At 46.6% G+C, this 144,179-nt stretch overlaps 1 pseudogene; it reads left to right on the forward strand.

Moving 5' to 3' along the window:
• Positions 1–84,626: 84,626 nt before the first annotated feature.
• LOC133775409 (ubiquitin-conjugating enzyme E2 variant 2-like) lies at positions 84,627–85,064 on the forward strand (annotated as a pseudogene).
• Positions 85,065–144,179: the final 59,115 nt, after the last annotated feature.

Consider the following 144,179-nt stretch of genomic DNA (forward strand, 5'->3'; position numbering starts at 1 on the left):
CACGCGGGGTAGGGACTTAAACACCCTGGATGGGGGCTTAGGCCTCTGCTGCCCCCTGCTGGTGGGTATTTATGGACGTGTACACATAAGCACATGCTGTCATCGACAAATGACATTGATTCAGGGCTCCGTGTTTGTCTAGTAGATAAGCTTGCAATATTCAGCTCCAAGTTTCCCTCTTTCCATTGTATCTAAGGGATAATTGCAATGCGTTTTTTACAAACTTGTGGGTTCTACAAAGTCCAAAGGTAATTGGCTAGAGGTTGTTGAATCAATGAGACTTTCTTTGCAAATACCACCCAAATGAGGCCTGTGCTATTAATGGGATTTTCGATATGGTGAGAGTTTTCCCATAGCATTCTTCCCAGGTGCACGGGGAGCTATAGTGTTGACATGGTTAATTGAGGTCTTAAGTGGATCCTTTCTATAAATCTGCATGTAAGTAAATATAAAAATAAGCATGACATGTAAATTGATGTGTATACAGAGAAACCATCCCCAGAAAAGTCAATATACTCTCCATTTAGTGTCCGCCATTGCTGTGCCCTTCGTCGGTACAAGGAGAGTGAGGGGGACAGGGAGGGGGCTGGTTCCACAGTCAGAGCCCGTTTGCTAAAAGTAGCACCAATTCAACAACCTAATGCTAAACTAGTATGTTGATGGGACCTCTGCCTAACACTAGAATGGAAAACATTAGGGAAGCAGTGTGAAAGTAAGGGTCACCATTCCATATACAACTGGCATGTCGTGGTCACACTGAGAGACACACCCCAGGGAGTCCAAGGGGGCAGAGTTTCATCTGCTCTTGGTCCACATCCAACCACAGGTGCAGCCTTCCCTGGCCCACCTGCTTAGCCCCTGCCTAGCCCTGCCCTGCCCTCAGAGGTATGCACCCATCCGTGCCTTGACAGGAAAACCCGCCTGTAATTTTGTCCCTGGGCGCTGTGTGGAAGGAAGAGATTCGAACAGCAGAAGCACCACGGAACTCCCCGAGCTGTTCCTCCTTGCTTTCTCTCAGTGCCCAGTCCAAGAGAAGAGGGAGGTCCCTTCCCACCTGCTCCTCTCTTTATCCTGCTCAGGAGGCATTGGCAGTGGCTTGGTGACCTGAATGCAGCTTGGGCCATCAGGTGCAGGACCAGGTGCCTGGCCTGTCCAGGGACTCCCCCGGAGCAGCAGGGGCGAGCGATGGGGTCATCTCTGGGAAAGAAAACAAGACATTTCTTGGCTGGAGCTGGGGAAACGGGGAGGCAGGGGAGGAGAACCCCGCCGTGACTTCCTTCAATCTCAGGACGTTGGAAAGGTCTTTCCCTGATGCCTGCTGATATTTCCTGATGGAAATCTCTTGCACTGACAGAGATGCAGATGGGGTTTGCCGACATGGGCCTGTAGACGCACTCTGGGATAATGAAAGGATGCCCAAGGTAGCCATATGCTCCGTGGCAGATCGTTACAAGGAACTCCAGTTGGGTGAATGCATAATAGCATTTCTGGCAGCATGGATGAAGGGGGATCCTCCGTATTTTCATGTCTTCTTGCATGTGTTTGGTCTAATTTATGTGAATTTTGAAATTGCTGTCCTTTTTATTAACATTCTCTCCAATCCTGAAGTGTATTTCCAGGAGATTAGGATGGCGTGGGAGGAGTCTAAATCCAGAGAATCTATTCCACTTCCTGTTCCATTTCCTTAAAGTCTCTCCTGTGCTCTTCTTTTTTCTCTTATTTGAAACACAGTCCCGTAACTAATCATGGTTCTATGAATGATGATGGCCCTGTTATTATCACGACAGCACTCATGTGTTTAGCATTGGTAGCTTAATCATGGCATTACTATCTCTGTCATACTGTTGTAGAAATGGAAAATCTTCAAAGTTTTCGTTCAGGGCAACAGCAGTCATACTCACTGGATTCAGGATCAGAATCCAAGCCAGCCTGTCCCAAAGCTTCCAGAATTCCATTCTTTCCAGAATATCACGTGTCTGCCTCCATCTGGGGGGCCAGGAGTGGAAGACAAGAGTAAGTACTTGGCTGTAAAGCATATACTGCTCAGGGGTGACCATAGTTCAAGGTTAGATTCCTGATTCATTTTACAGTCTAAGATTGCTGGGATAGTTTCTTTGCAATATCTACCTTTATTATCATGTATAGCGTTCTGGTATAGTTATTTGTTTATTTGAAAGGGAGAGTTAAAGGGCAGAGAGGCAGAGAGAGAGAGAGAGAGAGAGAGAGAGAGAGAGAGAAAACGAATCTTCTATCCATTTGTTCACTCCCACAAATGACCACAATGGCCAGGGCTGGGCCAGGCCAAAGCCAGGAGCCTAGAACTTCATCCAAGTCTCCCAAGTGGGTGGCAGGGGCTCAAGTCCTTGGCCATCACCTGCTGCTTTCCCAGGTGCATTAGCAAGCAGCTAGATTGCAAACAGAGCAGCTGGGATGCTGGGATGTTGGAGTCTCAGGTACAGGAGCAGGTGGAAGCTTAATCCACTGTACCATTATGTTAATAATAATAATAATAATAAAAAACATTCTAATCATAATAATATTCTAGGATCGGGATGTTCCTAAATACTATGCAATGCTATTGATTTCTTTGTTCATGGGGTGTTGGAGCAGCCTGGCCAAATGGATCACTCTTAGAGTTCGGGAGGTGAAAATCCAATGCGGCTTTTGTCTCTGCGGGGACCTGACTCATTTCCTCGTTTAATCCGAGGCTCAGTCCACATGGCAGAAATACCACCGGAACACGTGAAGGTGTGAGGATTTACCGGAGAAAGAAGCCCAGTTGAAGGAGCTATGCTCTGAGCCAGAGCTATGCCAGCCGCACTTGGAACCAGTGTTTTGCACTGGGAGCACCGTGAGTCATTTGCCCCAGGCTTGCTGATGGAGGCACACACTTGACATGTGTGCAGGGCCTGGGTGGGGGCTGAAGGAGCAGGGCTGGGTGACTTCTGTTTGCAACGCTGTTGGTCAGTACCTCCCACATGACAGGCATGCCGCGTTGTGGGCTCAGGTGGGATGGCCCACATGGTCAAGGTCAGAGGCACAGTCTGCCAGGGTGAAGGTAAGTGGCTCATTACGGAGATGTATTTGCTCCCTTGCTTTGGAAATATAATAAAACGCACACACATCTTGCAGGAGGGCGCTGTGGCCTCGTTCCCGTCTCCCAGTGTTTCCCTTCATCCTTCCCAGGTTGCACTCCCTGCTGGGGAGACAGGGTGTGTTCCTGCTGAAGTCAGGCTGTCCCGTTCCTGTGAAGTAGCACACATAAAATTTATAAACTCACAGTCTCGGGTTAAGCCTTTGCTTTCCAGAAGCTTCTTGTCTTCTCCAAGGTCAAGGTGTGTGTGTGTTTTCGTCCCTGACGCATCTGACTGGTGGAGCTGGGGGCTAGGGTGGTAACAAGAGAAAACAGGTGAACTTGATGGGACACAATGAGCAGAGTGAAACGATGCCTTGTGTGGGTGCTTCTGTCTGACCAGGTGTGCAGGCCAGCCAAGGTTGGGTCTCAGCAGCAGATCTGCTGTGAGGGACTTTGTGTCTGCTGGGGGGTCCAGCAGTGGCTGGGGGACACCCAGAAGGGCCAGCAGCACCTGGCTGCCACACCCCTTTCTTCCTCCTACACAGGGGACAAGAGGCCACCCAGGAAACAGGTGGAATGAGTGCTTGGCTCTGCTTTGAGTTTTTTCATTCTTTCCTCTTTTACACATATACAGACATGCATATAGATATATGTATGTGTGTATATGTATATTTATTTATATTTGATTGACACATAATTGCACATATTTGTGGGTTACAATATGATGCTTCCATTTATGTATGCATTCAATCTAATCAATTAGCTTATTTATCACCTTAAACTTCTATCATTTCTTCATGGTGCGTTCACTGAAAATCTTTAGTTCCAGGTGTTTTGAGATGCATTTTTGTTTCCCACAGTTACCTACTGTTCTTTTTTTTTTTTAAAAAAAAACTTATTTATTTATTTTTTTAAAGATTTATTTATTTATTTGAAAGTCAGAGTTACACAGAAAGAGAAGGAGAGGCAGAGAAAGAGAGAGATCTTCCATTCGCTGGTTCACTCCTCAATTGGCCACAGTGGCCAGAGCTGTGATGATCAGAAGTCAGGACCCTGAAGCTTCTTTTTTATTATTTTTTTTTTGACAGGCAGAGTTAGACACTGAGAGAGAGAGAGAGAGAGAGAGAGAGAGAAAGGTTTTCCTTTTGTTGGTTCATCCCCCAAATGGCCGCTACGGCTGGTACTGCACCAATCCGAAGCCAGGAGCCAGGTGCTTCTGCCTGGTCTCTCATGCAGGTGCAGGGCCCAAGCACTTGGGCCATCCTCCTCTGCCCTCCCAGGCCACAGCAGAGAGCTGGACTGGAAGAGGAGCAACTAGAACTGGAACCTGGTGCCCATATGGGATGCCGGCACCGCAGGTGGAGGATTAACCAAGTGAGCCACAGTGCCACCCCATCCAGAAGCTTCTTCTAGGTCTCCCACATGGGTGCAGGGGCCCAAGAGCTTGGGCCATCTTCTGCTGCTTTCCTAGCCCATAGCAGAGAGCTGGACCGGAAGTGGAGCAGCCAGGACTTTACCCTCTACTCCACAGAGCTGGCCCCCACCTACTGTTCTGTAGAACAGCAGGACTATTTCCTTCTGTCTCACCATAACCTTGTAGGGGTTGACCAGCCTTTCCCCATCCACCATTCTCTACAGTGTGGACACTGCTAGTCCTCTGTCAACTTCTAGGAGATTAATTAATTATTTATTTATTTTTATATTCATTTTGCATTCTGTATATGAGCAAGCTCATGCGGTAACTGTCTTTCTGTCTTTGGCTTACTTCAGTTAACATGATGTCTTCCAGGTCCATCAAGGTTGTCGTCAATGACAATACAGAAGCTTCCTCTTTTTACGTCTGAATAATATCCTACTATATATTTCTGGGACCTTCCCCACATTCATGGAAGACGCACAGTGTGGAAACACTATGCATGGATTTCTAATGTCTTTTTGCATCAGAATAAACCTACTTTTCAGTCCCATTGTTTCCCATGAACTTTTTAAAGTATCCCCTGTCCCACACTTTCCTGGTCCATTCATTGACTGATGGACGTTTCAGTAGATTCCATGCCCTGGCTACTGTGGCAGTAACCAGGTATCTTTTGGACATATAGACTCCCTTCACGTATGGACCTGATAGCTCTGGTATTGATAGACCCTCCACAAACAAACTCATGTTGCTCTTAGTCTGTCTTGTGGCTAAAGTGTTCCAGGGCCGTCTTATCACAAATCTGTCCTCTACCTTTGATTTTCTTAGCACCTAATTTCACGTACAATCTCCCTTCTGGGGCAGAGACGAAAGAGAACGCTGCGTCTTCCCGTTGGCCACCTTCTAAAGCTTATGAGCAGGTTCTTCCTGCTTTAATCGTCAGGCTGTGGTTTAGGACTAACCTTTTTTCATGATTTTTTTTTCCTGAGGGAACTCATGCCAGGGCTTACCTCTGCTGAAGGATTTGTCCTCTGAACAGGCGGCAAATCTGTTTCCTTGGCAGAGGGTGGAAGCCATGGCTTGTGACATTCTCCCGAAACCCCAGCCAGGCTACGGAGCTGCCAGCATTTCGGCAGGGGCTGGGCATCATGTAGGTAAACAGGCACTCTGCCTTTTGGGAAGCAGCTTCCACCGATGCCACGTGTCACCGCCGAGAAGCATAAGCCGTGAGACACATTCGGTTCTTGTGGGAGGGCAGGAAGGGGAACCAGGTGCTGCTGCTGTCTTGTCGTTGATGGACGGGGAAGCTGAGGCACAGAGAGCCCTCGGGGTCATGGCCACATCTCTGTGATGCATGAGTGGGGTTGCTGGGTGCCTTCAAAGCCTCTCTCATCCTCCTTGTAGACTCAGGTGCTTCCACCAGGGGGCGAGATCTGTGGTTCATGAGGAAATCCCAAGTCCAGATTGGGGAGTCCTGACCTCTTCCAAGTAGGTAACGTTCAAACACACAATGAATTAGTGCCAGGCTTGGGGAGGCAGCAGAGCAAGCAGGGAGCGGGGCCACGTGGAGTCGGCATCTCTGGGCGTGGCTGCCTGCTTCTGGGCCAGTCCTGCAGGTCAGCCCCCTGTTCCCAGGCACCGTCCAGAGTGGGTTCTCTGAATATCTGTCTGGAGAGGAAGACAGTCGTCACCTGTGCTTCCTGGGACAAGGGAGCATTTCTGGACTAGTGACCTCTATGCTAATTAGGAGTGCAAGAGAGAAACGGGGTGGCCCGTATGCTGAGCCTCGAGGGCAGGGCCATGGAGACAGGGACTGACTCCTTCAGAGGGAGGGTCTGGGGCAAAGCCATGCTCCTTCTCGGCCTACTCCCTCGCCTCAGCTCAGTCTTTAAGGCTAGGCTCTTGGAGTTCATTGTCAGACTTGCAGAAGAGACTCTACCAGATTGCCCATAGCTTGTGTAAGCTCTGGCTACAGGAGCGCTTCCCCTCTGCTTCCCAGCTCAGGAGTCTGTTGGTCCCTGTGTGCCCCATGCTCCAGGCGGTGCTCCAGGATCTGCCCCGTCGTCCTGGACGTATCCTGACAAAAGCTGGGAAGGCAGACACTAAGACAGCTCACGGAGTTCTGCTCCTGGGCCTCTTGGGCCTGGAAAAGCCTAAGTTTAGTGGGCAGTATATAGACTTAGAATTAAGACAGGCAAGGATCTGAAACCCAACTCTAGGACTTCTATACCGGGAGACTTTTGGTGGGTTAAAATGAACTTGGCATTGCACGCTTACGAAATGAGGATAGAAACATGGACCTGGTAGGATTGTTGTGATTGTTGTATATAAAAATGCAAGGGCAAAGATTAAAAAGTGCACTGGCCATTTCAGGAACCTGTGTGTTTTACTGCCAGCTCCTTCTCTCACTCCTATCTCTCTTGGGGTGACCACCTGTGTCTGGTACAGCTTAATCTGCAAGCTTCTTAGAGATATTAGGAGTCGTGGGGCCTGGTTACAAAGCAGAAGCAACATGGGCAGTGATAATGAAAATGCAAACAGCAAAGGCAAACATCCCTATGGAAAGACACACAGCATCACACATCGCAGGGAAATGCAAATTACAGCAGGGAGAGAGAGCACTGCACAGCTGGAATCCAACATACTGATGCCATCATACAGCTGTGAAGGTGTGGAGCAACTGGAACCCTCAACCATGGCTGGAGGCAATACAAAATGGCCCAGCCACACTGGAATTCCATTTGGCAATTTCTTACAGCACTAACTTTTATCATACACTCTAGCAGTTCTGCTCTGAGCTGTTCTACTCAACCATCTTGGAAACCTACATCGACACAAAAACCTACCATGGGTGTTCATAGCAGCTTTAATCGCAGCTACTCAAACTTGGACGCAATCAAGATTGCCCATAGTAGGTGAATGGATAAATAAACTATGGTACATGCAGACAATGGAGTGGTGAGCAATTTATTGAAACTTCAATGCATATTATTAAGTGCCCTGTCTGAACTAGCTACGTGCATGGTGACATGAGACTCCAGGACATGGCATTCTGGAAAATAGCATACCAGGGAGAAAATGATATTGTCTTCTATAGACAAAGAATATCAGTGATTGCCAAGGGTTTGGGGTAAGAAGGATAGAATAACTGGATTCCAGGGGAATGTCATGGCAGTGAAACTGTTCCATGTGACCCCGCAGCTGCTGATACATGGGGCTGTACATTTGTCAAAACCCACAGAACATACAATGCAGAGCACATAATGTAAAACATTCACTCTTCTCAGTGAAAATGTGTCAATGCTGGCTCATTGATTGCAGTAAATGCATCACACTCATTCAAGATGTTAAGAGGAGAGGAAGTGTGTGTGTGTGTGTGTGTTGGAGAATGGGTGAGGTGGTGGAGAGGAATTTTCTGTACTCTCTGCTCAAATATTCTCTAAACCTAGAGCTGCTTTAAAAATGAAATACAGTCAGTTAATTTAAAAAAAAAGGACTGACAGCATAAAAAAATCAAACACATGGAGACCTCAGGCGCTGGAGCAGTGGCAAGGCCTTTTCTGGTTTCCTGCACTGGGATTGAAGGCCTGGAGAAAACTCTGTGGTCAACAACAGTGGTTTGCAGGTGGAGTTAGGGACATGAATGGCTAGATTTTTTAAGTGTTGAGGATCTGATGAAAATATTTTCTCAGTCCCCACATTCCTTGCCTTCTTTTCTTTTCAAGGGGCATCCAAGACTTAGCTTTGCACTGTTGTGTTCCTAAGTACAGCCAAGCAAATCATGGAGAGAGAACGCATGAAGGAAGACCATCTACCGTGTTGGCTTTGCTGGAGTTCACATAGGAAGGAACTGTGGGGAAAAAAGTGCTCTTGGCCTTGGAGGCTGACCTAATTTCCCTCGACTCTTATTATTCAATCTTGTTCTGCTTTGACCAACACATCTCAAGAATATGTTGCCGTATTTTCATTTTTTTTAACTCTTATTTAATGAATATGAATTTCCAAAGTACAGCTTATGGATTACAATGGCTCCCCACCCCCATAACTTCCCTCCCACCCGCACCCCTCCCATCTCCCGCTCCCTCTCCCCTTCCGTTGCCGTATATTCATAAAAAAATATGGAACCTGAAGACTGGACAAGACTTGCAATGCTATCTTGGCTAATCGTCCTCAGATGCTGCGTTTGTCCTGAGCTTGCCACATGGCCAGCTCTGCGTCATTGCTGGTGACAAGAAGTTCTTGCTCCTGGCACCCTAGCCTGTGTTTGGACAGCTCTCAGAATAAACTCGTGTTAGTCAGACACATTTCTCACTTCTGTGTTGCTTTTTGAGAGGCAGAGAGATGGATGGCGAGAAAGAGCTAGCTCCCATTTACTGGTTCACTCTCTCCATGCACATAGAAGCTGGGGCTGGACCACGCTGAAGCCAAGAGCCTTGCTCCATCCAGGTCTCCCATATGTGTGGCAGGGATGGAACTACTTGAGCCATCACCTGCTGCGTCCTGTGGTACACATTAGCAGCAAGCTGGAACTGGGAACAGAGGTGGACTTGACCCTGGCATTGCAATATGAGACACAGTCATCCCAACCGGGCTCTCAAACATCAGCCCAGAAGTTCACCCCAGTCTGCCATTTTAATATAATGGTGTAGTACTTTCAAAATTTGGGTAGTTGGCAACCATCTTTTTGCCTCCAGTTAACGTGGCTCAAAATTTAACTTTCAGAGTTATCCACCATAATTACCTTTTTCTCTGTTCACTTGGGTTCTACCACCATCACCCATTTTACAGAGAGGGAACACTGAGGGTCAGTGGTACAATAGGAATCATCAGCATCTGGTGACTTTGACCCTGAGTCATCCAGGGAGTTGATAAATGAGACAGGACTGCACAGAGGGTTCTATGAGACAGAGCCCCAGGGGACACAAGGAGTTCTCCATTCCCATCCTGCCCTCGGCTCTCCAAAGGTGCCCTTCAATTAAAGGGCACCTTAATAGAAATCCCAGGAACAAGGAGGCGAAACCACTGACACTGGACTCGGTCCATGATCTAATAGGTGACCGCAGGGAATTCTTTCTAATTGGGCTTATTTTAGAGCATCATCATTTTCAGGGGTTGATGTAGGAGGATGTTGACAGGAACCTAAAGCAGCCATCACTCAAACTTGAACCAAATCAAATAAAAATAGAGAGGAGTAAATATACAACACTGATATTCAGCCAAAAATGGGGAAAGGAGGAAGAGAGAGAGAAAGAGAGAGAAAGAAAGCTCACATTATCAACCAATAAACCCAATAATCCATTAGTGACCAAGGTTGCTGAATAATATAGTACTTTCCCAGTGCCATAATTTATACTGCAGACCAGAGAATAGACACGGTTATTAGAGTGAGGGCTACTGGATGACACATGATGCATGACCGAGTGGCATTGATCTTCACACAACAGGAAGGTGTCTAGACCGGGAGATGTATGGCTATGTGATTCAGAGCAGGGCATATTTCATGCGAGGCCTAATGGAGTAGTGGAGCCGGTGATGGATGGCTTTGCCCAGTTTCAGTAGCAGTGCAGTTATAGCGGTGCTAATGTCTGACCTCTTCGCAGCCTCGTGTCCTTCATTCCCTCAGAGTGACCTCATCGGAAGGGACAGAAAATGAGATCTGGAGATGGCAGAGGAAGGAGAGAGGGGGAGGTCTGGGCAGGGGAGAAGAGAGGGGAGTGGGCGTGTGGGCAGGACTTAAAGAGGAGAGAATGAGAGAAGGGAGGGAGGGCAAGAAGTGTGTGAGAGGCAAACCTAACATCCAGCTCCAACCTAATCTGTTGATCAAAGAAGTAAATAAAAGGGCTCTCCTAGGCTTCTCTCCTCTTCCCTGGAAGTCTGATGTGGGAGTCCTTGAAAGCCCAGGGCTCTCCCCTCGGAGACAATAGGTCTCTCTCCCTCGCCGAGGAAGGAGTGGAGGCAGAGGGCCAAAGCAGGCATGTGAGCCAGCCCACCAGTGCTAATGGGGTGAGGAGATGCTGGGAGCGAGTCTGAGAGATCTGCATCGATTATGCAATCGCAGAGGGAGAGAGCCTCCTCCCCCCGCACTCCCATCCCCTGTTGGATGCTGCTTAATGCATCCTAATGACACTCTTGATCATTCCCAGAGAAAATTAACGATGCGTGCTGCAGCCAATCCGAACCCGAGGAGCTTGGCGGGTGTTGGCCTTCCTGTCCCTTTCTGTGTAAACGTCTTTCTCTGTGTCAGCACCGGGGAGATAGGCTGGAGTCCAGGCTTGCTTCTTGGCTGATAGGCAACAGAGTTGGAAACATTCTTCATTTTTCAGTCTTCTTCATTTCCATGCTCCTCCTTCTTGGGAGTTGACTGGTGTAGACATGGCAGCCTGAGCTCAGACACTCCTGTAAAACTGCCCATTATGGGATGACGGGTAATCTTTTTTTTTTTTTTGACAGGCAGAGTGGACAGTGAGAGAGAGAGAGACAGAGAGAAAGGTCTTCCTTTTGCCTTTGGTTCACCCCTCCAATGGCCGCTGCGGTCGGCACATCGCGCTGATCCGAAGCCAGGAGCCAGGTGCTTCTCCTGGTCTCCCATGGGGTGCAGGGCCCAAGCACTTGGGCCATCCTCCACTGCACTCCCAGGCCACAGCAGAGAGCTGGCCTGGAAGAGGGGCAACCAGGACAGAATCCAGCACCCCAACCGGGACTAGGACCTGGTGTGCTGGCGCCGCAGGTGGAGAATTAGCCCATTGAGCCACGGTGCCGGCCAAGATGACTGGAAATCTTGAAGCCACTCATGTTTCTTGGTGAATTTCCCCCTGCCCCAATCGTGATAAGCATATAGCTCTCTCCCTCAAAGACATATCTGCTACTTCTCAGTCCACAGCAAAACAGTAGTAAAGCAATTTGATTTACTCCTTCTCTATTGGGCATTAGAACCCAAAAGAATTGTCTGCGTACAAGGGTATTCATTCAGCTCAAATACCCTGGATGGTGCATGTGAGTTGGTAACATTCTAGGGCTTAAGGTATTTTTATTGTTATGCACTTTGAGCATTTTTATTTTATTTTGAAGATTTATTTATTTACTTGAAAGTCAGAGTTATAGAGAGGAGAAGCAGAGAGAGAGAGAGAGGCCTTCTATTCGCTGGTTCACTCCCCAATTGGCTGCAACGGCGGGAGCTGCACTGATCCGAAGCCAGGAGCCAGGAGCTTCTTCCAGGTCTCCCACATGGGTGCAGGGGCCCAAGGACTTGGGCCACCCTCCACTGCCTTCCCAGGCCACAGCAGAGAGCTGGATGGGAAGTGGAGCAGCTGAGACTCGAACTGGCGCCCATGTGGGATGCCAGCACTGTTGGCGGCGCTTTACTCACTACACCACAGCACCAGCCCTGTATTTTGAGCATTTTAAAAATAACTTTGGCCTTTGTTTAAGCCTCCAAAACTTATCCATGAAATGACCTCAACCCTTCATCTAAAGCCACAGTCTGAGCTTGTATTGCTGTGACCACACGCCCAAGACTGGGTAACTTACAAGAAGCTGAAACTTCCAACAGTTCTGGAAACTGAGAGTCTACCATCCAGACCCCAGCATGTTCCGTGCCCGGTGAGGGCTGCTCTCTGCTTCCACAGGGCTCCTTATGGCTTCGTCCTCTGGGGCCTGGGGTGGAGGGTTAAATACTATCCCCACACGGCAGAAAGCAGAAGGACACGAGGGCTGAGCACTGCTGGAAGCCTCCTTTCCAAGGGCCTAGGACTCCTTCATGGGGAACCCTCGAGGCCCAAGCCCTTCTTAGGGGCTCCACCTCCTAATGCTCTCACCTTGGCAACACCTGTGCTTTGGAGGGGCCTGGTGGAAACCCTAGCAGCTGATCTCAGCAATTAGTCTGCAAGACACACATTAGCTGGCAGACAGGCGTGCTGGGGGAGGGGAAGAGGAGGCACCCACTCAGCAATGACTCAGCAAACATGTAGGGAGACCCTGCAATGGGCTTTTGTTCTGGGGATAGAGCAGAAAACACAACAGATGCTACGGCATAGTAAGAAGACAAACAGTAAACTAATTACCAGATCATAGATACCTTACAGAAAGTAACTCATTTGTTGGGAGAAGAGCCAAAAAAAGAAAATAGTGTTTTTAAACACCTACTGTATACTTGGCACAATTCTAAGGAGGTGATGTAAGATATTTTATTTATTTATTTATTTTTACAGATATTTTATTTATTTGAAAGTCAGAGTTTCACAGACAGAGGAGAAGCTGAGAGAGAGAAAGAGAGAGGTCTTCCATCCGATGGTTCACTCCCCAAATGATTAATGGCAGGAGCTGCACCGATCCAAAGCCAGGAGCCAGGAGCCAGGAGCTTCTTCCAGGTCTCCCATATGGGTGCAGGGGCCCAAGGACTTGGGCCATCTTCCACTACTTTCCCAGGCCATAGTAGAGAGCTGGATGAGAAATGGAGCAGCCTGGTCTTGAACCAGCACCCATTTGGGATGCCGGTGATTCAGGCCAGGGCATTAACCCACTGCATCACAGCACCGCCCCAATGTTTTATTTAAATAACAACACTCTCTATGTGTGAGGAGATGGGTTTTTCACGTCCTTGTTAACAATGAGAAAGAACAAAAAGAATCACAGAAAAGAATTAAGTCCCCAGGGTCACATGGCAGGCTAGAGGCACAGCTAGAAAGTTCAAAACAGTCTTATTCAACACAGAACCTATTCGCAAAATTAGAAATCTACTTCACGTGCTGTGTAGAAGTAAATTCCTGGTGGGCTGAGTGTGAGAAGTGAAAGCTGCCCCATGAACATGTGTTTCGTCATCAAATCCACACATTATACATCAGAATATGAACAAGTCTAATCCCATCAAAAGGAAACCTGTGGAAACTTTGCTTCTGCCCAGGATGGAGTAAGCATGATTACTGTCGTTCTCAGAAACCCAGCAAGAAAACAGACAAAGTCTATGCAAAAACAGGCCTGGCAGTGGTGAGTGTCAGGCAAGGAGGGGTGGTGATCCCCAGGGGAAGGAGAAAGTGAATGAGGGGGTCCTGTGATCACCCCCGTTTATGTTTAATAAGATTTCATTTATTTATTTTCTAGGTAGAGTTATAGACAGAGAGAGACAGAGAAAGGTCTTCCATCCACTGGTTCACTCCCAAAATGGCCGCAACAGCTGGAACTGGGCTGATCCAAAGCCAGGAGGCAGGGGCTTCTTCTGGGTCTCTCACAGGAGTGCAGGAGCCCTAGCACTTGGGCCATCTTCCACTGCTTTCCCAGGCTGTAGCTGGATCTGAAGTGGAGCAGCTGGAACACAAACTGGCACTCATACCGGATGCCAGTGCTGCAGGCAGAGCCTTAGCCTACTATGCACAGTGCCAGCCCCCACTGCAGTTTATTATCCAGAGAACATTTCCAAGCTGTGGAGCAAGGAGAGTACAATGGTTAATTGCATACATCCCCTTGGCTCAGGCATGGGGTACCTGATTACACAGTAGTTCTGGGTGAGTCTTCAAGGTGTTCAGGAATGAGATTAGTGTTTGATTTGCTGCATTCAGCAAAGCAGATTGCCCTCCCAGTTAGCTCGGTGTCATTTGAGCTGGGGCATGGGTCTTTCCTGCCCTTGGACTGAATCTCACACTCTCAGCTATCCTGGTTCTCAGGCCTTTGGACTCAGACTGGTCGCATCCCTGCCTTTATAGATCGTGGGGGTTCTCAGTGCGCATAACTACATAAGCCAATTCCTCGTAATAAATCCTCACTTACATATAAATATGTGTACATAATATCTTATAAGCATGTCATTTATATTGTTTATGTAAATATTTTACAAATACTGGGGTACTTCAACAATTGCATAGAAAATAGGATTAAAAGATAAGTTTAGGGGCCAGAGTTGTAGTGCAGTGGGTTAAGTTGCTGCCTGCATGGGATGCTGGTATCACATACGGGAGTGCCAGTTCCAGATCCAGCTGCTCCACTTCCAATCCATCTACCTGCTATTGCACTTGGGAAAGCAGCAGAAGATGGCCCAAATACTTGGGCCACTGTCACTCACATGGGAGAGCCAGATGGAGTTCCAGGCTCTTGGCTTCAGCCTGGTCCAGCCTTGACTGTTTTTGCCATTTGGGGAGTGAGTCAGCAGATAGAAGATCTCTTTCTCTCTTTCTCTATCTCTCTCTGTCTCTTCCCCACCTCCCCACCACTCTTTCAATAAATAAAACCAATCTGGGTGCTCAGAGGGTCACTCATCACACATGTATGTGAGGAAGAAACCTGATACAGAGAGAACCGTCTGGAAAGCTTGTCTTGCTTGTTCTACGTTATTTTTTAGGCCATAAAAGTACTAGAGATGTTGAAAAATTCAAGAGAAGATCTTTAAAAACTCATAGCATTTTTTTTTTGCTTAAACATTTTACCCAAATAAGAACTGATTATAATTTCCCTTTTCTGCTTTTAATGGTACTAAATTGGTCAACACTTTTTTTTTTAAAGATTCACTTATTTATTTGAAATACAAAGTTAGAGAGAGAGCGAGAGTGAGAGTGAGAGCAAGAGAGAGGGAGAGAGAGAGAGAAATCTTTCATCTGCTGGTTCACTCCCCAAAGGGTTACAAAGGCCAGGCTAGACCAGGTTGAAGCTAGGAGCCTGGAACTCTATCTGGGTCTCCCTTGTAGGTGGCATGGGTTGAAGCACTTGAGTCATCTTTGGCTGCCTCCCTAGCTGCATTAGCAGGGAGCTGGATTGGTAGTAGAGAAGCCAGTATGAACTGGCACCATATGGGCTTAACCACTATGCCACAATGCTGGCCCCAGATCAGTAGCATTTTCAACGTTGGATTCCTTGATTACCTCATTGTCAGTTGAGAGAGTTGCCATCTGTAGCAATTTTCTCTTGATCTAGAGGTGCTCAGCGTTCAAGAAAAGCTTTGTCATAAGTTTTTCATGGATGCTCTTTATTGGCTGGAGGAAGTGTCCTTTAATTCCTCCTTTTAAAAAGAGATTTTAGGCTGGCGCCGCGGCTCAATAGGCTAATCCTCCGGCTGCAGTGCCGGCACACCGGGTTCTAGTCCCGGTTCGGGTACCAGATTCTGTCCCGGTTGCCCCTCTTCCAGGCCAGCTCTCTGCTATGGCCCGGGAGTACAGTGGAGGATGCCCCAAGTGCTTGGGCCCTGCACCCCATGGGAGACCAGGAGAAGCACCTGGCTCCTGGCTTCGGATCAGCGAGATGCGCCGGCCACAGCGGCCATTGGAGGGTGAACCAACGGCAAAGGAAGACCTTTCTCTCTGTCTCTCTCTCAACGTCCACTCTGCCTGTCAAAAAAATAAATAAAAGAGATTTTAAACATGAATATGTATTGTCAAGTTATATTTTCTCCTGTGCTTCTCAAAATGACTTTATAATTTCTCTTCTTCATTGTTTCAATAAATTACCTTGATCTTGATGAATAACACTGACTTTCGAATGTTAAAACCACTTGGTACTTCTGAGATGGAACTACTTGGTTACCCTGTGTTGTGTTCTCTGTCTACTGCTGCAGTAGATTTACTAATATTTGGTTAGTAGTATTTGTTTCTATCTTCATGAGGAAAATTAGTCTTCAATGTTACTTTTTGTGTGTATTTTTTTAAAATTTTATTTAAGGAATACAAACTTCACACATTTAATACAAATTTGGGAACATGGTGATTCTCCCCCCACCTTCCTCCCACTTATACTCTCAACCTTCCTCCTCCCTATCCTATTCCCTGTCTTATTTTTTAGAAAGGTCAGTTTTCAGTTAATTTTATACTCATATGATTAACCCTACACAAAACAGAGAATTTATCTAATAGTATGAAGAAAAAAGATAAAATGAACAGAACAAACGAGCAAGAGAAACATTAGTCCTCGACAGTTAAGACAAGACAAGAGCTGCTCAAAATCGTTGCATCTCAAGGTGTCAGATTTCCTTTTAGGTACTCTATTAGTTACCATGGATCAGAGACACCATATGGTATTTGTCTTTTTGTGACTGGCTTATTTCACTAATTATAATGGTTTCCAGTTGCACCCATTTTGTTGCAAATGATAGGACTTCATTTTTTTTTTTTTTACAGCTATGTAGTAATCCATAGTGTATATTTACCATAATTTCTTTATCCAGTCTTCAGCTGATAGGCATCTGGGTTGATTCCATATCTTAGCTATTGCAAATTGAGCTGAAAAGAACATGGGGGTACAGATCACTCTTTCATATGCTGATTTCATTTCCTTTGGATAAATTCCCAGGAGTGGGATGGCTGGGTCATTTGGTAGGTCAATATTCAGCTTTCTGAGATACATACATACTGAACTCCACAGTGGCTGTACCAGTTTACATTCCTTGATTTTTTTTTTTTAATTTGCTGAGACTTTGCTTTATGGTCTAGTATATGGTCTTTCCTAGAGGAAGTTCCATGCACTGCTGAGAAAAATGGGTATTCTGCAACTGTGGGGTGAAAAGTTCTGTAGCTTATAGTTCAGTTTGGTCTATTTGGTCCATAGTGTCTATTAGCTTGGTTGTTTCTTTGTTGATTTTCTGTTTGATTGATCTATCCAGTGATGGAAATGGGGTGTTGAAGTCCCCTGTTAACTACCATATTGGAGTCTAAGTCTCTCTTTTGATCCATTAAGTATTTTTTAAAAATCTAGGTGACCTGTAATTGCATGCATAAACATTTATTATAGTTGCATCTTCCTGTTGTATTGATCCCTTAATCATTACATAGTGCCCTTCTCTGCCTCTTTTAACATTTTTTTATGTTAAAGTCTATTTTGTCTGATATAAGGATGGCTATACCTGCCCATTTTTGCTTTCTGTTAGGGTGGAATATCTTTTTCCATCCTCTCACTTTCAATCTACATGTATCTTTGTTGGTTGGGTGTGTTTCTTCAGGTAGTAAAAAGATGGGTCTTGTTTTTTAATCCATTCAGGTAGTCTATCTTTTAACAGGAGAGTTGAGGCCATTTACATTCAAGGTAACTATTGATAAGTAACTACTTGGCCCTGCCATTTCTCTGTGAATATTTCTATAATTTACTTTGGATTTCCTTTGTACTTTTACTGGGGATTTTCTGCCTTCACATTCTTTCATGATGATGAAGCGCATCCTTTAGCATCATTTATAAGGCTGAATGAGTGGAGACAAATTCTTTCAATTTCTGTTTGTTATGGAAGGCCTTTATTTCACCTTCATTCATAAATGAGAGCTTTGCAGAGTACAGTATTCTGGGTTGACACTTTTTTCCCTTAAGACTTGGACTATAACTTGCCTTGTCTTCTAGCCTGGTGAGAAGTCAGCTGTGAGTCTGATTGGAGATCCTCTAAAACTAATCTGACATTTCCCTCAAGCACATTTTAGAATCTTTTCTTTATGCTTTACTGTGGAAAGTTTGACTACACTGCATCATGGCGAAGATCTTTTCTGGTCTCTGAAGTGGCATACTTTCATAGAGTTCTTCTTATATTTCCATATGATCTAGCAAAAGGATAACATTTCATTCCCTGCATTTTGAATTTGTTTCTCATTTTTGCTTAGTGTAATTAGAGATTTATGATGTTCAATGCTCTTTCAAAGAAACAGATTTTAGTTCCACTGATTTTCCCATTCTTATCTTATCTTTATTATTTTTCTTTTGTCATGTCTTTGCTTCAGATTTCATTTGCTCTTCTTTTCTTGGCTACATTGATTTTGTGCTCTTAGCAATAAACCATAAGCACTTACAAATATAAATTTCACTGTGAACTCTGTAGTGGCTGCACACTGCATGTTTTTACAACCTATGTGTATGTGTGTTTAAAATTATTATTTAAGAGACAAGACACAGAAAGAGAGAGAGAGAGATCTTCCATCCTGTGCTGGTTCTCTCCCCAAATGGCTGTGATAGCCGGGGCTGAGCCATACCAAAGCCAGGAACCTGAAACTCCTTCTAGGTCTCTGGGACATCTTCTGCTGCTTTCCCAGGTGCATTAGCAGGGAGCTGGATTGGAAGTCTCAATCCAGCACTCCTATATGGGCTGTTGGTGTCACAAGCAGTGACTTAACCCACTGTGTCACAAAACACTGTGTTTTCAATGTTAGCACATTTATATTTACAAAGCTATAGAGATGCTATGGAAATTTCCCATCTATCCTTTGCCCCATCTTCTCTATTATTATCATCATAACATTTGTACAGTACATTTGTTACAGTTAATGGACCGAGTCTGTGTTTTATTCAGATTTTCTTAATGTTTACCATATGTCCCATTTCTGCTCCAGAATCCCATCCACAACACACTTATTAGTCATATGTCTTCAGTTTCCTCTGGTCAGTTTCTTAGCTGTTCCTTGTTTTTAATGACCTTGAAAGTTTTGTGGGTTGGTGGTCAGTTATTTTGAAGAACCCCTCTCAATTTCAATTTGTCTGATGTCTTTTCATGATGAGACAGGAGTTATGTGTTTCTGGCAGTGATGCGCAAAGCTGCTACAAACATTGATGTGCCATTTTTTGTTTGGACGTTAAGTTTTCCAATTGGTTGGGTAAATAGCTAGAAGCATGATTGCTACATTTTGTGGTAGAAGAATGTTTCATTTTGTAAGAAACTGCCAAACTGTCTTCAGAAGTGGCTGTGCCATTTTGCATTGCTGTCAGCAGTGGCCGAGGATCCCTGCTATTTTCCCATCTCATCAGCATTTGTTGTTACCAGTTTTGAGATTTTAGCTAATCTAATACAGGCACAGTGGTATCACATTGCTGTTTAATTTGCAATTCCAGATGACAGATGAGGTTGAACGTCTTTTCATACACTTAATTTTCATATGTATATCACCTATGGTTAGTTGTCTGTTCATATGTTTTGCCCATTTAAAAATGTTTTTTTTCTGATGCTGCTTAGCTTTAAGTGTTTACATATCTTGAACAGAAGCCTTTTTCTTTTTTAAAAAGATTTATTTTGTTTTATTTGAAAGTCAGAGTCGCAGAGACAGAGAAGAAGGAAGAGGAGGAGGAGAAGAAGAAGAAGGAGAGAGAGGGAGAGAGAGAGAGAGAGAGAGGAGAGAGGTCTTCCACTGGTTCACTCCCCAAATAGCCACAATGACCAGGGCCGGGCCAGGCTGAAAGCATGAGCCAGGAGCCAGGAGCTTCATCCAGGTCTCCCATGAGGGTAAAGGCCCAAGCACTTTCCTGTAAATATTTTTTCCCAGTCTGTGGCTGCCTATCGATTTACTAAACTCTGACTTTCATAAAGAAGTCTTAGATTTTAATAAAGTCCAAACTATTTTTTTTCTTTTATGGATTGAGTTTTAGAGTTAAATAAAAATTCATCACTGGATCTAAGATCACTTAGATGTTCTCAAATATGTTCTTCTAAAGTATTATAGTTTTTAATTTTCTATCCAATGCTGTAATCCTTTTTGGGTTAATATTTGTGGAAGAGTAAGATTTCTTTTTTTTTTTTTTTTTTAAGATGGATGTCTAGTGTTCCAACATCATGTGTTGAACACATTATCTTTTTCCTGTTGAATTACCTTTGTCTAAGATCAGTTGAACACCTTTGTGTGTTTCTACTTTTGGGCTCTCTAAGCCACACTTTGACTGATTTGTCTATTATTTCACTAATACCACATCATCTTGATTATTCTCGTTTTACTCTAAGTCTCAGAATAAGGCAGATTGTGTCCAGTAGCATCGTCCTCTGTGCTGTACTGGGTAGTTTAAGTTCTTTGTCTTTCTATTTAACTTTAGATTCAGTTTTTTTGGTCAAGATTTACAAAACAGCTTGCTGGAATTTTGGTTAAGATTGCATTGATTTATAGATCAAGTTGTAAATAATTGACATCTGAATCAAACTGAGCCTTCTAGTTCGTAAAATGCTGCATTTTTCCATTTATATAGCTCTTTTGTTTCCTGTATCAGAGTTTGTAGTTTTGTTGCATGTAGGTCCTATATGTATCATTGTACATAATTCATGGAATTTATACCTAAGAATTTTTTGGCATCGCTTCTCTGCCTTTTGGCTAAGATCAAGTATAGAATTTTTTGGCACTATTATAAATGGTATTGTCTTTAAAATTTCAGATTCCAATTGTTCAACGCTGCTATTTGGAGGCTAATTGACTTTTGCTTATTGGACTTGTATAGTGCAACTTTGCTGTATTCACTTTGTTTCTGGACTATTTTTGGTTAATGTTTTAGAATTTTCTGTATGGACAATCACTCTATCTGTGTACAGAAATTGTTTTAATTCTGTTTCTCAATTTGTATATGTTTTACTGTGCTGTTGTGTTTTGAACTTTTAATTTTTATCAATATAAAGAGAAAAGATTTCCTGTTTTGTCTTTGCACTAGATGGACTGTCAGTACAATGCACACGGGGTGGTTATAGCTTTTTTGTTTTTCTCGAGGCTAGCAGGAAAGCATTCAGTTTGTTAGCATCAGGCATATTACCTGGTTTTGTAGATGTTTGTTACCATGGTGAGGAAACGCTCTTCTACCCCTAATTTGCTGAGAGTTTTTGTCATGAATAGATGTACGGTGTTGTCAAATGTCTTTTGTTTGCATTACTTGATATAATCACATAGTATTTCCTCTTCAGCCTGTTGATATGGTAGGTTACATTGATTTTTTTTTTTTTTTGGACAGGCAGAGTTAGACAGTGAGAGAGAGAGGGACACAGAGAAAGGTCTTCCTTCCGTTGCTTTACCCCCCAAATGGCCGCTACGGCCAGCGCACTGCGCTGATCCGAAGCCAGGAGCCAGGTGCTTCCTCCTGGTCTCCCATGCGGGTGCAGGGCCCAAGCACTTGGGCCATCCTCCACTGCACTCCTGGACCACAACAGAGAGGTGCACTGGAAGAGGAGCAACCGGGACAGAACCGGCGCCCCAACTGGGTCTAGAACCTGGGGTGCCGGTGCTACAGGCGGAGGATTAGCCTAGTGAGCCACGGCACCGGCCTACAATGATTGTTTTTTAAAAATTAATAATTGATTTGTTATTTGAAAGAGTTAGAGAGACCCAAGCACTTGGGCTATCTTCCACTGCTTTCCCAAGCATGTTATCAGGGAGCTGGATCAGAAGTGGAGCAGCTGGTATTTGAACCGATGTCCATATGAGATGCTGACATGGCCGACTTCCGACATCAGCTTAACCTGCTGTGCCCCAGTGATTTTTGAATGTGGAACTGACCTTGCATCCTTAGCGTAAATTCATCTTGATTGTGGTGTATGAGGGGTCTTCAAAAAGCTTATGGAAAATGCATGTTATGAAAAACTATACATAGATTATGAATTTTGCACTAAAATAAAATTATCTTTTAATTCCATTTTCCATGACATTTTTGACGTGTCCTTATAAAATTACTTCTATTAATTTTTGGGTTCAATTTGCTAGTATTATACTGAACATTTTTCCATCTAGGTTCAATGAAAATATTGGTCTGTAGTTTTCTCTTTTTGTAGTGTAATTTTCTGTTTCCATAATGTCTGATAACATCTGACTTTGATATTAATCTGATGTGATTGAATGAGTTAGGAAATATTTCCTTCTGTTTCTATTAACTAAATTATAGGAAATTATCCTTTCTTTCTTTTTTTTTAAATTTATTTGACAGGTAGAGTTATAGATAGTGAGAGAGAGACAGAGAGAAAGGTCTTCCTTCTGTTGGTTCACTCCCCAAATGGCCGCTACAGCCGGCGCTGCACCGATCTGAAGCCAGGAACAGAGTACTTCCTCCTGGTCTCCCATGGGGTGCAGGGCCCAAGCACTTGGGCCATCCTCCACTGCCTTCCCGGACCACAGCAGAGAGCTGAGCTGGAAGAGGAGCAACCAGGACTAGAACCCGGCACCCATATGGGATGCCGGCACCGCAGGTGGAGGATTAACCTAGTGAGCCACGGCGCCAGCCCGATGCTCTCATTTCTAACAGTAACAATAAGTGTCATTGCTCTTTTGTCCTTGATTAGCCTGGCTATAAGTTGAACACTTTTCCTGATTTTTTTTTTTTTATGAGTTACCTCTGAGTTTTGTTGATTTTGTCTATTTTTTTCCCCAGCTTGCAATTCCATTAGTTTGCTTTAATTTTATTATTTGTTCCTCTTTCCTTTGATTTGCTTTTCTTTCTATGATTACATAGCTTGGAATTTTAGATTTTTGCTATTTCTTCTTTACTAACATATGCACTTAATGTTTATAACGTCTCCCTATGTATTTCTTTTCCTGCATCCTGTAAATTTTGAAACATTGTGTATTTTTATTTTGCTCAAAATATTTTAGTTTCTTTTAAGATTGCATGGTGTTAGATAATTATTTTGCTTAATCCTCAAATATTTGAGGATTTTCCAGCTGTGTTTTTGTTATTGGCTTTTACCTTGATTTAACTTGATGGGAGAGTCTACTTTTATATCTCCTCTGGTATGTTTGTTAGGATTGTGTTTTATGGTCCAGAATGTGGAGAATGTGGTCTATTGGTTTTCTTTTTCTGTTTTTGGTGAATGCGGTATGTAAGCTTGAGAAGAATGTATATTCTTTCATTGTTTCATGGAATATTTTATAAATGTCAATTAGGTCAAATTGATTGATATTGCTATTCAGGTCAACTATATTCTTATTGATTCCTTACTGACTTTATGTCTACTTGTTCTATCAATTTCAGGAAGAGGGATGGTGAAATCTCCAAATATTATAGTGGATTTTTCCTATTTCAGCTTTTAATGTCATCAAATTTTTTGCCTCATTTTTTAAAAAGATTTATTTATTTATTTGAAAGGCAGGAGCCAGAGCTTCATCCAGGTCTCCCACATGAGTATAGGGGCCCAAGCACTTGGACCATCTTCTGTTGCTTTCCTAGGCACGTTAGCAAGAAGCTGGATCAGAGTGGAGTAGCAAGGACTCGATTCGGCACCCATATAGGATGCTGCTGTCACAGGCAGTGGATTTACCAGCTAAGCCACATTGTCAGCCCCTCTGAGTTTCTTTTTTTTTAAAAAAGATTTATTTATTTATTTGAAAGTCATAGTTTAACAGAGAGAGAAGGAGAGGCAGAGAGAGAGAGAGAGAGAAAGAGAGGTCTTCCATCCCCTGGTTCACTCCCCAAATGGCTGCAATGGCCAGAGTTGGGCCAATCCAAAGCCAGGAGCTTCTTGTGGGTCTCCATGTGGTTGCAGGGGCCCAAGGACTTGGGCCATCTTCTACTGCCTTCCCAAGCCATTCCAGAGAGCTGAATCAGAAGTGGAGCTGCCAGGACTTGAACCAATACCCATATGGGATGCCAACACTGCAGGCCTTGGCACAGTGCCGGCCCCTTGACTTTCTTTTGATTAGTCTTAGCATGTGTTAGCATTATTCAGAATTTTCTATAGAAATAAAAACAATGATGTGTGCATATATAAGAAAAGATATTTAGTAGAATGAATAGCCTCACTCATTATGGAGGATGATAGTTCAAAATCTGCAGTATGGACGTTGAAACCCAACAGCACCAATGGTGCAGCTCTGGCCTGAGGGCCAGCAGGCAGAGGCCCAGAAGATGTGACGGTACTGGTCCAGTCCAAAGGCAGTCTGCTAGAAAGTTTCCATTTGCACAAGGAAGCTGCTCTTTCTGTTCCCATTCAAAGTAATCGCACAAGGTACACTCACATTAAGGATGACATTCTGCTTACTCAAAGTTCAGAGTTAAATGTTAATCTCATCCAAAGATACTCTCCAATTTGACATATAAGATTAATCGTCATAAGTCCATCTCTCATCAACTTGGCATTTGTCTTAAATCACAGGATACTATAGACTGAGAGACTTAAACAACAGGCATTTACTGCCTACCCTTCTCAGTGATGGGAAGTTCAAAGTCAAGGAACTGGTAGCTTCAGTTTCTGATAAGTGCCCTCTTCCTGGCTGGCAGGTGAGCACTTTATCACTGTGTCTTCATGAGAGAGAGAGACAGAGAGAAAGAGAGGTCACAAGAGAGCTCCTGTGTCTCCTCCTTGTCTTTCAAAGTACCAATCCCACCATGAAGACCTGCAATGGACTGAATGCTTATGTGCCCTCCGAATGCATACATTGGAATTCTAATCCCAAGGGGGTGAAACCAGGAGTTGTGGCTTTTGAGGAATGAATAGGCCGTGATGAATAAGATGATTGAGCTTTGGGCTGGCGCTGTAGTGCAGTGGGGAAAGCCTCTACTTGTAGCGCCAGCATCCCATAGGGGTACTGGTTTGAGTCTCAGCTGCTCCACTTCAGATCCAGCTCCCTGCTCATGTTCCTGGGAGAGCATCCACTGATTCACTCCCCAGAGCGCCACAATGGCCAGGGATGGGCTAAACTAAAACCAGTGCTCTGATACAGGATGCAGGCTGTGTCTGACACCAGCGTCTGTCCTCAGCATTTGTAAATGATGTGTCTTCTTGTTGCTTTCTTTGTGCTAATTCTTCTTGGGGCTTCTAGAATAATTTTGACCTTAACAAATATAGAAATAATTTAGCCATTATTTATTTTTATACATTTATTTTTAATGTTAATTTATTTAAAAGGCAGAATCACACACACACAGAGAGAGATTTTGCATCCACTGGTTCATTCTCCAAATGTCTGCAATACCCAGGACTTGGCCAGGCTAAAGCCAGGAGGCAGGAGAAGGAGCTATCATGTTAAAATCTCCTGGCTGGCGCCGTGGCTCACTTGGCTAATCCTCCTCCTGTGGCGCCAGTACCCTGGGTTCTATTCCCAGTTGGGGCGCCGGATTCTGTCCCAGTTGCTCCTCTTCCAGTCCAGCTCTCTGCTGTGGCCTGGAAAAGCAGTGGAGGATGGCCCAGGTCCTTGGGCCCTGCACCTGCATGGGAGACCAGGAGGAAACACCTGGCTCCTGGCTTCGGATTGTCGCAATGCCGGCCGCAGTGGCCATTTGGGGGGTGAACCAACAGAAGGAAGACCTTTCTCTCTCTCTCTCTCTCACTGTCTAACTCTGCCTGTCAAAAAAAAAGTCTCCCACGTGGGTGACAGGGGCTCAATACTCAAGCCATCCTTTTCTGCCTCTTGTGCACGCACGTTAACAGGGAGGTGTATTGGAAGGCAGAGGCAGGACTCAATCCCAGGCACCCGGATATGGGCCGTCTCAAGCAGCTACCAATTCCGTAACTATTATTTCTTTAAAAAAATTGTTTATGCTTTGTTCCATCATTCCTCCTGTAAGTCCATCTACATATATTTAAGTCACTTGATATCCAAAGACATTAAGGTTCTAATAACATCAAAATTTTTTTCCTAAATATTTACAAATTTTGATAGTACTTATTGTTATGTCATTGATTCTGGAGTATCTAATCTGGTGTTAATTACTTTGCATTTTTTTCATTTTTTTAAGGGAGACGTGAGCCAGCAGCTCACATCGGCCATGCATGAAGCACATGCCACAGCCAGGCCCTGACCAGGCCAAGGCCAAGGCTCCCTGAGCCATGTGCACATCCAGGCACACAGGTGGCTCTAGTCCCAGCTGCACATACTCTTTTTTTTAATTTGACATGCAGAGTTATAGGCAGTGAGAGAGAGACAGAAAGGTCTTCCTTCTGTTGGTTCACCCCCCAAATGCCGCTACGGTTGGCACTGCGCCGATCAGAAGCCAGGAGCCAGGTGCTTCCTCCTGGTCTCCCATGCGGGTGCAGGGCCCAAGCACTTGGTCCATCCTCCACTGCCTTCCCGGGCCACAGCAGAGAGCTGGACTGGAAGAGGAGCAACCGGGACTAGAACCCAGCACCCATATGGGATGCTGGCACCGCAGGTGGGGGATTAACCAAGTGAGCCAAAGCGTTGGCCCCTACTTTGCATTTTTAATTCCAGAGTTTGTATTTTTAATATTAGCATTTCCTTTTGGGTCATTAAAATTTTTTTATTGTTTTTATTTATTTGGAAGGTGTTGAGAGAGAGAGAGGGAAATGGAGATCTCCCATCTGCTAGCAGGAACTTAATTCCATCTCCATGTGGGCAGCAGGGACCCAATCACTTGGACCCTCACCTGCTGTCTCCCAGGGTGTGCACTAACAGGAAACCGGAACTGGTAGCTGAACCAGGCCTCACACCCGGGCACTCCAATAGGGGACGTGAGCATCACACGTGGCACCTTACCTACCATGCCAAATGCCTGTTTGGAATCATGTTTAATACTCTCCATTCTACTCCTCATTATGTTCCTGTTTTCCTTAAAATCCTTGAATAAATTCAGCCAAATGTTCCATTGGCCTGTAGTAGTCTGATGGATTTTTAATCTATCACAGCAGGTCCTGTTTTCTTTCTTCTTTTATGTCCAGGGATTTTGGTCAGCCATTGAACATTGTGATAGTTGCATTGTTAAATGTTTGCTTTGTGCTGTCCTCTTTTAGTGAGTTGCATTTCCTTCTAACAGGCAATTACTTTATTTGTGGAACATCCTGATGCCTTTGAAACTTTCTTAAAAGATTTTCTTTGTAGGGGGGGAAGAAAATCCTTGCACCAGGACTGATGCCTTCCTACCTGTGCACTATGGTCTTCTGATGTCTTTACTGAATATGCTGGATGTTCAATGAATTCCTTTTTATTCGGCTTGCTCATAACTCAGAAGTCCCCCCAACAACGTGTGGAATTCAGTAGCTGTTCAGGTTCCACGTCCGGGGCAGTGGTGGTTTCGCTGCCTTGTGGATACTCATCTTACCCTCGGGTGGAGTTTGTTCTGAGCCAGACGCGCTTCCATTTCCTTTGTGCTGATTCCTGGCGCTCTGTGGAGCTTGCTGGTGTCTTCCCCGATACATTCAAGCTTCCTTGCTTATCTTCGCCTCCTCAACTCAGCATTCTGCTTGTTCTGTGTAGGCTTCCTCTCCCTGGTCTGGGGTCCTCAGAACCTCCTTATTAATAGTAATATTATCAATATGAATATGAATATTATTAATATTAATGCCAGGATGGATGCCTGGCTCATTTCAGTGTTTTCTTTTTCTCGGGGGTCACTGTTCACCACGACCAGTTGAACCTTTCTGGAAAGGGTTGTATCATATGCTTGCTCCCGTTTCCTTGTAATTGACGTCAGGAAGGCCAATTTTGCAAAGACACTCCATTATGGACAGTGGGGAAGTTCTCACATCCTTTGCTAATTCTGTGTTTATTTGGAAGAACACTGTTGCATCATACACTCAGTAATGCAATTTGTCAGTCCTGGGCCTCATCATGGTGTTTCAGTCAACAGCAGACCACATATCTGCAAGGCAAGGAAGGGTTCCAGGAGCCTCTCCTGCCTAGTGATGCGGTAGGCGTCTTAGTTTGTGTACAGGGACTCCATCATGTTCCCACAGCCATGGGATCACCGAAGGAGCCCGTTCCAGAACAGTGTTCTCTTGAAGCGACATCCGACCCAGGAACACTGCTCATGTTGCTCAGCAACCTACTAGCAGGCTCCCTTCCTCTGACCCTCATGGTGCTCCCCCTTGGGATTTTTCCTTCACAGCGCTGCCTGTCTGAATCTCCCTTGTGTCTTTTGCAATGTAAAGACTCATATCTTAGGGAATCTGATTAGTATGGTAATGCTTCCTTAGGTTCTAAGACGATAAGAATCACTTGTGGCATTTGTTAAAAAAATATAGGGCTCTCTTCCCAGATATCTTTCTTAGATATTCTGATTTCTAGGGTATTAGATAAAGTCTAGAAATTTGCATTTCAAGAGATATTATAATATATATGTGTATATGTATATATATGTATATATATATATATATATATATATATATATATATGAATTGCCAGCAGGCAAATTTGAGAGTACCGGTGGGTGGTTTAGATAGAGCAGGAAAGTGGCAGCCAGGAGCCTAACATTGGACAGTGATGAGCTATCTAGGAGCCCTGTAACCCTGGGCAAGTTTTGCCTTCCATCTGCTTCAGGGTCATTGCAGATGATGGCATGTTTTGCGCCCTACATAAATGCATCTGGCTACGTTGGCAAAGTGGGCTAACATTCATCCTTGTGTGTGTGAAGCCTGAGAGAAGGGAGTGTGCTTTTATCGTTGGTGGGCCCAGAGTGGATGTCTTCCTCATTTTCACAGAATGGCCACCTAAGACCAGCAATGACTCTGCTTTCCTTATCTCCAACATAAGAATAATAATAGCAGGGCTAGCACCGTAATTCATGGGGCTCCTGTGCCCATAATTTAAGTAAGCTTCCTTGTTTAAAAGCAGGAAAAAGGGGCCAGTGCAGTGACGCAGTGGGTTAAACCTCTATGTGCAACATTGGCATCCCACATTGGCACTGGTTCAAGTTCTGACAACTCTACTTCTGATCCAGCTCTCAAAAGCTAATGTGTTTGGGAAAGCAGCAGAAGATGGCCCAAGTTCTTGGGCCTCTGCACCCACGTGGGAGACCTGGAAGAAGCTCCTGGCTCTTGGCTTTGGCCTGGCCCTGGCCTGGTCGTTGCGACCATTTGGGGAGTGAACCAGCAGATGGGAGATCTCTCCTCTGTCTGTCTATCTGTTTCTCTCTTGTTGCAACTTTGACTTTCAAATAAATAAATTAATTAATTAATTAAAAAAATTTTTGAAAAAAGGCAGGAGAAAAGCTTTTTCCATTTTCTTATTGTCTCTTTCTCAACTTGTCATTTTTTAAATAATTTGCTATTTAATGCTCTGCTTCTTAAAGCAGTAGGGGTACTCGCAGGTCAGCACTGAACATCAAGGTGCCCAGGGCTCTGCCCATGACTTAACAGACAGGGTATAAGTGCTTGGCCCAGCCCTGCCTGTGCCCAGGAGTAGCGAATGGTAGCAGTTACTGGATCGGGTAGAAAGCAGACTGCTAGCATCATCCTGGAGATGTAGAGGTGATGGTGGAGACGGGGCACCCGATGACCTGGTAACAGCCAGCAGGGGTTGTACTGTCCCATCAGCCCTTACTGCGGGGTCACACAGGAAGTGCACACAACACAGGACGTGCACACACAAGGCTCCTCCCAAGCATGGTGCCCTGTGAAACATCCCTGGTTCCATACCCAGGGAGCCACCTCTGAATAATAATGCCTCAATTCTGTGCCTGGAATATGGTAATGACTCACAGATGTCAGTTATAATTACTGTTTTTACAAGGTGCCCGGCCCCAAAGCTCAGTTCCTCCCAGTGCCTGGTAACAAGTCCTGGCTCACAGAACGTGGCACCGTCAGAATCCAGCAGCCCGACTCCCGCCACGGTTCAGCTCAGGGGAGCTTTTATGCGAGGCACTGCCCTCGTGCTAAAATGTCACCAGATCTCCAGGCACAGGAGCGCACAGGCTAATTAGGGAGGGAGGCAACTCCCTCCAGCACAATGAGACATTTAAAATCTGCACGCAGGGGAGGGGTGGGCTGGAAGGCAGAGCATCTTAAGGAGCCTCGTCTCACGGCCCCTGATGGGAGGTGGACTTCAACCAGAGATGGACAGGACAAGTGGGCTGAGGGGGCCAGGGGAAGGGGAGCATGTGACCCCAGGCTCTGAGCAGCAGGTGCAAAAGCCTTGCAACCAGGAAGAGGAGAAAAGTGAACTCCTGCAATTTCACCCTGAGTGCTGCATCTGGTGATGGGTGAGGAGGGGCAGGGAAGGTGGAGAGGGAGGCAAGCTGGAGGCAGGTCCTGAAAGGGAAGGGCTGTGTGCCTTATCCCAAGGACAAGTGGGGAGGAATCGGGGAACACGGACTACTTCAAAAGCTATAGACAAAGTGTCTCATGAGGATCTTTGCGTTTTAGAAAGATTTCTTCACTTCTGGGGAAAATGCAGTTATGACGGTGAGTGTCTAATTTCTACAGCCCAGAGTCCTATGGAAATGGCCAACTAAATAAAAATAAAGAAAGAAACAAACAGGGGAAACATGTGGTAATGTCCAGGGACTGGCAGGGTGTGTCCACAGTCCAGTGTACAGGTTCAACACAGCTAGGGTAAACAATGACACCAGATCTAGTCAACCGTATTTCCTAATATATACAGGACCACGTCCTCTCTAAACAGAGCTACGTCTTCTTTTGACGCATGCATGCCTTATTTATCAAAATTAATCCTAGCCTTGGCTACAAAGGAATCTTCAATAAATCCCTAAGACTGGAAATTTTACAGGCCCCACTGTCGGATCATGAAACTAAACTAAAATTGAAAACATTCTAATAAAAGTGTATATAGAGACAATTCAATTGCTTGGATATTAGGCAAAATAAAAACTACATTGGCATGGAACTAAAAAGCAAACCGAGGCCGGCGCTGCGGCTCAATAGGCTAATCCTCCGCCTTGAGGTGCCGGCACACCGGGTTCTAGTCCTGGTCAGGGTGCTGGATTCTGTCCCGGTTGCTCCTCTTCCAGTCTGCTGTGGCCCCGGGAGTGCAGTGGAGGATGGCCCAAGTGTTGGGCCCTGCACCCCATGGGAGACCAGGAGAAGCACCTGGCTCCTGGCTTCGGATCAGCACGACGCGCTGGCCGCAGCAGCCATTGGAGGGTGAACCAACGGCAAAAAGGAAGACCTTTCTCTCTGTCTCTCACTATCCACTCTGCCTGTCAAAAAAAAAGGAAAAAAAGCAAACCAAATATACAATTTTAGCAAGTATTCAATAAGCATACATGCATGTGAACAGTCCATGAAAGAGTTCTTCCTAAAAAATACTTTGTGAGAAAATGTGCAAGGAAACAACATTTCCTATGCTCTATGAACCATTCGAGGGGACAGGAAAAGACAGAGATCTTCCTAAATGACCTGCTGTCAAACAGTTGGATTCAAAACATGACAATTAATACTTGAGATATAAAAGCCATAGATAAATCTCACTTTTGTGTATCAGTACAAAAATCCTTCATAGAATGTTACCAAGTGACAGCCAGCAGAATGTTAAAGGATGATGATGCACAGCCGAGAAAGGATTGTCCTAGTGATGTGGAAGACATTACTGTACTATTAATGGAGTTCAACACTCGAAACAGCCAAGCAATATCATAATGTTATACACATCATAGACTCCCCAAAAGTTCATCAAATTTAATTTCCATTCCTGGATAATTGCAGACAGAATTCTTACTAAATTTGTTTTTTTTTTAAGATTTATTTATTTATTTGAAAGGCAGAGTTACAGAGAGGCAGAAGGAGGGAGAGAAAGGATTTCCATCTGCTGGTTCACTCCCCAGATGGCTGCAACAGCCAGAGGTGTGCCAATCCAAAGCCAGGAGCCAGGAGTTTCTTCCTGGTCTCCTGTGTGGGTGCAGGAGCCCAAGGACTTGGGCCATCTTCCAGTGCTTTCCCAGGGCATAGAAGAGAGCTGGATTGGAAGTGGAGCACCCAGGACTTGAACTGGCACCTATATCGGATGCTGGCACTGCAGGAGGCAGCTTTATCTGCTACGCCACAGCGCCGGCCCCTAATAGAATTCTGAGAGTCATAGAAATAGTCCAAGACAATCTGAGGCTTAAATACTAGGAAGAAGAAAATAATTGATTGAGTTTCAACTTCTATTCTTGATAACCTACAAAACATATAGGAAGAATTTGGAAATGCACTAAAATCAGAGTACTTAATGAGGTGGCTAGGTACAGGATAAATATACAAGCATTTGTAGCTTTAATGTACACTACAATGACCTCTTAGTAAATATATAAATAAATTAATAGTTATCAGATTTGGATAGCCTGAGATGCCTATTGAATTCCTGGGAAAGGATTGAGAAAAAAATGGGCAGGAACTGCATGATGAAAATGCATAGTTTTATGGAAAGACATAAAGTATGACTTACTACGATGCATAGCATGCCGTTCTGCTGACAGCAGAACGATGGATTTATAGCTGTGATGAAATTACAATATGCATATCTGGAAGACATCAACAAGGGAGTGACGCCTGGAACCAGGATATGATCAACCAGGACAGGACTTTGTGGAGAAGGGGACCGAGTCCAGAGTGCTGAGAGGAGTTGCGTTTTAGGGATGTCATCCAAGGTATGGGCCGAGCTTGAGGAGGCGGGGAAGAAGCCTTGGGGGTGAGTAGAAAGTCAAGGGCACAGTCGTGGGATCCTCAGCAGGAGAAGCTATCCTAGGGCTAACAGGCCATGGGAGCGGTGAAAATAGTGACAGGTGGCGCACTTGACTCCTGAGCACAGGGGCTAGGAGCATTTCAGGGAGAAGGAGGGACCACTCATGACAAATGCTGGCCAGGGGGAGGTCAGGTGAGGGCACAGAGGGACCTGGGGCCCAGCAGCCTGGCTGTTTGTGGTATACATTAGGCTGCAAGTGCAGTGGACTAGGGGAGGAGTGGCCTTGGGATAAAGAGGCAGGTTGTGAGGAATAGTCCAGTGCAGGACACAGTTCCCCTTAAATGATGTGTGGATGGCACGCAAGGAGGATTTTAGCCTATGTAGCTAATTAAATTGTGTTATACTTACTGAGATGGGAAAAGGTTAATGGAGTAGACAAATCTCTAGCAAGACTGATCAAGAAAAATACAGAAGATGCAACTATGCTCAATATAAAGTTTAATGAGACATAACTACGGATAACATAGAATTGGAAAATCTTAAAAGAAAATGTTAAGTAACTACAGGCTGAGTGTTCTTAACTGAAATACTTGGAAGCAGATGAATCTCAATTTTTAAATTTTTGCCTTTGGTTTTGGATTTTGGAATATTTGTGCATACATTATGAGACATCTTGGGTAAAGGGCCCAAGTCTAAATATGAAATTTATTTATTTCATATATACTTTATGACATAGCTTGAAGGTAATTTTGTACAATATTTTTTTTTGACAGACAGAGTTAGACAATGAGAGAAAGAGACAGAGAGAAAGGTCTTCTGTTTTCCATTGGTTCACCCCCCAAGTGGCCGATCCGAAGCTAGGAGCCAGGTGCCTCCTCCTGGTCTCCCATGCGGGTGCAGGGCCCAAGCACTTGGTCCATCCTCCACTGCCTTTCCGGGCCACAGCAGAGAGCTGGCCTGGAAGAGGGGCAACCGGGACAGAATCTGGCACCCCGACTGGGACTAGAACCCAGGGTGCCGGTGCCGCAGGCAGAGGATTAGCCTAGTGAGCCGTGGCGCCAGCCTGTATAATATTTTTAATAATGTTGTGTTTGAAACAAAGTTTTATGGTGTGAGATTTTTCCACTGTGGCATCATGTGGCTACTCAAAAAGTTTGGGACTTTGAAAAATTTCAAATTTTAAATTTTTGCTCTCAACCTGTACAAATCAATAAGTTGGTAAACCAATGCAAGTGGAGAATATTTTGAAAAGAATGTCAAAATTGGGAAAATGGAAATTAAAATCTGACAATGTCAATAATTTCTTTAACATTGAAAGAATTTCAATTATTGCCTCCCCAATTATGTGTATGTGTGTGTTATGGATACATGAGGAAGGTCATTTCTAGGCTTAGATTGTATTATGAAGAAATTTTACTACTTTTAAGAGACAGATAATAGTACATAAAACTCCGAATGTATTTATAAGGATACTTAGAAAGAAATGTATTGGGGTCGCATTGTAGCAAAGTGGTCATAGCCACCCCCTGCAGTTCTGGCATCCTATATGGACACCCCTTCAAGTCCCAGTTGCTCTGCTTCTAATCCAGCTTCCTGCTCATGTGCCTGGGAAAGCAGCAAAGGGTGGCTCAGCTACTGGGACCCCGAACCCACGTCGGGGACCCAGAAGAAGCTCCTGTGTCCTGGCTTCGGACCAGCCCAGCTCTGGCCATTACAGCCATTTAGGGCGTGAACCAGCAGATGAAAGATCTCGTTCTCTCTCTCTCTCTCTCGTAACTCTGCCTTTCAAATAATTGAGTAAGTCTTTAAGTAAAGCAAAGGAAATGTATTTGTAAGGAAGGGTATGCGATTCCTTCTTCTCTCCTCACCATCTTAAACACGAATTTGTTTCACCTGCATTCCTTCAACAGGCAGCAATGTCTACAGATGCACACAAGATTTGGAGGTGATTCTGACTTCCTGCAGGGATGCCAGCGACTTGGTGAGATGCAGGAAAAGAAGGGAGGCGGCCGAGGGAAGGAGGATGGGATTGGAAGTTGGGACAGGTATGGGGAGATGTGTGGACACAGGGATGGCGCCTTCTCCGGTACGTTCTTGGACAACTCAATATGGCTCTGTTTTACATCCAGAAAGGCAGTCAGTGCACAGCATCTTTTTTGCTGGAGGCTTCCTGTTGGAGGACCTTGCTGAAGGCACTGACCATTGTCCCTTCTTCCCCCAAGTTGCTTCTCTTTGCTGGGAAGTCCTGTTCTTATTTTGTGGATGTGCATGGGCTCCTCTGGTCCTTGAGCGTGAGTTGATCGCACTGTCACACAGTGCACCCTGTGACTGGGGGTGAGTCCCTGCTCCTTGGGCTCTCCATCCTCCAGCCAGTGTTCTCGGACTCCTTGGAAAAAGGCTGGACGTTGGATTTGGGCTCCTTCCCACCATCTGGGTTTATTTAAAAACAATGTGCGGCAAATGAGAAGTTTGGAGAGACCCGGGAGTGGCAAAGGCAAGGCTCTTTGCACTTTTAAAAAAGTGGGGGCGGCCATCTGGCCTGGCAAAGACACTCATCTTCCATCTCCACCGCTGCAGGGTTGGTTACCATTAAGTTCTGTGTGAATAAAATGGCAGTAGACATGCAGGTAATATTACAGGGCAATAAATGTTTAAGAGCCTTGGGGGTACGAGCTTTCCAAACGGAGTTCAGACCCAGATGCTAAAAATACTTCATATACGTGTGTGTGTGTGCGTGTGTGGGTGTGCACGTGCGTAACATTTTTCAGACTTCTGGCTTTAGCTCACATAATGGGAGAATTTTCTCCCCCTCGCCCTGTTCTTTCAACATTCGGGACTGTTTAAGAGTTTCCTGGCTGCAGTCTCCTCCTCCTCCCCCTTTTTTTTTTCTTTTTAACTGCACTGGGTAGAAGAAGCATGAGGGAAATGTAGTTAAAATTCAAAATGCTTTCCCTTTATCATTACCATGAATCAACACAATAAATGAGCCCCTTCAGAGCACGGTAATAAGAATTTGATAAATCATCAGCCAAAAATTAACTAGATGTCAAAACAATCTTTGGGAAGTGTGATGGATTAGGGGTGATAGCAGCAATTAATCTCCCAGCGTGAGCTCACCGGAGAGCCCCAATGTAGGGAGATGGATGTGGGGGGGGATCTGGGCCTTGCAAGGTCAGGACTCTTCTGGAAGGAGTGGAGGGTGGAGGCTGGGGGAGGAGAGGGAGGGAGGGAGTGGGGGGAGGGAGGGAGGGACAGAATCACTGATTCTGCAATACTAGGTTTGCCATCTCGGAGCTAGAGGTCAGTTTCTGCCTTTGAACAGCTCCGTCTCCAGCTGCTCCCTGTGATGAGGCAAGCACTTTTCCTCCCGCGCTAATAAATGCCACAAGTCAGCTTGTGGGGCTCCGCACACGGCCTGCCAGTGTGGGAGACCTCAGAGGGCTGAAGGCAGAGAGCCAGAGCCAGGCTCCTGGTAAAGCAGGGCTGGGAGGAAGGGGTCTTGGGGGGGGGTGCAGGGAGCAGTCAAAGAGGAGGGGGGAGTGGATGGGAGTCTGGGAAAATCTGAGCGGTAGTGGGAGCGCCTGAGGACAGAGCAAAAGGCCATGGGTCAGTGCTGGACAGCCCGGGGCCCAGCCCATCCCAGGCGGTAAGGTCAGGTCCACGGAGAGAGAGGAGAAGCACCTTAGGCGCCAAGCTCATAAATCTCCCTCTTTGGGGCAGGCCTGCCTCTTCTATTTGGTACTGTGTGCGTGTGTGTGTGTTCAGTAGGATTCATCATATGAGAAGAGAGAGAGGCTGCAGGAAAGGCTGAGGGGCCTACGTGGGAAATTGTGGGGGGTGACTGCGAGGATGGTGGGGTTGGGGTGTCCATGAGACCAGCAGGAAGTAGGAAGAAGGGAGGGGCATACGGCGCCACTTGGCCATCTGGGGAGCGGAGCTCATGCTCTCCTGGGAGACACTTGGTACTGACGGCCACCGCTCCTCTGGGTCCTAGCTCATGGTTGAGATATTTAGGGTGTGCTGACTCAGGCCACGGGAGGTGACATTCCTGGGTTATTGCTTTATCCCGCTAAAGAAATAGGAGAGTTCTTTGTTAGGAATGGGTCCTGTAAGACGTAGCAGGTCAAAGCTTTGATGCTGCCCTGTTAACATCAATAAGTGCTTCCTGGCTGGCTTTTATCATCAGAAGACAATTGTAATGTAAGGCCCCATTGACAACCCTCTAATGCCCGTTTGTGCACAAAGCCCTATGAGAATCCCAGGTCTTCCCCAGGCAGGGGGAGGTCCTGGTGGATGTATATGTATAAGGTACACCTTCCTAGTGTAGAACAATGGGATACTGGGACTTGGAGTACAGTCCTCCCAACACTCCTTGACATGCAGAGTAGAAAAGTTAGGTTGGAAGGTTAAATGTTTTGTGGGACAACATGGATGCCACGAGGAGGCAAAGGATACAGGTGGGGTTCCCCAACCCAGCTGCTGTGTCTCATCTTTGAACTCTGCTGCCGTGATACTGGTGATGTTGGTGAGGGTTGGAGGGCTTGGGTTGCTTCCAACCCAACCCAAATACACTTGCAGACTCTCTAGAGTGGAGAGTTTTCCAGAGCAAGGACTTGGCACTCTCAGGCTGCCAGGAAAAAACAATGGGAAGCCAGTCTGATTTTCAAGGGATTTGCAATCAAACCAGTCTCTGGAAAATGCAAATGGACTTCTTGTTACTTCCCTGCTGGGGACGTGGCATTTCTGTGCCTCAGTTTCCTCCCTGTAACAGGGAAAGGATGATCACCCCATCTCCTACGTCAAGAAGGTCATGTGAGTTGGGTGAACTCTCCCTCTACGCAGTCCATTGCAATGGTGGTGAGCAGTCTTCTGAACTGACGACCTTGTCCTTCCTCCATCATGGCCATGACCCCCTTCTTATCTCCCGAAGGTTGGACAAGTTTTGCACTCTCTGGCTATGCCTGGAAGCCGACAGGAGGAAGTCTCCATGCTACCACCTGGCAGAAGGTTGAGGGTGCTGGCCCATGTGCTTCCATGCCCTGCTTTTTTATTGTGCCTTACCCATTCTTGATTAGCTTCCCATCTTTCTGTCTTAGCAGAGCTTGGATGAACGTGCACCATCATTCTTCTCCCCTTTCCTGTGAGCCCACTTGGCGGGGGTTTCCTGGACACTTGCCATAAGTTGCATGTGTCTGCCCAGGCCACGCACGTCTCCTGTACCAGACTGTCCCAAATGATCACGAGGGCTGTGAGTTTAGAAGACCTGGTCTCTCTAGGGGTCTTGCTCTCCACTCTAGCGCCTGGGGCCAGTGGCCAGCCCAGTTCCTATGAGGCACCAGTGTGACGCTGATGAATTCCAGAAGGAGGAAGCTACCCTTCATGGCCGAAAGGCCCCAACAAGCCATAGCTAATTTGAGTTTCACTTGACTCAGTACAGCATCTTGGATTTCATGCTATGCCTGTACCGTTAAAAACACTGACAGACATACACACATATGCACAACCCTACACCCATAGCCATACGTTGCATCACACACCCAGTCATGTATACCCACCGTTATAAATGCATGAGCTTATCACAGGTGCATGGGTTCACACTCGTATAGAGTCAGACTCAGGCTGAGACACACATACCTTCATATATGGCCACATATTCATATTGACACACACACACACACAGAGTCCAATTTTTGTTGCCATAACAGAACACCACAGGCTGGGTCATTAATAAAGAAAATAAGTTGATTTGGTTCATGATCTTTAAAATTAATTTCATTGGTTTAAAGTGGGAGACCGGAGCTAGTGTTGGGGCACAGTGGGTTGAGCTGCTGCCTCTGATGCTGGCATTCCATATGGAAGCCCGTTGTGGGGTGACTTGTGTCACTCTCCCTCCAAGAACACCTGTTGCAACTTTAACGCTGGTATCTCAGAATGTGCTCGTATTTGGAAACAGGATCTAAGACACAGTCATCCTGGAGCAGATTGGGCTCCTAATTCAAGTGATTGGTGTCCTTTTAGAAGAGAAGGGCGACCCGCAGTGGGGCATGGATGACAGAGTGTTGCTGCTGCAAGCCAAGGAGTGCCGGGCAAGGTCTGGAGACCGCCAGGAGCTGGGAAGACGCCAGGAAGGCCATGGCCCTTCCAACGCCTTGCATTTGGACTTTCAGCTTCCAGGGATCAGCTGTTTTGTGTTATTGTTATTGCTGTTGGTTTTTTTTTTTTACCTTTGAAGCTACCTAGTTTCTGCCGCTTTGTTAAGGCAGCCATAGGGAACTAACACAAATGCATAATTTGAAGAAGAAAATGAGATCGATTCAAAACAAAACCTCTTGCTTCTGAAAAAATAAGCATGTGAAAGCAGCCCACCACCGTCCAGGCTGGTGCAGGTGCACAGAGGGCAATGCACCATCTGCCATCTGCTCAGCCCAGCCCTGGCTCCTCTCCGCCCCACGTCCCCGCCTCTCTCATCCATGCTCAGCCCACTCCTGCCACCTGGGCCTTCCCTGGATCCTCAGCCTGGCCAGGCCAGCTCCTCCTCACTGCCCTTGCACAGGCTCCTCCTCCTCCCCAGGAGCACCCTGGCCAGCTCCTTCAGGTCTTGGCTCAAGTGTCAGCTTCCGGGTGAGGCCTGCAGCCCCTCAAATCTACCACACTCCCAATTGCCCTTACTTTCTTGCCAAGATAGACTATAGAATGAACTTACTTATCGTACACGCTGTCTATCTCCCCATGAGAGTGTTAGTTCCAAAACAGAAAGCAATTGTTTTTTTCTGTTTTGCTCCCTGCGGTATGCCCAGTGCCTAGAATAGTGTCTGGTAAACATGAGGTGTTCCATGGATCTGTCTGAATTAATGGAATCTTCCTTTCTTGGGCAATCTGGTTCTCATGGATGGTCTCTATCGGGAAGTGTCAGATCTCTGGGAGTTGAATAGTTTTAGGGTGTTTTTTTTTAAATATTTGTTTATGAGAGAGAGAGAGAAAGAGAGAGAGAGAGGTCGAGGGATCATATCCTATCTGCTTGTTCGCTCTCCAGTTTTTCTCTGGGATGGGGCCAGAACTGGGAGCTTGGACCTTAATCCAGGTCTCCCTCTTGAATGTCAGGAACCTAATCACTTGAGCCGTAGTTCTCGTCTCCTAGGATCTGAGTTAGTAGGAAGCTGGAATATCTGATGAGAGCTGGATAGCAAACCTAGGTACCCCGATACTGGATGAGGGTACCCTAACCACTGTCTTAGCTGCTTGGCCAAATGCCCACCTCAGCATGTTTAGGCTTATCTGGAGGAGGCATAAGTTTAAAAAACCAGAATGCACTCCAACCTTTAGGTAGGAGTGAGAGGCTGGATGGGCCAACTGGGGCCCGAGCGGGGCCCACCTGCTGTGTACTTCTGCCTTCACAGTGACGTGGCCAGGATGAAGGAGATAACACATTTAAAAGTACTCCGAGATCTTAAACAAAACACATGCATGGAAGTGGAGCGTTATTATATAAACTAAATCCAGAAGTGTATCACGAAATGGCCCGACTGAAACACCATCAGGCTCAGAGCAATTTTTTCCCTTGAGAAATGTCATGGAACGGTCCACAAGACCATGATGCAATTTTCTTTCCCATTTTCTTTCTTATCAAGTGTTGCTACCTTCCGAAATTTCAGCACAGGTGCGGTCTTCTTTTCTCCTAGCTGGTACACAGATTCACGGCAGGCTTTCTGGATTGGACTGAGAGTGGCAAGGCTGTGCAACGCACTGGGCCATGAAAATGACTTCAGCCTTTCTCTACAAAGAAAGTGGTTCTTACCACTGGGAATCAAATGCATTACTGAGAACATACGGCTGCATATTTAATTATGTCAAACCCTGCAGCGTTGTATTGTTTGTTTCATATTTCAAGTGCTCTTTGTTGAGCAGGGATGTTGAGAATTGAACTATGTGATATCACTTCTTTTTAAGGGCACTCAGTGTAACCTGAACAATAGTTGCTCCTGTCAGAACTACTGCGTGCAGACTGTAAATACTATTTCCTTCTTCCTTGGCCCAGTCTCTGTACTATCAAGCGCCCTCTGCTGGCTGGAAGAAGGGCGGCAAAGCTTTGGGTTAACTTCTATGACTCAAAAACAGATTTTAGTCCAGGCATCCAGTCCATGTCTGAATCCTACAAGGTTGCTGAGAAATGGCTTCCATCAGATAGAGAAAGCTGTTAACAAGGAAGGGTTGACTGGACGAAGTGGGTCGTGAGTCCTGTTTTCTGTTTGTAGCTATAGAATAACACTTCCTGGACACTGGGTTCTGGGATGGATGGAGTGAAAGAACAGGGAAAATCCAGGGAGATGCACCATGATTTATAAAGCAGTAACTCAAACTAGAATCGTTGCTTCAGTCCTGAATCAGGCCAGCTCCGATGCGCACGCCATTCAATCCTGATCAAGTCCCAGAGATAAATGCCTGGTGTTACATGTTTATATGGTAGAGCTTTTCTCCAAATTAAACACATTTCTCAAACTATTCTCAAACTATTCTTTGATGATTACTCTTTACAAAATATGTTGATCCTGGGAGGGAGGATGACGTAGAAGTAGATTAGACATTGGAAGTCAGAACCAGGTTCATAAAAATGATTTTTCCTCTTTATTAACTGTATAACATTGGGCTCCACACTTGTAGGAAAATAACATCTGCCTCATAGGGTAATTTTGAAGACTCAATGAGAAAACGTCAACACAATTCTTATTAAAGAACCTGGCATATTGTGAGCAACAAGTAAATATTTTTTTCATTTCTTCTTTATGCCTGATGCGCTTGACTCTAATTCCAAGCTCACAGCATATCTACATTCCTAAAGTCAAACAAAGGATTTTCTGGTCATCTTTTCTCTTTAATATGATATTATCCTGGCTTGTGGGGTGGGAAGAAAGAGGGACAGAGACAGCAAGAGGAGAGAGACTGTCACAGGAGCACCTGCAGTTGTTTTTGTGTTGGTGGTGGTAGCTGCCGAAAAAGTGAAACAGGAGAAGGTGGAATAGGAAGGACAAGCCAGAACATGCCAGAATGTGGGTAACTGGGGCTTAGAGAAGACGTCTGGACCTGTGTTGTGATGCTGGTTCATGTCCTGGCTGCTCCACTGCCCATCCATTTCCCTGCTAATGTGCCTGGGGAAGCAGTGGAAGATGGCCCAAGTGCTTGGGCTCCTCCACTCATGTGGGTGATCCGGAAGAAGCTCCTGGTTCCTGGCCTTGGCCTGGCCTGGTCCCAGCTGTTGTGACCATTTGGGGAGCAAACCAGTGTATGTTGTGGGTTCAAGATTTATCAATATTATATAAAACTAACTCTGCCCAACATATTAATTCTGCTGATGGATGAAAACATCCAGGGCTTGTACTTTTATTACCCACAACCCTGAAAATTCAGAGGCAATGGCCCAGAGAACCAGGGTGGGTTAGAAATCCACACGTTCCTGGGGCTGGCCCCGTGGCTCACTAGGCTAATCCTCTGTCTGTGGCACCAGCATCCCATATGGGCGCCGGGTTCTGGTCCTGGTTGCTCCTTTTACAGTCCAGTTCTCTGCTGTGGCCCAGGAGTGCAGTGGAGGATGGCCCAAGTGCTTGGGCCCTGCACCCACATGGGAGACCAGGAGGAAGCGCCCGGCTCCTGGCTTCGGATCGGCACAGCGCGCTGGCCATAGCAGCCATTTAGGGGGTGAATCAATGGAAGGAAGAGATTCTGTCTCTATTTCTGTCTCCGTCTCTGTCTCTCACTGTCTAAATCTATCTGCCAAACAAATAAAAATAAAAATAAAGAAATCCACACGTTCTCCCCTGTGATCTGAGAGCTGACTGGGAGGATTGTTCCTGTCAAGAGATAAAGCGCTGAGGCCACTTACTCCTGCCTCCTACAGGTGCTTCCTGGAGAGAAGACATTCTTTCCAGAAGCTTCTGGATCACTAAAGAGAGCCTGCACCGAACAGTCCTCCCAAAGGAAGCCACGGGGTTCAGCCTGTGCAGTGTTTGGAGCATCCCCGGCAGCTGATTTCAGAGGTTGGCTGGTGTTCAAGGTCGGATCACTTATTCAGGACCTGGTCCACACCAGAGCTCTTTGATCTTTCAACACAGTTGTGAGGGAATAAACCCCGAGCGATGGGAATAAAGCGAGGAAGTGTAGGAGGAAGAAGATCTCAGACTCATTCACCTCTGGATGTTTATTCTCATGTTTTTCCACCTGCCACCACCCTCCTATACCCACTGCAGTGAAGGAGGTAGCCAAGCTTTGAAAGGGAATTTCTTTTTACTATGTTGGTACCCACTAGTTGCAGGCAGGAAGAAAATTCATTTAAAAAAATTGTTTTTGTGTTGAAAGAAGTTACTTATGGGTAGATCAATGGGATTATACTGTTACAATTAAGCCACAGAAATTATCAATATAGTTGCTAAGGATAGAAAACTGCTTCTCCCATTATTGCACTTATAAAAATTTACATTGAAGCCAGTCTGTCGTTACACACGGCAGCTGCATTTCGGGTGAGTTATTACCCATGTTGTAGTGAAAACATCATGAATTCCGACTTCTTTGCATTTGATTTCCTGTCTTACAACTTATGGAGTGAGTGTGTTATTTACTTATGCAATATCTACAAATATCTGCTGTGTGATATCTCCTTTGGTGGGTGTGTATATGTGTTTGGGGGATAGCACAGAAATAAATATAATGTGTAGTTAGCCAAGTGTGGCCATGTGGCCTCGCAGGCAGCACAGAAGCAAGCATAAGTGGGGTTATTTGGGGCCATGGTGGTCACAGGATTCTTGGAGGATGATGTTTGAACTTCATCCTTGAAAGACTGGTAAGAGTTAGCAACATAGTGTGGGAAGGAAAGGAGGCGCGAGTCAAGCAGATGGAAAAGCCGGTGAACAATCTAGGAGACAGAAGACCTGGCCCAGGCCCAGAGCTGCAGATGGGCCTGGATGCTGGGGTGTGGGGCAGAGGTGTGGCAGAGGGATGGAGATGGTGCTGGGGAAGCAAGCAGAGGCTGGAGGTCGGATGTCCTCGTGTAACATTTCGAGGAATGTGTTGGCAACATAATCCTCCAATTCCTACACCGATGGGGTTTGGAGGCAGGACCTGGGGGAGGTAACGAGGCTCGGATGAGGTCAGGACAGGGAGGACCCACGCCGGGCTTGGCGGCTTCACAGGAAGAAGGGAGACCTCAGCTTGCAGGCTCACGCAGCAAGGAGGCCCGCACCAGACGCAGCCCTGAATCCACTCTTCCGAGCTTCCAGAACCGTAGGAAACAAACACTGGCAAATTGCTTTTCTTGATAAATTACCCAGTCTCTGGTATTCAGTGAGAACAGCGCCAAATGGACAAAGGCAATTTATTTACTCTGTTCCAGGAAGAAAAGAGACGCGCGGTGATCACCGCTTCTCTAAGCAACGCCATGGCGCTATTATCCTGTGTGATTATTTTGACTTGATTTGAAATGTTTATTCCAATACTTAGATGAATGTCTAATCAGAAAGCTTGTTAAAACTGCCTTACATATGTGAAACACCTTCACAATAATAACAAGATTTGTAGCGAACCGATATTATGTTTTTAATTGCTTTTGTCAGTCAAAAATATCAACTGAACCCCTACTTGAAGCTGAATGCTGTCTTTGAGCTGGGAGAAGGCAACACAAAGGCAACACAGGAAAGCCTTGATTAATTCCAGCACTCGGGGCATGCGTGTTCTGATTAATTAGCTTTGCAGGTGAGTTCCTGCTGAACCCTTTATGACCTGTAATGATTTTTGTTTCAACTCTTTTAAAAATCTTGGTCAAACTTTCTGGAAACATGGTGACCCTAGCACAAGGTTTCACTTCCTCTCACTCAGACTCTAATTGAAATGACCAGCACAATCTACACGTAGGAGAAACCCCCTATCAGTGCAGGAAACAGACGAGAGAAGTCAATTGCATGGGAAAATATGAAGCCATGTCTGCTGTGCGGCACAGCCCAGGAGGGCTGGCGTGGAGAGGACGGGGACTCTGTTTCTAGTGCTGCCAACAACTGAGCCGCTGGGCCCCGTAATTCACCCCGGGCTGACTCAGTGTTCTCATAAATAAAATGGAACTGCTGGGTCAAGTGGTCCCCAGAGCCTCCTTCAGCCCTAGGTATCAACGAGGGGACTTCAAAAAATTATAGAAAATGGGATTAAAGGAAACGTTTATTTTGGTGCCAAAAATTGTTGAGGGATGTCCAAAAATTTCATGGAAAAACACAGAGATGAAAAATTACGCAAGGATTTAATTTGTTCTGCACCAAAATAAGTGTTATCTTTTAAGTCCATCTTTGTGTGTGTGTATGTGTGTGTATGTGTGTGTGTGAACATGTTGAAGTCCCCTAGTATCGTACCAAGTTGGTTACAGCACATGCAGTGTGAAGGGATTATCTGCTTTAGTTGTGCAGTAACCACATAGGTTCAAGTCCCACATGGTTCACAAATCAGCTGCGTCAAAGTTGCCTGACTTCTAGAGGCCTCGGTTTATTCATTTGTAAAGGAAAGCTAATTCCTAGTCTTCTAGATTGTTGCAACGACTAACTTAGATAAAGTCCATGAAGTTATAGCAAAGTCTGGGGTATGTTACACATGGAACAAATGCTATTAGCCTCACCATCATTGTTATTTATGATAAAAGGAACATGTGAATAAATTTATAATTATACTTGCAAAGCCATATTCATAAATGCAATCCCTGCAAATCTCATTTGGGATCAAAAGAAAACATACACTGTTTACAAGCCCGTATTTGTGTGTGTATACCTGGAGGGTGCTCAGAGAAGTTCAAGGACAATGGAATTAAAAGATTTTATTTTGCTACAACAGAATTCAAAATCCATGCATAGCTCTTCATAATACAAAATTTTCATGAATAGTTGCAATATCTCATATTCATGGATTTTAAATATTTTAGCACCAAAACAAATTACTTTTTGGATTCTACCTTGCACAAACTTTTTGAAGTATTCTCTTATAACATATATATGTGTGCTGTTAATCATAGACAGTACACCCGCATCTATATGATATGTGATAAGGAAGTGGCAGAAGAATAAGAAACAAAAGATGAGATGAACTTGGGATGATTTTCCACAGTATGTGAATTTTAATGATTTGACAAGATTTAAAAAAGAAGTGGTGATCAGTGAGGCACAAGTCCGACCAGCTTGATAAAAAGAGCAAAAGCCAGGAGTTGGTTGACAAGTTAGTTTAAGGGCTGTGTTTTGTAAACCCGAACAAGCATGCCCAGGAGAGCGGCCTCTTCACTTGCCTCTCCCTTCAGGCCAACAGCTCAGCCACAAGTGGCGTCTTCAGAGGCTGTGAAAAGCAGGAATCACGGGCCCCACTCCAGCCACCCTGTCACATTCTTTCCCTTGTCTGTTACCCTCTGTCTGGCGAGGACCCAAAACCTCCCAAGCAATGGGAACAGCTAGCTACCATCTGGCCTGAGTCCCTGGGCCGGGACCACTTCCTTGTGAAGGTTCCTGGTCCACATCCCACTAGACCATGCCTTTGGGTTGAGTTGGCCTTGCCTCAAAGAGATAAGGTTAATGTCTTAACTCTTGAAACTCAGAATGTGATCATATGCAGAAATGGGGTCTTTGCAGAGGTGGTCAAGTTAAAATGAGGTTATTAGGGTGGGCCATGATCCATGATGACTGCTCTGTCCTTACAGAGCAGGGACATTTGGACAGAGATACGCACAGAGCAAAGACAAGAAGAAGACACACAGGAGAGGAAACCATGAGAAGACAGAGGCAGGCAAGGGGATGAGGCTTCCACCGCCCCGGGAACAATTGGGAAAGGCAAGAAAGGATCCTCGCTGGCTGAGGTCAGAGGGAGCATGGCCCTGCCCGCACCTTGGCTTTGGAATTCTGGCCTCCATAACCGAGACACCACATGTCTGTTGTTCTAAACCACTCAAGGCAACAAACACAGGTGTCTCCCTGGTGGCGATGTTTGTGGCCAATGTGGCAGTTCCCATACCCAAACCACGGCTTGGCATTTCATAGACCGGCCGAGGTAGACTTTGTCGGGTGAACGTGAGGCGGAAGCTCTGTATCTTGGTGTCTTGTGGTGTGACTCACTTGTGTTTTGAGTTCCAGTTCTTCAATTATATGACCATGTAGTGCTCGGCCGATCAGCTCTGACTTCCTTGGGGGCAGGGACTGGGTCTTACTGTTATCCTCACTCTTGCATCTGAGAGCTGTGTGATATTGAGCAAGCAAAAACTTTCCCCTCGGTTTCCTCATCTACTGAATGGAGATGATCATCATTATATTGGCTCTTCTACTAAACATTTATTTATTTGTTTGAAAGGCAGAGTGACAGAGAGAGAGGGAAAGACAAGGCGAGATTGAGATTGAGATAGAGGGTACAGAGATAGAGAGAGATGTTCTCCATTCATCGGTTCACTCCCACTGCCAGCAAAAGCCAAGACTTGGCCAGGCCTGAGCCAAGACCCAGGAATTCCATCTGACTCTCTCACGTGGGTGGCAGGAACCCAAGCACTTGAGCCATCACCTGCTGCCTCCCAGGCTCATTAGCAAGAAGCTGGAATGGAAGTGCAGGACAGGAATTTGAGCCCAGGCTCTGATACGGAATGCAGGCGTTCCAAGTAGCAGCTTAACCCGCTGTGCCAGAGTGGTCACCTTTGTATGTACCTCATGATCTGAGGGGTAGGGGTCAAATGAGTTCTTTGCAACCCCACCCAATATAGCTGTTACATCAGTTTCCGATCTCCAAGATCTAGCCTGGCAGTACTATGGGTATTAATCAAAATGACTAAGGTGTAATGTTGTTTTCAGGGAACTTGTGATGCTTTGACCAAGTGGTGTGGGGGAGGAACGAGAAGGGCTGCGGGTTGTAACAGGGCTTAATCTTGCCCCAGCACTCACAGCAGAGAACCTGACCCAGGAGCCCTCGGGGGTTCTTTACAGGAGAAGCTGAGAGCACACTGAGCAGCTGTGAGTTCTCCCGGGTCTCACACTCCTCTCCTGGGGTGTGCAAGTGCGGGAGGTGCAGGCGAGGCCCTTGCGAGGCAGCCTGGATGCACCTGCTGGGTGGATAAAAGAGCAGCCGATGATTCATTACCTCTGTATTGATTTGGGAACGAGGTTTTCAGTCCCATCCAGGGTGAGACACAGGGGCAAACAGTGCACAGTCACACCACGGAGGGGAGAGAAAGAAAAAGAAAAATGACTCATTGCTTTTCAACTGAATGGAGGGTGTGGCTCTTTCGGCTTGGCTGTTTCCTTACTAGGTAATGCACCAGCACTCCTCTGCTCCTCGCGGTTTCCAAGTCCTTTCATTGAAGTTTATTCGTGGCTTTAGGACGCAGGCAGCATCTGTTTCAACTTCTGAGGCAAGGTCAGCCTTGGAGCCACAGTGACTCTGCCTAACATCGTTAAAAAAAAATGCATACGGACCAGCTGCCAAGATGGCCATGCAGAAAGAAAGGCCCATTATGCGGCCAGAAGTTCTCCTGCGGGAGAGAACCCTGCGGATCCCCCCTCCTGGTGTGCTCCCTACTCACCGTTCTCTGTGCACAGCATGGCTGAGGTTGCAAACCTTGTAGCTGAGAGGCGTGGGCACCTTTTGATTGACAGCCCTTACTTAGAGTGGGAGAGGAAAGAAGGTGGTCTTCTGTGAAGCCACTGTGGCCGCTGTGGCTCGCGTTAGATCTGCCTAATTTAGACAGACGGTGAGCCCCGCCTCAGCCTGGTTTTGTACTGATCATCAGACGCAGTTAGCCAGGGACGTGGTGCCGCTCCGCATGGCCAGGTACAGTCCTCCTTGCTACACCTCCTGTCTCCGTGGCCAGGGTAACAGAAGTTGTTGTGTATTTAAAGTGGCAGTCCAGGGCCAGTGTTGTGCAGTGGATTAAGCTCCTGCCTGTGATGTATGCATCCCATACAAGTGCCGCTCCCAGTCCTGGCTGCTTCTCTTCTGATCCAGCTCCCTGCTAATGCGCCTGGGAAAGCAGTGGAAGATGAGATGGCTCCAGTGCTTGGGTCCCTGCCACCCATGTGGGAGACCCCGATGAAGCTCCAGACTCCTGGCTTTGGCCTTGGCCCAGCCCTGGCTGCTGTGGCCATTTGGGGAGCAAAGCAGTGGATGGAAGACCTCTCTCTCTCTTTCCCTGTATCTCTACCTTTCAAATAAATAAAATAAATCTTTAAAAAAAATAAAATGACAGGTCAGTGGCTGTCGTGATGCGTCAGTCCTTGGGGTCCCGGCTGTGGGTTCCTCTGGTTCGGGGGGGGGGGGTAGCTGCATGCAGGCCAATCCGCTGCGCTGCACATCACCGAGCAGAAGTTCCTTCTGCTTGTCGTTCTTTGCCTCCGAGGAACTTGCCATCTGAAGTCAAGGGTGCCCTCCTTAACATTCTATTATTGCCTTCAACTGCACCTCCGCGTCCAGGGCTTGATCCTGCGCCTTTCATTGTGAAAATAGCCCGAGGCCGAGTTGGAAAAAAAAAAAAAGAAGCCTGCAAACCAGTTTTTAAGCGGTTTTTCACTTACCCAAAATGTCAAGTTACTGCACCCTTTAAATCTCAACAGATCTATTTGTAGGAATTACACCAACATCAGCAAGTTCCCGCCCCCACCCTCCCCCCACCCCCGCCCCGTCCCCGGGCGCCACCCTCCCAAGTCCAGGTGACTGTGGGAGGCCCTGTAATTGGGGGTAATCAGATCCTGGAGAGATTTTCCAATGGCGCTGGGATTCCTTTGACAGAAACTTTGGGGGAAGTGGAGTCGATCTAATGAAGTCCAGAATTTTCCAGACTCCTCTTAATATATCCATCATGTCCGGCCCCATCACTGACATGTTGACTCTCTTGTTTCTGATTTAAGCTGTCAGACCCAGTAAAACTGCCCCGACAGCTTCAGTATAGGTGGCAGACACTGACAAGATGTTCCTTATACCTAATGAAGGCTGAGCGCATGATAAACAGTGCCCGCATCCTAGCAACCCCATTTCCTCTGGTTTTCAGTTTTCTGGATCTTGACCTCCGCACTTTGAAATTCAGGAGAATTTGATACAGGCGTCTTAGGGATATTGAAAGTGTCACGCTCTGACATCAATATCCAAACAGAAAGCAGAGCAAACAGATGGGAGGCGGGAGGCGGGGACTTCATGGTCAGAGGGTCCCGAGTGGGCTGCCCGCCCTGAGAAACATGGGCAGTCGGTTCAGGGGGCTGGGGTGTGTCTCTGCTCCTCTCCCTGCCTCTGGCTGGGGCTGAATCCAAGAGAAGGTGGCAGAAAAGAACTCGCCTGCGGGAGCTGGGAAGGGGAGGAAGCCAAGTTTGCGCTTAGTGCAGTGACTTCCTGGGGAACAGGCTAAGCTCAGCGGCGAGGAGGCCCTGCACCCAGCAGTCCGCACCACAGAGGCCATGAGGCAAAAGAAGCGAAGTCCTCGTGGATGGAACACGTTGTGATGACGCAGGAAAGACTCCCTGCCTTTTGGCCTGGGCTGGGAGCCTGTGGTCGCCCCTTCCGGTCTGCTCCCCTCCGCCTCTGCCTCCTGCTGCCCCAGGGTCTCTCCGGAGGACCAACCACCCCTCCCCATGCAGGGGGAGACCACGGAGCGTCCCAGGGCCCCAGGGCGCAGAGCAGCGCCGCCTTCGCCTCCACCCACCTCCTGCCGCCCCCCAGCCCGCGGTGAGCGCTCACAAATCCAGTTAAGGGTGAAATTTCGCCATTTCCTCTGTGGCACACAGAGGTTTTTATGCGATGACAACTGAATGGATTTCTTCTATGCTGAAGTCTCCGATTCTCATAGAGTTGCCAGAGGCACACACACACACAAAAGCCAGCACTTTGGCAGCAATAAACAGCTTTTTTTTTGTCTTCCAAAAGGCTTCTAGGTCTGTTTTGTTGTTTCTCCCTCATTTCTCTCTTAAAAATGTTTTTGCCTTGTGTGTGCAAGCAGGAGAGCGAGTTGTAGTTTGCTTTTACTCGGTAGCAGGTTATGGCCCATGTGGGGAAGTCACCGATTGGCAGGCCCTTGTCTGACCCAGGGTGAGCACTCTGCCTGCTCCGGGGTCTCCTGGCCCGCTTGGCAGGGCCCTGGCCTTCCCTTGTGGAGAGTGAGCTGCGAAGCATATCCGTTGTCCAATACGTAGACATCCCAGCCATGAGCCAAGCAGGACTCAATTTCCTGGCCGGAGTTTTTTGGACTCTGATCACTCCAGGTGTTGGGAGCACTCAGGAAATAAGAGATAGAACATGTGTGCCTGTTTTTAGAAGGAGCACAGAGTTCTTGTTGGTGGGGACCCAGACTGTTGGCCTGCAGAGCGAATCCTGAAAGAATAAAAAAAGAAAGAGAAAGTGTAATGATTATTGATGGATCAAAATGGAAAGCTCCAGGGACCATGCGATTTGAAAGGAGAGGGTCTCTTGACACCTGGTAAACCCGGCCACCTCTCCCTGCTGGGGTATCGATGGATTACTTCTGAAGGCGGAAATGAGACAGGAGCGAGAGGGTTTAATGACATTGGTATGTTTTGCTGACTTCATCCTGAAAAGAGATTACTTTTTAAAAAACAAGTTTATAATAAGATGAGCAAGTAGGTGACTTATCACGGCTGGTGTTGTGGCACGGTGGGTTAAGTCACCGCCTGTGACACCGGCATCTCATGTTGGAGTGCCAGTTCCAGGCCTGGCTGCTCCACTTCCCATCCAGCTCCCTGCTAACGCACCTGGGAAAGCAGCAGAGGACGGCCCAAGAGCTTGGGCCCCTGCACCAGCCTGGGAGATCAGGATGGAGTTCCTGGCTCCTGCCTTCAGCCTGGCCCACTCCTGGCTGTTGTGCCTATCTGGGGAGTGAACTTCTCTCTCTCTCTCTCTTTCTCTCCCTCTCTCTCTGTTTCTCTGCCTTTCAAATATATATATATATATATATATACATATATACATATATATATACATATATATATATTTTAAAAGACACTTAGGGTCTTCATAAAGTTCATGGAAATGCATATTATGAGAAAACTATGTTATGATTTCAATTTTTTTGCACCAAAATAAACAATTTTAATTCCATTTTCCATGAGTATCTTGGTAGTTAGTAAGTTGACATGAGCATGGCATTCCCTTGGCAATAGCTAGGGCTCCTGAGGACTTCGACCTCCACCTGGTGGACAGCCCCGTGTGCCACCTCTTGCCCTCCTCCCCTCAAGCCAGGACACAGGTACATTAAGTGCAGCTTCCTGTGTGGCTGTCTGCACAGGGTGGCCTCTTGGCAGAATTCCCTAGTCCGCCTGGGAAGGCTGAACAAGTTTGGGTAACCAAGGGACCTTTGGCGTTACCTTGTCCAGCGGCCTACCTCTGCCACAGAAGGGATTAGGAGACCAGGAGGTGTCCAGGGCTACAGCTGAGTTGCTGAAGGCTCACAGCTGCTCAGTGGCAATGGAATTCCATGCTCAGAACTGAATCTGCATCCCCATGGTTCCTGCAGCAGCTCTCTCCTCACCAACCTTTCTCGAAGTATGCTCTGCAGAACAACACTGGTTCTACAGCATGTTAGGACGTTTTATGCAAAGTGAGGGTGGGAACGAGAGGCTTAGTGTGTGTGTGTGTGTGTGCGCTTGACAGGCAGTGTGGACAGTGAGAGAGAGAGACAGAGAGAAAGGTCTTCCTTTTGCCGTTGGTTCACCCTCCAATGGCTGCCACGGCCAGTGCACTGCGGCCGGCGCATCGCCCTGATCCGAAGGCAGGAGCCAGGTGCTTCTCCTGGTCTCCAATGCAGGTGCAGGGCCCAACACTTGGGCCATCCTCCACTGCACTCCTGGGCCACAGCAGAGAGCTGGTCTGGAAGAGGGGCAACCGGGACAGAATCCAGCGCCCCGACCGGGACTAGAACCCGGTGTGCCGGTGCCGCAGGCGGAGGATTAGCCTAGTGAGCCGCAGTGCTGGCCATGTGTGTGTGTTTTGTTCCTTGACTTGTTACTGAGTTTGGAGCGTGTGAGTGAGTGTGTGAGTGAGTGTGCGTGTGTGTGTGTTTGCCTGTGGAAAGAGAGATTTGTTCACCCCAGCCCTGAGGACACAGATCCAAAGCTCTCAAATCAGTTTTTAAAATTATTCTAAACAGACAATATCTCCCCAAAAGTATCCCAATAAAATACAAAAATGCTTCATAACTGATAGCCCAGAACACCCCAAAATTCAGTGAAAACGGGAGACACAGAAGACAGGAAATCCCCCCGGAGTGTTTACTTTCAGAGAAAACAAAGACACTGTGTTCTGGCCCAAAGTGCACCCAGAGTGTCACCTTTTCAAGGATCCCAGTGTTAATCCCTGCTCCACAATGCAGCCTGCTCCGGGCACCGGGCTGGAATTCTCCACCTGACCGAGACACAGAAAATAGGATCTCAGCCCGAGTCCCAGACGCACGCTTGCTTCTGAAGGTAGGACTGAAGACGTGCTTACAGAAAACCCAGGAACTCGGGCAGACTCCCACTAGGGCTTGGCGTCTCCCTCCAGTGTGAAGATTCCCAGCACCTGTCCTCACCGCGGATGTGTCCGGGAGGTGGCGCATCCCGCAGAATCCCCACCCAGAGCCTGAGCTACCTAGTGCAGAGGCGGCCAGAGCCGAGCATGGGCGCGGCTTTTTTTTTTTTTTGGTAGACGAGTTCTTCTGAAGAGAAGCTTCTTGTGGTCCTACCACTCTGCCTAGCAGTGTGTGGGAAGTTCTGGACGAGCGCTTTCTGCCTCTGCTCTGTCTTTAAAAGGAAAGGGAGGAAAAGCGGCTGCCGCTCTTTCTGTCCCTGGTGGCCCTGTGGCTGTCGGGGGAGGCTGGGCTGGCTTTGTCCTTGGGGTGTGCCCACACCTCCGTGGGCCCCCTCCTCGCTGCCTCCTTCCAGCCGGCTGTGTGTGCGCTCCGGGGACTTGGCTGCGTTGGGGGACAGGGAGTTTGGATTCTGTTTGGGGGTGCCTACAGACCCCTGGTCAGAGTACGATACTGCACTGCCTTCCATAAAGGAATCTGATTTCCATGCCTTTGGAGAGGACTTGCTAGCAGACTCCCCCGTGGCCTCGGGGCTGTCTCTCGGCCTGTTGGCTGGATTCCGAAGGCCTCTCTGAATCCCGAGGAGGCAGAGGGGGTGTGGTCTCTGAGCTCTGGCTTCCCAGCTGCTACCAAACACCCATCATATCCCCAGGACCAATCTGAAGCCAGTGTGGTGTTGGGGAAACCCAAGATCCACACAATCGACACTTGCCATCCGTGGCCTATCAGGTCAGGGGCCGAAGCTGGGTTGCTGCATTCCCAATGCTCTCACCTTTGGGGAACACTGTCAACATCCCACAACTGGTAGTAATTTCCTAATGTGAGAGTTTTTCTGTTGCTTTCTCTCCCCTTCCAAGGCCCACCTGCTCTGGTTAATGGGTCTTTTGTTCTGCGGCCTTGCTAATCAGGGTGCATCATATGGGAGCTATCAAGAGAACAGAGTGGGCTGGTGCCGCAGCTCACTCGGTTAATCCTCCGCCTGTGGCGCCGGCACACCGGGTTCTAGCCCCAGTTGGGGCACCAGTTCTGTCCCAGTTGCTCCTCTTCCAGTCCAGCTCTCTGCTGTGGCCCGGGAAGGCAGTGGAGGATGGCCCAAGTGCTTGGGCCCTGCACCCACATGGGAGACCAGGAGGAAGCACTTGGCTCCTGGCTTCGGATCAGCACAGCGCCGGCCGTAGCGGCCATTTGGGGAGTGAACCAACAGAAGGAAGACCTTTCTGTCTCTCTCTCACTGTCCAACTCTGCCTGTCAAAAAAAAAAAAAAAAAAAAAGAGAGAGAGAGAGAGAACAGAGTGGCTTCCCATGGGGGAGCAGGTAACCCCAGAGCAAGCCTCCATGGCTCTGTGACAAATGACATTCAGAAGAGGATGGATGGACTCTAGGGATGATTGACAGCAGGGAGGGAAGCCTGTTGACCTGTATTCCGGGGCCCCGGATGTTGTATTAATTATGACTTCTTCATCTGCTATGAAGTGACCTGTCTCTTCCTGTATTGTTGTTGCCTAGGAAATGGATCCATGATTCAAAATCACAAGTTTTATGATTATTCAGGAGCAAAGGACACTCTGAGCCCGGTGTGTTGTGTGCTGCCCTCAACAGTGCTCCTTATGTGGCAGCAACAACAAAAGCACCTTGTTTGTTTGTCTGTGTACTGTTACTGTCTGACACTCATCGTGAGAGAAGCCCCTGCACCGTGCCAGGGCGCCAGTTCCAGTCCTGGTTCCTCCGCTTCTGATCCAGCTTCCTGCTAATGCACCTGCGAGGCAGCGGATGATGGCTCCAGGACGTGAGTTCTTGCCACCCATGTGGGAGACCTCAATGAAGCTGCTGGCTCCTGGCTTTGGCCTGGGCCCAGACCAAGCTGTTGGGACCATGCGGCGGGCGAACCAGTGGACACGGGATCTCTGTCTGTCTCTGTCTCTCTTTCTCTCTCTTTCTCTATCAGGCTGCCTCTCAATAGATTAGGGGAAAAATGGAAGACAGAGATTTTCACACGAGAGGAAGCTTTCTTACGTGGCCTCTGGCTCAGTGGAGTCTGCTTGGTCTCTCCATGATGCTGTCCGTGGGAAGCGAGGAGCTGAGGAATGTCGGGAAGGCTGTCATCACGTGTCGTCTGTTATCCATCCGCACGGCCCCTGGGGCCCTCTTTTCAGACTTGTCTGCTTGCCCAGGAAGGGCCAGGCCCGGTCTCACAGAAATGACAGAGCGATGCGTGCTGGTTCAAACCAGTGCCTTCCACGGGCCGTCCCTGTCCGGCTTCGGGAGGAGCAGCGCCATCTTCTTCCTGCCTGCCCGACAGTGAAGGCCTCTAATTAGAATCAGAGCCGCACAGAGCCATGGAACTGCAGGGAAATGCGAATGTGACAGCCCGGCGAGTGCAGCTCACAGACAGCAGGCTGAGAGAGGAGAAGGACTCGGCGGGAGCCACGCGGCGACAGCCCTTGCCTGCTCCTGCCCCCGGGGCTGCCCACCCCTCGCCAGGCTGCCTGCAACACTCAGAGCCTGGTGACAGCCCAGGGGGAGCCGTGCTAGAGGTTGATTTCTGCCCACCCCTGCTGACTCTTACGTTCAGGATGGTGAACAGCCATGTGAAGCCCCTGGCGGCTGGGTCCCTTGATTACCACAGAGGACGGGCCGTAAATCAAGATCGGAGCCGGGCACAGGCTCCGTGTGCATCTAAGCCAGGCGCGCCTGAGGAGGGACCCAACTCCCTCTTGCAACTATATCATACCTTTTACAAAAAGTCACTTTGAGGTCACTGTTTTTTGTCCAGTATTTCAATACATTAAATGCAATTACTTCATTGTTGATTTACCTGTCATTACAGGCATGTGTTTGAACATGATTTATTGAGTGAGTTTTGTGCCAGTTGAGTTGCAATAGATTGCACAATATTCAAAGGGGCTCATTTGCTTGGCATTACATTAGAGGCATGATGATTGCAACACAAAGCAATGTAAATGAATTCTGAGAGCCTCCATCATTCATGTTGTCATGTACTGAATCCTATTATTATTTATTACCATAATTGTACTGTGTTTCCTGGGGCGATAAATTAGGACTGATAGGCCCTGCTGACAGTCACGGGCTGGACTCGCTCTATATAATTTAATAGGGATACTGTAGGCTCTGTGTGTTTGGGAGAGATTTTGGTAATGGTGCAAGAATAAAAAAAAAAGGAAGAAGAAAGAAAGTTTTTTAAAACAAAATGTACAAAAACCTTCCAAGGGTTCTCCACCCCCTCTCTTGGCTGCACTTAAGGTCTTGATAAAAGCTGAGCTCTAAGGAAGAGAAGTCCTGTCTTTCAACACGAGAGCTGAAACTCCTTGCCTCATGCTCCAGTCCTCTGCGGAGCGAACGCACACAGGCACGGTTCACTCCCCACAGTCGGGCGTTACTGGAATCAGCTGAGAATCCAATAGGCAGCCCGATGGCAGCCCAGATTGGGTCTCTACCCTACTGAGTTCAGCGGACCCATGGGCCTTGCAACTGACTGCACCGGGCTGTGTCTCTGAACTGGAAGGGTACCTTTTCCTAGAATAACAGAGAAGCAGCGGCACACCGGCACGGGTTGCAGATACAAACCTGCTTCACAAGATGGGAGCGAGCCATGCCAGCACGGGCGTCACACATCATGAACATCACACAGTGTGAGTGCTAGTGCAGAACATGGAGAGAACCCAACTCAGCCATGCCATTTTACAGATGCAAACACTGAGACCGAGACACAGCCAATAAGCAAGAACAGTCGTTAGCAAAACCGCGCGAATCCCTGATGACGTAAGGCCATCAGGGTGTAACCACCTGGCTCTTTGGCTTGAGTGGCATCCAAGGAGCACAGAACTGGACCACAGCAGTGGTCAGGGGATTCTCCATTTCCCCGCTGGATCACTCCTTTGTCTAACTAGAAAGGAGTGTGACTGTTAATGGGGCTAGAGGGTGGGCTGTAAGCCCAGTGGTCTCAGCCAAAAGACTCTTAGAATCCCCATCATCAAAAATCCGGTGGGATCAATTTTATTTCAGAAAATAATCAATCTGTCTTTGACCCCCAGGTCAGAGGTCAGCGATTCCTTCATCCCGCGAGAAGAAACTTCTCGGCAGTTGGCACACGTTCCTTTCTTCCTCCAGCCTTATGCATCGTGACCACAAAAATACCCCGTGAGAGCGCTTAGTGCCTGTGGAAATCGGAAGCTGGCTGCTCAGAACCAGGGACAGAAGCTGAATTCTGTTTAGGGGATTGGGAGCTAGGATGGAGTTGAAACCGGGGGTTAGGCTTGCATGCATAATCTCCTCAGTGGAGACGCCACCTAAGTCATTTTATTTTCTGTTACTCAGGAGCTGAAAGGGAAGATGCCGTCCCGCTTGTCTGGATTCAGCTGTGTTCATACGTGGTGGCACTACATGGGTTTATGCAGACTGGTTCAGGCAGCGCCATAGGATCAATGCCTTGCCACCTCGTCCATCTGACTGGGCTGTCAAACAAGCGAGCTAATCAGACCTCTTCCTAAAAAATCACATCAGATCATTCGGGTGCCATTTGTCTGACCCCTGGGCAACGGGCGCCAGAATCCGGCATCAACCCCAGATGCACTGGGCCGGAAGCCGTCGCTACAGCAAAGGCCCCGAGAAATGCCTCAGCGTTTGTCCAGACGCTCCTGCGTGCCGCCCACTGCCCTGCACAGCCCACTGGGTTGGAAATGGCCGTGGGCTCCCCGCATGTGGGTGTCTGAAGGTGGTGGACTGTGGAGAAAGCGATCTTCATGGGTCTCCAGAACTGGTGCGTTTGACCTGTGATGTCCAGATCCCCTGGACACCGCATCCAACGGAACTTCCTGGGGTTGCGAAAAGGGCCTACATCTACACTCCCCCATGGTTGCTATGGCTGTTGGGTACTTGAATGTGATTAGTACCAGAAGGGGGCTGGATTTTGTAATTTCCATTCCAGCGAATGCGGGTAGCCGTGGATGGCCACGTGGCTGGGGGCTCCTGTACAGGACAGCGTGGCTCCAGGACTGATCTGGTGGGTCCCCACTCTGGCCGCACATTTGGATCCCCTGGGGAACTTTCATAGGCGCTCTTGGTCTGGCCCCACAGCCCACTAAGTAAATCCAGGTCTCTGAGGCGGAACCCTGGCGTCAGAAGTTGCAAACATTCACTGCGGGATTATAATTTGCAGCCAGGATTATGAGAACCGTGGCTCCAAGGCACTCGGGACCTCTGTGTGGTTGGTGCTTGTGGAAACCCTGTGTCCTGCTGGCCAGGTAGAAGGGCAGATGGGAACTAGTTTGCTCTGGAACTGTAGCTGCTTGGGTTTTCTCTGTTGAGAACTCTGGTAACTTTGCTCCTGGGCTGAATTTGAGATGCCTCCCATTTGGGGGGGCTAATAGCCCTCCCCAGCCAGCCCTCTGTTGTGGGCAGTGAGGGAATTGGCCAGAATAGCTAGCTGGCAGAGCTATCACACTGCAAGGACACAGCAGGCAGGTAGGCCAGGTGGGGGTTGTTAAGTGCTACAGTATGACTGCTCTCCTAAGGGTACACCTGTAATGGCTGTCCCTTCCTAATTAGGGGGACTGTTACCATATGCTTGCAGGGGAGCAGCGGGCAGGGCTGCCACAGGCTGTCCAATGCGACATGAACTACAGTGCAAGAAGCGTACTTGTAACTGCAGCCTTTTCTGTGAACGGTGAGTTCTCTGTGGTCCAAGAGGATTGGATTTCCCAGATAAGTGATTGTACCTCTGGGCAGAGCGGGACAGCTTCTGTCCTCCTTTATCTTAAGGGACTCCCCCCAAACCCCTGGGGTCATCTTCCACAGATTTTTTTTTCTATCCTCCATAAATAGTTCCCTTGGCTAATGGGGTCGGGGTGGGCACCTCGGTGGGAAGGGGGTGGCTTGGATGGGGATGAGAAGAAGCCATGTGGCTCCGGAGTCCCACAGGGTAATGAGAGCTTTACGCTCCAACTTCTGAAGAGCCTCCCCTCTGCTCTTTCTACTTTCCCAGAGGGAGGTCAGTTGCATCCTGGTGACAGGCGGGCTTTTAGTGGAAGGACACAAGGATGCCCTGTACCGCAACTCCTTGTAGAGAAACGGTGCCATCGATAACTCGACACTCAATTATGCCAGCCAGGAAATGCCTTTTGGGGACCGGAGGAGCCAGAAGAGGGTTTTAATGAAAAACACACTTTATTTCTCAAGTAGCTGGCCTTATGTTTATTCCAGAGAAAATCCTCAGGCTGCAGAGGAGAGAAGGTCGTACAATGACAATGAAGGAACGAGGACCACGCAAAGGCTTCCTGTTGCTACTCAAGTCTTTGCTGGCAGTGCCAGGTGGACCCTACACTTGGGTCAAGTTCATGTGTGCAGAGGCAGCCGTCTCCACACTGAGAGCTGTGTGTGTGCTACAAGAGAGGTCCTCAAAATGGGAACAGAGTGCGAGTGGGTTTTCTCCCCGCCCCCTGCCTGCTGCAGCTCCATGCGGCCATCTCCACATGCCATCGTGCTGTCTGCACAATCCATGGCTCTGCAGGTGCATGGGCCCGTGACGGTCTGGGACCATGTTTGGGTCACAGAACCTCCCACACCACTATGCCAGGGGCACAAGTCTCCTTTTCCCATGTTGCCCAGATGCTTACCCCAATCCCAATCCCTCTAGTCTACTGCAAAGAAGAGGCAAGGAAGAGAGAGTTGCACTTCAAAGAAAGAAGATCTCTCTCTCTTTTTTTAAAAGATTTATTTTATTTTATTTGAAAGAATTACAGAGAGGTAGATCCAGAGAGAGAGAGAGAGGAGTCTTCCATCCTCTGGTTCACTCCTCAAATGAATTCAGTGCCAGAGCTGAGCTTATCCAAAGCCAGGAGGCAGGAGCCAGGAGCTTCTTCCAGGTCTCCCACATGGGTGCAGGGGCCCAAGAACTTGGGCCATCTTCTACTGCTTTCCCAGGCCATAGTAGAGAGCTGGCTTGGAGGTGGAGCAGCCGGGACTCGAACCGGTGCCCATTTGGGATGCTGGTGCTTCAGGCCAGGGCGTTAACCCACTTGCCACAGCATCAGCCCCCAGGAGATCTCACTCAAAGCCCAGGAAGGCTCAGCACCCTTGACCCTGGGCTTTTGGCCAGTGAGCTCTTCTTGAATGGTAACTGGAGGCAGCTTCCTTTGTTTTTCCTTTGTTTTTCCTTCCAGAACCACATGGCAGCACTGGAGAGCAAGACAACTTCCACCGGGCAGAATGGACAACTCTTCAGTCGCCCTCGTCACACTGACCACACCCGTGGCACTGTTGTCCAGCAGAGCTCATGGAACTGCTTCTGGCACCCAGTGAGATTCCTGCTCTGTGAGCCTGTGCCTACCGCGTGCCTGAGCTTACCAGGTAAATGCTTGTCCCCCGCATGTGGTATCTCATTCAATTCTACAACTACTACGATCAACTCCATTTCAGGATCTTCATCTCACGGGATGATGAAGTGGCTTATCCAAGTATTACAACCGGTAAGTTCACTCAGTCTTTGGGGCTGGGGAGTGGGTGCTCAACCACCGCATGTAAGGAGAGGAAGGGGCTGGGGCTCCGCCTAGTGGTCATTACGTGAAAACCATCCGTTCTGACCTTCATCCATTGTGCCTCATTGCTGTTTGCCTGTTGGTGCTTGTAAGTCCCTCCCTCAACCTCTTAGTCCCAAGCAAGCTTAGATCATGAAAGTCAAGTCCTCAACCCTAAGCTTCACCCTCCCTCAACCCTAGCCCTATTTTCACCCTTATCAAAGAGTCATAACCTCTTTTCCTACATTTGCACAATACACCCTGTGCACCTTATCTTTTGGGACCCTTTATAATTAAAACAAACTCGCTCATCTCCTCCAAGAATTCTTTACGCATCCTCTGGCTCTTCTTTGAAGACACCCCCTCTCTTGGACGTTTCTCCAGTGTATCCATTCCTCTTACTCCCTTACTCCATTCCCTTACCCGACAGAAGGGAGGATCGGCAAGTCTGCTTCTCCAACCGTTGTCTTGTGGCCATTAGTCAAGAACCTTGCTGGTGTTGAAGTTCCTCTGCTTGTACCTTTCTCCAGCTTTCCTAAGAGACCCTGGCTTTGGGCTCACAGCTTTCCTCTCCTGCTAAAGTCCTCGGGATTCCAACGTCAAGGTGGCCTCACTGCCAACTCCACTGGGGTCAGGCACACACCAAGCTCTAGATCCTGGAGGAGCCCTGTCTTGCGTCTGCAGTGCTACTGGTCTGGATGACAGCAGTGGGCATCTTGGGCATCCCAGCATCTAGTCCTCTAGAGCTCCTGGGACCGTGTTGAAATCTACACCTGTCACTCATCAGCGGCGTGCCTCTGAGCCGGCGCTTTACCCATCCAGTTTCTTAATTTTCTCATCTGTAAATTGGTATCATAATAACAGCCTGCTCCCTGGGGTGTTGAAAGGGTTTCATAAGATGATACACAGAAATCGCTTGGCAAACTACCTGGCCCTTTAATACCATAATTGATGTTGGCTGGATCTGTGTTTACTATTGGTGAGAATTCCTCCACCAACTGGGTCTCGAACTCTTAAGTATCCTGAGACCATAGCCTCCTCCCCTTTACTTTTCTTATTCCCTCACTTTATTCCAGCAACTCTTAATTCTGCCAAACATCATCCATTTGTAGTGGCTTCTATTACATTACTTCTCACAGCTTACCCCTCCTCTCTGTCTTGCTCTCTCTGTCTGTCTGTCTGTCTGTCTCTTGCCTTTCTATCACTCACCTGGGAAGACAACGCCTCCTCCTCCAGACCTCTCCGATTTTGCCTCTGAGCTAAGCACCTCTGGGTTTCCTTTGTTGCTTTATTCACCGTCTCGTCCTTCATTCTTCTCACAGAAGGACCTGCCCGTTTCCCCAGTCCTAGCAATCTTCTGTCTATGCTAGGAGCCTATCTATTCTACTTCCTCTGGGACAGATTCCACAGCCTTCCCAGGCTCCATATTCAGACTTTACACCTACCCTGAAAAGAGTTCCTTGTTGAGGTGCCGGCGCTATGGTGTAGCAGGTCAAGCTGCTACCTCTAGTGTTGGCATCCCATATGGGCACCAGTTTGAGTCCTGGCTGCTCCACTTCTGTCCTGGTCTCTTCTATGGCCTGGGAAAGCAGTAGAAGATGGCCCAAGTCCTTGGGCCCCTGCACCCACATGGGAGATCCAGAAGAAGCTCCTGGCTCCTGGCTTCAGATCAGTGCAGCTCTGGCCGTTGCAGCCAATTGGGGAGTGAACCAGCAGATGGAAGACCTCTCTCTCTCTACCTCTGCCTCTCTGTAACTTTGTCTTTCAAATAAATAAATAAATCTTTTTTTTTTTAAAGAACGCAACATATGAAGTAAGAAAAGAAGAAAACTTAAGGAAAAAAAAAAGAAAAAAAGAGTTCCTGGTTGCTTGTGTCCTGTAGCTTTCAGGGATCTAGTCTCGATTTTTTTTTTTTCCTGACAGGCAGAGTTAGACAGTGAGAGAGAGAGACAGAGCGAAAGGTCTTCCTTCTGTTGGTTCACCACCCCCTAAATGGCCACTATGGCTGGAACTATGCAGATCCAAGGCCAGGAGCCAGGTGCTTCTCCTGGTCTCCTGTGCGGGTGCAGGGCCCAAGCACTTGGGCCATCCTCCACTGCACTCCCGGGCCACAGCAGAGAGCTGGACTGGAAGAGGAGCAAGCGGGACAGAATCTGGTGCCCCAACCGGGACTAGAACCAGGGGTGCCCTCCCCGCAGGCAGAGGATTAGCCTAGTGAGCCGCGGCGCCGACCTCAATTCTTTCTTAGTTGACTACATCTCTTCTCCTCTGTTCTTTGGGTAAAACAAAAAACAAAAAACAAAAAAACATTTGCTGTTTCCCTTCCCCTTCCACCCCATACATACAGGCTCTGCCTGTGGACTTTTATTTTCTTCTCTATACAGTTTCTGTAGGAGGTTGAACGCATTCCCACACCTGGATCTCCCGTAGCCACACCCACAAGTCCACGTGAGAGAGTTCAGGTGCACATATCCAGTTACCCGCTCCCCTCAGACTTCATGCGCTCTGTCATCTCCTGAGTTTCATGTCCCATCCGCCAAGCCCCGCCCCCCGCTCCCCCAGCGTCCATCACTCTAAATCCTTTAGTTCTGCTAATGATATGCTCTCTTCCCTTTTCCCCAGACAGGGAACCTCGGCGGCCACGTTGAAGTTGCTCTGCACTGTGGTGCTTGCAGCCAATCGTCTATCTCCAGGATGTTGCTCATCTCCGTGTCCTCTTCTACACTTGCTGGGGTCACAAGTTGGGTCTCATTTTCTTGGGCATTTATAGTATCTGCCTAAGGCACCTCTCTTTTTTCCTAAATGGCTTCATTAAGATATTATTGGAGGCTGATGTTGTGACAGTAGGATGAAGCCACTGCTTGCAACATTGGCCCCTTCCAATCCATATCCCTGACAATGCACCTGGGAAGACAACGGATTATGGTCCAGGTACTTGAGACCCTGCCACCTACATGAGAAGCCTGAATGGAGTTCTTGGCACCTAGCTTTGGCCTGGCCAAGCTCTCCATTTGGGGAGTGAGCCAGCCAGCAGATGGAAGATCTCTCTCTCTCTGTCTCTATCTCTGTCTCTCTCTGTCATTCTGCATTTCAAATAAAAATTTAAGAAGACTTTTTAACATAAAAAATTTTTATGAGATTTCTTTATTTGAAAGTCAGAGTTACACACAGAGAGAAGGAGAGGCAGAGAGAGAGAGAGAGAGAGAGAGAGGTCTTCCATCCTCTGGTTCACTCCTCAATTGGCTGCAATGGGTAGAGCTGCCCCAGTCCAAAGCCAGGAGCCAGGGGCTTCTTCCAGGTCTCCCACACATGTGCAGGGGCCCAAGGACTTGGGCCATCTTTTATTGCTTTATCAGGCCATAGCAGAGAGCTGAATTGGAAGTGGAGCTGCTGGGACTCGAACCAGTGCCCATATGGGACACCGGCACTGCAGATGGTGGCTTTACATGCTACATAACAGTGCTGGCCCCAACATAAAAATGCTATATGCATATGAGGAATCTTCAAAAATGTTCACAGAAAACAGCCATAAGAAAGTAACCGTGCATGAGGTTTTACCCTAAAATTAGCCTCTTTTAATTCCATTTTCCATGAACTAGCTGATATAGCCTCATGTTTATGGCATAGAGCTTGAGGGTTTGATAGATTGTGGAATCACCACAATCAAGATAATTAACATATCTGTCACACCTATATAGTTAGGAGTGTGTGTGCTTACGTGCACCTGTTGTGAGAAGATTTAAGCTCCGTCCTCCTAGCAAATACGAGGTCTACGGAAGTGTGGCTGACTGTAGTCATCATGCCGAAGAGCAGATCCCCAGAACGTATTTGTCCTACAAGGGAACGTTTACTCCTCTGACTAACACCAGCTCACTTCCTCCTTGTCTCAGCCCCTGGCAGCCACCTCCCTACTCTGTGCTCCTGTGAATTTGAATTGTTAGATTCCACACCTAAGTGAGATCAGATGGTATTTCTCCTATGTCTTGTTTATTTCCCTTCGCATAATGTCCTCCAGTTCCAGCCATGTTTTTGGCAAATGGCAGGATTCCTTTCTTTTTAAATACTATTCCATCATGTACCACATTTGTTTACCCATTCACCTGTCAAAGGAGATTCAGACTGATTCTCTATCTTGGTTGTTGAGTCATGCTGCAGTTAGGCATGGTCATATAGACATTTCTTTGCCATCTTGACTTCAATTGTTTTGAATATATACCCAGAAATGAGATTGCTGGATCATATGATAGGGCTTTTTTGAAGTTTTTTAGGAAATGCCATACTGTTTTCTGTCACAGTTATGCTAATTTATGTTCCCACCAACAGTGTGTGCAAGTTCCTTTTTCTCTACAGGAAACAAAGAAAACAATACCACTTATATTAGCAACAAAAAGAATAAAGCAACTAGGGATTAACTTAATCAAAGTGGTGAAAAACTTGTACACTGAAAGTTGTAGAAATTCATGAAAGAAATTAGAAAAAAACAATTTGATGGAAAAGTATCCCATATATGTGAAGAGGAAGAATCAATACGGTTAAAATTTCCATACCCTCCAAAGTGATCTATAGATTTAATGTAATCCCTACCAAAATACCAATGACAGATATTTATAGAAATAGAAAAAAACAATTCTTAAAGTTTTATGGAATTTTAATGGGCCCCGAAAAACCAAATAATCTTGAGACAGAAGACCAAAGTTGGAGTTACCACTTTTCGAACTTCAAATTTTGTTGCAAAGATATGGTGCTCAAAAAGTATTGTCATAGCACAAAACAGACACGTAGGTCAGTGGAACAGAATAGAGAACCCTAAAATAAATCAGGTGGTCATGATCCACTGATATTTGACACAATGGGGGAATGATAGTCTCTGCAACAAATGGTGTGGGAGAAGTGGATAGCCACGTGTAACAGGAAGAGGCTAGACCACCATCTCACACCACTCACAAAGATCAATTCAAAATGGCACTGAGATACAAATGCTAGTCCTGAGACCAAAGAACAGCTGGAAGAAAACACAGGGTAAAACTTCTTAACATTGATGTGACACCAAAATCCCTGAAAACAGAAGCCACAATGGACAAATGGGATGGCCTCAAAATAAATGCTCCTGAACACAAAAGAAATAAAGAATGAAGAGGCAGCCTATGTAACTGGAGAAAATATCTGTACACCATATATAGGATAAGGGACTAATGTCCAAAATATTTAAGGAATTTCTCCAACTCAATTGCAGAATAAAAGCCATAACAAAACCCGAAAATAAAGACCCAAAACTCAAATAATCCCATTAAGAAAGAGCAAAAGATTGTTTTAAGATTTATTTTATTTATTTGAAAGAGAAAGAGAGAGAAGGGGGGGGGGGAGAGGTTGTCCATCTGCTGGTTCACTCCCCAAATGGTTGCAAAGGCCAGGGCTGGACCAGGCTGAAACCAGGAGCCAGGAGTGTCTTCTGGGTCTCCTGCATGGGTGGCAGGGGCCCAAGGAGTTGGGCCATCTTCCTCTGCTTTCCCAGGCACATTAGCAGGAAGCTGGATTGGAAGTGGAACAGCCGGGTCTTGAACCAGTGCCCATAAGGGATGCTGGTGTCACAGGGGGTGGCTTTACAAAGTATGCCACAACACTGGCTCCATGAGCAAAGGCTTTTAGTCAACATGTCTTAAAAGAAAATATACAAGTGGCCAAGAAGTATATAAAAAATGCTCAACATGACTCATCACGAGGGAAGTGAAAATTAAAACCGCAATGACCTAGCTCCCCACACCTGTTAGGATGGGTGTTATCAAAAAGACAAAAGGTACTGAATGTTGTCCAAGTAATCTCTTCCCCCTCAGGTTTTCTCCGTTGAAATATAGTTGACCTTTATGCCATCAATTGTGCGTGCTGCTCTCTAAATTCAGTGGAGTGTCCGTGACTCCCTTCCTTCATTTGAGAATTTAGTTGTCCATGCATTTCTCTAGTTTACTGAATTGCTGCTTTGTACAAGACCCTCTAACCAGGTAGGTAAAATAAGACATGATGTCACTTACAGCTCACTTCAGAGTTGAGGCAGTGGGGCAGGTGTGCTCTGTTTCACACGCCTTCTGATGGCCGATTCTTCAGCCTGGTGGCGCCATCATCATCTGGGGCTCTGGAGAGCTCCCCTGTAAGCTCTGCATTGGCTTCTCAGGAGAGGGAGCACAAGAAGGAATGCACGAGAAGGCTCAGAGGCCAGGTCTGCGTCACGTCTGCCCACGTTCCACTGACACATTCATGGAGCTGGGAAATGCACTCTAAGAAATGAACCAAAAGAAGACAGGCAGGGATGTGGTGAGCACGAGCATCCCCAGATCCCGAGAGCACACAGGGGGTTTTGGGTTATCAAGTCAACTGCCAAGTGTTAAGGCACCCACTGTGCAGGATTTTAGAACAACCATTGAGCTTGACATTCAGGGAACTCCCAACTTTGCCTTCGGACCCCTTACTGGATTGACTGCTCAATTGTGCACACAGTTGTGTGCCAGTCAGTTGAGCTGTGCATTCCTAAAGCGCACTTTGTAGCTTGTTTTTTACTCTTGCTGGGCCTTTGTTTATGAATTTCTCTGTGAGTTCTCTTTGCCATCATCATGTCACCTGGCAAAATCCCACCGTTCCTCTGAGACCCATCGCAAGTGCAGTCTCGAAGTTCCCTCGTATCTTCCCCCTTTGAAGGCGGCTGCAGCTCTATGGCGCATCCTTCATCCTACCTCGTATTACAGCAAGGTCTGCTCCATTTGTCAGATGGTGTCCTCCTGAGGAAGTGAAGGCAGCCTTTGTATTTCCTGAAACATGCAGCAGAACGTCTTGAACAACACCGGAATCCAAGACAGGCTTGGTTTAACTCACCCATCGGTTTCTATTGCCATTTCTTGTCTCTCCGGTTGTTCCCTAAACTTAAGCCTTTCCTAGCAATATGCCTTCCATGTGATGTGAGCTAGTGTTTATTGCTTTATTTATTAGCTTACTGATCAAGACAGCATATAGCAAGGTCATAGTGGAAGACACCTGGGGTCTTGCTCTGAATCTACTGCTCAGTCTTTGTTAGACCTCAGACAAGTCACCGCACCTCTGTAAGCTCCAGTTTGATCACCTACAAAATGAGGGTTGAACTAAACGACTTCCAAATTACTTTCCGGTTCTAAGAACTAGTCCAAAGCTTTGCTCACTTCTCTAGGAAAGCTCCTAGGACTCTGCATTGGAGGCAAATGAGTTCAAAGAGAACCCAGTTTGCCAGACTGGAGTGAGTTGGTTAAAGGGAGAAAAATATGTTTGGCTAGGTTGAAGAGTTGGCTTACAATGGGGGAGAGACAAGAAAAAGGGAGAGAGATCCTGGGTCTTCTAGGGAGAGAGGCTGAAGCATGAGAAAGTCTGTAGAGTTGTAGCTCTCAGTGTGGGATGGGCTGAGGGCCAGACTATTAGCCTGAGTGAGTTGGGTGTTTGAAATCACCATCATCATCATTGGCAGTTAGTGGGCAGGGGCTGAGGGCAGTAGACATTCTGTAAGACTCTGGTCAACCCCATGCATTGGAGAATTCTTCTGCTTCACAAGTAATTTTCAAATGTCCCATTGGACACATAGTTGGGTGAAAGAACTGTTTGGAATGATCTGAACCTTAATCTACATCATACATAAGTAGAAAAACTGTTTTTTTCACTGTTTTAATACTCAATGAATTTTCCAGTAAAGCATCAATTCTGCAAGTTGAGAGAAAATAGTACTCTATTTGGAACTTTTCCAAGAGTTGTTAATCGTATTGGAAAAGATATGGCTAAGGGCAGTGCCGTTGTATTATTTGGATCACAGTAGAATCCATCAGCAGCATCCTGCACTTGCAGCCAGCACTTGCCTGGTGGCTGTGGGTAGTGCAGCTGGCAGCCCTGCACTGCAGATTGCCTACCAGGGAGGCCATGCCTGAGTATGTACTTAAGGAAACGCTTTCTTGGCTCTCTCCTTCACATTCTCAAAGTAGAGTGACATGATTTTGGGAATTGTGTGTACAGGTAGATGACAGCATTTCTGAAGTTCACTCCAGGATAGCAAGGAATGGTTTGAAGCATTTCTAACCGGACACTAGGTATGATTGGGCTGAGGACCCCTGCTGTGAACCTGATGGTATTCATGAGGTGCATGCTATTGGAGATCCCATGGATGGAATTCACTGTATTTGCATTCTTTTGGGGGCAACATGTGTCTTTGATTCTTTCTTTTTAAAGATGTATTTGTTTATTTGAAAGGGTTATAGAGAAGGAGGAGAGAGAGAGAGAGAGAGAGAGAGAGAGAGAGAGATATTGAGGGAATCTTCTATTCACTGGTTCACTCTTCAGATGGCTTTACCTGCTATGCCACAACACCAACCCCTTGATTCTCTTCTATGGACTTGCTAGTGTTGAGCATATATGAAATTTCTTGGTTTCTAATACACTCACCTCTAGCAAAAGCCCTAAATTCCATCCTAGTATTATTTAATAAATTATATTATGTTTTGTGGTTCACTGAACATTTTCTTTTAAAATTTTTTATTTTGTCCTCACAACCATCCCTGAGGTAGGTGCTGGTCATTGTTATTATCTTCACTATTTCCCGAGGACATTGATATAAATAGAGATTAAAGTGACTTGCTGTAGGTCACCTCTCCAGGGTGTGGTGGCACTGGAGCTTCTCACCCCATCATGCTTTCTTCCTGTGTTACTCAAGCTGATACTGAAGATGCAGATAAATAAAACAAAACAAAACAAAACATGGATCGAGCATTGGTGCTGAACTCGTTGGAGTTTTCCACGTTGAGGACACAGTTTGAGTGAGTTGCTGAAGAGTTTGTGTATTGCTCAGTGTGGTGATAATGGGAAATGATGTGGAGACTTTGAGGTGGGGCTAACTGCAATGGCATTGGGCATGAAGGTATGATTGGATAGACAGTTCCCAAACACCATGTCTTCCAAGAAAGTACCCTGGTTCTCCTCATGGATTCAGTGATGGCTGGGTGGCCTCGGTAGTCATGGAGAGTGCAAGGCATCCTGTGTCCCAGTGCTATGGGAAAATGTTAAGGGCAAGTTCATGAAGAGATCTTGCTCTGTCAGTGGTCAAGGTGTGCCAAGAGATCAATGTCACCATTGTCTCCATGACAACTTTTTCAATGTGTTGTCTCTTGCATCGCGTAATTAAAGCCATCACACACTCCTCATCTTCACGTCCATGAGCTCTGGAACTTGACTGTGTAGGGACATGTTTGGATCTGGTGCACAGCTTGGCCAACAGGAAGAGACCCCGGAAGTCTCAGAGGAGCCGCCACCCATGCCTCACCACATGTCTCTGCACTTCTTCCTACCCCCATCTCCCAGTGGGGACCCATCCTGAATAAATAGGAAAGAAGAGAAACAGGAAAGCAGTAAAATGGCCCACTGGAAAGCAAACATTAGGCAAAGCCACAGACTCCGTGCTGTCTCTTATGCTCAGTGGACGCTGAGACAATTGGAGTCTGTGAGGACAGTCTCCCTTGGGATCCTGATCTGCCTTCCGGTCTGCTGATTGTATCACAGTGCATGGTCATGCACACATACACATGCACACACTCATGCATGCACACAATGCACAATCACACACGCATGCACACTCTCACATGTATGTGCACACCCACACATGGACACATATGCACACACTCATGCACACATGCACAGTGCACAATCACACATGCATGTATGTGCACACGCACACACATGCACACTCACACACACACAACCTGACTTCCCTCACCCCTGCCTTTCCCATCTAGACAGGTTGACCCTATGAAGTTTCTACAAGGCCATAATGCATCGGTTATGTTTTAAACTGTGGGTAGAATTCTTCTATTGGCTTTTTTTCTATGTTGTTCACCTCTTTGCTAAGCTTTCCTCCAATGCTATTGAATGGGGAACTGTCTATCCAATCATACCCCTCAATGAAAAGCCACTGTAGAGAAGAAAACTCTGGGTGGGAGGCCGGGGTTATTTTTCTAGGTCTGTGTCTTCCACCTTTGAAGACAAGTCACTCATCTTAGCTTAGAAAATGCCGGTGCAGGGCTGGATGACATCAAAGGAAAGAGAGCAAGACGCCACACATCCTACTCTTAGGCCATGAACATGCAGATACTGGGAGATGTGTGGCCTTCTCCCTGCTGCAGGAGACATGCTATCCACATAAAGAAACACTTCCCAGTCTTAGACATAGATGGACACGTGTCACAGTCAAGTGTCTTCTAAAAGGGAGCTGTGTGAAATGTGAAAAGTCAACCTCTAATTACTCTGCAAGGATAATTGCAGGATCTTCTATTCTAATTTAAAAAGAGGATTGCAAAGCTGGGTACAGATAACAAAACACACACTCTGTGTGACATAATTTTATGTGTAAAACTGTGCCTTCCAATCTTTTCCATTCAGAGAATGATTGTTTTCGGGATCGGAAAGAACTGAATCTCTTCATCTCCGTACCTAAACATGACAATTATTCTAACATTCCTTTGAAACTGAGGTTGGTTGAAGATGCCCTTTGGGGGCCTGGCATTGTAGCGCAGTGGATTAAGCTGCAACTTACAATGCTGTGGGCGTCACATATCAGAGCAGCAGTTCGAGTTCGGCTGCTCTGCTTCAGATCCAGCTCCCATCTGGAAAAACAGAGGAGGATGGCCCAGGCACTCGTGCCTCTGCCACCCACGTGGGAGACTTGCATGGGCTTCCTGACTCTTGGCTTCAGCCTGGCCCAGTCCAGGCCATTGCAGTAACTTGGGGATGTGAACTAGGAAATGGAAGACTTCTGTCTCTGTCTCTCTCCCTTTTTCTCTCTCTCTTCCATTCCTTTCCTCTCTGTCACTCTGCTTTCAAATAAATTAAGCAAATATTCACAAAAAGAAAGAAAATGACTTACAGGCTAGCGTGTTCTATAACCTCAGAAGTATCTAGAAAGCTCCTGCTCCTACTGCCCGTGCTTTGTCACCAGAGAAAGAAGCTGAGATTGTTTGACCTCTAGAAAGTTGACAATGTGGCCATGATACAGGCCCCATCTCCTCACAGTGCGTGAATGACTACGCCTGCCTTCCCTACCTGTGGACCAATGAACTTCCATTGCCCCACTATAGACACATGACACTGTCCATCACAGAGACACCTGCATGGGAGACCCAGATAAAGCTCCTGGCTTTGGCCTGGCCCAGTCTCAGCTTTTGTGACCATCTGGGGATTGAATTAGCAGAGAGCTCTCTTCCCCTCTCTGACTCTCCCTCTCTGCCTTTCAAGTCAAATAAATAAATCTTTTTAAAAAATTACAAAAGCAAAGACAATGCCTGCACCAGCCAGGGCTGGGCCAGACTGAAGCTGGGAGCCAGGAACTCAATCCAGATTTCTCACTCAGGAGCTGAGGGACTCAAGCACTTGAGCCATCACCTGCTGCCTCCCATCATGGGTTAGCAAGATGCCGGCATTGGCAGCAGACCCAGGGCTCAGACCTGGGGACTCTGATACGGGCTGTGAGTCCCAGGCTGCAGCCTCACTACTACCCAAAGCAGCAGCTCCCCTGGAACCTTTCCTGGACAGTAATGCATGTTTGGCTTGAGGTCTGCTGTGTTACGGATTCCTGTTGGAGGTGGAGAGAGAAACAATATGTTTCAGAGCCTCCGCTAATGCACAGCATGACCAACTGTGAGATGACAGGGCCTGCTTGGACAGATCCCAGGTGGGCTGAGTTAGCAGGTGTGAGATCTGCCAGGCCCCACAGCACTCTAGGGGTGCCAGGTGTGTGCCAGAGGAGTCCAGAATTCAGAGAGAGAGGGACAAAGAGCGAGGGAGGGAGAGAGAGAGAGAGAGAGAGAGATATTTAAACACCTAGATAGATAGATTTGCTCTGTAGGGGTAGCTGAGTTTCTAATTCCCTTCTCTGATTTTGGGATACGTATTCCTTAGTAGCTTAGTTTAGTGTAATATCGATCTGCACAGCTTAACATTTTTTTCTTAAAAAAAGTCTTTCTCACTTACAATCCTCCCATTCCATCTTTACCAATCCACAGAGTTTCTGAGCTTGGAATCCCATTGACTCATGGTTTTTTTGAACGCTTTGCTCAGGGACTGTGGTCAAAGGCAGACCTTCATGGCCTTGGCAAAGCAACCATTGACAAACTTCCTTTCTCTGTCTGAAGGGAGGCGTGGTGCCACAGATACACCGTCAGGGTAGCAGTCTTGATAGGGTATCGTATTTAAAACAAAATGCACATTTGCAAGTCACCAACACAAATGCCCCAAAGCATCTGAGAATGTCATAAGCCACCAAGTACGGCTGCTCTCAGAAAAACCATCTTTGTTGTGAGTTAGGTGTCAGAAGGCAAGGCTGTTGCAACCCAAGTGTCACGATCTCCTCCTCTCTGTCCCCCGCCTTGTCCATCCCCCAGAATATTAAATTACTAACATTTATATAATTGAAAATATTATTTATGAGCATTTAGTTCTTTGTGTACTGGCCTCCTATTATAAACAGCATGAGCCAAAAGAATGTCTTCTCTTTATTTTTTTATGAGTGTTTTGAAATGGCCTGGCATATGGAATTTCTTTAACAAATATTTGTCAATGAACGAAAGAGATTTGTGTATTCTGATCGTAGCCGTAGCACCCTAGAAATATATCATCTTAGTCAAATGGCTTCATATTTATGAACTCCTAATTCCACATTAATAAAGGACTTCCAACAGCTGACTTTTGAAGTTCATTTCAGCTTCAACATTGCAAAATGCTTTTTCTTATTCTGAGATGTCTGAGGTTAGGTTTTGCTCAATTTTATTATTATACAAGGGAAGCAATAAAACTGGTTACAGACTTGTCTCAAGAAATATTTAGAGTAAATTAGGTCACTGATGTTTCTAAGGCCATTAAGAATTATGACATCTTTCTCCCTGGTGGATGGTTCAAATAGCACTGTTAATTAACATATTAAGAGTTTTGTGCCTGGGGCTTAAAGTGGGGAAGGGACATACAAATACTGGCAGTGCTCTCCACCATTGTCAGCCACTTAAAAATGGGGGAATGTGGTTAATATGAGTACAAATGGTAATCTTTAATAAGACATATTGGCTAAATTTTATCTCTTTTATTTTTACTTGCCTTTCTATAATCAAAAAAGAAGAGCTTGGGACTGGCGATGGGGCACAGTGGTTTAAGCCATCGCCTGCGACCCCGGAGTCCCATACGAGCGCTGGTTTGAGTCCCCACCGCTCTGCTTCTGATCCAGCTCCCTGCTAATGGCCTGGGAAAGCAGCAGAAGACGGCCCGAGTACTCAGGAGACCCAAATGGAGTGCTTGGCTGCTGGCTTCGGTCTGACACAGCCCTGGCCACTGTGGCCATTTGGGAAATGAATCAACTGAAGGAGGATTTCTCTCTCTCTCTTTGTATGTGTGTATGTGTGCCTGTAACTTTGCCTTTCAAATAGCTTGGATAACAAATCTTTAAAGAAAAGAAAGGCTTTTGAGCCAATTATAAAGAAGGAAGAGGTGAGACCAAAGTGCTGCAGGAGGGTGAAGCAAAGGAGAGGGAGATTCCAGGCCCCGCAGGTGTTGCCTCCATCCCACTGCGGCCACCTCGGAAAAGGATTTCTCTAGAGAACTAAAAGCCTTTCCTTGCATAAATGTCTTGCTTGATGATAACAGGTGGACCTTCCAGCAGACCCAAAATACCTTTCAAGAATCCTGAAGTCAAGTCGGGGTTTGATTTGTCCCTCTGCCTTTTGTACCGAGTTCCTGCTCTAGAACCCATCACTGGCCTCCACCTGCTCTTCAGCCTCTTGCGACTAATCGTCTACCCCCAATCATAAAGTCTAACATGCAAAATGCTCCAAATTCTAAAAGTCTCTGAGCACTGACAATGATACTGCAAGTGGAAAATTCCACACTATGAAACTTGGTGGATGTACACAATTATTCATGCACACAATTATGAAAAATATTGTATAAAAGGACTTTATGATTGAATAAGGATCATGCATATGAGATGTATTTGTAATGCAAATGAAGTTCATGTCTATAGTTGGATCTCAACCCTAAGATATCTCATTGCCCATAGGCAGAGATGTCAACATCCTACAAAGTCCTGAATCTGAAACACTTCCAGTTCCAAGCATTTGCCGCAAGAGAGGCAAGAGAGGTTCTTCCTGCAGCTCTTCGCCTTGTGTGTGTTCATATGCTTCCTTCTTTAACATCAAGCATCACTGGTCGGGTGCTATTGTGTCTAATAGGCTGAGTGACATTTGGAATGCAGTGGAGGCCACTTAAATGTGGCACTCAATTACATACAGCAGGAAACCATGTTTCAAGCCTTCTTCCCATAGGGAAGTTTTCAAAAAATGTCTTGGTCTTTGGCTGCCTATGATTGTCAGCAATTGTGTATACTTTCACCATTGCTCTGAAACTTTCCCCAATTTCCTTTTTGTCCTCCGTTTCAGGACCCCCATTCCCTTCTGAAGCATCAAAGAAAATATCAGGTTTTTTTTGGAGAAATATTTATTTATTTATTTGAAAGGTAGGGTGATAGAAGAGGGAGAGGAGAGAGAGATAGAGAAAGAGATCTTCCATCAGCTGGCTCAACTCCCAAATGGCTGCAATGGCTTGGACTTGGCCAGGCTGAAGCCAGAAGCCTGGAATTCCATTCAGGTCTCCCACATGGGTGGAAGGGGCCCAAGTTGTTGGGTCATTTTTCTGCTGTCTTCCAAGGAGCATTAGCAGGGAGCTGGATCAGAAGAGGAGCAGTTAGGACTCCAACAGGCACTCCAATATGGGAAGCCAGTGTTGTAGGTGGCAGCTTAATCTGCTCTACCACAGAGCCTAGTCCTCATTTGACTTTATACTTAGACTACCATTATTTTTGCATAATCAGAACAGTCTAGAGAGTCTCAGAGTTGTCTCTCAGCACCTTCACTGAGATGAGAAAATGCATCCTCTTGAGTTTCATCTCAGCTTGATAAGAAGAAATTGGTAGGGCTTGAGTGCCTAGGCCTCTGATTCTGAAATCTAACAACTGCTCCCAGTTCGTTAGTCTAAGGACTGGTGGTTACCAACTGCACGATATCCCACTATCCATCCTTTGTCCTTCCACTTTGTTCTTCCTCTCTTCGCATGTCGTCCCTTCTCTCCCTCTGCTGATTTCTCTCGTACCCTTTTCCTCCACCCAACTTTAAGATCTCAATGTGCCTGACTCATGGGGCTAAGAGTCACCTGATGTCTTTTTGCTATACCCAGCCCAGCCCCGACCACTGCAGGCTGCAAGGAAGCAAGTCTCCAGTCATCAGAGGCATCTGAGCATCTCACGAGTCATCATCTCTCTCCTCCTGTCTGAACTGTTCAGTAGCATTTGGGGAGTCTCTCAAAGGCTACTAGGAAGCTGCCCTAGACATATTAAGGCATTAATCCTGCATCTCAGGCGATGGGGACCATTATCGTTTGCTGTAGAACTGCTCTTCACTTCTGTCTTCTTTTAGAATCACTTAAGTTGAAGATGCCTTAATGACCCAGAGAGACTGGATGCAGCATTTATAATAATTTCTAGAGAAAAGAAATGGGGAAGATCCATCTCTTAGGAAACCATCTTGGTACGCCAGGGACAGACTGTGAATCCCGGGAAGAAGATAGCCTGCTCGATTTTCTTTTGTTTTATAAGTTTAATGCAATGAAAGCCCAAGCATCATTTATACCTATTTTTAAAACAAAAGAAGACAAACACACATGTTTAGGAGTTAGCCTACTCCCAGTTCCAAACGCCATCCTTTTCTCCAGTCATGCACGTATTTAGACTTTTTAGTCCTTTATTAGTCCTTTATTAACACAAGGAAAATGAAGACCATTATGACAGCTAGCAGGCGTAATTTTAGACAAATACAACTTCTTATCAAATAAGCCTGCAGTAAGTCGTTGATGAACAGGGCTCTTCAATATAACTTCCAACACTAATTTAATGAGAAGTATCAAATGAATTTTTTTATTCTGATATCTCCCATGAGACAAATGATACTTTGCAGGCCTATTTTTAACAAATGAATTATTGACTTAAACTGGCACAATTAATCACAATATAATGGGATCAGGGGATGTTAGGGGCTCATTGATCATGGCTGACGATGAGTACCGACTCTTCCGAGAAATGAAACTCTTTAATCACCGCGAGATTAACAGTTACATGCTTTCAAATTTCAGGCACAGGCAAATGGCAGCAGAATGCCAAAGAGCCAGTGGTAGCGGACACAACCAAAGAGATGTATGCAGAGTTGGTTGCATGCGGATACAGCTCCACCTCTTGCCGGTCCTCCTCTGTGATGATGGGAACAGGAGCCCTTAGGAAGGTAGCGTGTGGCAAGGGGCTTAGAACAGGGACGGCAGGGCCACTCCTGCAAGCTAGACTCCACCTTTCCATCGAGACTCAGCAAGTTGTCCAACTTCTCTAACTTCATCTTCTAGTGAGGAGCGAGGAACTTTTTCCTGCCACGGGGCCATGTGAATATTTATCCCCTCACTCTTGCGCCATCCAACACTATCAACTTAAAAGCTAACCTGCTATAGATGTAATAAATTTTGAGTCCTGCCTGTGGTTCCTTGGCAAGGCCAGACCAGATGATTTTGTGGTCCTTATATGGTCTGGGGACGGGAAATACCCCATCCCTGTTAGATAGATACTGTACAATCTGTCAACGTTCTCATGAAGATCGAATGACAGAACCTATGTTCTCAAGCTCTGGACAATTTGGAAACACAAGCCTTTACAATTGGTGTAGGAAATGCTTGTTTTCCAACTCCAGGAATTGTACCTGTTGAACACTTTTGACTAGTTGGAAAAAGATATGTAACAAGGTGTGAAAGCCAGGTAAGGAATCAAAAGGAAGATTCCCTCCATTTCTATATCCCGCTCTCTTATTTTTTTAAAAAGTACTTATTAATTTGAAAGGCAGAGTTACAGAGAGAGAAGGAGACACACACACACACACACACAGAGATGGACAGATACATAGATCAATCGATCGATCGATCAATTACTCAATCTTCCATCTGCTGGTTCACTCCCCAGGTGGCCACAAAGCCAGGGCTGGGCCAGGCAGAAGCCAGGAGCTTGGACTCCATCCTGGTCTCCCATATGGGTGGCAGGGCCCAAGCACTAGAGTCATCCTCCTCCACTTTTCTCAAGCCAGTAGCAGGGAACTGGACTGGGGAAGTGGAGCAGCTGGGACACGAACCTGCTCCTGTGCGGGCTAGCGGCATCTCAGGTGGTGGCTTTTCCTGCTACGTCACGGCCCCTCCCCCTTTCTACCTCTTCGCATCACCTGCTCTACCTTGGCTTCGTTTCTTCTTGCCTGTGTGTGTGCTGCTCTGGTCCCTGGCAGTTTCCCCCGGCACATCTCTTTAGGAAACTCCTTCTTGTTCTTCAGGCTCCAGCTGAAACACGTGCTCCATTGCAATGTTTCCATTTGCCATTCTAGCAAAGCCAAGTATTTCAGCTCCCACAGATTGTGACAGATTCCGCTCTGCTGAGATCACTGTTGTATATTGCCACGCCTCCCCCTGCACAGCAGCTCCTTGGGGGAGCATTGCAGTGTCCCCAAGTTCCCGTGGAATTCCTGCAAGACATTGACTGTTAAATTAATTTTTTGGCTTATATGTTTACATAGCAGTAAATATCAGTTCTGACTGGAAATGGTGTTTGGCTTAAGGCTCCTTCTGTAACCTCTCACTAAAATAATTCTTGCCATAGTACTGATTAAGTTATAAAAGGAGATTTAAAGAAAACGTGTACCGGGCTTGGAGCTGTGGCCCAGCAGGTTACAGCCCTGGCCTGAAGTGCCAGCATCCAATATGGGCACCGGTTCGAGTCCTGGCTGCCCCACTTTTGGCCCAGCTCTCTGCTATGGCCTGGGAAAGCAGTAGAAGATGGCCCAAGTCCTTGGGCCCCTGCACCTTTGTGGGAGACCTAGAAGAAACTTCCGGCTCTTGGCTTCAGATTGGCACAGCTACAGCCATTGCGGCCAACTGGGGAGTGAACCAGTAGATGGAAGACCTCTCTCTCTCTCTCTGACTCCTCTCCTGTGTAACTTTGACTTTCAAATAAATGAATAAATCTTAAAAAAAGAGAAGAAAACGAATACTGCCACCAAAACTTGGTTCTGTCAGATAACATAGTGGAAACTAATTAATATAAACAGGGCTGCTAGTATACAGATGTCTTAGAAATGAACATTGGTGTCCAGCTAAGGAATCATAACTAACTTGAAAGAGGAGACTATGAAATGGACAAAGGGAGAAAAAAACAATAAACACTAGTAATCATGATGCAACCAAGAGGATATGCTCTCATTCCCTGGATGTGAATATCTGCTTATCTGTCTGTCTCACTACACACATCTCTGTAGCTAACTATATGTGAGGATACTTGTACACAGAAATATATAGTTATATACATACGCATATGTGACATGTGTGTATACCTATGTGTATATATGTATACATGTATGTATAAAACTATATATATCATAAGTATCTCCTTATGTAACTATACAAATATAAATCTATAACTATGTAGATATATTTCTACATCTATATTGTTTCATATACACATACACACACATACAGTCATGCTTCTCTTAACAGTGGGATTGGCTCTGAGAAATGCATACTTAGGCAATTTTTATACATTTATAGCAGACTAAGATGGCTATGACAACCTTAGGTGATGTAGACTTATGGGACCATCTTCACATCTGTGGTCCATCGGGCACTGGGATTTGTCCACACGTGACTTAGGTCGTTTTATTTCTCTTTTTCCCTCTCCCACTTTTTCATTATCAAACCTAAACTATGATAATTCATCCTGCCCCACTTTTTACCTCCTTATGTCTTCTTAACTTTGTGGTTCGCAAATATCAGCACCAAGCGGATGAAATGACAGGAGACTTCGCGTGCTCCCTCTGCAAAGAGGCATTGCTTGGCATTGTACATGGGCTGTGCTTGCCTTGTAGGGTGTGGAGCAGGACTGCTTTAAAATCCAGTTCAAAACTTCATAGTATCTGTACTTAGAAGCTGTAGTTCAAAGATGTGTGTGTGGCTGCCACACTGAGCAGGGTGGGACTGTCATGGATGGCTTTATCATCAGCTTGGTCAACCTGTCACAGACTGCCCTCCGGAGTTAGACATGGCCGGAAGAAGTATTTGCTGAGACCTGGGCGGTAGAATGTCGTGGTGGGAGCTGTGCAAATGGACTCAGAGGGTTCCGATTTGTGTTAGGTTCCGAGAATTCTGTGTCCAACTCCTTTCCAACCGGTCTGTAGCTGGGCTAGGCACTTGCCTGCAGACATGTGGATTTCTTTCCTAGATTTCCCCTCTCCACGGCCTCAGTTCGAAGACTGGATGTGTGAGTCTTCCCAAGGCAGCCTGTGAGTGGCTTCTGATCCCTCAATCCCCTTCCCAGAATGCACATCCCAGCCCCTCCCCCACTTGGTAAACTCTGGTGCTATCATAAATTCCTATCCATAACTCAGAGCAGTTCTGTTTATCTAACTGAAAACTGATTGATGTAGATATTATTAGAACAAAGAACAGAGTTTTAGACAATGAGGGAGACATTGACAAAATCACAATGGGTAGCAAAGGACTAATACACATCACTACATCTTTTATAGATCAAACAAAATATGAAGCAGATATAGAAGTCCTGAGTAATATAATTAATAAGGCTGTATGTGTAAATATGTATATATTGATCTTTGTATTCTTCAGAGAATATCCTTTATTTTCATCAACAATAAAACATTTATGAAATATTGATCTACACGGTGTCCCAAAGAAAAACTTAAGAAAATAATTATAAGCAGAGACGTGGATCGATGGAGAAGCCTTGAGTATTTGTAACAGATGTCACAGATTACACTGTCAGGCTGGGCTAGAAAAGATAAAAAGGCAGAAGTCAGCGGGCCTCAGTGAGTATTTACTGCTTCCGGAGACCCAGGTACTTGGCTAAGTGCTGGGGGGCTGATGGAGATAAGTGAGATGGGGCCGTACCCTCAGGGGCTTCCTGTCTATCGATGACAGAGCATGCGTCCTGTTGCAAGAGGGAGCCACTGGCGGTTTGAATGTTTTAGGAAGATTAATTTCAATAGCGTGTGGGGAAGTTTGGGGTAGAGGAGCAGGGCTGGGAATAAATCGGAAGGTGAAGATCCCGCTACAGAGGAGTTTAATCTGCGTCCTTCACAGTGACGTAGGAAGGACAGATTGAACTGTGAGTAGCATTTCACAAGCCTGGGGCTGCTTTGAGATAGAAAAGAAGGAGTCAAGAGTTACCACGCCAATTAAAAACTTGATGACAGATAGAATGGTGTTGACATTGACAGAAGTAAGTTATATGGTGTTTTCCAGTCACTGAAGTGCATTTTTTTTTGACAGGCAGAGTTAGACAGTGAGAGAGAGAGAGAGAGAGAGAGAGAGAGAGAGAGAAAGGCCTTCCTTCTGTTGGTTCATTCCCCAAATGGCTGCCATGCTGGCGCACTGCGCCAATCTGAAGCCAGGAGCCAGGAGCTTCCTCCTAGTCTCCCATGTGGGTGCAGGGCCCAAGCACTTGGGCCATCCTCCACTGCACTACTGGGCCACAGCAGAGAGCTGGACTGGAAGAGGAGCTACCAGGACAGGATCCGGCGCCCCAACCGGGACTAGAACCCGGGGTGCTGGCGCTGCATAGCAGAGGATTAGCCAAGTGAGCTGCGGCGCCGGCCCTGAAGTGCATTTTTAAACTGTCAAGAAAAAGCAGTTTATACACATTCATGGGACCTCTTGCATTTAGAGTACTTCGGAAATTACCTACAGGTAGTAACAGGGTTTGTTCTGCATTGGAAACTGGGGAAAGGTTCAAAGCAAACTCTAGAAGCTTAGAGAAAATGTTACTGGATGAACTGTAGGTAGAAATCTAGCTTATGTGGTCAATAAGATAAATATTTTTTTCATATGTGAAGTATTAGTTTGCCAGAGAGATAAGCTGAAGAGATCCAGGCCAATGTTCCCCATCCCATCAGACACCCCAGGTTCAGAGCAGTGGAGGCTGGAGCTGAAACCCCCTGTGAGATAGCCTGGGAAGACGACTTCACCTTGTCAGCTTGTCCTGGCACAGTCAGGCTCCTGAGGCTGATGGTCATCAGTCCTGATACAGCAACTTTGGCTTCCTCACCACACATAAATCCTTGGAAAGAGCAGCCCCTCTGTGGCTGCCTCCAGCCTGACACCTCCATGTCCCCACTGCCAGAGTCCCTGCCCTGGTCAAGTACGACCAGCGTGAACTTGGACCTCTCTCTTTTCTGGGGGGTGGAAGGCTTGGAAGTTTTTTTTTTTTTTTAATTTGGATAGGGGTTCACAAAATCTATGATAGAAACCATGTCAACTCTTACACAGGTACTTCAAAAAAGTCTGTTGAAAAGTTGGGATATATGTTTAGTTTAGTGCAGAAAAAATGTGAAATGTTTGCATTTTTTTTCATAATACACATTTTCCATATACTTTCTGAAGACCTTTGCTATGCATGAATTTCATATTTTTTGCCTTTTAATTCCACTTCCATGCACTTTTTGAAGTACCCTCCTAATATCTTATTTTCAACTCTTAACAAACATATAAAACTTGTTCTAAAAATGCACCAAATGGAGTGAAAAATACCAGCATGAAAATATTCTGTGGTTTAACAGGAAATTGTTCTGTAGAACCAGAACAGGAATCTTTGTATAAAATCCAAATAGCTGCCGTAAATGGGGAATTTGCTGATCGTTTCTAATGCCTACTCTCTACAGTACTTAAGTAGATATTACATTTGTGAAATTTTAAATATCCTCCGGAGGTAACAATGTGAAATCATGAAAGATAAAATGCAAGTGTAGAATTTAATACCGTAGTGCAGCAATGAACCCAAATGGGTACGGCTGATAGATTCAGTCAGTGAATATGGGGGCAAATCCTAGACATTCTCCCACAACTCAGAGGGGAAAAAACAATTACATGGAAGTAGGGAGAGAAATGTGAAAACACGTGCTCTAGGACACGCAGAATTAATACAGTAGAGATGTCCCAAGAGAGTAAAGCAGATGGAAGCATGCTAGAAATTATTTTTTAAAGATTTATTTATTTATTTTGAAAGTCAGAGTTACACAGAGAGAGAATGAGAGGCAGAGAGAGAGGTCTTCCATCTGCTGGTTCACTCCCCAATTGGCAGCAATGGCCGAAGCCGCGCCAATCCAAAGCCAGGAGCCAGGAGCTTCTTCCAGGTCTCCCATGCGGGTGCAGGGGCCCAAGGACTTGGGCCATCTTCTACTGCTTTCCCAGGCCATAGCAGAGAGCTGGATCAGAAGAGGAGCAGCCAAGACTCGAACCAGCGCCTGTATGAGATGCCAACACAGCAGGTGGCAGCTTTACCCACTATGCCACAGTGCTGGACCCATAGAAATTCCTAAGAGTTCACAGAGTTCTTTTATTTATTTATTTATTTATTTTTTAATTTTTTGACAGGCAGAGTGGATAGTGAGAGAGAGAGACAGAGAGAAAGGTCTTCCTTTTTGCTGTTGGTTCACCCTCCAATGGCCGCTGCGGCCGGCGTATCGCGTTGATCTGAAGCCAGGAGCCAGGTGCTTCTCCTGGTCTCCCATGCGGGTGCAGGGCCCAAGGACTTGGGCCATCCTCCACTGCCTTCCCGGGCCATAGCAGAGAGCTAGCCTGGAAGAGGGGCAACCGGGATAGAATCCAGTGCCCCAACCGGGATTAGAACCCGGTGTGCCGGCGCCGCAAGGCGGAGGATTAGCCTGTTAAGCCACGGTGCCGGCCTAGTTCACAGAGTTCTAAGCATGAAGTAGGAAAATAACGCCTGGATATTCTTGATGAAACCTGGTGCTTAAGAATGACTCTCTGATTCTGGATTTAGATCTGTCTCCCTACCAGAATCCAGATACCCCATGTTTCTCCTTAACAATACCAACATTTTAAATGTGTAAATGGGCACCATATGCTGGGCTTTCATTCAGCTGGTACACTGACTGCAATTTCAATCAGAATTCTAAAACGAGATTTTTTTTTAACTTGACAGAGTAATAAGGAAGTTCATCTTGAAGGTTTCTGAAACATTTGGAAAGGAATATTATGGCGACTTGCATTTCTAGATTTTAAAAGATTTTATAGGGGCCGGTGTTATGGTGTAATGGGTAAAGCTGCCTCCTGCAGTACTGGCATTCCTATATGAGCACTGGTTCAAGTCCTGACTGCTCCACTTCTGATCCAGCTCCCTGATAATGTGCCTGGGAAAGCAGTGGAAGATGGTCCAATGCACCCACATGGAGACCCAGAAGCTCCTGGATTCAGATCAGCCCAACTCCAGCTGTTGCGGCCATTTGGGAAGTGAACCAGCAGATGGAATCTCTCTCTCTCTCTCTCTCTCTCTCTCTCTCTGCCTCTGTGTAACTCTGCCTTTCAAATAAATAAAGCTGCTATAGTTCAGCATGTACGATAATGGAATAACATAAAAGGACTTAGGGATCAACCACAGTGTACACTTAATCAAATGATAATGGTAATATTTGAAGTCAATGAGATAGCTATTGAATATAGTGCTGGATCAATTGACCAGCTATTGGAGAAAACAACTAGATAGCTGCCTCACCTCCTTTGCCAAAGTAAATTCTAGATGGACGAAAAAGCTAAACATAAAAAATGAAATAATTGGGGTCAGAGTTGTGGCACAGCAGGTTAAGTCACTACTTGCAACACCAGCATCCCGTATCAGAGTATGGTCAGAGGTCTAGCTGTTCTACTTCTAATCCAGCTCCCTGTTAATGTGCCTGGGAAAGCAGTGGAAGATGGCCCAGGTACCCAGGCCCCTGACACCCATGTGAGAGACCCAGATGGAGTTCCTAGCTCCTAGCTTCAGCATGGCCCATACCTGGCTGTTGTGGTCATTTGGAGACTGAACCAGCAGATCAAAGATCTTTCTCTCTCTTTCTGTCTCTCCCTCTCTTTCTGTAGCTCTGCCTTACAAACAAAACAAACAACAAACAAATAAACAAACAGACTTTAAGAGAAGATGGTGGTTTCCACAGGAATTAAAGATCCTAGTAATTTTCCCTTGTTGAAAGAACTTGAAGAAGACAAAAAGGGGTAGGTGATGGTGTGAGCAGCTGGGACCTGGGAGACTATGAAGATATGAAACTCACAAGGTGGAGTGAGCATGGTGGCGTGACTACTGGGCCACCAAGGACAAATTATGAGAACAGGATATATAGCCTGAAAATAGAATGTGGACTTCAGTACCCAGAAGCTCCTCCATCCGTTAGATTTGTAACAAAAATTCATATGTGTGAGATAAATATTCCAGTGGAATGGTGGATGCACAGAGCATACCAGTGTTGACAAAATGGCAAAGTTCATATAGCATTAAAGTAGTACTTGAAGAAGTCTAACGATGTCCAAAGAAAATACAAAGCTTACACAGCCACCAGAAAGACAAACGTACAACAATTAATTTTAGTGGATCTCAAACTTAAGTCAGCATCCTTCTACTCATATTATTGTTTTGATGGACTATCACAGGGTGAACGCCCACACACTCAGTAAAGAATTCTAGCTGGTAAATGCGACCCGGACATCCGTGAGGATATATTTAATGCATGTACACCTGCTATGTTTTCAGATCACAGGAGGAAAAATGCAGCATGATTTTTCTTCCTTTTGTCAAGGCACTGTCATTTAGCCATAAACCTGGAGTGCTCCAAATAGGATTCGGGTTTACAAGACGCAGGCATGGCGGGGAGTATCAGATGACATTGGAAATGCCTTCCTGAAAAGTAAAAATCCCGAGAAGAACAAACAGGAATGGCATGCTTTATCCATCTCGCTTAGTGACAGAGCTGCCGTTGAAATTGTTTCAGGTAGCAGGTGGAATGAATATTGTGTTAAGTTATGAAGCGGTGTGGGTGCTAAGTACTAGTCTTATAAAAATATGTTCAGGATTGTTTTGATATTTCTACTACCTAGACACAGGTATATATGTACGCATACAAAGACATACATGTGTATACAAATCTAGAATCAACATGTATGTTCCACAACAGAAAAAGGTGTAAAAAAAACTATAATAAATGGGCACTTTCAACACAGAAAGAAATATAGTGGTCAATACATGCATGAAAATGTGTTAATCTTGTATATTAATCTGCTACAGACAGTCTAACCACCTACCACCAACTTGTTCGCTCAAAACAACAAACATTTGCTCTCTCACAGCTCAGGAGTCCAGGAGCTTGAAGCTGTTTCACTGTTCCTACGTCGAGGTGTTGCCAGGGCTGAGCATCCCTTAGGTTGGGGCCACACCACTTCCATCTGTGTCCTTGGGGGCCCCTACCTCCTCTCCCACAGGAGCAATCTCCCTTGTGATTGCACTTGGGGTCCGCCCAGGTGATCCAGAATGATCTCCGTGTCTCAGGATCGTTAACTTAAGCACGTCTGCAAAATCCATTTTCTAAATAGCAGAGCAGTTTTGGTGTAAAAAGTTTGAAATGCATGGATAGCTTCTTCACGATAAGCATTTTTGGTGAACTATCTTTTTGCATTTCACACTCTTTTTTAAAAAAAGATTTATTTATTTATTTGAAAGGCAGAGTTACAGAGAGGCAGAGAAGAGAGAGAGGTCTTCCATCCGGAGCTGTGCTGATCCGAAGCCAGGAGCCAGGAGCTTCCTCTGGGTCTCCAAGGTGAGTGCAGGGGTGCAAGGACTTGGGCCATCTTCCACTGCTTTCCTAGGCCACCGCAGAGAGCTGGATCGGAAGTGGAGCAGCCGCAACTCGAACCAGCACCCATGTAGGGTGCTGGCACTGCAGGTGACAGCTTTACCCACTACACCACAGCGCGGCCCCTTTGGTGAACTTTCTGGAGGCATTTCATATACATTTATTTGAAAAATTTTGCACCAAAATAAACTTACCATTTTTTTCAAAGATTCATTCATTTATTTGAAAGGTAGAGAGGCAGAGGCAGAGAGAGAGAGAGAGAGGTCCTCCATCCACTGGCCCACTCCCCAAATGGCCACAACAGCCAGAGCTGAGCCAATCTGAAGCCAGGAGCCAGGAGCTTCTTCCGGGTCTCTCACACGGGTGCAGGGGCCCAAGGACTTGGGCCATCTTCCACTGATTTCCTAGGCCACAACAGAGAGCTGAATTGGAAGTGGAGCAGCTGGGACTGGAATCAGCGTCCACATGGGATGCTGGCGATGCAGGCAGCGAGCGGCCTCACCTGCTACGCCACAGAGCTGGCCCCTAAACTTGCCTTTTGTTTCAATTTCCACAACTTTTTGAAGTGCTCTTGTATGTATATGTATGTGTAAATGCATATATGTATATATAAATATATGTATACATATGTGTGTATCACGTGTATGTGTGTATATATGATAGACACATACAGTACTAGCTAGCTCTAACAGAAGTGTAATTTTTCCTTTTCTCATGGGTGAAACTCTTCCTGAACTAGAGTGGCTTTTTGCAACAACTTCAGAGCTGGATGCTGGGCCCTGGAGGGGAAAGAATGAGAATACAAAAACCAGCAGGCTGCCCTGTGCCTGGGCCCTGCGTGCTGGACAGAGACCTGCAAAGGCAACGTAGGTCCAGAAATTCCTACAAAAATCGTTAGAACTCAGAAGGACTTGGAAATAGAAGGGGAAAAAAATCAGCAGCATTGTAGCTTAAGTGAAGCTAAGAGAGTGGGGCTGGGGGCTGGCGCTGTGGTGCAACAGGTTAAAGCCCTGGCCTGAAGTGCTGGCATCCCATATGGGCACCAGTTCAAGTCCTGGCTGCTCCTCTTCCGATCCATCTCTCTGCTACAGCCTGGGAAAGCAGTGGAAGATGGCCCACGTGCTTGGGCCCCTGCACCCACATGGGAGACCCAGAAGAAGCTCCTGGCTCCTGGCTTCGGATCAGTGCAGTTCCATCTGTTGCAGCCACCTGGGGAGTGAACCAATGGATGGAAGACCTCTCTCTTTGTATCCATCTCTCTCTATAACTTTTTGTTTCAAATAAATAAAATAAAGTCTTAAAAAAAGAGAGAGAAAGAATGGGACTGGAGCAGAAGGGGCCCTATGGATATGGACAGAACAGCCAAGGTCCAGGAAGGAAACTATGCCTGCTGGTGGATGCTCCTTGACACAGAAGACATCCAAGTCCACGTGTCGGGGCAGGCATTTGGCCCAGAGGTTAAGACACTGCTCAGGGTGCCTGCTTTCCATATCCCAGTGCCTGGCTTCAAGTCTTGGCTCTGCTCCCAGTTCCAGCTCCCTGAAGATGTGTATCTTGACAGGCAGCAGGTGATGGTTCAAGTACTTGGATCCCTGCTACTCACATGGGAGACCTAGATTGAGTTCTGGCCTCCAGGCTTTGGCCTGGCCATGCCCTGGGGATTTGGGGGAATACAAGAGCTGATGGGAGTGCGTTTTCCCTCTCTGCCTCTCTCCTTCTTTCTGTCCTCATCTCCCACAGATGTTCATGACTACTCTCACTCTGTCTCTCTGATAAATAAGTTCTCATTTTTTTTTTAAATTCACTTGTCTGCCTCTCATGCTTGGCATTGCTTAACTGCCTTGAACTTGAGCGGGGAGGGCAGAAGGGCTGAAAGGACTCTGATGAATTCCTTCTTCCCAGCTGAATGGCGGCACACGATGTTACTGAACTAATTCTGGGGGCTCGATTCATCCCAGCTAAACCAGTGTGCCCTTCCCTTGGCAAGGGGGCCGGAGCTGCGGGGAGGAGGCGGTGGGAGGCACAGCAGCCGCCCCTGCAGACGGACCTCTGGGTGTCGCATCGTTGTCTGCTTGCTCTCAGCAGGGGTGGCAGCTGCAGGTCCCCCCGGGCCCCTGGCACTTGTGAGCAGAGCCTGAACTTGACTCTGGGTTGAGGCTGTTTCTGGATATTTCTCAGGGATCTGGTAGCCAAAAATGCTTTTTATTTATGGGCATGTCAGAGAGTTAGAATCGAGGGGAGAGGCCTTGGTTTAAAAAGGAGAGGAAATCCAGAGACCTAAATAGCGAGCTGGCCGTGTTTTCATTCACCGGTTCCATTTAACAGCTTCTCGCAACATATGCAGTTTACATTACGGTATCCGGCGCATGTAGACTTTGGCTGCGACTTCCCTCCTGAGTTCAGAATTTACGAGCGTGCAAATAGACATGGAAGCAGAGTCGGCAAGCCAGGGAAGGAGAGGGAAAAACCTTTATTGTGCTCCTTCTGGGCCATGTTAACTCTGTCCTCACCAGCACGGGAACAAAGCCGCTCCTTTGCCCCCAGAGGGAGGCTCGGGCAGGAAATGAATATTCCGAGATTGGCCCTGGACTTGGGGAAATGGAGCTTCTCACACTTGTGCTTTCAGCTCCCTGGAGCAGGATGCCTAAGAAGGAAAAGCAGGCCACCGAGCCCCTGTTGGCTCTAAGAAAATGAGGTCATTTGAGCAAGAAAAATAGCAGAGCGGTCATTTAATGGCAGGGCCCAGAAACCTTATAAATACTTCCTCATTAAGGCAACGTAGCAATTTATGGTCCAACTCCAAACAGGGTCCTTTGAAGTCAAAGCCAGTTAAAGTTGAGTATGGGCTGTATGCATGTCAGTTGCACTGATGAACAGCGTCAAGAATGTATTTCAGCGGTTGGCCCCAGTCTCTCTGTAATTACGGTTACTTAGGGGGAGCGTGTTCATGGAGTGAAACAACCCAGGATAAGGAAAGACAGGATCTGATGGCGCCACTTTTACACCACTGTTTGGATGCCCTATGCAAATGATATGGCCTTCAGTGATTGGATGTCCACCTCGCGAGAACCCACTTTTCACATTAACCATGCGTCCCGGCGCTCCAGTTTCATGCAGCGTCAGATGCAATGGCTCAGCTCTTTTCACATTTGGACTAGCAGGGAAAAAAGAAGGGGTAGTGGCAAAGAGCCGACACCCCATTGATCACCTCTCATTCGTAGACGCTTTTGAAAGTACTTTGTTAGTTCCACTGTCTAGACCGTGTCATTGAGGCACAGAGAGGCTAAGTCATTTCTCCCGGCTCACCCAGCTGGACAGAGGTTGCTCCTGACTTCAAACCAGATCTGTCTCCCTTGTTCCCCTCGGCCCTCATTCCATCCCATGGCCTCGGGCTTTTGTGCCCACCTCTCCTTCTTGCCCAGGTTTTGCCGGAGCCACCAAAAACTTAGTTGTGAAACTGGGTGAGCAGTTTTGAGGTTCGGTTTGTTCATTCCTTTCCCAAAACCCTTTTCTTCCTTAAATTTGGTGAGCAGGTTCTCTCTAAGGACTGTCTACCTCGTTGGCTTCCATTTATCTGATATAATTTCAGCAAATAACAAGACTCAGGGCTCACCCCTATTAAATGCCTCTCAGTTCTGGACATGGACATGGTCTTGTGGTCTTGGGTTTAACTTTCTTTCTTTTCTTTCTTTTTTTTTTTTTTTTTTGACAGGCAGAGTGGATAGTGAGAGAGAGAGAGAGAGACAGAGAGAAAGGTCTTCCTTTTTGCCGTTGGTTCACCCTCCAATGGCCGCTGCGGCCAGTGCATCTCGCTGATCCAAAGCCAGGAGCCAGATGCTTCTCCTGGTCTCCCATGCGGGTGCAGGGCCCAAGGACCTGGGCCATCCTCCACTGCCTTCCCGGGCCATAGCAGAGAGCTGGCCTGGAAGAGGGGCAACCGGGATAGAATCCGGCGCCCCAACCGGGACTAGAACCCGGTGTGCCAGCGCCGCAAGGCGGAGGATTAGCCTGTTAAGCCATGGCGCCGGCAGGTTTAACTTTCACAGTTACCCTGTGAGTAGGTAGTATTGTTCATGCCTCTTGGCAGACGAAAAAGCAGAGCCTCCGAATTGAATAAAGGGACACAACCACTAGATGACGGGGCCAGGATAAAACCAAGATCCTTGTGCTGTTGGTTGCGTGTCTGATTATCTTGTCTGTTCCCTCTACACACTCTCCTTGAAAAAGACAATTCCACTCCAGGGCGTGTTTCCTCTGCCCCCTAAGTGTTGGTGAGTTCTGTGTCTCCTTTGAGCTCCAGGCCCTTGGGTTTAAATGCCTAGATGGACACTGTCACCTGGATGTCCCCAGGGCTTCCCAATGAACATGCTCACAGTCTCCCTGGATGCTGCTGTTCAAGCCACAAACTGGCTTTATGGTGGAGCCACGGTACAGATCTGAGCACTGTTGGCAGACCACCGGCCTGTTGGATAAACTCCTGCACACTTCCGCAGATTAGAGATTAACCCTTGTCCCCCCTTCAGTTCCAGCCTGCCAGCCTCTTTCACTCCTGTGTGTTATCTGTTTGTGGGTGGAACATCTAGAGCCCACCACCCCCTCCCAGCCTCCAATCTTTGCTCTTCTCTTTTTCCAGATCTGTTCTACTTTGCAAAACCCCACCTTTAAGTCCCAGCTCAAATGCCGCTCCGCCCCTCATACCCTCTCTTCACCTCCAGGCCTGTCCAGGTGCTTCTTCCTCTGCTCTTCAGTTTTGTTCAGAATCTCATCAAGGGGCCTGCCCTGCGGCATAGTAGGCTAAGCCTCCTCCACCTGTGGCGCCGGCACCCCGTATGGGCGCCAGTTCACGTCCCGACTGTTCCTCTTCCCATCCAGCTCTCTCCTTATGGCCTGGGAGAGCAGCAGAAGATGGCCCAAGTCCTTGGACCCCGGCACCCATGTAGGTAGGAGACCTGGAAGAAGCTCCTGGCTCCTGGCTCCAAATCAGCTCAGCTCTGGCCATGTAGCCATTCAGGGAGTGAATCAGAGAATGGAAGACTTTTCTCTGTTTCTCCCTCTCTGCCTGTAACTTTACCTCTCAAATAAATAAATAAAAATCTTAAAAATAAAATAAATAAATAAAAATCTGTTTTTTTTTTTATTTTTGACAAGTAGAGTGGATAGTGAGAGAGAGAGAGACAGAGAGAAAGGTCTTCCTTTTTGCTGTTGGTTCACCCTCCAATGGCTGCTGTGGCTGGCGCACTGCGGCTGGCGCACCACACTAATCCAAAGCCAGGAGCCAGGTGCTTCTCCTGGTCTCCCATGCGGGTGCAGGGCCCAAGGACCTGGGCCATCCTCCACTGCACTCCCTGGCCACAGCAGAGAGCTGGCCTGAAAGAGGGGCAACCGGGACAGAATCCGGCACCCCGATCGGGACTAGAACCCGGTGTACAGGCACCACTAGGTGGAGGATTAGCCTGTTGAGCCATGGTGCCGGCCAATAAAAATCTTTTAAAAAAAATCTCACTCAAGTCACTGCTTGGTGTGCTGACTTCCTGGCTGCCTTCTCTCCGAATCCCTTAAGCTTTCTGAGAGGTTTCACCTTCATACCATGGTGCTGGCATGGAATGTGTGTCTAGTAAACATGTGTTGAACAGCAGATCAATAAATCCTGCCTTCAAAACTTGTCTGAGAGCGTGGGAGGTGTTCCCGGAGTGAGCCCACTTCGAGGAGTGAGGCAGTAAGGGCTGCACATCCCCTAGGTGTGAATGGAAGCTGTGAACTTGACTCGTGTGGCACCATGGCAGATCTGCCTTTGTGAGACGTTCGCACAGGTGCTGTCCACCTTGAGTGCCTGAGTTGCAGGTACAGGCTTGGAGGAGGCACTGCCCCGAGTGGGAGGTGGGGCCACCTGCTGTGTGGGACTCGGGGCCATTTCAGGTCTACATTGACTTTTTGCTGTAAAACCTGTCCATTTGGCAACATATGAAAGAATTGGTGCAATACCGCTCAGTCCCAGCAGGCCAGAAATTACCCTGTCTCAAGGTACAGCGACACTCACAGCTGTTGGCTTGTCCTGCGATGCTTTCCCTAAGTTGGGCGGTTCCTCTTCCAGTCTAACCTTGGCTTGACCCATGGCTGAGGTGTTATTTGTATCGGGGTGTGCTTTCTCGAATGTATAAACAGACACAATACTTAGATCAAAGATGACATCCATCCCACGGCAAGACTCACCAAAATATACACAGAGCCCGTGTTGAGATTGGCCAGCTGTCCATGGTTAGCCAAAGCTTTGTTGGAAATTAATTTCCAAGTGCACTTTTATTAGCTATTGCTTTAAAACCAAGGAATAATGGAATGAAACAGATTTGAAGTAGGATCTGCGTGTTCCTAAGAATGAGAAATTAAACTTAGTGTGTGCCTACTTTATCCAGGCAATGTGTTAGACACTTCACATTTCTTATCTCGTTTAATCCTGACAACAGCTTTTCAAGTTATTTTATTCTCATTTTTCAAATGAGAAATTAGAGGCATGGAGGTCATATAACTAGTTAGAAAGAGAGCCTGTTTTAAAACAAAATGCTGTCAAATCACAAAGTTCTTTGTACTACACTCTTGCCTTGATTATTTCTTTTTTTTAACTTTTATTTAATAAATATAAATTTCCAAAGTACAGTTTATGGATTACAATGGCTTCCCCCCCCCATAACTTCCCTACCACCCGCAACCCTCCCCTCTCCTGCTCCCTCTCCCATTCCATTCGCAGCCTTGATTATTTCTTAAAATTAACACTTTTATTCCACACACACACACACACAATTTAACGATGCTTTTTGTAGCTTCTATAAACTATCTTTGAATAAGGTGAGCTTACTTCTTGGTTTGGCCTGGACACCTGGCTTATGCCTGTTGCCTTGGTGAAATCATTAATAGCAAGCATTGCCCTCGACTCTCAGAATTTCCCAGTCTGGAAGGTAAATTATATGGTCACCCTCTCTTTGAACTTGCAGATCGGGCTGCTTACTCAGTTGCCCACACTCTAGAAGTAATTTTTTCCAGCTTAACTTCTTAGCTCCAAGAAACATCTAGATCTTCAGAAACGTAGAGGGGAAAAACATCCAAATGGAATCATTCTACCCCAAAGTCAACAACACAATGCGGACTGGCTTTTAGTTCACTGAACAGATTGACGGACGAGTTTTCCAGTTGTTCATCTGGAGAACCAGATTTAAATTGTGTTGTGTTAGAGACAGTGATATGTTCAAAGGATATATACATACATCACTTTTTGTGTGTATATATAAAAACCGCATGTGTATACACTATACACACACAGCATAGTGGAGAGCCGTTCTCCGTGGGGTTGGCAGTTGGCAGACGGAGACTGTGAATTTCAAATAAGGAAGAAGTTGATTCTCTAAGCCCTGTTCAAAAATAACTTGTTCTACATTTCTTGAGAGCTGGGGGTTTTCCTTTGATGGTAAAGCAAGCTCCTGCGTGGGTTATTTGGGTAGGAACTTGGAGGAGCCAGCCTTCCCTCTTAAGAAGCCCGGTGGCGGGACAAACCTTTAAACGATGCCCCAAAGCTGCTCCACCCTTCCTAGTCACCAGCTTGCCTTTGCAACAGCGTTGCTCTTCTTCTGTGTGGGTTAGTCCCGAGGGACTCCACTTCCTGAATGGCTCTTGCTAATTGAATTCCCGGGTGGGATGAAAGCATTTCTGTACTGGCTCGAGAGTGAAGCGCCCAAGTGCACAGACTGTAAATACTGGTGACAACAGAACCTCATTCCTGCTGTTGTTATTTATTTTGAGATTTTTGCTGGGGCAATAGTTTTACATTTGACATTTATATAGGTCACAGTGAGCTAATAGCCATCTGCCATCTGGGGACTCTTTCATAATGAACATTATGGAAGACTATGGAAAAATTCTCTGGCATTTCTGATTTGCACACAAGCTGAGATGGGGTTGATCTTTCCAATATGCTATTCCGGTTCACATTAATCTTGTGCTCCACCGAGGGGCTCACTCAGATCCATACACACAGGCATTGGTGCCGTGGGAGCTTGGGCTCGGCTCAGTCAAAGCACATTTCATTATTCTCAGGGTCATTTTTGGCTGTGCAGGTGAACTCTGACGGTGGATGTAGGTGGGAGGGTGGGAGCGGAAAAGCCTCCCTTGAATGCATGCTGCTTTATCCTGCACTAACACCTGTAGCAGTGTCTGTGGAAACTTAGAGGGGCCCACACGTTGTAGCTGATGTTAGAATGGTCTGTGGGTGTGGCAAAGTCCAGTTTAGCTTTTCACAGAGGCGTGGGCTCAACACCCTGTGCAGGGGAAGGGAAAGGAAGGTACCAAAGTTCCTATGAAACCGGGACAAAGCTGGAGACTTGGCGAGCCCTAGTGAAGCTTGGTTTTCTGGTCTTGGGGAGGCAGGAGGGAAGGGAAGTGGTCCAAGCAGGGGCCATGCTCCTCTCTTGGCAGGATGAGCTGGGAGCAGGGGGCCTGGGTTAGAGCCCTGCTTGCGAGTCCATCAGTCCAGCAGCTTTAGACACATCATCTTTGGTTAAGACCCCCTCTGGTTGGGGTAGGGTCAGGGTGGGGCTTGGAGCTGCTTACACAAGGGCTTCCTGGAGTTTGAAGCCCAGATATAGAATTTTTTTTGTATTTTTTTTCTTTTCTTTCTTTTTTTTTTGACAGGCAGAGTGGACAATGAGAGAGATAGAAAGAGAGAAAGGTCTTCCTTTGCCGTTGGATCACCCTCCAATGGCCGCCGAGGCCAGTGCACTGCGCTGATCTGAAGGCAGGAGCCAGGTGCTTCTCCTGGTCTCCCATGCGGGTGCAGGGCCAAGCACTTGGGCCATCCTCCACTGCCTTCCCGGGCCACAGCAGAGAGCTGGACTGGAAGAGGAGCAGCCGGGACAGAATCTGACACCCTGACTGGGACTAGAACCCGGGGTGCCGGCGCCGCAGGTGGAGGATTAGCCTATTGAGCCATGGCGCCGGCCTAGGTATAGGTTTTTTTGTTTTTGTTTTTGTTTTGACCGTCAGAGTGGACAGTGAGAGAGAGAGAAAGAGATAAAGGTCTTCCTTTGCCATTGGTTCACCCTCCAATGGCCACCACGGCTGGCACGCTGCTGCCAGCACACCGCACTGGTCTGAAGGCAGGAGCCAGGTGCTTCTCCTGGCTTCCCATGGGATGCAGGGCCCAAGGACCTGGGCCATCCTCCACTGCACTCCCTGGCCATAGCAGAGAGCTGGCCTGGAAGAGGGGCAGCCAGGACAGAATCTGGCGCCCTGACTGGGACTAGAACCCGGTGTGCTGGCGCCGCAAGGCGGAGGATTAGCCCAGTGAGCCGCGGCGCCGGCCTAGGTATAGTTTTTAATGATACACTTCTACCATGAATTTGTAAAGACCCTTCCTGCAAGTGGATTTCAAAGTTTTTTTTTTTCTTTTACACTGAAATAAACTTACCTTTTCTTTCTGTTTCCCATGAACTTTTTTTTTTTTAAAAAAGATTGTATTTATTTATTTGAGGGGTAGAGTTACAGACAGTGAGAGAGACAGACAGACAGGTCTTCCTTCCGTTGGTTCACTCCCCAATTGGCCACAATGGCTGGAGCTGCGCTGATCCAAAGCTAGGACCCAGGAGATTGTTCCAGGTCTCTCACATGGGTGCAGGGGCCCAAGCACTTGGGCCATCTTCCACTGCTTTCCCAGGCCATAGCAGAGAGCTGGATCAGAAGAGGAGCATCTGGGAGTAGAACTGTCACACATATGGGATGCCGGCACCGCAGGCAGAGGATTAACCTACTGCACCATAACACCAGCCCCTTCCCATGAACTTTTTTTTTTTTTGACAGGCAGAGTGGACAGTGAGAGAGAGACAGAGAGAAAGGTCTTCCTTTGCAGTTGGTTCACCCTCCAATGGCCGCCGTGGTAGGCGCGCTGCGGCCGGCGCACCGCGCTGATCCAATGGCAGGAGCCAGGTGCTTCTCCTGGTCTCCCATGGGGTGCAGGGCCCAAGCACTTGGGCCATCCTCCACTGCACTCCCTGGCCACAGCAGAGAGCTGGCCTGGAAGAGGGGCAACCGGGACAGGGTCGGTGCCCCAACCGGGACTAGAACCCGATGTGCCGGTGCCGCAAGGCGGAGGATTAGCCTAGTGAGCCGCGGCGCCGGCCTTCCCATGAACTTTTAAAGTGGCCTTGTATTTTGGTGTAGGTTCTGTATCCATGTCTCTTTACATCTAGAGATCATTGGTCAGCTGTGGCTGCTCTGTGAGGGCCTTGGCTAGAGAACTTCTTCCAGGCCCAAGAGTGCTTATTCCATACCTACTCCCAGAGACATAAAGCTGTCTCCTTGGCATTATGCGTGGGTAAGCTTAGAGTTAAAGTGGACGGGACCGAGCCTACTTCCGATTCTACAAAGGCTATGCAGACTGCGTGTAAGAACCCACACTGTCTCTATCTTTCGTAGACTGTACTGGAGAATGAGTTTCACATTCTTACCATGATTAGAGGGATATAGCACAAACACTGGGACAGTGAGTACCAATGGCTACCAATATCAAAAAGGAGTGAACACCCAGCATGCTCCATTTCCTGATGACGTCAGACAGAGCCACCTGTCGCCTTGCCAAATGGATCAAAGCTAAGTCTGATCAATCCTTTGGGTCCGGCTCCCAGTTTAGAGGAAACACGGATTTCTGGGAGGAACGTAATGAACTGCACCCTGCATTTATGATTGGACAAATCCAGACTCCGAGAAGTCTACATGTGTAACAGCCCAGGCTCCTTAAGCAGATGGACTTTTCAGAAAATAGAGGCATGGAGGGGAAACCTCCATGACTAAATGAGACTTGAGAGGCAAGTCAACAACTTACTTCCACTGACTAAATTAAACTTCTGGGTTAAACAATAGACACAGGGTGTTTGAACATTAGGAGACAAAGCAAGTGTGTGATTGCTAAAAATGTCAACATTGCGACTACTTTTGGCAGATGGGAGGGTGCTGGACTGGGCAGGAGCTCACGGAGGGACTTGTGTTGTTGGACCTCTCAGTTGCAGAGATGCCCACTTGCTCGGGAGGACGCCCAAAGATCCAGACTCCAGACCAGTTGATGCAAAAAGCACGAGGTTTTTATTGAACGTTTGAGCAAACGGGCCCCCACCTCAGGCAGTGAGGAGCCCTGAGCGGCAGTTTCACACAGGTTATATAGGCAACGAATTAGCATATTCCTAATGCGCATGCATAGGATTGGTCAGTTCAGAGGGACCATTAGCATATGGGAGAATGCTGGTGAAGAATGCTGGTGGAGAGTGCTGGTGGAGAATGCAGAGGTGGCATGGGATTGGCTGGTTTGGAGGGGCAATTAGCATACCGGAGAATGCTGAGGGAGAGTGCTGAGGTGTTACAGGATTGGCCGGTTGCAGTGACATCATAAGTGCGCGCCTAGAGACTCTCCGAAGGGGAGGGGCAGCTCTGCTCTGGGCGCGCCCAGAGGTTTCCCGGAGGGGAGGGGCAGCTCTGCTCTGGGCATGCCCAGAGATTCTCTGAAGGGGATTGACTTTTCCTTCCCAGAGAATGTCCTGCCCGCTGGACTCTGGGGAACATCTAACCTCTTAAGAAGCCCCTGATATTTGCCCAGGCCTAGTTCCTTGTCCCTCCCTCCGGAAGGGTCCTTCAGTGTGGCTGACCAAGTTCTGTGTTTTGGTTTGGATGCAAGGCTGACTGTGGTCTGTATTTTGGACATATTGTATGGATACAAGGATGTTTGCCTTATAATTCCCTAGGTTTTACATTTATTTGTTTGATCTTATTTTGAAGTGAAAAAGTAAAAATATAAAAGGAAAATTATACATACGCCACAAACACAATTTCTCCCTATTGAACCCAGACTTACAAACTTAAATAAGTGAAAAGATATTCTTCTTTTTTTGGACAGAATAACTCAATATAATCAAGGTAATAGTTCTTCTGATAAAACCAGCAATAGCTGGTTTTCTGGTGGCAGAGAAGTTAATACTAAACTTCTTATGGGAATAAAAGCATTTCAGAGTATCCAGAAAAACAGTAGAAAGATCTATGAGGATGCCCAGTCCTCTATAGTGGAAGACAAAACAACATCTTTGTAATCAATCTGTCATGGCACTAACCTGTAAATAGACATGAAAGAAATAAAATGCAAAATGAAGTAACATAAAAGTACATTTGGAAATTTATGGCAAACATAGCATGTCAAATTATTGAAGCTAATTTGGACTTTTTAAACCCTTGGTGTTAGCATAACTGGCCTAGTTACAACTGGCCTGTTTTACACACCACACATCAGCATGAACTTTGTATAGATCAGAGTCATATGTGAAGAAATTAAATTATCTAGGTGCTTTATGATGAGTGATTTCTCCTTCACCTGGTTTTAATGAAAGACATTATAAACTACAGTTCAAAAGCAAGATGCATAAAATACTGGTCAATTTGTCTACCTTTAACAAATGCATGAGAGGAAACAATATGCGCACAGTCAATATAATTACAACTAGCAAAGATATTTGTAATATTTACAACAAATAGTGAAATAATATGCAAGGAACTCAACGTTGAGGGGGAAATGACCAGAGCCCCATAGAAAAAAAAAAGGGCAAGAAATAAAAAGACCATACACACACGCACACACAGATTATGTTCATCGTCATTCGTAGACTGCAGTGAAATACACACTATGCTCTCGACAAGGCTGTGGGGAGCAGACACACTGCTGGTGAGGATCCAAATGGCATAACCCCTACAGCTTCAGCCAACAGAACAGCACAGGTGTTACCTTTTGATCTGACAACTGATCCTAAAGCCACATCCCAATACCAGGGATACGTCACAGTGCTAGTCATGGCAGCACTCCTGGTCATGGCAAAATGTTAGAAATTACAGACATTCTTAAATACAGGAAGCTGGTTGTATAAACTGCCGTATCCACTTGTTGGAGGGCTACGAAGCTAAAAACGAGTTAGGAAGGTAACTGATCTTCTGTGAGATGAATTTCAAGACATATTGTTAAGTGAAAAAGAAAAATATAAGAATGAACAGTGTTAATTTTGTGGAAGAGGAAACATGAAAACATAGGCATATCCTTTTTACTTTTATTTTGAAATAATATCTATGTTGCCTACATATTTTGCATAAAGGATGTTCAGTGGGTGTAGGCCACAGGCCAGTGGGATTGGTTATCTATAAAAGATGAAAGATGAGGGTACACACAGCGAGTGGGACAGGGCAACAAAGAACTCATCCTTGGGTATATGTTTTCACATAGTTGTGCTTTTGGAACCAAATTATTTTTCTACAGATTTAGAAATTAAAATCAATGGAGATTGGCAGATGGATACCCTAAAACTGTTTGGAAACAGAAATAAATATACTCAACATTTCTTCCATGGAATAATACAATAACACCAAAAGGAGGAATAAAAATTATTCCAAATAGGTTTCTAATTCAGTGTTTTGACTGTATATATTTTCATCTAAAGAAAAAAATGTAAAAGTATTTCGAATGTTTCTTAGTCAACTTTTTTTGTAAAGGTAGAGTTACCATTTTAAACTATTATTTAAATGGAATAACCATTTAAAACTATTTTGGTTTTGGTGTATTGTAGGGTAGGGTAAATGAATAAATATATTGTAGTGTGATTTGTGAGCCAGTATTCTCACTATGAAGTAGGAATACTCAAGTGGAGAAAATCCAAAAATATCAACCACTAAAGAATTGGATTTGATGAGAGGTACCTGTCTAGGTATTCTCAGAAATACACATTTATTAATTCTTCCAGCTGATAGGCCCTTAGAGCAATGGCAACCCAACAGCAACGGAAGCCACCTGGACCTACTTTCTAAATGCTCTTCTCACTTACAGGAACCAGGCGTCCTTGGAGAAAGGCCAATTTCAGGAACAGGGCAGGGTAGACACCAGAGGAGGCTGGAACATCTTGTATTGCCAAAAAGTAAGAAAACGTTACAAACAAAAGGCGGATGCCAAAGATAAAGGAGCGCTCAGAGGGGTTCCTTGGCCAAATATGGGATAATTTGAATACCAAAATAAGCAATAAATTATAGCCCAATGAATAAAAGTCAAAACATTCGCCGGTTGTTAAATTCGTAGTGGGGATTGATGGAGAACAGGCTATTCACAAGGGCTCAAAGTAGTTCTTGTAAATTTCTTATTAATTACAAGAGGAAAAAAATAGTTCCTACAGGGCAGAGAAGCCACTGGTCAAATTCAGCACCTTTAATAAGGGGCAAACACTTAGCGTGCCTCTAGAGGCACAGTACTGCTTGTGCAGGGGTTCAGCCACACAGGCCTGAAGCTGTTAGTGTGGAAGGCTGCCTCGCTCTTCAACAATGTCAGTTTCATGAAAGGCTGAGAGGCTGTGGGGTGAAAGGGGCCTCCAGAGCGTGATGCTCAAGGTGAGATGTGACCCAGGCCTGAGCCCTGGGTAGGAAAAAGGCCACCAGCACTTGACAAAGGTTGGCCCTCAACGGTGTGTTCGATCAAAGTATGCACGGATGTGAAACTCCCTGGATTTGAAAACCACAAGGGCATGTGCTTGTTCATAGCAAATACACACTGAAATAATAAGGGCAAATAAGCACAAAGGAACCTGCTCACAAATAGTTCAGAAAAAAAGAATGCGCGTGCGTGTGTATTTCTGTAGGTAGACAGACAGGGAACAGAAATGTGGCAAGAATTACAAAACGGATGCATCTGAGGCTAGGGTACGTGGGGACCCTTTGTGCTCTGCTTTCAACTTCTGGACATTTGGAATTGTTTCAGAACACAGTTAAAAATAAAGTCAGGCGTTCTTTGTGGGGATTTGCCAGGGGGACAATGCAAATGTTGGACTAGTTTATTCCCTATGTGAGCTATTATTCAACATTATTTCATCAAGTGTTTATTGTCTGCTGTGTGCCAGGGACTGAGCTAAGTGTTGGACTTTGGCCTGCACTGTTCTTGCCTGCGCCTTATTTTTCATCCTAGAAGGCCACGATGGCACTCTATAATTTTTATCTCCTTCTGGGAGTCGAATTCCAGCCTCCTCATCTGTACAGGGTGTGCAATGAACTAGGAGCTCCCTAGTGCGAACGTGAGTGATTCTAAATCTCTCCACCCACTTCCTCTCGTTCCTTCTCCCCACACTTGCCTGCAGGCTGTACCTGAGTGTCTGTGCTACAGATGTTGGCATGGCTGGATGCAGGAGGCACAGTCTTCCAGGAACTGCAAGGGCCGTGGGACAGGAATCCACAGAAGAGGGGTTGAACAAGCAGAGCCCTCGTCTTAACCTCTGAAACCATTGCCTCTTGGTTCTGCAGAGGCCCAGTGACTAGGCAGGCAGATGGAGTCCGCACACAGCAGCACACTCGTGTGAGACACTGGCCCGCCCGTTCCACCCCCATTCATCCATGTTTGCGCTTGGTTCAGCGACGCTCTAACTCAAACTTCACCTTGCACCCCTCTGCCTTCGCAACAGAACGGGGAGTAGGGCATTGGGGAGTTCCTCCATAAGCCTGAAGATTGTAAAATATATATATATATATATATATATATATATATATATATATAATAAAATGAAACCAAGGCCCAAGGCAGCAAAAAGCAATTGGGGTATTTAATTTTATTTCCTTTATTTTGACTTTAACAGTTAGCCGCTGTTTCTGATTAAGAAACTTCTGAGTGGGAACAAGGGCCTTTAAAGAGAAACACGTTGAGTTTTGGCAGAAAACCTTAACGACTTAGAACATAAACCTTCGTGAGAGGAGCAGAAGGCCCGGTGTCCGGGAGAGGCCAGGCTGAATGAAGCAGTAACTCACGGTGGACCTCTTCATCTTGTTCTCTCTTCCTCATCCAAGAAGCAGGGGGCCAGGAATCTCCTCCTCATATAAATTAGCTGGCTCTACGGTGTCTAAGGAGAGGCCTAGTGATTTTCCTAGACTCAAGCCAATCCTGAACCTTAGGAGAGCCTGGGGCAGGGCTACAGGGAAGGAGAGAGCAGTGGTCCCTGATTATAAGGTGACTTGCTCTTACGGCCTTGGAGAACAAAGCCATAGGATGGAGGGCAATGCAGGTACCATGTAGTGCTTGGAGTGCATCATTGCCATTTATGCACCCTTCGCGTTTGCAATATTTATTGAGAATTTTCCTCACTGCACATGTGATGCCAGGGACTTGGGGTATGGTGATCAAAAGGACCGTTAGGAGCCGTGCCGTCTTTGGGAGCAGACAATCCTGCAGCAGATAACCAGAGCGCAGTGTGACAGGTAACCCTTTTGGGGGTTCTGTAGGACTACAGGGGAGACACAAATTCATTCTGCCACAGCTGGGATGGGGGTGGAGGCAATGAAAGTCTTTACAACAGCCGTGCAGAGCCTGAGAGAAGGGTACCAGTTGGAGAGGCAGTGGGAAAAGGCAGACAGACACTTGTAAAAGACCCGGCTGTGGAACGCAACGGGCTCGCTGTGTTGGACCTCTCAGTTGCAGAGATGCCCACTTGCTCGGGAGGACGCCCAAAGATCCAGACTCCAGACAAGTTGATGCAAAAAGCATGAGGTTTTTATTGAACGTTTGCGCAAACGGGCCCCCACCTCAGGCAGTGAGGAGCCCTGAGCGGCAGTTTCACACAGGTTATATAGGCAACGAATTAGCATATTCCTAATGCGCATGCATAGGATTGGTCAGTTCAGAGGGACCATTAGCATATGGGAGAACGCTGGCGAAGAATGCTGGTGGAGAGTGCTGGTGGAAAATGCAGAGGTGGCATGGGATTGGCTGGTTCGGAGGGACAATTAGCATACCGGAGAATGCTGAGGGAGAGTGCTGAGGGAGAGTGCTGAGGTGTTACAGGATTGGCCGGTCGCAGTGACATCATAAGTGCGCGCCTAGAGACTCTCCGAAGGGGAGGGGCAGCTCTGCTCTGGGCGCGCCCAGAGATTCTCTGAAGGGGATTGACTTTTCCTTCCCAGAGAACGTCCTGCCCGCTGGACTCTGGGGAACATCTAACCTCTTAAGAAGCCCCTGATATTTGCCCAGGCCTAGTTTCTTGTCCCTCCCCCCATAAGGGTCCTTCAGCTGCACAGGGCGGGCTGGAGGGTAAACCAGGAGGGGTGGGTGCCCGTCTGACTTGGGAGGTGGGAGTGTCCTGTGTCCAGTCCAGTCCTGAGTCTGCCCTGTGGGAGGGCTGGAAGCAGGGTACTCCGGCGCTCACCCCAGGGCTGCTGTGTAGAGGCGGATGGAAGCCATAGTGGTGGTCGGCATGAGACAGGGTGAGGTTCTGAAGGAAGGCAGTGGTGTGACCAGGGAGAGAAAGCACGTGGGTTCCAAAACGCGGCTCTGGGAATTCATTAGGTGTTGAGAATGAAAGAGAAGGAGCCGTTCGGGTGACAGCCTCGTCCCTTTGACTTGGAGACCTCGCTGTGTGCTGTGGTTGCTCCTCTCCCTGTCTTCCCTTGCCCCTCCCTCGCCCTCTTCCTCCGCCCCTCCTGCTTCCTGTCGCTCTGCTATGGTGGGCCACGGAAGTGCCCTGAGAGGGCCGGCTGGGTTCTAATCCTAGCCGTGCTACAGAGGTGCCTGGTCCAGTCTGCATCTCATTTTCCTGAGACGTTTGCCCCCCCCCCCCCGCCCCCAGAGTGATGAAGAGCAACATTCCCAGGTCTGAAGGACCCCTCCTCTTCCTCCTCTGAGTGTGACGCTGATGGAGCCAAAGCGAGGGCCATGGGCTCAGCTCCCCAGAGGCTCCCCTGCTCCCCAGGGTGGGTGGCGACACAGTGCACACTCTGCACTTGGTGGAGGGTGGTGTTTACACTTACGCAGTTCCAACAGCATCTACCAAGAACGAAAGACTAGGGGGCTCACAACAACGGAAACGTGTTGTCCCACTGTTCTGGAGGCTGGAAGCCGAGGTCAGGGTGTTGGCAGGGCCATGCTCTCTCTGACGTCTCCAGAGAAGTCGTCCTGGCAGAGGTCAGGGCTGCTCTAGGCACCCCCTGGCGTGTGGCTGTCTCACTCCAGTCTCGGTCTTCAGTGTCCCTTAGCCGGCTTCTCCCTGGATGTCTCCTCTCCCATAAGGACACTTGTCATGTTGGATTAAGGCCCATTCTACTCCAGCAGGACCCCATCTTAACTCATTGTATCTGCAACAAATTGACTTCCAAGTTAGGTCACGTTTTGAGATACTGGAGGTTAGGACCTCAACATAGCCTGTTAAGGGCACAACTCAACCCACAATGCTCCTGTAGCAGACCATAATATACCACCCCAAAGATGGCTGCAGGAGACCGAAATATGCTACTCAGCTATACTTCTTTGCCACAAGGATGGCTTTGCACTAATTATTTTGAAAAAATAAATCAGACACAGGGAAACACTGAGAAAAGCAGAAGTTATTCTTTTGGAACATAAATTTACATTCATACAGGGAGTGTCCATTTGTCAGACTGTCTTCTTGGGGGTCCATGTTGTGGTTCAGTAGCTGCCGCCTGCAAAGCTGACATCCCATATGGGTGAGGACTCGCGTCCTGGCCACGCCACTGCCTATGCAGCTTCCTGCTAATGGTCTGGGAAAACAGCAGAAGGTGGCCCAACTGCTTGGGCTTCTGCTACCCACGTGGGACACCTTGAGGGAGCTCCTGGCTTCAGCCTGGCCCAGCCCTGGCTGTTGCTGCTATCTGGGGAGTGAACCAGTGGATGGAAGACCTCTCTCTCTTTCAATGGAGAACCCACCAACTTAAATTCCCATAGCAAATGTCACCTTGTTTGCTTTGATTTTCCTGTTCACTTGCCCACTGCTTGCCTCCTCAGCATTCTTCTCCCAGGTTAGCCGAAGATGGCATTCAGACTCAACTTCTAAGCTGCCTGTTGGGTTTCTTCCATATATACTCAAATATGAGATTCTGTGTGTATGGATATGTGAGCTCTCTGTGCATCTGAGAGTCATAATGAAGCCCCACGCTTTCGCAACTCTTTCCCATGTGTCCTAATAAGGACTGTATCTGTTCCTCTTGTGTACCTTTTAGAGTTAAGATAATCCAAGAATAATCCACAAACAGGACAGAGAATGATGGGGTGGGGCTTTTGTTTGTTTTTCTTGTGGAAGAGATAGAACTTTGTCCTTTGCCACAAAACCATCTCCCCATTCTACTCCTAGCCATGTTCTACGGCCAGGAAAATAAAATAATTTTTCTTTTAAAATCAGGTGAGTTGGGGGCATACCATTCATTGTTAGTTAACCTGATAAAGCATTCATGAGTTAACCTGTTAAAGCAACCCAAAGCAAGATGGGCTAAATCATATCTAAATCACAAAGCCAGGGCTATGATTGTGCAAGAAACATGATCAAAATTAGGTGAACATGGAGATTGAAGACACTGATTTCTAAGTAGAACCAGAAGGGAGTGAGAGGTGGGAGTGTGTATGTGATGAGGTATTTACACTTGGATTACCTGGGTAAAAACCCAACCACAGGGGGCTGGTGCCATGGCTCACTTGGTTAATCCTCCACCTGCGGTGCCGGCATCCCATATGGGCGCCGGGTTCTAATCCTGGCTGCTCCTCTTCCAGTCTAGCTCTCTGCTATGGCCTGGAAGGGCAGTGGAGGATAGCCCAAGTGCTTGGGCCCTGCACCCGCATGGGAGACCAGGAAGAAGCACCTGGCTCCTGGCTTCGGGACGGCACTGCACCAGCCATCGCAGCCATTTGGGGAGTGAACCAATGGAAGGAAGATCTTTCTCTCACTGTCTATAACTCTACCTGTTAAAAAAAGAAAAAACAAAAAACAAAAAAAACCACCACAGCCTCAGCTGGGGATTCCCAGCCCTCTCTGAGTGGCCCTCATCTTTCCTGATCCGTGGGACACAGAAGTGACCGAGATCAGGAAACAGGCCTTCTTTCCGTGTGGCCCCTGTAACACAGAGGAGGAAACGACTCCTGATGTCCAAAGAACACTGAGAGTTAAAAAGCTTAACCACTTGCTTAAAAGGACTGACCAAAGTCACTTGACTTATCCATCCAACGAAACGCACTGAACGCATCCAACGTGGCAGTGATTACGCCACATAGAGGGACTCCCCCACACCAACAGGACAGAAGAAGGCTCCAGGTCTCCTCTTGCGGGTGTGCAGGTTTTGCCTTGCCCAAGAGCAGAGATCAAAATATCTAATGTGTACGAGTGAAACTGACATACTGAGATCTGATCATTGTTTGCAGCCCTGTCTATACTTCTGTTGGATAGTGGTCTTTCTATTTTTACCTGTTGAACTCTTCATTTAGTGGAGCATTAAGCCTGTTACTATAAAGTAAATTGAAAATGTGTTGGGCCCGGTGCTGCAACCACCTGCGGTGCTGGCATCCCATAGGGGCGCTGGTTTGAGTCCCGACTGCTCCTCTTCTGATCCAGTTCTCTGCTGTGGCCTGGGAAAGCAGTAGAAGATGGTCCAAGTCCTTGGGCCCCTGCACCCATGTGGGAGACCTGGAAGAAGCTCCTGGCTCCTGGCTTCAGATCGGCTCAGCTCTGGCCATTGCGGCCAATTGAGGAGTGAACCAGCAGATGGAAGACATTTCTCTGTCTCTCCCTCTCACTCTCTATAACTCTACCTTTCAAATAAATAAATAAAATCTTTAAAAAAAAAACAAAATATCACAGAAATTTAAAAAGAAGGCAAGGGGAGGAGGAAGAGAGGAAGAGAAGGAGGAAACTATTATATTCTTAGGACTGTGTCTATGGACTATATGAGGTTTGTTCTCTTTATATTAATAAAAAATTTTAAAAGGATTTGTTATAATCTCATGTAATTTCATCTATATTTGAATAGATAGAACACATCTGAGTAGGGGGCTGAGTGGGGAGCTATGCTTCCCCGGAGCTCTGCCTGTCCGGTCCTGCACCTGAGCTGCCATGGCCACCCAGGAACAGTGAGCAGCGTGCCACGTGGTAACTCTTGCTCTGCCTCTTATGGGCCCTTGGAGGTCATGCAGGTGATTTCTGCCCTCATGGAGGGGGTCTCTGCTCACACACAAGGGAACATCTTAAAAATGAGGATGCCGTGAGCGCTGTAGGCAACACCTCTGTTCAGTCTGTGTGAGTGCAGGAGAGATGATTCTTTAAGACCTTGCCTACAGGACCCCACTTCTGTCTGCTCCCTGTGTCTCCAGCATTCTGCCGCCAGCCTTTCCCAGACACCTCTCAGGAGCTCCTTGGCCAGCAGCCGACCACAGTGGGGACCGCTCATGCTTCCAGGAGAAACCTCAGCTAGTGGGCACACTGGGAATCGGTGGACGTGCGCCCCGGCCGTGTGCTGGGCTGTGATCAGAGCTCTAATCATCATCCCGGGAGTCTGGGTGGCGCCGAGGCCGCTTTACCTGCAGCAGGGGCTGTGATGGTGCACGTGTGGTTGGCTTCTTCTCTCTTCCCCTTCCTCACTCCTAGGTCCCAGGAACACCTGCCAGAAAGAACTTTCTACGCCCAGATGAACATCACTGCCCTCGGCTTTGTTTCTGGTTGGGGAGATCATGCGGCAGTAACTTACAGGATTGGGCTCGCCCTACCCAGTGTCAGTGTCATGCAGCGGCCAACGGTCTCACTGACGACTGTAGCACCTGCTAACGGGGACCTGTGCTTCCCTGGCTGGACAAAGAGTAAGACCAGTAAGACCGGTCCCTTTGATTGTCCCCGCTGAAGGGCATCACTGGAAAGCGCATCCTGGGGGGCAGCAAGGGCAGTCCCGTGACGGGACCTCGTACGCCTTATCCAGAGTCTGCTTCCACAAGCGACTCGAGCCTCGTATAAGAAGAGAGGCTGGGAAGGTGGGATCTGAGCTGGCAGCATGGCTGATTTAACAAGACGGAAGGGGAAGCTTTTAGGCCCTCAGGGAGTTGGGAAAACTTGAGTGTGGACACAGAGGAAAGAAACCCCAGACAGAGTTACCCCTAGCCAAGGCCCCAGTGGGTACCCCGAATCACAAATAATAATACAATCCCAGTATCTACTCCGTTTTCCCCTATACCACATAATTATGATAAACTTTAATTTATAAATTGGGCACATTAAGAGATGAACACTAGTAACTAAGAGTGAAATAGACCAAGGACAATGATATACTATCATAGAAGTTATGTAAATGTGGTCTCTGTCTTAAAATATCTAATTAAACCTCCACCTTTTTATTTAAAGGGAGCGTTTTTCAGTTTCTCTTATCAGAATTGCCAGCATCACTACTCTGGCTCTTTGGGACCATGAATAAGCAACCTAAGGGTGACTTGAACACAAGCACTGTGGTACTGTGACAGTGGCTCTGATAACCCAGATAGCTTCAAAGTGACCAAGGAGCAGGTGTAGAACAGAACACAGATGCTCTAGGGAAGGGACTGATGTGTGGTCCAGGTGAGACAGAGCCAGTCGGCCCAAGACTCCACCTTGCAACTCAGAACAGGGCATCCTTTAAAATGTACAAATGGTTTATTTATTTCTAGAATTTTCCATTTCATGAAGAGGATCATTTGTGATGGGAAAACCCCTCTACAAACCGTACAACATCGCCTACATCCCTCACTTTTGTGACCTCTCCATAGCATGCAATATTACTGCACATGTCCGCTTCTGTGGTACCCAACTCTATTTCCCACCGTCTGACCTCCGGTTATGGCTCCAACAGCACCAGGTTCTTTGCTCCAGGTTTTTTCCGCCTGGAGCACTGCCTGATCTTGGGGCGTTCACACACTGATTTCTCATAAAGTGGGCCTCATTTATGTTGTGATATTTACTTTGGCCTGAGGATTCTCTCGTAAATTCTAGACATTCGCGAGGGGTCCATGTTTTAAGCTGGGGGAGTTCGGGAAGTAGGTTTGCTTAATTTGGCCTCCCCACTTCTTTTCATGTATTTTATTTTAAAATTGGTTTTTAATATAAAAATAATTCATGGACACGATAAAAATTCCACCCCCTGGAGCTAACTACCCAGAGGTACCTCCTGTTAATTCTCTATGTATCCTTCCAGAGTTAAGTAAATTAATTGAAGTAAACACACATGGTTAAGGTAAATCGGAATTTGTTATATACACTCTTTTCTGCAACTGGATTTTCCTCATTAAACCATGCATCTTTTCACCTTAGTGAACACAGATGCTCTGGGAAGTTGAATCTTTTTTTCCTATTGCCACTTCTTTTGTGAAAATCTCCAGTGGCTGGCTACTTAGTAGTTATGTGCGTGGATAGATTTGGAAGGAACAGGGTTAAGTGTGCAGTTGCAGAGTTGGGGAATGTACTTGGAACTGAGATGGACTTCAGAGAGTCCGGTATGGATAGACTCAAGGCTGGGATATCTGAACTCACTGGAAGCCGGCAATGATTACAAAAGGGTCCATTCTAATTTTTTTTTTTTTAATTTATTTGACGGGTAGAGTTACAGACAGTGAGAGGGAGAGACAGAAAGAAGTGTCTTCTTTCCATTGGTTCACTCCCCTAATGGCCACTGCGGCTGGAGCCAGGTGCTTCCTCCTGGCCTCCCATGCAGGTGCAGGGCCCAAGGACTTGGGCCATCCTCCACTGCCTTCCCGGGCCACAGCAGAGAGCTGGACTGGAAGAGGAGCCACCGGGACTAGAACCCGGCGCCCATATGGGATTCCGGCACCACAGGCGGAGGATTAACCAAGTGAGCCATGGCACTGGCCCCAATTTTTTTTTTTTTAATTGGAAAGAGTTACACAGAGAGGAGAGGCAGAGAGAGAGAAAGAGAGAGGGGTCTTCCATCTGCTGGTTCACTCTCCAGTTGGCCACAATTGGCCAGAACTGCACCGATCCAAAGCCAGGAGCCAGGAGCTTCCTCCGGGTCTCCCACATGGGTGCAGGGGCCCAAGCACTTGGGCCATCTTCTACTAATTTCCCAGGTCATAGCAGAGAGCTGGATAGGAAGAGGAGCCGCTGGGTCTCGAACTGGAGCCTACATGGGATGCTGGCGCTTCAAGCCAGGGTGTTAACAGTGCCAGCCTCAATTTTTTTTTTCTTAATTTTATGTAATCACAGCTGCATAGAGTGGCATTTGTCTGATACAATGTTAGGCAGTGGGAGAAAAAAATGCTACCAATAGCTAGCTGCTATTTATTTGCTAGCTGGTATTCAGCAAAGGCTGACGTAAGCCCAACACAAACTCTGCATTGTTGTCTGTTCCCTAGGTATTGTGCATGCACCATCTCCAATGCCGCCAGGTAGACGGTGCCACCTACATGTTACCCATCAGAGGCGCTGAGGGATGGGCCCAGTGCCTTGAGCTTCTCTGTTAAGGCAGAGCCTTACTCCAACACCACCCCGCCCACATGAGAACCCCCCTTCCTGCTGCCACTTCACATTGGCTCCCATAATGGAAACATCGTTTTTAAATTAAGAGAATCTTTGCCAGGAAGAAAGCCATGCTAATAAAAGAGGAAAAGCCCCAGTAGAAGGAAGGAGAAGTCAGTTGAGCTTGTAACATTTTGATTAGGCTTTGAAGCCCTCACATCCTGCCTGCTGCCTTTTAACAAGCGCCATCCACAACCTAAAACCGAGAGCCAGAGACCCCTGTTATAGGAGTCCACTGCACCCAGAGCAGTGAGTCTGGGAGCCAAGCAAGGGGCCCTCTTATGTGTAGGTTCAGCGTCTGTTTGGAAGTCTGGGGCTGTTTTTATTTTCCCACTTAATGGAAGAGTCTTGTGTCATGCTTAAGATTAAAATGGAGATTGGTGAACACAAGAGCTCTATCCTCAGAGCCGGGATGATGTGACATCCCCTGCCTGATTTTGATTTATCAGATTCCAGTGTGTTCCTAGCATTTAACTGCCTGAGTTGTTTGTCAAGGGAATGTGGCCGTATTTTAATTTCTAAGGGAAATATATACTGCTTTAATGTCATAACTCACGAAACAGCCCAGGAGATTATTCTTAAAAAGGAAAAAAAAAAAAAAAAAAAAACGGAAATACCTGCAGACGGTGCAGAATCTACGTGGACAGGCTGATGGCATGCCAGCATGCACACCTTGCAGCTCAGACCGAGCACCTCGGCTTTGGCTGAGGAGCGGCTCCACTTCCTGGGGCACCAGCAGGGATGGAGGGGGAGCCCCGACAGTCTCGGTCATTGCGCGGAGTGCGGAGATCAGATCTGCACAGTCAAAGCAAAGGGCAAAGCGCCTGGCTGGAGCCCACGTGGAAGCTGACGCTTCTCAGCAGCTCCGCTATGATAATGGCCAAGCGCAGCGGTGAATAACCTAATCAAGCCATTAAAGGCAGCAGAAGCCCTCTGCCCTGTTTGATTTCTTCCCATAATGATATAAAGTGCAGTTTAATGAAGTCAAAAGAGTCCCGGGCCCCTTCGACGTGTCCGGGCCTTCGGCGGCGGCACCAGGCACCACCGTGGAGTCAGCCGCCCATGTCCTTTGCAGCCTGCCGGGCCCGGCGCATGGAGGCTGCACTGTAGCTGGGGCTTGCTGGGGGGGCAGTTTGCGGGTTGCTGCAGCCCCGCCTGCATTTTGTCTACATAAATTAGACCTTGTGCAGCATATTGGCCTGTCAGGGGACTAGGAAGAAACTGTATATTGTTTCTGGCATCCCTGAGCCCTTCTGCCCCTGACATCTGCTGTGCCTGTGACAGGGAATACATTCTTGACTCATTATCCGAGCAAGTGGAATCCCACCCTGACAGGACCATTAATCAGAATCAAGCAGTCCGGCAAATAAAGAGAAAGAGAGAGAGAGAAAGAGAGGGGGAGAGAGCGAGCGAGCATGTGAGTGAGCGAGGCTAAAGAAAAAGAAAAGAGAGACTTTCTAACTTTGGCTTTGGTGTCATTTGAGGGTCTGGACAACTATCAATCTATCTTCCTGAGTGACAGTCCTGATGGATGGCATTATTTATGCTTTTGTGTATTCAAAGACAGCTCTGGCACTGGCTTGTCATTTTCACAGAGGTTTACAAAAAGTTGAAATTTAATTTGGAGGAAAGGGAGGGCAGAGATCAGAGAGGGCTGGGGAGTTGACAGTCTACAAAGCCGGGGGAGGGGATGGAGGGCATCCGAGTGCAATGCTTCCCTGGACAGACAGAGGGGGCTGGGGGGTGCTGCCGTGTGGGAGGTGTGCAGAGGTTCACTGGGCTGTGGCTCTTGTGGGTTGGCTCAGCTTTGGCTCTCTGGGGCTTTGGAATTCATCTCGGCATGTGTTAATCATTGTCCTGAGATGAGTGTTTGGGTTTTCGCGGAGAAGAGATGCAAATGGAAAACACACTCAGGCGTTCAGGAATGCATTTTAACACGTACATGTAGAGAAACAATAGTTATCTTCATAAGGAGAACGTAGCCTGAAGCTGGAACTTCCCAGACAGAGCTGGTAACACTGGTACCCAGTACACACCAAGCACTGGATGGAACTAGTCTAAGCCCATAGGTTAAACCACGATGGTGGGTCTCCGCGTGTGATGGGAATGATAAGAGCATAGGGTGCAGTGGAGGCAGACGGAGAGATGCGTCGGGATGAAGTAGTGCAGCCTGCGGTGCACGTTTTGCATGCTCTGTCATCTCTCAGACCTAGAGTGGCGCCCAGGAAGGAGCAGAGTGCAGGATATAACCGGGAGAGTACGGCGAGTTTATTTATAACCCTGTGCTCATGAATGGCCTTACGCTTCCACAGACATCTGCTTGGGGACGCAACAGCTGGAATGCGTCATTTGCTTTAAGTTAATAACATAGACTACTTCCAGCCCCTGGTTTGTTGTCTTTTTCTATCCCTGCCATTCCGGTACCTTCATCCCTTCTCCCTGAGGGCCCTACAGGCTGGGCAGCTCCAGCATCCTTGCTTGCTCTGGCAAGGAGGCAAAGTCTGGCGCTCTGTCTTGAGTTATGGAGGGGTTGAAGCCTGTAGCTCCAGTGGGCCCAACCATCTTCCTCTCCCTGAGTCTTCCTCCTTCCCCGAAAGGAGGTGAATGGAGTCCTGCTCATCAGCTCTGCTTTGGCCAGAAGCTCATAGGTATTGATAAGCCTTGACCCTAGAGGATCATGGGAAGGCTAGAGGGTCATGGGTAACACCTAAGAATATCTAGATGGCATGGCAACAGTGGGAAACAGTTAGCTTTGGTTTTCAAGGGATGGTTAAGATCCGGATAAAGGCCTGATATTAATAATTACACAACAACAGTGTTCACCATTTAGGATGTGGTCCTATGCTCTTAACCTGAATGAACAGGCTGCTTGGCGATACCAAAGTCTGATGTCTGGATTAACAGGCATTGGACCAATAGCCAACCAGATAAGATGTTGGTGTCAATCACCAAGCCAAGTGGAACAAGTGACAATCAAAGAATTTTCTTGTGAGGAGGAGCTGCTAATGTACTTGTGACAAGAATGCAGACTTCCCGAGTAACCTCAGCTACTTACTGGCATTGTTATCAGGCAATTCCCAGTTCCAATATCGGCTCCATCACTCTTAGCCTTCCAAGTCTAACTGTCTTTAACAGCAAAGTCAAAATAATTATAATTAGTCCTTTGAGTTGTGGCTATTAAATGTGATAACTTATGTAAATTACATCACAAAAACACTGGCACATGGTAGGTACTCAAGGAACATGTCAAATTTAAAGCATCCATGGCTTTCAAAGAACCCACTTCCCTCCTAGGGTTTTCAGTGCCTACCTGGGAAGCCATTCCTTTCAAAGAACAGCTTGATCTTTGATTTGCCATTAGGAAGTGTCATGTCATGTTATGGACTATGTCTTGGTTTGAAACCAGAAGATCAAGGATTGGAAGAGCTGAGAAAAGAGAAGATAAGTGCAAAAGGCAACCACACAATGGGGGGTGGGGGGGTGGGAGGCTGTCTAAAGGGGCGTTTCCTCTGTCAAAAAGCACCTGATAATATCATCCTTTAGGTCACATAAAGCAGGGGTGGCATGCAGCAGACGCAGAGTGATAGACTGTGGGGCATGGCTCCTGGTGGCCCTGTATAGTCTCTGAAGTCTTGCAGCTCTCGGAGAGTGGCTGTTTCCAGGGATTCCAAGCAGCAGTTGGGGGATGTCTGGCCTACGCATGCCAGCACGCCTCCACCTCTCTGGGATGAACAGTTGGTTCATCGACAGAGTAAAGAGACGAGAACAATCTCCAGTGAGGTCACTTTCAGGTGGGTCAGCTCTCACTGATGGGCCTCACTTTCTTCTTTGGCAACATGGAGAAGAGAAGACCATATTTTTCTTTTAATGATGAAGGAGTCATTACGTGACAGATGTTGCATGAAAAGAACCCAGCTCGGCTCAGTGCTTGCTGCACAGGTGGGGTGTTCAGTACATGGGTGTATCATTCTGGCTGTAGTCTACCACCCAGAGGGTAGGTTTGCACAAATGGAGCTGAGCATTGACCCAGGTAAAGAAGCTGTATGTGGTGACTCTTTCCAAGCACAAGCAGCCTCTGCACAAAGCCTTGTGCCGATGGGCTTCTATCTTTATTCTCTTCCAACTGAGCGTTTCAGGCTGTGTATACTGAAAGAGTCACTCTTAACACAGAAAAACAGGGGACTCTGGGGGGAAGAGAGAGGGGGCATAACGTGGAACAAAACATAGGCATCGAGACCTCTGCAACATTGCTTCAGGAGAGGACCAGGGGATGGAGACAAACCAGCCGTGGCTATTGCACACATTCTCGTGCTCACAGTCAGGTGGGAGCTGAGCCTTGAGTAAGCGAATGTGCAGAGTGAGGTCAGAGTGTTCTGTTGTGGTCTGGTAGGAAGTTATCAAGGGTGGGGCAAAGCTCCAGCTTGGGGGTGGGGGGTTGAGTGTTGATAAAGCTTTACTTTTTCCAGGGCAGGAGTCCAAGTTCCGCTTCATCCCTGGGTGCATGGTGGACTCAGAAGAAGGGAGGGCCCTGGGGTGAGAGAGCCAGTAACTGAGTCATTCTAAACAAGATTCTGAACATCTGGATGAGGAGCAACCACGGGAGGAGGACTGCTCTTGGCGTCCATAAGGAAAGTCAGTTCTGTGCGTCTCTCCCGAGAGGGAGCGTAGAGCTGCAAACATTTAGTGTGATGGGGAGGGGTAGAGGAAATGGAAACCAACTGTAGGGTTAACAGCAAAACACCTGAAAATTGTTTTTTTGATCATCTCCTTAGTATTGTGTTCCTAATTGTAGCAAACCCCAAAATACTCTTAAGAGGCTTCCACCTCTCCTCCTTGGTCCTCCTGTTCTACTGTTATAGTATTTTTTTGGACAGGCAGAGTGGACAGTGAGAGAGAGAGAGAGAGAGAGAAAGGTCTTCCTTTGCCGTTGGTTTACCCTCCAATGGCCGCTGCGGCCGGCGCACTGTGGCTGGTGCATCGCGCTGATCTGAAGCCAGGAGCCAGGAGCCAGGTGCTTATCCTGGCCTCCCATGAGGGTGCTCCACTGCACTCCCAGGCCATAGCAGAGAACTGGCCTGGAAGAGGGGCAACCGGGACAGAATCCGGTGCCCCGACCGGGACTAGAACCCAGTGTGCCGGTGCCGCAGGCAGAGGATTAGCCTAGTGAGCCGCGGCGCCGGCTCTACTGTTACAGTATTGAAGCTTCTCATTTACAAATTCTTCAATCATTGTGATTTTATTGCTTAGGGAAGAAATACTATAGACATTGTCCCTGCTTTTTTTTTTTTTTTTTCCTGGTGGGCTAGGTGGTTGACCTGATTGCTAGTGGGCTGGACAGATGTGTCACCAGCTGGCCCTGATTCCCATCCTGAATCTTCTCTGGGCTAGTTCTACCACACTAAGCAAACCTTTTAAGCCTCTCTCCGCCTTCCCCCCAGCCCTGAGTCATTCATTTAAAACTCCTGATATACTGCTTTCATGGGTTGTTCAAAAATGCATGCAAATCTTTTACCACAGTGTCTGGCTCTTGCTATAAATGGTTTCTATTCTTATTATCACATTCCTATGAGAGCAGTGATCAAGTAGAAATGGAAAATCTAGAGCTACTATATTTCACTTGGTGGAGAATGAGAGAAAAGCCATGTGGAACTGGGAGATGAAGAAAACCATCTCAGGGAGATATTCTATTAGAATTTATCTCCAGACAAGAAGCCAGCGATCTCTCTACCAGGTGCCCGAGACACACAGTGAATAACACAGTCTTTACCCCCACAGAACAGGGAGGAAAACAAACACACGGACACATAAGTCAAGTTACAGAAGAAAGAGCCTTGCAAAGGAACATTCTCTAGGAAGCCCTGGGGCGTGTTCGCTGCTGCTGAGTGGCCAGATCTTTGGGCCCCAAGGAATGGTGGAGACCTTTGCTATCCAGAGACAAGAGACTCATTCTCGCTTTCAGCTCAGAAGTTCTAAACCCAAGAGAGCTTCCCAGGACAAATCTCTAGGAGGCAGGCAGTTTGCTTCTGAGGCCCTAAAGTCCATTTGGTGGACTCAGCTGTTTGTGGAACCCAAGGGAGTTATTCATTAACATCAGGAAGAAATGCTTGACTAACATCTGGCTTGTTGGGGGCTGGGCCTGGTTAATTCCACTTGGAACAACACCAACATTAGTTCTGCTTGGATTAACACCAGCACTAATGATGACATAGACTCTTACTTCATTAGCCTGATGAAGGGAAAATCTTGCATGTTCAGCCTGAGCCAAAGAACAGAGCCCAGGTCCAAGACTCTGGCTAAGCCTAATGAGTGAATCGACTTAAGTGGACAGAGGGAGTGAGCCTCGCAGACAGGGAGTTGCCACGGTGCAGCACAAGCGATACCCTGAGCTGACACAGATAACATGGCAACACTTAAATATTGAAAAGGTGCCGGCTTTGGGGGTCTGTTGGCTGAGTCTTATCTTTAGAGATATTTCAAAGCAGAGAGATGCTCTGGAGTTTGATATCTCAAACATTCAAATACCTGCTGATAAGGGAGACATGGCACATGGGCTGGGTTCAGGGAATGCAGCCATCTGTCTTGTTTTGGAGACCTTTCCCTGCCTCTCACTCCATCCCCGTTGACCTTACGCGTGTAATATGTGCAGGCATACAGCTTCTCCATCGTCCACTCAGCCTATAAATAGTCACTGAGCATGTGCCACAACCTTGCAGGTTACCAGGGAGACAGCTATAGACGAGGTAGTCATGGCCACCACCATCAGGCCTCTCCACAGGTTGGAATGTCGAGAGGGTAGTGAAAATGGAGATCGTGGCACTGCAGGTGCACCAGGACTTCACTCAGGCCTGGGCAGGGGGGAGACAGTGGACAGGGAAACCCATGAGGCCTGAATACAGAGGAGATAATGGGGGCAAAGAACTGAAGGACATGTACTCTGATAGAATACTACCTAAGATCTGTCCAAAGAGGGCCCAAGAGACTACGAGGGAGCTCTAAAATAGAACTGGAAGTGGTAAGAGTGAGCCTGGAGCCCCCGGGGAAGGAATTTGTCAGCGTCTCTCTCTCAGCTGACACCTTTCACTCTCCATCCTTGAGGTCCAGATCAGAACGTGACTTCTGAGAAGAGCTGTGAAGTCCTGTCGGTCCACACACTCCCGCAGCGCTCTGTGAGGTTCAAGATCATGCATGCAGCTTGTCAAGGCTTCCCGGTTTGAGTTCAAGTTCCTCAAACTTCCTTGTTTCTTCCAATCAGGAAATACCAACTGTGGCAATCAGTGGTTGAGTTCCTGCTGTCAGTCTCATGCAGACATGAAAAGGGCACTCACCAATGGCTGACAGTCCAAAAGACCACCAGCCTGGAGAACATTCTGGAATCAGGTTCTCCTGGGAGAAACCAGGAGAAACGTAAAAGCAAGAAACACTGCCTTTGGGGTTAGGCTGCCTTCAGTAACACCAGCTGCCCAGAGCTACCAAATACTTGGTTCAACATAATAAAGTCTTACTCATCTCAACTGTTGGAATAACACTTAAGCTCATTTGCATGTGTATGCAAATATAATTGGGCTGCTGTTTAAAGATGGATTCAACAAACCTGCTATGAGTGCCCTGTCAGATGCTATTAAGGTACTTCCAATGCCTCACAGGGTATTTCTCCTTTTGTTCACATATTGCATTAAAGAGAGTCGCTAGTGCTAAACGAATCAAATAGCCCCACAAGCTTAGCGATGGTTGCAGGCCTTGAGCAGCCAGCAGATTCATTAGAGCAGTGAGAGGCTACAGTCTTACTCCAAAACCAAATATCTAGTTAAGACAGGATTTGAAGACTACAACTTAATTTCCCTGAACAAACAGAAAGCAGTTTGCCAGTGCAGCTTAGTTGAGTTTATTACAATTGACAATATTAAAATTAAAAGAAAAAATTGGCTTTTACTTGGTTCTGCTTTTCATTGACCTAATGAAATGGAAAGGGGCAGTAGCTAAAAGATGGCGGGTTGGTTGTGTTTTTTTTTTCTTTGCAACACAGCCCTGAGGTTCAAGGTCTCCAGTGTTGGTTAGCTTTGCGTGTTCCCTGGGCAGCAAGAAAGCTTGGAGAGAGGGAAGGAAGAGAAACTACAGGGTGAAATTCTGGCCCTGGTTTGATGATAGTTCCTCGACAGGAGGTGCTGACTGCTCCGTGCCAACCCTTGGTAGTAAGAGCAAATGATGAGTGGACTTCCAGCAAAGTGAAATTTGCGATGAAGACATCAGATGGAAGGGGAGAAAGTCCACTTTTAAATCTGATATTTCTTGGGAATGAGGAAAAAAAATGCATTCAATGAAGTCCAATTTGGGAGGTGAACAGCTAAGTTTAGATTTGCATCAGGAGCTGGAGGTTTGAAGAAAGATATTGTTGTTGCTTGGAAAGAACTAAGTCAGTTCTGGGTTCCCACTTAAAGAAGGCTACCTGGAGTATCAGCTGGATTTGCAGGATACTGAAGGCAACACGTATTTCAGAAGCATCTAACGGTGCTTGTCCCTGTATTAAATGAATTAAGTGCACCGTTCATTTACTTCTGAGACTCAGTGGAGGAGATGCTGGCTTTTCTTATGGAAGATGAAAGTTGGACTCAGAGAGATTGAGTAAGTTGCCTAAGGATACACAACCAAGTATTGGAGCTGAGACTCACGTTGTGCGGTTCCAATGCTTATTCCTTTCTACATCACCTACCAAAGGGTATGGGAAAATATGATGGAGTTTAAAGAATAGTCAATGCCAAGGTCTTTCCCACTGGATGGTCCATTCTGAGTAGACAGCCCCCTCTCCATCCCTCCCACCCTGGCTCCTTCGGTTGCAGAGGGGTTGATGCACTCCCTGTTCCAGATACTGTCTCTGCCACACTTCTACAAAAGCGAACACACACACGTTACATCCAGAATGAAATTCAAGCAAGTTTTCATTCAGAGGTTCTGGTAATAAGTTCCTAGTGCACCGAGGTGGGCCTGGCACTGGACAGAGTTCAGAGCCCAGTGTGTCATGTCACAGTCAGTGTAGAAAAGGGCAGGGCCTCACTATGCATGTCAGCTATCCCATGTGAACATGCCTTGAACTTCCAGAACACTCCATGCTTCCTCCTTCCCTAAGGAGTCTACATCTTCTTAAACCCTGCTCACCCTGTAAGTCATTGTTCCCACCCAATTTTTCTGACATATTACCCTTTCTCCAGAAATAATTTGCATTAGTTAACTTTTCCTTACTGATTATAACCTAAACCCTAACACAGGCTACTTATGAAGGAAGGTGGTTTATTGGAGCTCATGGTTTTGGAGGTTCACAGTCCAAGATTGGGAGGGCCTATAGCTTAGGGCCTGACGCAGAAGACATGCAGAGGAAGGATCCCATGGTGAGCCAGGAGAGAGAGAGAGTGAGCGAGCAGCTGGGTCGGACTTGACTTTCAAACAGAGCCTCTTGTGAGAATCACTTTCTGAAGGCATGCTCCCAGTGACCTAAGGACTTCCCATTGGATTTTCTCCTAGACACCACCCCAGGGTTGACTTCCCACCCTCTTAGTCCCATTCACCTAGGACTTTGGGGTTTGCATGACCATGAAGTCCCAGTGTGTGACGTGTGAATTGTCTTGTCTCTGGTGCTTATTGAAACCCCAGTGTCTTTCCTCTTCTGCTCAGTTTTGTTGCTCAAAGAAGGAAAACATGAGCTGCAGGGGCTCAGCAGGTAAGAGCTGGGAGAAGCTCACACACAGAGTGTTTAGACTGCAGTTACCTAGTCCTTAGCTATACAAAAATTAGTTCCTCTTATTCTGCAGGAATGAATTTGGTGCCCCCCCAAAACTCCATTGTGCCAGCATAAAATCACACTCTTCTTCCTATTAATAGAACTTTGACCCTGTTATCTAAAAGAACAATTAGTTGCAGGCCATGCCTACATACACTGTGGATTGCACTTTGAATTCCTTTTCCACTAGTCTGACTTCTCTCAAATGCCTGGACTTCTCCCCTAGCTGCAGAGGGGATTGCAAAGAGGAGTGTGTGTGTGTGTGTGTGTGTGTGTGTTAGTTCTGGAGGTGCATGAAGATCATAATCACATCTGTTAACTGTCTAGACTGCCTAAGTAACCTAGAATTACAATCTCATTCTCTACTGTGAATCTATGTCTCCATTGTAGTTTCACAATAGAACCAGTTAGGGATTATCTTCTGGGCCAGGGAGCATCAGTCTGACGTCTTTGTGGTCTTGCCTTTGGATGCCCTTGCTGCCTGAGTGTCTGGATGTAGGCAAGGGTTACATTTTTACCTCTCTACAGACTTCTAGCTCCTGACTCCAAATGGTGATGTAACCACTGCGGTTAGTTTCCCAGAGTTGCTGAGCAAAGGACCACAGTCTCGGCGACTTGAAACAACAGAAATGAGTTCTCGCACAGCTCTGGAGGCCACACGCTGGAAGTCAGGGTGTCAGAAGGACGGTTCCACCACAAGGACTGCAAGAGAGAATCCACACCTTGACTCTTCTGACTCGGGAGGCTACTGGCATTCCTCGGCTTGATGTAGCGGTGCTCCATCTTCTTACCACCTTCTCCTCCGTGCCTCTGTCTCACAACTCCCTCTGCCTCTCTCTTGTTAGGATGCTCTTGATTGCATTTAGGACCCATCCAAATCACCCAGGAGAATCCCTCTTTTCCAGATCTTTCACTGATCCACACCTTTGGTTATATAGGGGAATATTCTCAGGTTCTGGGAGTTAGCAGTGGTGGAAGCCCCTGTTAGCCACTGCCCCATCTCTGCTAACCCTGCCTTATCCACACCTCATCTAAGATTCCTGGTAATATGATGTGCCCATGCCTCCTTTTTTTTAAACAAAGATTTATTAATTTGAAGGCAGAGTGAGAAATACACACACACACACACACAGAGCAAGAGAGAGAGAGACTGAGAATCTCAGAATCTGGACTTAGAATCTGCAGACACAAACATGAAGGCTGCCTTTGCTCTTAATGTGTCTGAGATTCTGGGTCAATCATACTATATTTATTTATTTATTTGAAAGTTAGAATTAGAGTTGAGAGAGAGAGAGCACTTCCATCAACTAGTTCACTCTCCAAGTGGCCACGATGGTCAAGGCTGAGCCAGACCAAAGCCAGGAGCCAGGAGCTTCATCTGGGTCTCCCATCTGGGTGGCAGGGGTCCATCTCCCGCTGCTTTCCCCAGGCCATTAGCAGGGAGCTAGAGCAGAAGTGGAGTGGCCGGGACCCAAATTGGTGCCCATATACGATGCTGGTGCTGCAGGCTGCGCGGCCTTCCCTGCTCCGCCCCAATCCTGCTATGTTTAAACCTCAACTTCTTAATCAGTAGAATGGGAACGCTTGTCCCTATGAATTTAATCAAATGCAGTAACGAACTGAGAAAGCCCTCACGGAAACACAAAGCACGATACAAAGTGGAGGTCCTGTTACTAAGATATTGAGTCTGGTGTCCCATCTCCTCTGAGGGCCACACTGTCGGGACAAGCTAGGTGACGGAGAGCTTTCTCCCACTCCCACTCCCACGGCCCACTCCAGGGGCTGATGGTTGGGACTGAAGCCCTTCTTTCTTCCGTGTGACAGTGGAGACGGCATGGGTGTGGAAAGCAGGTCTTGGGTTTGTTCCCCTCTATGCCTCTCCCCAGCTAAGCTGATATATTAGATGGAAGAACAGCTCTAAGAAGCAGCTCATGGTATCCTTCTGTGCCCCTAAGGTTTTAAGAGTCTCCCACCCATCCTACCCACCCGGCCTGTGGACAAGCAGGTGGCGAGAGCCTAGAGGAGTACATGGGGGTTTCAGAGGCTAGTCCCGGGAGTGAGGTGCAGCACATCTACCCACACCCCAACGGCCAGAACTCAACACATGGCTCCACCGAATGTTGAGGCCGACGGGAAACACGGCCCAGTGGCGTAGCCAGTGTAACAATGAGAAATGCACATGTTGGTGAGCTCTGGAAATCTCTGCCAGAGTGGAACCCTTTAAGATGATTTAGAGACATTTAAATTAGGATCGATTTTCTTTGGTTCACAGCCAGAGACAATCGACTGTATCTAAAAGATATTAGGTATTACTCAAAGCAAGTATGAGTGTGTGTGTGTGTGCGTGTGTGTCCACGCACATTCCATACCGTATGGATGAGTGATGTTCTTAAAATGTGTGTCTAAGTCAGTTGTGTAAAATATAAATGCATTTCCTTCAATCCATAATCAGGCTGAATGTAAGCTTGGAGTCAGACAGCCTGGGTATAAACCCCAACCCCCAAGTAGGTAGCCGAATAGCTTTGACAAAATTACTTAATCTGGTGGTTTTTAAGCACTTTTGAATATACACTCACATATAATACATATGAGAATACTTCAAAAATGTAATTGAAAAATGAAATGAAAATATTTTGAAATCCATGCATTGTTTTATAATACCCAGTTTTCCATAAATTTTTGGAAGACTCCTCATTATGAGAGGATTTCAAATTTTTTTCCATCAAAATAAACTTATCTTTCAATTCCATTTCCACCAACCTTTTAAAGTAGCCTTGTATGCATATTCTATAGTATGCACGTATATATACATGCGTATGTATAAGTTCATATACATTTATGTGTATATGTTATTTGTGTTTATGCCATATCTCATATAATATAAACATGTATATATGCTATGTAGATTTATGTCATATATAATATAAACAAACATTATATATGTTATATGTGTTTATATTTTGCATTTATAAAAAGTCTGGTTGCAGCAACTTAGTTGATTTTGCACCCAGTAATGGGTTATGAGCCTTAGTCTGACATCATTAGTCTCAGTTTCTTCAACTGATAAATGGGCATTTTATACGGATCAAACTAGTGTTCGTTAAGGATTTCACACACTAAGCACTTCATACATGCCAACAATTATTTTATGATTAATATCATAATTTTAGGCTATAGCTTGCCAAAATTCATGCCACTAATGCAAAGTAGAGACGGAACTCAAGCAAGAAATCGTCCTTTGTCCTCTTTAGCACCATGGGATCCTTTCATTTTAATGATTTCTTCTTTGCTCTCTTTACTCAGCCGATCAGGAAACACTTAGTGAGGGCGACGTGTATGCCGGGCACTGTGATAGCACTGGAAATATAAGCTCAACAAATCATGGCTGTTATTGTGGCTCAGCTGGAAGGTCCATGCTGGGAAGTACAGCGGCCACTGGCCGTCTGCAGCTATTTTGCATTTACATTTAACTTAATCACAATGGAACAAAACCATGCACTCAGTTCCTCAGTCATGCCAGTTGCACACCAAGTGTTCAAGGGCCACATGTGGCCAGCGGCTGCCTCACGTGGCAGCACCGACATAGAGCATCTGCAACACTTCCGGAAGTCCTGGCGGACAAACAAAGGCTGTGGCCAGAAGGACACTTGTGTGGAGGATCAAGAGGAAGAGGAAGCACACCAGTGGCCTTGAAGAGACGTGAGATATTTCAGACTCTGTTGCAGCAATGCCGCACACTGATCCCACTGCCCCCAGTTGTCCATTTGCCCTGTTCTCGCAATTCTAAGGAGCTATAATTGCATTGCAATGATAGAATACTACTCATGAGGAAATAGTTGACTGGCTTGATTCCACATATAGACCCTAGCCCCAGCCGGCGTCATTGACCTCTCCCGCCCAGCCACACCTGGAGGCGCCCTGGGAGCCTCTCTTTAGCAGGTGTGGGGACTAAGGAGTGTCTGCAGGTGTGTCTTCCTGCTGTCCCCCAAGGAACCTGTCCCTGAGAATCAGTTGACTAAGAAGCTGCCTCCTCCCTGCCCACTGTTGTCCAAGTGGGTCCAGACTCCTGCTCAGGGAATGGAGCCTGCCTTCTCAGCCAGAGACCTGGGCTGCCAGGTGACAACCATTCCCTACCTTCCAGGAGCCGGGTCCACTTTGGCTACTCAGTGACTGGACCTCACCTTGGCTTGGGCAATTCTCCCTGGTCCTGTGGCTCTGACAGCTTCCAGACACCTCAGCTGATGAAAGCCAGAAGCAGCTATCATGATACAGCATCCTTGCCTAAAGAGACAACAGTTGCCTGGGAAGAAGTCCCGGAGAACAGGACTAAGCCCGATTCGGCAGAATTAATCTATGGCAGTGTTTAATACAAGGGAAAGATCTTTGCAAAAATCTGATTCAAAATCACAGTCACTTGCTACTTAGGGGCTTGCACAAGTTCTCCATTTTCTCCCACCAAATACCACCTAAGCTGTGTAGGGTTTAATAAGGTAAGATGATGTAAAAGGACTTACATAACTGACATAGTTTTCTTGTTCCTTTTTCTTCTACTTCCTCCTCTACAAGAGGTTGTCTGCGGGAGGCTTGGCTGGATCTAATAAATTAATTTCTCTCTGGAGCCAGTGAGAGCCAGACCTGAGGGTGCCATGGGGACATCTCTGCTGGTGCAGGGGTCTGGGAGTGCCCGCTGGTAAAGTGCTGGCCTGCCTTTACCCTGTTAGCATTTGTGGTGTTTCCTGCGTTTTTCCTGGACCTTAATGATGCGTGTCCTGTGATAGTTCTTGCCTCGGTGAATTATATAGGGAGGGTGTGTGTCCTTGGGAGGCAGGAACTACAGGCTATTCATAGAGATGTGCCCACCAAGGGAGTCTGGGTCTTTCTCTGCCTTACCTGTGAATAGGTTACCTCGCCCAACACAAGGGATTTTGCGGGTGGGAGTAAGTTAAGCCTCTAGGGAAGGAGAGATTGTTTTATCTTATTTGGATGAGCCCAGGGAAGTCATCAGGGTCTTTCTAAGAGGAGGCAAGAGGATCCCAGGAGGCAGGCGCTGCAGCTCACTAGGCTAATCCTCTGCCTGCGGCGCCTGCACCCCGGGTTCTAGCCCCTGTTGGGGCGTCGGATTCTGTCCCGGTTGCTCCTCTTCCAGTCCAGTGCTCTGCTGTGGCCCAGGAGGGCAGTGGAGGATGGTCCAAGTCCTTGGGCCCTGCACCCGCCTGGGAGACCAGGAGGAAGCACCTGGCTCCTGGTTTCGGATTGACGCAGCACACCAGCTGTAGCAGCCACTTGGGGGGTGAACCAATGGAAAAGGAAGACCTTTCTCTCTGTCTCTCTCTTTTTCTAACTCTGCCTGTCAAAAAATAATAATAATAAAATAAATAAATAAATAAAAAAGAGGATCTCAGGAGAAGAGATGTGGTGATGGAAGCAGAGACTGGAGTGCTGTGCTTTAATCATGGAGGAAGGGGCCACAAACCAAGGCATGCTGGCAGCTTCTAGAAGCTGGAAATGGCAAGAAATGGCTTCTCCTTTATAAACCCCTGCAGCAATGCAGCTAAGCCAACACGTTAACTTCAGCCTGAAAACCCCTTCTGACCTCCTTAACTGTAAGATCTGTGTGTTAGGGGCCGGCACTGTAGCGTAGCAGGTAAAGCCATTGCCTGCAGTACAAGTATCCTATATGGGTGCCAGTTCAAGTCCCAGCAGCTCCACTTCCAATCCAGCTCTCTGCTATGGCCTGGGAAAGCAATGGAAGATGGCCCAAGTCCTTGGGCCTCTGCATCTCATGTGTGGGAGACCCAGAGGAGGCTCCTGGCTCCTGGCTTTGGAGATCAGCACAGCTCCAGCCATTGCGGCCAACTGGGGAATGAACCAGCAGATGGAAGACTTTCTCTCTCTCTCTCTCTCTCTCTCTCTCTCTCTGCCTCTCCTTCTCTGTCTATAACTCTTTCAAATAAATAAATATTTCCTTTTAAAAAGATACATGTGTTAGCTCAAGCCACCCAGTTGCAGAAAGTGGCCACAGCCACAATGGGAACCTACTACAGACAGGCTCAGCAAACACTTTTCTGCCTGGATTTAGCCTTGGTGGGACATCCTGCAGGCTGATAGAATTCTGACATTCCATTTGGAAAATGATGGAATGGCCATGAGAGCTTTATGTAGTCTATAAGAAAAGTTCAGTTCAATCTGGAGGGCCCTGGAGGCTGGCGAACCAGGCAGCCACAGCCAGCCTGAAAACCAAGCAGAGATCTTCGGGCTCCGGGCTCCAGTATCACAGTGCGTGGAGACCGACAAAGCAGGGTCTCTGGCTGCCAGGTTGTCCTTTACAATTTAGCCTAAAGTGGGCAAAATATCCACCATGGATGTCAAGGGGACCCTGTCCCAGCCTGCCCTGCTGGGACACTCCGTGCGACGGACGGGGAGCAGGCAGCATGGCCACTCCTGTGGAAGTCCGAACCCCGACTGCCCTAGTGGTGGAGGAATCCGGTTCTGTCCGGTTCATGGCTTAGACGTGGTGTTGAAGCAGGTTTCCTCCATGCCAAGGAAGCCTGGCTGTGCCAGAGAAATCAAATTAAAACAGGAAAGGGGAGAAATGATCTTCATTAAAAGCACACTCGCCACACGGTTCCTTCAAGCCAATTGGCACAGCCCCTTGCCTCTACGGCTTTTAATAGGTGCGAACTGATGTTTTATTTAACTGTCCACCCTCTTCTGGCTCCTGCTTCTGCCTAGAAAAATAAAGGCTTTAAAATTTATTTCTGATTTAGCTGGCCACGAGTCCAGGCTGTTCCCAGAGCTACAGCCTCAGGAAGAGTCCAGGAAGAATCCTCGTCTTTTCGGTATTAGGTACTTGGTTCAAGATCTTCTGAGCCGCTAGGAGGTATTTTCATAGCCATCTGAGTTCCCTCTTGCTTAGGGTGCCCAGGCTGTTTGTGTATCTGAGTATTGTTGAGTTCCTCCCCCATCTACTCAGTAGATAGTCCATTTTCAGGTCCTTGGTGTTATTGAGAAAAGTGTGGGTCATTTTATTTCGCTACAAAATATTTTACCCATTTTTAAACGTTCCTAGTGTACTATCAAAAGGAGTTTTTGTTATTTTAAGTTATCTAATTTATCACTTCCACTACTGCACATTTACTTTTTCTTTTTAAATTTCCTGGTAGTGGGCTGGGTGTTGTGGTGCAGCGGACTCCGTCAGTTTGAGTTCGGGCTGCTCTCCTCCCTGTCCAGGCCCTTGGAAAGACAGCAGCTGATGGCCTAAGTGCTTGGATCTCTGCCACCATATGGGAGACCAAGATGCAGTTCTAGGCTCCTGGCTTTGGGTTGGCCCAGCACCAGCTGTTGCAGCCATGAACAAGTGGGTGAAAGATTCTTTCTCTCTCTGTCTCTCCCTCTCTCTCTGTCACCCTACTTTCAAATAAACTAATAAATCTTCAAAAAACATTGTTGGTAGTGGATAGATCTATCTCTTCTGCTCTTTAGATTTTAAAAAGCCGTAATTCATTGAGCTTGCTTTGCATATGCATGACTTTTAAAAAAAATTTATTTATTTGAATGGCAGACAGAGAGAGAGAGGGAGCAGCAGGAGAGAGAGAGAGAGAGAGAGAGAGAGAGAGATTTTCCATCTGTTGATTCTTTCCCCAAATGCTAGAACAGTTGGAGCTGGGCCGGGTTGAAGCCGGGATCCTGGGACTGCATCCGGGTCTTCTGTGGGAGTGGCAGGGACTGAGTGCTGAGCCATCATCCGCTGCTGCTTAGGCACAGCAGCAGGGAGCTGGGGAGAAGCAGAGCGCTCAGACTGGGTCTCCGCTGTGGGGGCCGGAGTCCCAAGCAGCAGCCTTACCTGCTGCACCACAGAGTGAAGTTATTTCAAAGCTCTCCCTTAGATTGGTTTACCTGCTCTCCTAGATCTTTGAATTCAATGCTATTTCTAGCAGTTGCTATTTAATAACGGTGTCGTTTAAGGATATAATTTCTTCTCTGAGTGCAATCTTGTTTCTATTTATTAAGCTTGATTGTGAGAATTTGCCTTACTGTCATTTTGCACTTTAATCATGATTTTGTAATTCTTTTAGAACTGAGATTTTTTGTTTAGAAATATTTATTGATTTATTCATTGATTCATCTGAGAGGGAGAGAGAGAAGGAGAGGGAGCTCCCATCTGTTTGGTTCACTCTCCAAATGCCCAGTTGTGGCTGGGCCTAGGGCTGGAGCCAGACACCAGGGACTCAATGCAGGTCTCCCACACGGACAGCAGGGACTCAACCACTTGAGCCATCACCTGCTGCTTCCCGAGGTGTGCACTAGCAGGAAGCTGGAATTGGGAGTGTGGCTGGGACGCCAAGCTAGGCACTCCAACATGAGACTCAGGTACCCAAGAGACATCTTAATCACTGCGCCCAATGCCTGCCGCTTGACCTGAAATGTTTAACTAGAGTTTAAAATATTTGTCAATTTCTATATTATTTATTTCTCTCTGTGATGTGGCCAGAAAGGTCTTATCTTTGGAATATACTTAAATTTACTTCACATTTTATATAATCATTTTTTAAAGAGCATCACTTTTGCAAATTTTAAAATAAATACATTTTTTATTTATTGGTTATGTAAATTTGCTATGCAGAGTTTGGAATGGTATAATATTTCTTCAAAGCTTTATTGATCATCGTATTATTCAGAATAGGTATATTTGTTCAGAGTACTAAAAGCTCTATACATTTGGCTTTGAACTGCTAAAGTTTACTCCTCCTGATGTTCTTTGACAACACTGCATTTGAAACAGATTTTTATTTTATACATAGTTTAATTTTAGCCCATTTGATGCTCTCGCAGCAGACATACAGTCATTGAGTGCATGTTTTCATCAGTAAAGAAGGACTGTCTATCCCTTTTAGTCCTTTAACTTGGAAGGTAGCCAGGCTTCTCCCCTTAGAGATGGGTGTGGCCTTATTTTACTTTCCTATGTATGTATTTGCTTAACATTTTAGTGTCCGTCCCGATGCTTTCTTTATGGATGTGCTTTTTGTCAACTGATTTTGCCTTCTTTTTAACAAAATATAATTCCAAACACATAGTTTAGAAGCATAAATGTCAATTGGTAACATCTATTAAAAAAAATTCTACTAACCCTCCAGTAGAATTTTTTTTAATAGATGTTACCAATTGACATTTATGCTTCTAAACTATGTGTTTGGAATTATATTTTGTTATGTTATGTTTCTTTTTTTATTTATTTTTATTTTTTGACAGGCAGAGTGGACAGCGAGAGAGAGAGACAGAGAGAAAGGTCTTCCTTCTGTTGGTTCACCCTCCAATGGCCGCCGCGGCCGGCGCATAGCACTGATCCCAAAGCAGGAGCCAGGTGCTTCTCCTGGTCTCCCATGGGGTGCAGGGCCCAAGCACTTGGGCCATCCTCCACTGCCTTCCCGGGCTACAGCAGAGAGCTGGCCTGGAAGAGGGGCAACCGGGACAGGATCCGGCACCCCAACCAGGACTAGAACCTGGTGTGCTGGCGCCGCAAGGCGGAGGAGCCTGTTGAGCCACGGCGCCGGCCTCTTTTTTTAAAGTTTACTCTCTCCTCCCTTTTTATGCTATTTTAATTTTCACTTATTTATTTCTATTTTAAAATATTGTCCCTGTTGCCATATGGCCTGCACTTTCATGTGTGTCTTTTGTTATATTTATACTCCTTATTGGATCAATTTTTTGAAAACTGTACACTGCTTCTTCTGGTTGTGAATATTTGATATATTTGATGTGCCAGAATTTATAATTAATAGTTAATAAAATTGAGAAAGTAAATAATGATTTTTTTCCTACTAAAGATGAAAGAATTAAGCCATTTTGACTTCACTTTCTGGGGTTTGCTATGTTTTTGTATGACTCTGCTAGTGAAATTATTATTACATAAAATTCTATTTCAGTTATTATGTTCTATTTTACATACCTGTCATTTCAAAAATTAGATATTCACGATCTTTTCCTTCAACAAAAAATAACAAAGTAATTTGGACCCAAGTCTGTGTTTATACAGATTCAGTGTTTAACACTACTTTTCTCAAATACTCCATTTTCATGATCTCTTCATTGTGACTAATTTTGGTTACATGCTGCCCTCAGGACAATTTTTCAGGGGATGCTATTGCTTCAATTTTTAAGCTTATTTGCATTTAATTTCATTTGTTTATTTGTTTATTGTATTTGAGTGTGGGGGGGTGCAGGCAGAGGGATCTCCTATGTGCTGGTTCATTCCCCAAATGCCCAGGTCTCTCACATAGATGGCAGAGGCCTAAGTACGTGAGCCATCACCTGCTGCTTCTCAGGTGCACATTAGCAAGAAACTGAAGTCAGGAGTGGAGCCATGACTGGAATCCAGGTACTCAGATATGGGATGAGGGTACCCCAAGTGACGCTTCAACTGCTGCACCAGACTCCTGCCCCCGGGTTTATCTTTCCGCTGTTGACACATGTGCAGTAGGCATTAGACTAGATGTAAAGATTATGTTTCCCATTTCCCCACTGTTCAACACTCTCTAGAGGCTATTTCCTGTTGGAATATTTTGTTTTTGAAGTTTTGTTTTGAGGTCAACTCTATTCTTTCTTTTGTAAGTTGCTTTGACCTGGCTACTTGTAGCAAGTTTTTTTTCTTTATTTTTGAAATTCAGAAGATTCATTAGGCTATGTTTTGAAGCCCATTGGTAACTTTGATGAATTATGGTAGCTTTTTCATTTTGTAGATTAAAATCTTGATTAACATTAAGAATATTTTCTTCTGTTATATCCTTCTTTTTTCTTTTCTTTTCTTTTTTTTTTTTTTTTTGACAGGCAGAGTGGACAGTGAGAGAGAGAGACAGAGAGAAAGGTCTTCCTTTGCAGTTGGTTCACCCCCCAATGGCTGCCGTGGCCGGCGCATCACACTGATCCGAAGCCAGGAGCCAGGTGCTTCTCCTGGCCTCCCATGAGGGTGCAGGGCCCAAGCACTTGGGCCATCCTCCACTGCACCCCCGGGCCATAGCAGAGAGCTGGACTGGAAGAAGAGCAACCGGGACAGAATCCGGCGGCCAGACCGGGACTAGAACCCAGTGTGCCGGCGTCACGAGTGGAGGATTAACCTATTGAGCCGTGGCGCCAGCCTTGTTATATCTTTCAATACTGTTTCTGTCCCATTTGTTGTTTTCTTACAGCCCGCTTGATTTATTCTCTGTACTTAGTATGTGTTTTAAGACTTTTCTCTATAGTTCGGATGCTTTTAGTTCAAGTCTACTCTCTGTATCCCTGATTCTATTATGCTACTGTGAATTCTGATCTCTGCTGGATCTTATGTTGTTTAAATACAACGGTGTTATTATATTAAATTGTTTTAGTATGTCTACCTAACACACTCTCTTTAAATATCTTAATCTATTAATATCTCATTCCTTCGATATGTTTCATAGAATCTGTTTCATTTCCTTGAGAATGTGATGCTGGACAAATTTTTCTTATATTTTTACCTTAAATCTCATTGCAGAGAGTGAGTTTGGTCTAGAATTTGTATTGTATATTCATTTTCATTTGTGTGTGTGAACTTCATTGTTGTAGGGTTGTTCCATGGGTTCTGTGTTTGAATGCTTGTGTGGTTTGTTTTCCTGTTCATTTTTTAATGACAGAAAGTATTTCTGGGCTTGCCATTTGCAGGACTGAGGTGAGTTCTTCTTTTTTCCCATTTTGAGTTTACTTGTATGCTATTTCAATCTTCCCTTATATTTTATAGGGAGACCTGGTTGATGGATTAGAATGATTAATTTAATTGTTCAAAAGTCAACGTATGGGGCCCTGCATTGTGGATAAACAGATTAAACCACGGCCTGTAGTGGCAACTTCTCCTATGGGCATCCATTTGAGTTCTGGCTACCCCATTTCCATTCCAGTTTCCCATTATTGTACCTGGGAAAGCAGCAGAAGATGACCCAAGTGCTTGGGTCCCTGAACCCATGTGGGAGACCTGGAGGCACAGCCATTGCAGCCATCTGGGGAGTGAACCAGCAGATGAAAGATCTCTCTCTGTCTCTCCCTCTCTTTCTCTAACCCTGCCTTTCAAATAAATAAATAGGTCTTAACAAAAAACAAATAAAACAAAAACAAAAACAATACAAATGGGCTAGGGGTTCAAGCCATGGGCAGCTAAAACTTAGTCTGCAAATTTGTTAGTGTCTTTTTTTAAAACATATGGTAGTGGAAATCACAATGATTCGAGGGCTGTTTTGACCTCGAACCACATTTTTCCATATTAGGAAGAGGTTGCATTTCACTTTGCAGGGTCAGCCTATGTTATGGCAGATGGAAAAAAAAAGTCAGGCACAACTATGCAAACTTCTGGCCTACCTGTTGGATTTAGGGGGATCATTTGACTTCAGTATGGTTGGCAAATCAGAGTAAGTGGGTTTTTTTTTTTTTTTTTTTGGTTTTTGGTTTTTTTTGTTTTTTTTTTTTTTTTTTGCCTATAGCTCATATACACAATCTTCATTCCAGTAAGGGGCTTAGAGCCTTTTAAAGTTCACTCTATAGGGTTTCATCATCATCTTCCCACAACACTGCATAGCTTTCTTTGGAAGCAGGCATATTTCAATTTGGACTGAATTATATCTGACACACATTTTCAGGATTTGTGATATAAGGAAACAGTTGGTTGCCAGTTGAAAGGAAATCAACTATTCTCTGTTTTCCTACGTTTTTGATTCTTTTGGTCAGAAGGCAGGAGGTGATTTTATAAATCTTCTTTAAAATGTCCATGCTACTCTATCATTCCCCATGGGATTCTAGGCATTGCTTTGCTAAACAGCCAACCACAGAGTACGCGCTGGTGTCCCCTCTTTCCCTTTACCAAAACTCCTGCCCTTTCCTCTCCTAGAACAGTGCCTGCATCCCCTCTGTCTACCTGAACGTTGCCCTTCCCGCGAGACCCTACCAGAGTCTCACTCCTGACCTGAGACCTTCCTCAAACATCACAGCCCGGGCTGATCTCTCCTCCTACGCCACTATTGTGTGTGTTGTTCTTGTGCTCCTTCAGTAAACTCGATTTTTATTGCCCCGTATACTAGTTTGCACGTAACAGGTTTCCATCAGTTTGTGATAGCTTATTAACAACTGGCTTTCCATCAGGACAAAGAGAAGCTATCTTTTCGGCTGCCACCCCATGAATGACCCTTGCCCAACCTCGTCCTCATCTGACCACCTGGGTTAGGTTTAGAGCCCACACAATAGTCTTCATTACTCCAAAGTTTATTTGGTTTTAAAAATTTCTCTAAATTATCAATGTAAAGGGTCATCCGTGGGCCAACTGTTTTAATATCTCTACCAGCAATATAAACAGTGAGTCAAATTACCTATTCACTCAAGAGCCCTTTAATTCCTTCTATCCCTTCATCATTCCTCCTTTTATTGTTCTCACTCATTTTATCTCTGTGGCAAGAAGAGTTAAAAAAACAAAACAAAACAAACAGGTAGATGATTAGGGCAGAAGAATGGTACACAGGGACTGTCTTCCTAAGCCCAATCAAATCTTTGAAACAGATCAATTTCATTGTCTGTAGACAGCCTGGCACCTGTGGTATGGGCAACTTTAAAAACCTCATTTGCTGGCCGGCGCCGCGGCTCACTAGGCTAATCCTCCGCCTTGCAGCGCCGGCACACCGGGTTCTAGTCCCGGTCGGGGCACCGATCCTGTCCCGGTTGCCCCTCTTCCAGTCCAGCTCTCTGCTGTGGCCCGGGAGTGCAGTGGAGGATGGCCCAAGTGCTTGGGCCCTGCACCCCATGGGAGACCAGGAGAAGCACCTGGCTCCTGCCATCGTATCGGCGCGGTGCACCAGCCGCAGCGCATCAGCCGCGGCAGTCATTGGAGGGTGAACCAACGGCAAAAGGAAGACCTTTCTCTCTGTCTCTCTCTCACTGTCCACTCTGCCTGTCAAAAAAAAAAAAAAAAAAAAAAAACTAACAAACAAACCTCACTTGCTTGTGCTTTCTGGCCGAGCTCTGGGTTTCAAGGCCCAAAAGAGTAACAGGGAAGAAGAAGGGAGGAGCAAGTCTGTTAGGGTCCTGCCATTTTCCTGAATTTTTTCACCTGCCCCAGGATCTCTGAGTAAATCATTTCCATGGGGTCTCTGAGGGGGCAGCATAGCAAAGCAGGTGACAACTCATTGCAGTGACCCTGGGGCCTGTGATTCCACACTGCACCTGCAACAGCCAGGCACAGAGCAGCCGTGGAAGCCAGCTTCACGTGGGCATTCCCTGACCTGGGAGGTCACGGTCAATGCTGCTGATGGCTGCTGCCTTCTGGGGCCCCTTGGTAGAGTTCAGGTAGCTGCTGTTCCTCCTGGACAGAAAATCTGGGAATTTATATTCTGTGCCTTTCATCTCTGTCTCTGCCCAAGGCCCTGCACTAGGACCTGGTGGTCTTTCAAAGGCACTAAGTCCAGGGTTTTGAGCCCTTTTTCAGATGTGAGAAGGAAAAGAGAGAATATGACTGCTATTGGTGGCTGGTGGAGCTTGTAGGTGGACAGAAGGCCTGCAGCTTTTGCCAGGGCAGCCAGAAGAGACTCCAGGCCATGAGGACCAACTGTGTCTGTGGAAACCCCCGGATCAATGTGACGCTGGCCATCCAATACATAGGACTGCCTGGCTGTCAACTCCTTGCCTGGAGGAGGTGTGAGATACGCAGGTAACTAGAAAATGCAGGCAGTGTGTACTAGGTGGACCACTGTGTGTGTCTACAGCCACGAGCACATGTGTTTGGGAGAGGGGGCACATGGGGAACAAATGAGACAAGCCTCCAGCAGTGACATAGATGCCTCACCAGCCAGAGAAGTTTGTTGTTCTTCTTAATCAGTGGCTAGAAGTTTCCGACTTAGCGTTGCTGGCAGCCCCACGCACGGACGATGTCATGATCAGGGGGCTCTGGAGAGATGACAGGGAGAGCAAGAGCTCCCAGGTGACTGATTTCTTGAGACTGTAGGACAGAGGGGCTGCTTATGCCGATTTCTGTGTCAGCTTTCTCTCCTCCAAGGGAAACCTGAGCCGAGTATCCCAAGCAGGCCACAGGTCAGCCATTCCAGGGGGACTGTGGATGACATGTGAGAAGGAAGGACAAAATCAGATTCCAGCAATGAGGAGCAATAAAGCACGGCCTCTGTGGATGCTCCCAAGGCCTGTCAAGCTGATCAGGCCGCAGTCACACCCAGGCTCTCTTGGGCAGCAGCATCTGGGTTGTGTATGCACTGGAATGTGCTGGAACACTGGGAGAACTCTCCTGAGGCTGGTTGGTGGGTCAGAGGTCCCGACCGACAGCGCCTCTGCCCTCATGGCTGGACCTTATCATTTCTGCCCATTGGATGCTCTGGTGCCCTCGGCACCTCACCATCTTCGCTTTGTTCCTGCTTCTTCCCTTTTCCAGGCCAGCAGCCTTGCTATCAGCTGGGAACTTTTTCAAATGTAAGTCACCTGGCTCCTCAAACCCACAGAACAAGGAAAAACAAACTCCTGGGCCGGGGCTCTGCAGTCTGTGTTTAACAGGTTTTCCTGGTTGTTCCGATGCTTGCTAAAGCCTGAAGGCCATGGGCTAGGAAGTGGGTAAGGCTGGGTCATGGCTGAGGGTAGCACGGGTAGGAAGCAGGCCCGCAGGTTGTCCGTGAATGCTTGTCAATATCTCTCTGATGTCCTGTGGCTGAGCCTGCTAGTTCCCTTACAAATAGGAGGGTCTTCAGAAAGGTACTGACGGAGGTGGTCTTCCCTGAACTGTACCCCCTCCTTCTGTAATAACATGCCCTTCTTTCCTCACTTTATGATCTCATCATGAATCCCATATTATGTGATATTAACCAATCCATCCCTGCTTACAAAGAATGAAATGTGTTCATATATGTAATATTAGCATACACAGGAATGTGGCAAAATGTTAAAACTTAGTAGCCGGCGCCGTGGCTCAATAGGCTAATCCTCCGCCTTGCGGCGCCGGCACACCGGGTTCTAGTCCCGGTTGGGGCGCCGGATTCTATCCCGGTTGCCCCTCTTCTAGGCCAGCTCTCTGCTGTGGCCCGGGAAGGCAGTGGAGGATGGCCCAAGTGCTTGGGCCCTGCACCCCATGGAAGACCAGGATAAGCACCTGGCTCCTGGCTTCGGATCAGCGCGGTGCACTGGCTGCAGCGCGCTGGCCGCGGTGGCCATTGGAGGGTGAACCAACGGCAAAGGAAGACCTTTCTCTCTGTCTCTCTCTCTCTCACTATCCACTCTGCCTGTCGAAAAGGAAAAAAAAAAATGTTAAAACTTGCTGGATCCATGTGTGCTCACTGAACTCTTCTTTATGCTTTTCTGTATTATTTGAATCATTTTAAAATAACAATCACAAAGGCAAAAAGCTTATGAAAAATGTTTATTATGAAAAATAATTCATGGATTTCAAAACTAATTATTTTTCTGCACCAAAGTCTTTTCATTCCATTTCCCATGAAGTTTGTGAAGTCCACTCCTACTGGTTCTAGTTTGACTTTTGGGTAGGGACATTGTTCCCTCAATAAAGTTTACATTTCCTGGTCTCCTTTGCTGTTAAGGGTGGCTGTGCATCACAGCTTCATCCAACAGGGCACAACTGGATTAGGCATGGTTTTTAACTTTCTTTGTCCATGGCTTGGAAATGAATGGATGGCTGCAATTATGACAAGTCCCTTAGATCAGAGGCACAGAGACTGTCCCATAGGTTAACTTCAGCTAGAAGTAGGCAGGAGCTTGGCTCCATAGGAACAAGTTTGGAACACGGTGTAAACCCTGGGCTTATCTACCTCCAACTGTTTCAACATGAGAGAGAAATAAACTACCTTATTAAATTACTCTTTTCTGGGTCCCTGTTACTTACAGGAAAACATAATCCTAGGTGATGCAATCCTTACTGGATCTGCCAAGTGATAGCTCTTCTTGCACTTCTGCCCCTAATCCTCAAGAAGAGGAAGGATTTCACATTGCTCTGAGTGGTCTCATAGGAGTTCAGAGCATTTGGTAGCAAATTGCCTAATTCATCCGTGTAGTTTAGATTTAGCTTATTGACTGTTAAATGAAGCAGTGTAAAAAAGGTAAAAATAATTTTCTCATAGGTTACCTCTCATACTGCAGTGCAGCACAGTCTGCTTTTACACCTATGGGGATATTTATCCTCAGAGAAAGAGATGAGGGGAGTTTTCTCTGTTTTGTAGATGAGTAAATTTGGTCCAAATACAGTGGTATCACTCTTTTTCTTAAGATACTGTAATTGTATTACTCCAAGCTCCTTATGGGTAAGACCAGTGTCTTATTAGATCTATGTCTTACTCACTTACCAAAAAAAATGCTTGGGATATAGTAAGTCTTAAATAAATTTTGTCAAATGGTTGGTTGAACAGTTTATTTTGTTGAATAGTTGACCACAGAGTCAAATAGTTGACTAAACAGAGAGAAGTAGGAACAAATCCAGCAGGCTTCCTCCTCATTGGGCGTATTTTAATGAAATAGATCCAGTGGAGATGGGTTCTGGGATGTCAGGGATTCTGTTGGGCATTGAGGTAGGTGTACAGAGAAAGGCATAATGTCAGGGGACAGGTATTGTGGCAAGCAGGTTCAGCTCCTGCCTGCAATGCCAACATCCCGTATTAGTACTGGTTGAAGTCCCGGCTGCTCCACTTCTGATCCAGCTCCCTGCTAATGCACCTGGAAATGCAGCCAAAGATGGTCCAAGTGCTTAGGCCCCTGCTGCCAATATGGAGGACCCAGATGGAGTTCCAAGCTCCTGGCTTTGTCCTTGCCTACCCCCAGCTATTGTGGTCATTTGGGGTTGTGAACCAGTGGGTGGAAGATTCTCTCTCTCTTTCCCTCTCTCATCTCTTCCTCTCTCTGTAACTCTGCCTTTCAAACAAATGTTTAAAAAAGTAAATCAAAATAAAGCAGCAACACAGAATGGACTAATGGAGCCCCTTAGAGGGAAGTGCCTTTTTAAAAAATAGGAAAGGTAGGATTTCCAAAAGCGAGGATATAATAATTTTCTTATCATGACAGTTGAAGTTCTCTTTGCAGTTTCAGTGTTGCCCACGGCAAGCTCTGGTAATTGAAATGATTCAAGAAAAGTTGATCTGAATTTCATTTGTTCGGCCAGATTCTATTCTCTGGGTGTTTACTGTGGCTGTGTTTAGAAGAGGAAGCCGTTTGATGCTACGAGTCTCATCTTTAATCCCAAGTTTTCCCCACTGTGGAGCTAATCGCTAGCGTATTCCTCCGTTATCACTCTCTGGGGCAATTTCCCTTCACCTGTAGACTGTGTTATTTATGTGACACCTCCACTAGCTTGTGTGCCCCAGTCTTCAGTACTAATCCAAGGCCTACTGAGAGGTAGCTGGTTTTAAATTCTGGCTTTGTTACCTATTAGCTGGGTGTCCTTGGCAAGGTATTTAACTTCCCTGGACTCATTATCCTCATATGTACATGTGAATAATGATACCAGCTTTACAAGTTGGTGTAATTATAAAATGAACAGGCATTTTGTATTAGCCATTGGAGACTTTTCTAGCTTCCTCAATGCAAGCAAAGGCAGAGACCCCGTGTCCGACCACACAGAGTAGCACTCTATGTGGAGAAGTCTTGCTTGAAGTACAAATTTGTGATTGCAGATTTACTGTATCCTTGAAGATTCATCATTAATTTTTACTCTCACCACCATTGCTCACTTGTCTGAACTCAAAGGCTGAAATACTTTTAAATGATTCACTTCCACTCACAAAAAGAAGGTTTAGGGAAAACAAGCACACACTTAGCCTGACAGGTCATTCACCTGGACACTAGAATAGTGTCCACTGGGTGTTGAGCTACATGGATGGGTTCATCTTTGGTGTCCTGAAGCTTACAGTCCGAGTATCTCTTTGCCTCATCACCAACCTGGTCTTTGTGGTATGGATCATCTTTTTCCTGCCTCCTAGAAACAAGAGTGAGGACCAGGGAGAGGCAGTTCGCTCTCCAAGTAGCTTCAGGTTGGTTCCAGATTCCTTTCTAAAAACCTACCTCTTGGGGCAGGCATTCAACTTGGCAGTTAAGACCCCCCTAGGATAAGACTCCCACATCCCATATCTGAGTGACTGGGTTTGATACCCAGCTTTGAATGCTGGCTTCACCTTATTTCTAATGCATCCCCTGGGAAGCAGTTATGATAGCTCAAGTAACTGGGTTCCAGCCACCCACATGAGAGATTTGCTTGAGTTCTCAGCTCAAGCATTTGAGGAATGAAAGTGTAGGTGAGAACTCTCTCTCCAAAATAAAGAAATATTTTAAAAAGTAAAAAAAAAAAAATAGAGTCCACCTCTTCCATAGATATTTGACATTAAGAAAATCAAAAAACTTCAAGTAGAGACCCCCAACCTCAATCAGAGGCATATGGGCTACTCCTCATATTTTAAAATTATCACAAAGAGCACAGCTCAAAGCAGAACCAAAATGACTTCTCTTATATCTTGGCCTGAGCTCCCCCAAACAGCATCTTTATATATATGTAGAACTCTTAGTTCTAGCTCTAGTAACTTTGCCTTGGAGTCCTGGTCCACCCTTTGTTTCAATGTTATATCTCATAATTCCCTTACTTGAAGTCTCTGTGTTGTGGGAACAGCAGGATTTGTCTCCCCAAAACTCATGCATCTGCTTCAGTGCTGATGTCTTCATGTGAATCATTGACTGATTAAGGGGGGGGGGGGTGTCACGTGATCTATTAATACCTCTGAGAGGTGGTGCTAGTGGGAGGTCTTTGGATCCCTGGGGGAGAGCCCTCGCCCTTGAAGGGTGGTTATCTTGAGAAGTTTGAATGCTTCAGTTCAAGTTCGGCCTAGGTGCTCTCACAATGTTATCATTGCCACCACACCTGCAGTGACCAGCCTCCACTGGATGTCAGACTATAGGGCTGCCTAATTCTTAACCCTCCACCATAAACTGAAATCACTCTTCTCTTTTTCCAAAGAAGAAGCCTTTCAGATACTTTCATAAACAAAACAAAACAAAAAAACAAACAAACAAAAAAACAGATTAATAGACTCTGTCTAGCCTAATTGGCCTACCTTCTGTCCCCAGGTCAAACTGTGCCCTTTATTTGCATTTTTATTCCTGTCCTATAAACTCTTTCTGTTTCTTAACAATTTATTTAAGTCTTTTCCTTTAAGATCAACTCACTTTACACCATCTCAAAAAACTTCCTGAGGTAAATTATTATCCCATTAAGACTTTATCCTCAGTATTTATTATCATATCACTTGGTTGGTGTTTACAAGGGGATGTCACACTGTTATTGAAAAGGAGAATTAGAAGGTAAAAATAAAAACACAAGCTTTATTTCCCAACATAAGTTCCATCAAGTTCAAGATATTTTGATGAACAATGATATCAGCTATTTAGTTCTTTGTCAAAGAACTGAAGGTCCTGGGAACTTAACCATGATAATGCAATCTTTCTTACATTTTAAATGAACAAGAGTGGGTATCCATTAGAGATTTTTTTTTTAATAAAGGGAATACAAGGAAGCAATGCTGTGGTGTAGTGGGTTCAGCCACTGTCTGCAATGCCATGCATCCCATGCGGGCTCCACTTTGAGTCCTGGCTGCTCCACTTCTGATCCAGCTTCCTCTTAATGCCTGGGAAGGCAATGGAAGATGGTCCAAGTGTCTGGACCCCTGCATCCACGTGGGAGACCTGGAAAAAGCCTTGAGCTCTTGGCTTCAGCTTGACCCAGCCCGGGTTATTGCAGTCATTTGGGGAGTTAACCAGCGGATGGAAGATCTCCCTCTGTCTCTCCCTCTATCTCTGTGGCTATGACTTTCAAATAAATAAACCCACAAATAAATCTTTAAAAAACTTTAAACAATAAATAAATAAGATAGGGAATAGGAGTGGGTATTGAGGCACAACAGAATCCTGCATTCTATATTGGGGTGCAAAGTGAGTTTCAGTCTTGGCTCTACTTCCAATGCAGCTTCCTGCTAATGTGCACCTGGGAAGTAGCAGGTGATGGCTCAAGTGCTTAAGCCTCTGCCACTCACATGGGAGACCCATACGAGGTATGGGCTTTTGGCCTATCCTGGACCTACTTGTTGCAGATATCTATGGATTAAACCAGTGGATAGAAGATCTCTCTCTCTCTCTCTCTCTCTCTCTCTCTCTCTCCTCTCTCTCTCTCTGCCATTAAAATAAATAAAATGTTAAGAAAGGAAAAAGAAGTCAGAAGGAGCCAAATCAAGACTATAAGGTAGACAGACAATGATTTTCAATTGGAAACTTTCGCAAAGTTGCCATTCTCTGATGAATGCAATAAGTAGGAGCGTCATCATGGATGAGAACTTCCTATTGAAGATTTCCTTGGTGTTTTTCTGCTAATTTTTACAAAATACTCTCCTAACTTTATCTTTCTTTGACCCTCCAGGGAGCCAGCAAGCAAAATGTCTTGAGCATATTTCCCCCCACCACCCCAAAAAGTTGCCATGACCTTTGCTTTTGACTGATCAGTTTTTGCTCTGAATGGGCCAGTTCCGCCTTGGTAACCATCACTTAGATTGTGCTTTGTCTTCAGGATTATATGTGCAAAGCCATGTTTCATCTCTTGTAGCAATTCTTGGAGGAAATGCTTCAGAATCTTTTTAAAAGAATCATTTTTTTAGTGAGAGAGAGAGAGAGAGAGAATGAGAGATATTTTTCTGTTGAATCACTCCTGAAGTGGCCACAATGGCTGGGGCTGGGCCAGAAGCCTGAAATCCATCCAGGTCTCACACATGGATGGCAGGGACCCAAGTACTTGACCCATCTTCCAATACTTTCCCATGTGCATTCGTAGGTAACTGGATAGGAAATGGAGCAGCCAGGACTCCAAACTGGAATCATATGGTTGTTGGCATTTCAGGCAACTGCTTAACTCATCATACCTCAATGATTCCACTTGCTTACAGTTCCCATTGAAGCTCTGTACTTGTCTACAGGTGGCTGGGCACAGCTTTGGTACCCATGACAGAAAATTTATGTCACTTTAATTTTTCAATCAGAACTGTGTAAGCTGAACCAATCGAGATGTCAAAGGTTCTGGCTGTTGGTTTCTGCTGTTAATCCTTAGTCCCCTTCAATGAAGGCATGAACAAGATGTATTTTTTCCTTGCAAATAGATGTGAAAGGTCTGTCATTACAGGTTTGATCTTTGGTATTTGAGATCGAAGACTGCAGCTTTCTCCACCCCATCTCTGAAAGGGTAGACGTTGATGTCCAAATCCTTCCCAGGATCCCTGGAGTCCTTCAGTGCATAAGGGGCCTTCATTGGTGGCCTGAGAATTTAGGGAACATCTGGCCAATTAACACCTTGTGAGAAAAACGATGAAATCTGGGCTCTGGGCGTCCTCGGCCTTTCCCCAAATCTCAAATCCTTGTGCATTGAGAAATAAAGGACGTTAGAAATCTTCTCTCTTTACCATTCCTTGCAATGTGGTCAAGACTCTGAGCCTTTGCTTTATTCTCCTAGCAACCTCTCCCTTCCCAGATGGCTGTAAAGGCTAATAGCTAATATTAAGTGGGCAGGATGACAAGGCTCCAGGGGGCAGGTTGGGGCCTGGAGGTTGAGGTGACCAAAGCAGATCGCGACAGAGCTGGAGGTGGAAACCAGGGAGTGAGTGGACCGTGAGAAGGAGGAGGAAGCTGGCTCCTCTCGGGAGACTGGTGTGTGACTCAACGGGGGAGTTGCGGACTTGGTTTAATCCTTCCTTATCATCACTGGGTGTTAGGTCCAAAGCTCTATTTCTTTGAGTAGGTATATTAGGAATTCCACTCCCGTTCCTGTAATGACAGATTGGTCCACTTTGGTTGAGGTTGGCAGCCAGGGCGTGGGGAGGAGAGGAGACCTTTCATCGAGGGGGCACGCCCTCCCTCTGAAGCTTGCACTCACCTCCCAGGCACAAAGCTTTCCCCAGCAAAAGCACACTTGCTTCCCCTCCGCGCCCTGTCTGGGGCTCCCTGCTCCTGCCCATGACCGGCCTCCACCACCCAGACCTGCATGAATGCGCCTTTCATCAAGGGGATTGTTCCACCTGGTTGACTTGATGAAAGCTTTATGAGTTGACATTATGTGAGAAAAGAACAAAGTGAAGTCAGAGTGTGTGCGCATGCATGAGAGAGAGAGAGAGAAAGAAAGAGAGGGAGAGAGAGTGTTGCAGGGCCAGAGGTTGCAGCAACTAGAAAGAGCTGCTGAAAACTTTATTACAAACTCAGAGACGTTTGGAGCAATAAATCGCTCATGTGTTTGCCACAAGGCATGGAAAGCGGGGCCAGCTTACGGGAAGAATTGGACACGCACGCACCTCCTCTGTGAACAGCCAGTGTGCTGTTTTGGACTCTGTTCCTTTTCTATCTTCCCCTCTTTCCTTTAACTAGAAGAAAGAGCAAAAGCATTACAAAAGTGTAGGGGAAAAAAATAGCCATGAGCCTCCTAGGAGGCAGGCAGGACCGTTGATTTCCCTCTGCCTATGGAGAGGTGGTGAGCAGATTTCCTCAAACACATAGGGACTCCAAAAAGTTCCTGAAAAATGGGTTTAAAGGGTAAGTTTATTGTGGTGCAAATTTTTAAACATCCACACCACACCGTTGAGTAGTATTCAAAAAACTCATGGAAAACACATATCATGAGAAAAACTATGCAAGGGCTTAAAATGCTTTTTGCACCAAAGTCAATTTATCTTTTA

This window comes from Lepus europaeus, chromosome 16 (genome assembly GCF_033115175.1).
Source record: "Lepus europaeus isolate LE1 chromosome 16, mLepTim1.pri, whole genome shotgun sequence".
In the NCBI taxonomy this organism is placed as follows: domain Eukaryota; kingdom Metazoa; phylum Chordata; class Mammalia; order Lagomorpha; family Leporidae; genus Lepus; species Lepus europaeus.